General features: G+C 45.5%; 2 protein-coding genes across 4 annotated transcripts in view; both read left to right on the top strand.

Annotated features, from left to right (window-relative positions):
• The window catches only part of LOC137545765 (beta-1,4-galactosyltransferase 1-like), a 61,300-nt gene extending 7,537 nt beyond the window's left edge, over positions 1 to 53,763 (top strand). Inside the window, exons 4-7 of the mRNA XM_068267361.1 lie at positions 16,349 to 16,536; positions 34,880 to 35,002; positions 45,941 to 46,045; positions 53,607 to 53,763. Coding sequence (XP_068123462.1) covers positions 16,349 to 16,536; positions 34,880 to 35,002; positions 45,941 to 46,045; positions 53,607 to 53,751 — 561 coding nt within the window. The 3' untranslated portion in view covers positions 53,752 to 53,763. The remainder of the gene's footprint in view (positions 1 to 16,348; positions 16,537 to 34,879; positions 35,003 to 45,940; positions 46,046 to 53,606) is intronic.
• A 20,338-nt stretch (positions 53,764 to 74,101) lies between these two features.
• On the top strand, positions 74,102 to 110,564 carry LOC137545749 (beta-1,4-galactosyltransferase 1-like). 3 transcript variants are annotated; one of them, XM_068267351.1, is made up of 7 exons: positions 74,102 to 74,281; positions 76,751 to 76,825; positions 81,634 to 81,860; positions 86,186 to 86,373; positions 102,446 to 102,568; positions 105,873 to 105,977; positions 110,021 to 110,564. In XM_068267351.1, exons 1-7 carry the CDS (start codon positions 74,158 to 74,160, stop codon positions 110,148 to 110,150), a joined length of 972 nt encoding a protein of 323 aa, XP_068123452.1. In that variant the 5' UTR covers positions 74,102 to 74,157; the 3' UTR covers positions 110,151 to 110,564. The 3 variants fall into 3 exon arrangements, with proteins under 3 accessions (XP_068123452.1, XP_068123443.1, XP_068123434.1); XM_068267342.1 differs by lacking the exons at positions 105,873 to 105,977; positions 110,021 to 110,564 and adding an exon at positions 104,911 to 105,866 and having other exon boundaries at positions 76,754 to 76,825; XM_068267333.1 differs by lacking the exons at positions 105,873 to 105,977; positions 110,021 to 110,564 and adding an exon at positions 104,911 to 105,866.
• The last annotated feature ends 33,615 nt before the right edge of the window (positions 110,565 to 144,179 follow it).

Below are 144,179 nucleotides of genomic sequence, written 5' to 3'. Positions count from 1 at the left end.
GGCTGCCGTATATAGATGCAGAAGCAGCGTGGTAACATAGTTCTGAACCTGCGACCGGGATACAGCAAAAAGGTTGCTTATGTTGCGTTGCGCCGTAACGTCGCAGTATGAAAGTCTCCATAGACTTTTATTGCTGGTGGTGAGGTGCGGTAAAAATACCGCACCGCCCCAGTGTGAAAGGGCCTTCAGTGTGGTGAGAGCTCCAGTCATACTTAGTAAAGTATGAATGTAACAAGAGGATTTATACTTTCACTCACTCTCTATCCTCTCTTCTCCATAGAACAGTACAGGCGGTCAAGCATTTTGTTTGTGCGATCAAGAAAGATCTTTCAGGGTGACATTTATGAAAAAGTGCATATGTATCCTTTGGTTTACAAGACCAGCAAGACAAGACAACTGGCATTATTTAAAAGGTAATAAACATGGCAGCCTCCATAGCCCTCTCACTAGACAAGACAAATAACAATATTGAGCTTTTCTCCTGGTGGACTTAAAGTGCTTGAACTGCAGCCACTAGGGTGCGCTCGACAATAGCAATGTTAAGGGGTCTTGTCCAAGGTCTCCTTACTGAATAGGTGCTGGCTTACTGAACAGTAAGAGCACAGATTGGAACCCTGGTCCCCAGGTTACCATAAGGCACTGTAAGCACGTTCCTACAGGAGCCTGATGATGGAAAGGCGGCTCAATCTCCTCCCTTAGTGCCTCCCTACTTCCCTATGCAGAATCCTGAGCAGTGCATAAATGAAAGGTGACACACCCAGCTTTCCGCATTCCACTGATGAGATCTCTCTTCAGTCAGAGGCCCCAGTAGCCAGAGCAGGGACAAGGTCCTCCAGCACCCAAGGCTGAAACACCAAAGTGCGCCCCTCCATCCCTCTCACCCCAGCCGTCACACACTGATTGCTATTAGACTAAGAGGGCCACAGGGCCCACAACCTCCCCAACACCTTAATATCTAGTTATCTGGCTTGCAGTCACTGCTATATATCCCCTTTTCTTATTTCTTTCTGCTTCATACACAATTAGGAATGACAGCTGAATGAATTGTGCGCCCCCTCCTACACTGCACCCTGAGGCTGGAGCCTCTCCAGCCTATGCCTCGGCCCTGCCCTGCCAGTAGCTACTTAATACTGATGGTATCTCTGGCTGCCTAATGCTAAGGGATATTTGCAGACACCTGTCATAGGCAAGGGTAGTAAGGGAGAGGTGACAGCTGGGACAGGCAGCACACTTGTGGTGCGGATCAGTGGTAGAGATGGCTTGAATCTCCGATTTACATGGCGCGAACCTCCGCAAAAAGTTTGGCTCGCGCAAACTTTTTGAACCGCAATAGACTTCAATGGGGAGGCGAACTTTGAAAACTAGAAACATTTATGCTGCCCACAAAAGTGATGGAAAAGATGTTTCAAGGGGTCTAACATCTGAGTTTATGCATGGCGGAGTGGGATACACACCAAAAGTCCTGGGGAAAAATCCGGATTTGACACACAGCAGCGTTTTAAGGGCAGAAATCACATTGCATGCTAAATTAAAGGCCTAAAGTGCTTTAAAACATCTTGCATGTGTATACATCAATCAGGGAGTGCAATTAGTGTACTGGTTCACACTGACAGACCAAACTCAACGTGTAACGCACCACAAACAGCTGTTTGTGTAGTGACGGTGGTGCTGGACTGGTGTGCACCATGACGAGAGTGCAGGTGATGGCAGCTTTCCAGCCCAAATGGTCGCCGGGCTGAGGTAGCTTTTTTTGGTTTTTCTTTCTCCTAGAGAATGACAGCAGCCTTCTTTGTGCTACAGTTTAACTCTTTCCTGGCTTTTTTGCCAGCAAAGTACTGTGTTAACCATCAGTGAAAGCAGGATGTTTTGAAACAGAATAACAACTGTGTTACATTTATTTATATTTACAAAACAATCAATGCTTCTCCTATGTATATATATATATATATATATATATATATATATATATATATATATATATATATATAGCTGTGTGCCCTAACATCTTGTATACAGGAACAAAGTCTGAATACGGCTCATTAGCCAAAGGCTCACTGTTGTTCTTTTGGTTAGCCAATAAAAAGTGTTGTTCTGTTACAAAACTTCCTGCTGGCTGATTTTAAGATCTGTCTTAAGTGCTAAATTGTCACTGTGTAATGTACACCTGAGCTTATGCTAGGTAAACACAATGCCATTTTCTGACAGATTTACTGTCAGATAGACTATTTCCAACATGTCCGACCTGCTTTCCAATCAATTTTCTGAATGCTTTTTCATAGAAGTGAACAGCAAATTGATCGAAAAATTGATCGGAAATCAGATCAGACATGATGAAAATAATCGACCTGACAGTAAAGAAAATTGCATCATGTGTACCTAGCATTACACTGCATCTATGCCAGTGTGTGTAGTGATCCTTCTACTTACCTGTTCTCTGTTTTGGATGGACTTCTCTGCATTGTGCTGTTGTCACATGTTTGTGGCTCTGACTGCAACTAGTCGCACAGAGGTCAAAGAAGCAGCGCTGTCCACTGGGGCTCCTTGTAATTTCGCAATCCTGTACGGATGTGCACAGGAGCCGAGGGAGTGTTATGGGTATGTGTACTTGACAAGTGCTGCTCACATATGAGCGTCATTTCTGAAGTATGCAAGCCCAGAACACTATCAGATGCTGTGTATGCAGACAGGAGCGCAAAATGACATGGAGTGAACAGAGCATGCACTGCTTCTTTGTTGAACAGGGGGGAAAAACAGCAAAACAGAGGGGGGCCCATTCAAACTAGTCAGAGTTGGACAGAATTGGGGGGAGGGCGGTACGGTTGGTGAAAGCCAGCCTAGGGCGTTGGAAAGTACAAATCCGCCCCTGGAGATGCTGTGTGTGGGGACTGACTCTTTGGGCAGGCCTGACCGTGCTTTGCAGACCACGTGGTCAAATGGACCGTTGACCCAACGCTGTGTGCCAGAGATGACACCACTTGCCTTTCAACATCACGGTACAGTTTGGGTATCACCTTTTTTGAGAAATAATTGCGGCCTGGTATCTTTCACTTCCTCAGGTGGTCCTCCCATTGCAGTTTGTGCTTTGTCATCATGTGCCTCCGTAAGTAAGTTGTCCCTACGCGGGTCTTGATTTTTCAATTTTTGGTGGCAAAGAGTACAGAGGGCATTGCTCTCATCTTAGGCAGACACACACAAAAATTTCCACACCACTGAGCCCTGGGGTGATGGTGGTGGCGGCCGACTGAGTGTTAAGTGGGGTGCCAGAATCAGAGCAGGAGGAGGAAGATGCGGAAGCTGAGGTGTTCTATTTTAAATAGTCAACTACCTCCTGACAATCTGTGGGGTTGATGGCAGGCGCCTTCTGAACACTTTACTTTGGTTCAGGGCCGCACAAAATCACGACAGCATGACCTCGAACAGACCTGCCGGGTGGCCTGCATCTGCCTCTGCCTGTTTTGCCCATATTGGGGGGGGATGAAGTGAAAGGTATGCACTGACTTGACTAATATAATTTGCAGTCACACAGGTGCAGTGAACAGGTATGCAGTGACTGGTATCAATACAATGTGCAGCTGTCACACACACAGCTGGTATATAATATAACACTGCTTGCGGTCACGTAGGTAGGTGCAGTGATTAGTATTACAAATGTGCAGCTGTCACACACACAGGTACCGTGAACAGGTGCAGTGGCTGACTGGTATATAACACTGTGTGCGCTAACGTAGATAGGTAGGTGCACTGAACAGGTGGGTATGCAGTGATTGGTATTACAAATGTGCAGCTGTCACACACACACACAGGTACCATGAACAGGTGCAGTGACTGGTGGTATATAACACTGCGTGCGCTCACATAGGTAGGTAGGTGCACCGAACAGGTGGGTATGCAGTGATTGGTATTACAAATGTGCAGCTGTCACACACACAGGTACCATGAACAGGTGCAGTGGCTGGCTGGTATATAACACTGCGTGCGCTCACGTAGGTAGGTGCACTGAATAGGTGGGTATGCAGTGATTGGTATTATAAATGTGCAGCTGTCACACACACAGGTAGTCACTGAATGTGCTGGGCCTGGCAGTGGCACAGTAGGAATTACCAAGGGGCCAAGGTCCAGCAGCTGCGACTGACTGAGAGGGCTGTATATGCAACACAAGTGTCTGTGGGACACACACACACACACACACACACACACACAAAAATTGATCACAAGAACAACTAACAAGAATTAGCTCTCAAAAAAACTGTTGAGGATGAGGAGTGTTTTTTTAGCAATAAGTATCAGCAAGAAGTAGCAACCTAACAAGCCTAACACAAGCCTAACTAAGCTTTCCCTATGTCAGCAGGTTCTCTCCCTTCTCTAATTACTGCAGCCACATGAGTAAGTGAAAAGGCTGACACTGCCTGCGTTTTATAGGGGGGGGGGGGGGGGGGGGTTCGGGAGGGAGTGTAGCCTGATTGAATACCCTGTGTCTGCTGACTGTGATGTAGAGGGTCAAAGTTGTCCCTAATGATGTAGTATAGGGGGGCGGGTCGAACTCCCATATAGTTCAAGGTTCACCGCAAACGCGAACCACCGAAGTTCGCGCGAATAAGTTTGCGGTCGAACCGTTCGGGCCATCTCTAATCAGTGGCGGTTTGTAGGTTCATGGAGGGGGAAGTCTAGGGTGCCAGGACATCTGTGCCTATAGGCTGCTGTGATGTAAATCCAGACCTGCTGGTCGCCTGTGTCAGAGGCAGACCCGTACACTATCCAGCCAGGCAGCCCCTACTATCTGCAAATTATACCACTACTAGGTTTATGAGGGCCAGTATGTTCTGTTCCCTGAAATCTGTTTATTTATGTTAAACACAGCAGCGCCAACGATAAATACGCAAAATAATGATAAACACAAAGGAGCAAACAAATATTAAGATGCACTAAAACAAATTAAAAGGGATGTAGTGATGGACTTACTTCCAGGTAGTTCAGACACAATAATGGGTCTAGTTTCAGGTACTGAACTGAAAAGGTACTGAAAGGTAACTTATAACGTAAACATAGCTGAAATTAAAATAGGTCGGTCAAATTGTACAATGGGAACTATCTTGTTTTCGTTAGTTTATTATACAGTGAGGAGAAATGAGATGATCCACAAACATCCGAGAGGCATAAAATCCGATACTTTATTGTAGATGGTCAGGCACAAAGAACAAAACAATCATCCACACGGTTCACACCAGAGCCGGATCTTCAACCAGGCAACCTAATCAATTGCTTATGGTCCCCCAGGAGGTCAAAAGGACCCCATAAAGATTTATTGCCTCTGTCCTTTAGTAACTCTTTCAGTCTTTAAAAACAAGATCTCTGCAGCAATTCTCTACTTCAGAGATAAGAGGTCATACAAACAGGCACACACAGAGTCACCCCCCCCCCTCCCCAGCTCAGAGCTGTCAGACATGGGCTGGGTGCTGGAATGTGATCTCTTCATACAGCAGCCACTTGCTAGTTTAGCTAGAGAAATTTAATGTGGCAAAAACATCTGTAGTTAACCTATTTTGGTTCCTGGACGTAGTTTCTACGTCCAGGAACCATGCGCGCTACCGCACGCTCCCGCGGCCGATCGCACGCGTGCACGCGCACTCCCGGCCACGGATTCGGTAGCCACGGAATCAATGTATCGGGCTATGGTGCCCGATCATTGATTCCTCTCCCCCGCTGAAAAAGCGACAGCTTCTCTCGGAAGCTGCGCCTTTTCTGGCAATTCACTCTCCGATGAGTCACTCTAAGCGTGTGTTACGCTTAGAGTGACATCATGTAAACAAACTCATGGCCGCCATCTTGTGGCCAAAAAGTAATACTACACCTGTAAAAAAAAAAAAAAAAATTAACACACATTTACAATATAAATCTATTGTTTACCTCCCACCCTCCCAAAACTACCCAAATAAAATGTTTACTATAAAAAAAACAAACCATTACAATAAAAAAAAACATGTAAATATTTACCTAAGGGTCTAAACTTTTTAAATATCAATGTAAAGACGAAATATTTCTATATTTTTTTTTATTTTAAACTTGTAAATAGTGATAGATGCAAAATGGAAAAAATGCACCTTTATTTCCAAATAAAATATTGTCGCCATACATTGTGATAGGGACATAATTTTAACGGTGTAATAACCGGGACATATGGGCAAAAACTATACGTGAGTTTTAATTATGAAGGCATGTATTATTTTAAAACTATAATGGCTAAAAACTGAGAAATAATGAATTTTTCCATTTTTTTCTTATTCTTCCTGTTAAAATGCATTTACAGTAAAGTGGCTCTTAGCAAAATGTACCCCCCAAAGAAACAAGATATAGATCAGTGCATTGTGATAAGTAGTGATGAAGTTATAGGCTAATGAATGGGAGGTGAACATTTCTCACGTGAAAACGACGGAACCTGAATGGGTTAAACTTTGTTTCATAGTAGCATCATCATTTTCTCAAAAGCCTATGACTTCTGTTTGTAACGTTTACATTTAGTTCCGGTCTTTGCTGAACTTTTAGCCTTTATTTTATATCCCACATAAGAGGCACAGAAAGATTTATTGTCTGTCTCTGCAGTGGCGTACCTAGGGCATTTGACACCCGGTGCTGGGTATTAAAAGACACCCCCCCCCCCCCCCGCCATAAAAAAGCAACTGTGGCACGCTAGGCGTTGGCACCCACCCCCCCCCCCCACCCCCCAAAGTTGGCCTCAGTATAGGTAGCTAATAAAAAATGGGTGCGGCCATGAACGGATGAGGGCGGAGCTAACTGTAATTTAAAGTGAACCCAGGATGAGAGTGCTATGGAGGCTGCCATATTTATTTCCTTTTAAACAATAGGCAGCCCTGCTGATCTATTTGGCTGCAGTAGTGAACTGAATTACACCAGAAACAAGCATGCAGCTAATCTTGTCAGTTCTGATAATATTGTCAGAAACCCCCGACCTGCTGCATGCTTGTTCAGGGTCTATGGTTGAAAGAATTAGAGGCAGAGGACCAACACGGCAGCCAGGAAACTGGTATTGCTTAAAAGGAGATAAATATGGCAGCCTCAATATTATTCTCACTTCGGGTTCCCTTTAAAAGTGCAACGCAAAAGACAGTGGGCCCAAGTTTTGGTGAGCCTTTCCCCAGAAAATTCACATAATTGTGCAGGTTTTCTCAAGAAAATACACGGAATGTGAGCAGATTTGCCTAGAAATTACGTTCAATGATGTCGTCAGATTTGCCCAGAAAATACATGCAATAATGTCGTCAGATTTGCCCAGAAAAATACATGCAATCATGTCGGCAGATTTGCCCATAAAATACATGGAATCATGTCGGCAGATTTGCCCAGAAAATACATGCAATCATGTCGGCAGATTTGCCCAGAAAATAAATGCAATCATGTGGAAGATTTGACCAGAAAATACATGCAATCATGTGGCAGACCTGGCCAGAAAACACTTCAATCATGTCAGCAGACTTGCCCAGAAAATACATGCAATCATGTCGGCAGATTTGCCCAGAAAACAAATGCAATCATGTCGGCAGATTTGACCAGAAAATACATGCAATCATGTGGAAGATTTTACCAGAAAATATATGCAATCATGTTGGCAGATTTGCCCAGAAAATACATGCAATCATGTCGGCAGATTTGCCCAGAAAATACATGCAATCATGTCGGCAGATTTGCCCAGAAAATACATGCAATCATGTCGGCAGATTTGACCAGAAAATACATGCAATCATGTGGAAGATTTGACCAGAAAATACATGCAATCATGTCGGCAGATTTGATCAGAAAATACATGCAATCATGTGGCAGGCTTGGCCAGAAAACACTTCAATCATGTAGCAGACCTGGCCAGAACAGTCGATACACCTGTTAATAGAAATACGAAAAAACATTTACTCACCTGAAGCAGCAGCAGACCTCCTGTCCCGGGCTCCGTCCGGCATGCAGCTCCCACAATCCTCTGCAGCCAGCCAGCAACTGATACTCCCACGCTGAGAGCAGGGCTGCGGGAAAATGGCGCCCGAAGCCCTGCACTGCAGACTCAAAGTCTCCAGAGCAGTGCTTCAGACGCCATTTTACTGTAGCCCTGCTCTGCTGCTGTCGGAACTGCGTGCTGCTGCTGTCAGTGAACTGACATGGCGTCTATTAGACGCCGAAAGTCAGTTCACGCTGCGGGGTGCTTGGACAATTTTAGGGGGTGCTTCAGCACCTAAAGCACCCCCCTGGCGCCGCCACTGCCCCAGTATAGCTAGTATAGTTGCCCCCAATATAGCTACTATAGTTGCCCTCAGTGTAGGTAATATAGTTTCCCCCGTGTAGCTAGTATAATTGCCCCCAGTGTAGCTAGTATAGTTGCCCCCAGTGTAGCTAGTATAGTTGCCCCAGTGTAGCTAGTATAGTTGCCCCAGTATAGTTGCCCCCAGTATAGCTAGTATAGTTGCCCCCAGTATAGCTAGTAGAGTTGCCCCAATATAGCTAGTAGAATTGCCCCCAGTATAGCTAGTAGAGTTGCCCCCAGTATAGCTAGTAGAGTTGCCCCCAGTATAGCTAGTAGAGTTGCCCCCAGTATAGCTAGTATAGTTGCCCCCAGTACAGCTAGTATAGTTGCCCCCAATATAGCTAGTATAGTTGTCCCCAGTATAGCTAGTATAGTTGTCCCCAGTATAGCTAGTATAGTTGCCCCAGTATAGCTAGTATAGTTGCCCCCAATATAGCTAGTATAGTTGCCCCAGTATAGCTAGTATAATTGCCCCAGTATAGCTAGTTTAGTTGCCCCCAGTATAGCTAGTATAGTGCCCCAGTATAGCTAGTATAGTTGCCCCCAATATAGCTAGTATAGTTGCCCCCAGTATAGCTAGTATAGTGCCCCAGTATAGGGAGTATAGTTGTCCCCAGTGTAGCTAGTATAGTTGTCCCCAGTGTAGCTAGTATAGTTGTCCCCAGGATAGCTAGTTTAGTTGCCCCCAGTATAGCTAGTATAGTTGTCCCCAGTGTAGCTAGTATAGTTTTCCCCAGTATAGCTAGTATAGTTGCCCCCAGTGTAGCTAGTATAGTTGCCCCCAGTGTAGCTAGTATAGTTGCCCCCAGTGTAGCTAGTATAGTTGCCCCAGTATAGCTAGTATAGTTGCCCCAGTATAGGTAATATAGTTGCCCCCAGAATAGGTAATATAGTTGCCCCCAGAATAGGTAATATAGTTGCCCCCAGAATAGGTAATATAGTTGCCCCCAGAATAGGTAATATAGTTGCCCCCAGAATAGGTAATATAGTTGCCCCCAGAATAGGTAATATAGTTGCCCCAGTGAAGCTAGTATAGTTCCCCCAGTGTAGACAATATAGTTGCCCCCAGTATAGTTGCCCCACCGCCTCTGCCGCGCACGTTACTTCCGCTCCGGCAGCCCTCCCAGCATGCAACAAGGGACTGGAAGCAGCCGGAATTTAAACGGAAGTCCCGCCGTCACATGACGTGCAGAGGCGAGGGCGTGTCTCTGTCCGAGACGAGTTAGGCAGCGCAGATGCAGCAAGCCTATTGCAGGAGGGAGGAGGTGTGCCTAGACGGAAAGAGGCTGCAATTGAGCGCGGACCTCTGTCCGTGCATGATAATAGACGGCAGGGTCGGACTGGGACCCTTGGGGCCCACCAGAGAAATTTCAGTCTAGGGCCTACCCAGCCCATGACTCGGAGGTGGAGCACACATACCCAACCTTAAGCATCAGAACACTGTAAAATGCTACATAAGCTGCCAGAGCTATAGAAATACATAAAAGGGTGGGACATTAGACTGCGCCTATTGTAGGGATTGGATTGTGAGGACAGTCAGTGACATGACTATGTACTCTGTAATGTGCTGCAGAAGATGTCAGTGCTATATAAATACATAATAATATGGTAGGACATTGGACTATGACTATGGTAGGATTAGACTGTATGCTCCCCTGAGTACAGTCAGTGACATGACTATGCACTCTATACAGTGCTGCAGAAGATGTCAGTGCTACATGAGTACATAATTAATACATTCAGAGAGAGAAGTTTGGCACAAGATAAGTGCTGGTGGACATAAATATATATTTATTTTATTGTATTTATAAAGCGCCAACATATTATGCAGCGCTGAGCGTATAGAGTGAGAGAAAGAGAAATGGTGAGCAAAAAGTCCAAGAGTAGATAGAACGTTTTAGAGGGTGGACACAGGGAGCTAGAGGAAGAGGTTGCGAATAGCAAGAAAGGAGGACAGCAGGAGTTGGGTCGGGTCCCCGGGTCTAATCTCAGCTAAGGCACTATCTGCATGGAGTTTGTATGTTCTACCCGTGTCTGCATGGGTTTTCTTACAGGCACTCTGGTTTCCTCCCATATCCCAAAAACATACGGATGAGTTAATTAGATTCCCCCCTGAAAAAAAAGGGCCCTAGGCTACGATACATACACTACATGATACATACATAGACATTAGATTGTGAGCACCTCTGAGGGACAGGTAAGTAGCAAAACAATATACGCTGTACAGCATTGCAGAAGATGTTGGCGCTACATAAATACTAAATAATAATAAGAGAAGGTTAGAGAGGGACAAAATGTGGAGGGAACACGAGTGTGAAAAGAGAGCAAGAGGTAAAGTGGAAAAAGACGGAGAGTGGACTGAGAGCAAAGAAGGCTAGAGAGTGTTATGCTTTTATATACTGCAGGGCTAATACAATACTATACCAGGCACAATGCTGCAGAGTATATAGTATATGACAAGCCTGCCAGTGCTTCCCCCCCAAATCAACTCTCTGTGCCAATACTCTATGGAAGAGCACTCTGCTGGGAAGCCTGTCATAGACATCACTGTGCAAATTCCACACATTCCATCAGAGCAGACGCTGTAATAAAACAATTAAGAGCATACCTAACGCTTATTTACCTAACTTGGCAACCAAGTCTGCAAGTATGCTCGCACTGTCCCTGTCTGTCACATAACGGGCTGCCTGTCACAGCACGCTGCCTTCTTCCTCCAGTGACTGCTTCTCACCCCACGCAGCACAGAGGTCTGCTCCACAGTATGAACACTGGGCAGCATGTGCAGTCAGTGATGAGCAGGCACAGAAATCATTACGGGCACACAGAGGATCAGCAGCAGGCATAGCTGGCCACACTGTTCTACACACTTCTCTCCAACGCAGAGTGTTGCTCCTCCCTCCAGTGTGATAGGCTGGAAACAGCAGCACAGCATTGGCTAGAGGGAAGCAAGTGCTGTTTCTATTGGCTAAATTCTCCTGCTCTTTGTCTAGGGCAGGACAATCAGTTCCCGGGGAACAGGCTGACGTTTTTTGACACCCCCCTCAGCTGATGTCACCCGGTGCGGTACGCCCCCCTGCGCCCTATTAAAGGGACGCCACTGTGTCTCTGTTCTGTTTATTGTCTCTGTTCAACTCTTTCAGTCTTTAGATCTCTGCAGCAATGCTCTACTAATGCTGGGAATACACAGTTCGTTTTGAACGGTGTAATCGAGCGCAGATGGCAGCGCTGATAATTTCCGACCTGTCCGATACCCGCACGGATTGATTCCCCACTCGATACCACGGGCAAGACCATGGTCAGAAACGAAGAGAAGATAAAGAACTGCCCGCGGGGACGAGCGGTAATCGATCCGGCCGCGCGCGGCGCGAGCGGGGACTTGCCGCAATCTATTGTGCGGCTCAATACACGGTTCAAAACGAATCGTGTATCCCCAGCATCAGAGTTCTGCTTATGATGTTCACAGTTGGTTCCTATGATTGCTGAACTTGACCTTCATTTTATCACCCTAGTTGGCCAAAAAAATATCTAAAGCTGGCTATGCACACATTGATTTTGAACACTGATTGAATCTTCCAGTAATCTATTGCTCATACATATCCAATCGATTAGCTTTTAAGCGATATTGTGCTGTTTATCAATCTCTGTGGTATGGGGCAGGACAGGAGTGGTGGGGGATCGATGGTCCATAACTTTGCTCTGCATTGAGCAGTACAGCACTTGCAGTTTGATTGAATATTGATACAGTTCTGCTGAAGCCTATCAGAATTAAACTTGCTGTGATAGAGGTTGATCACTAAACAATTGAATGGACTAATGATCGATTGGCTAGACATATTGAGGCATTATTGACCTGTGTATGACTAGTGAGAATGAGGGAGCAAAACTGACTAATTTGGTCTTGCAGTGAATAAACACCAATATTGCTTTACGAGATCCTCACAACCCAAATGCCTGGTACACACCATGCAATTTCCTGTCAGATAGATAGGTCAAATGGATTATTTTTGACAGATCTGATCGTGATTCGATTCTGATTTCCGATCATTTTTCTGATCAATTTTGTATAGAAGTGTTTGGAAAATGATAAGAAAAATGTTTGGGAATCCATTCTGACTTTTCAGAAATAATTGATTCAAGTTCAACTCATCTATCTAATGGAAATTGCATGGTGTGTACAAGACACTACAGTCACCTTTGCCACCTGGCAGGCTTAGGCAACAATAAAGAAGTACAAGGGGCCATCACATTTTCGGTGTATACAATCATGAAGTTGATCTTAAATCTGCCTTGCTGTACACACTTTTGTTGCCAGTGGTTTAGACATTAAAGGACAACTGTAGTGAGAGGGATATGGGGGCTGCCATATTTATTTCCTTTTAAACAATACCAGTCGCCTTGCAGCCCTGCTGATCTATTTGGTTGCAGTAGAGTTTGAATCGCACCAGAAACAAGCATGCAGCTAATGTCAGGTGGAGGGGGGGGGGGTAATTTTATTGCTCTGCTTGGGGCCCTGCATGGTCTTAATCCGGCTCTGGTTCACTCAGATCCATTCCACCCAGGGAGGTGAGTGAGAGCAGGGGCTGCCTGCTGCAGAGACTCTGGCAGCACGATTTTATCCTGGTTTTAGGGACGTTTTAAAAAGACCCTAAAATCCGGTAAAGTAAGCTTAACGCCAGGGAGATTAAAGGGAACCTGAAGTGAGTAGCTTATGGAGGCAATGGAGGCTGCCATATTTATTTCCTTTTAAACAATATTAGTTGTCTTCCAGTCCTGCAGGTCTTTTTGGCTGCAGTAGTATCTGAACTGCACACCTTCAACTAGCATGCAGCTAATCTTGTCAGACTCCAGTTAGAAACATCTCATCTGCACGCTTGTTCAGGGTCTATGGCTAAAAGCATAGCCAGTACTGCAGCTACATCGCCTCCATGCTCAGTGTGCAATTAATAGGCAGTAAAACGGGCCAATGGTAATGGTAAAATTTGCCAATAAAGATTGGATGTGTGTATGTACCTTTAAGGTAGTCATACATCTAGTGTTGATGGGTAGATTTGACTAAGAGACAGATCTCTCTCCGATTCTGATCAGAGAGAGATCTGTCAGCTGCCCAAACACCACAGGCCGATTCCCGATCGATCTCAGCATGAAATGTTGCAGGAAACGGGCTGGTGTCACCACTCTGTTGCCTCCCCGTCCCTGGAGCTGTCCCCTCATGTGTAAAATGTGCCCTCCATCCCCCAAAGCCTGTGCTTGAATCAGTGGTGGGCCGAAATTTCGCACGTGCGAAATTTCGCATCAAAATTTGCAATTACGCATCGTAATCGTTATGTGAAATTTCAGAGAAAATTGTAATTCATTTCATATGTAAAAGTAGTATTTAAAAATTTCACGTAATTTTTCGCATAATTTTCACGAAACTTCGCATAATTTCATACCAAATTTAGAGGTTAATAGCAAAGACCCCATACATGCTATTGCTACCAAAATTGCTACATATGTTAAGCAGAGTAGTGGGTACAAGTCACAAAAATAATTTTTTTAAAAAAGACCTCGTAGTTTGTGAGAAACTCGATTTTAAAAATGCAAAAACAAAATGGTTTTTAAACTGTCATTTTTCTGAGTTTAAAAACCATTTTTTACTTGCATTTTTAAAATCTAGTTTCTCAAAAACTACAAGGTCCTTTTGCAAAATTCTTTTTTTAACTTGTACCCACAATTCTACTTAACATATGTAGCAATTTTGGTGTCCGTAGCATGTATGGGGACATTGCTATTCACGGCTAAATTCGGCAAGAAATTACGCAAAATTTAGCGAAATTTTATGCGAAATTAAAGATGACTACACGAAATCAATTGAATTTGCAAATCCTAATTATGTATTAGCGTAATTGCAAAAATTTACACTAAATTTTGCGAAATCGTAATTTGTTGATTACATCTAGCGTGAACACTTTACCTGTCAGTGTCTCCATCTCCGCAGTCTTACATACATGCGCCTCACGTGGTTGCTGGCTTAACCTGGGTGCGTTTGTTGCTAGTCCTGGTACTGTGCGCCATTTCTGCCACGCACCTGATTGAGAGTGTCTGCCCGACATTTTGCAGCATGTCTGATCGATACATGCGACCAATTTCAGCCCGAAATTGGTCACATCATTGATCTGGCATACTCTTTGCGGCACCAATTTTAATCCAATTCGATTATAATCGGATGGCCGATGGGGCGCCATGTCGCTAGATATATGGCCATCTTTAGTCTGTTTAAGGAGATTTTACAATTTCTTTTTGTTTTTTACTTCTTTTTTTCTGATAGGTGGAGCTCTGGTGAGTTTTCATGCTGAAGTACATGTAAATAAATTCTATAATGGAAAAGCTGACATATTGGTATTTCCTAAGTAATGTGTAGTCAGGTTTATGAGTTTATAGCCATACACTTAGCTAATTACAGGCGCTTATCAAAAAAAAAAAAAAAAAAGAACAAGAATTGTGGACCAAAGTACACTCATTTTGCTATACATTCTGTTTATGAAAGGTGCTTAAAGGAACAGTAATAGCATGGAACTAGATGCAATCTAGCATCTACTGTAAACAAAAACAAAAAATAAATAAATAAAAAAAATTAGTGTGTACCTTGCTTTAGCACTGCGGAATAAATGCCAGCACTATATGCAAATGCAAAAAAAACCACCAAAAAAACAACAAAAAAGTATTATTTTGATTAGATTTGACTTGCCCAATTCCACAGCTCCCAATTGTCCCTTTTTGGGGGGAAACTAATGCCTTTGTTTTTATTTCTTTGCCCCATTTTCAGGTCTGACATATAAACATATGTATTTTTATACTTTGAATATATGTTTAATTGACTCCAAATTGTATTTTATCATTTGAGGGCTGGTTCACACGGACGTCTGCGCGGCGTCACGTTTGATGACGTGCGGCGGCTGCGCGGTCAGGTTTTCAGCAGCCTTCGCGTCGCGTTCGGATGCGGTCGCGTTCTTTCTTCCCCTAGGGGGACATTACCCGTCGCGATTGGCCGCCCCTGGAAGCTACATGTAGCTTCCAGGGGCACCTCGAACGCAAGCGAAAATCGGGACCCGAATGCCACATTTGTGTAAACACGTGCAAAAGCTCGGTGCTAACGCTCCCATTCACTTGAATGGGAGCGTTTAACGCGACGTTCCGAATGCTTGGGGTAAACTCTTCGCAAGCATCCGTCTGAACCAGCTCCAAAGAACACCTGAACATTAGCACACATGAATCTTTGCACACCTGAACATTTAAAGCAAAACAGAACTGGGCAAAGCAGATGAATTCTACTTACCTGGGGCAACTACCAGCCTTGGAGTTTTTTGAGGCCCCTCAATGTCCTCTGGGTCTCCTCCGTTGTGCCACTGTCACCCCTAATTAAGCATGTGCTGTCTCAGCTGCGTGCCTCCTCGATTTCACTCCAATAGTCAGGGGCAGTCTGACTATAAGAACTTGTAACAGCGCATGCGCAGAACACTCCCGGCTACAGGAGAGCAATCGAGGAAGGCACACAGCATGCATCGTAGCCCACAACCCAACTTGGTTGGAGACTTAAATTAGGACTTGCAGTGGCACAACACAGGGAACCTGAAGGACACTGAGAGGCCTCAACAACTACAGGGGGCTGGAAGAAGCCACAGGTAAGTAAATCAACTTTTTTCTCTGGTTCAAGTGTGCTTTAAATTAATATATTTCTGATTTCCAAATGTTAATATGAAGAAAAACTAATGATGATAGAAAGTACCGGTGTGTTTTGAACTATAAAACAATGTCTTCTGCTTATGAATTCTCTGTGGTATGCGTGAGTAGGGGATGTGGTGGTGGTGTGATTAGAGGTGTGGCAGGGGCGTGTCTTAATCTTAAAAAGTTGTGTAGGAAGCAATTCCAACCAATGTACAATTTGCATTAAATCTGCAAGCGAGCTGGAATTATTAGGATGTCATTTTATGTACCAGAACATATGAAATGCCTTAATATTTACTATTGTAATTTTAGCTAATTATTGTTTTTAATTGCTGCTTACAGAATGGAGACGCAAAATTCAACAGAGCCAAACTGATGAACGTGGGGTTTGCAGAGGCAATAAAAGATTATGACTACAACTGCTTCATTTTCACTGATGTTGATATCATTCCGATGGATCAGAGGAATCTCTATAGGTGCTTCAAAAACCCAAGACATATGGCCAACTCTCTGGACAAGTTCAATTTCAAGTAATAATTCTCATGACACTTGTTGTGCTACTGCAGCCCTGTACATCAAGCCATGCTTTGCTATGTATATCCACACACAGACCAGCTGGAACAGCAATTAACAGGGCAGGATTTACCATAAGGCACTGTAGGCATCTGCCTACAGGCGCCTTGATGATGGAAAGGTGGCTTACTCCCCTCCCCAAGTGCTTCCTTCCCACCTTGACCATGCAGAGTCCCGAGATGAGTGTAAATGAGAGGTTACTCACATTTCACTCGGCATTCCACTAACCAGATATCCCTTCAGTCAGGGGCACCTCTAGCTACCTAATACTTGGGGGCACCTATAGCTAATTAATACTCAGGATAGCTCTGGCAACTTAATACTAAGGGGCACCTGTAGCTACCTATGACAGGCAAGGGAACTAAGGGTGAAGTGTTTGAAGGTTTATGAAAGGCAAAGTCTAGGGTGCCAGGACATCTGTGCCTATAGGCTCCTTTGATGTAAATCTGGGCCTGGGAATCAACAAGTCTTCTGAACAGCATAGCTTGATCCCATGCAATCATGCAGTATCACAGTAGTATCACAGTGCCATCTACAGGCCAGAGGCAAGAACACCACATTACTATATTAAAGTAAAGTAAATTAAAGTACTTGAATTAAAAAGGGCACCTGAACTGACACGTGACATGATGTGATGAACATGTGTATGTACAGTGTCAACAATACAGAGGCTTGATGATGAACAATACAGAGACAATACAGAGGCTTAATTTTACTGATCCTAATGCCAGGGTAGCATCTTCCGGTACTTTATTAGTGCCACGTGTGGGTTACCATGATAACATGCACATTGCTATGAAAACGCATGGCATACGCATTATGCCGTGCGTTACCATAGCAATGTGCAGGAGAGGAGCAGAGTATGAAGATGGGACCCAGACAATATTAAGACAACAATAGAAAGGACAACATGAAAAAAATGGCTATTCAGTGCACATTAATGGACAATTACGTTCAAAGATGGTCCGTGTTATAAAACAAATCAATTTTATAATTCACATTTTTAAAAAAGCCTTAACTTGGCTACAATACACTAGAAAAAGCTATGAAAAAGCATTGTGCCTAATCGCAGAAAGTCCCAGGGGCGTCCGCCTGTCTATACTAATTACAACCCAGGATCTGGCAATTTACGTATGGTGCCTTAATTAAATTACCAGATCCTGGGTATCATACAGTATACCAAACACGAAATGATTGCTCACTCCCAGACAGTACTCTGCCACTTATATAGTCTGCAGACTGCCAGCCAGCCAATAAGAAGTGCAAATACATTACACCTAGTCTGCAGTATTAAAGGGGCACTATGGCGAAAAATAGTAACATTTAAAATGTGTGCAAATAGACAAATAAAAAGGTGTGCGTTTTTTTTTTAAATAAGCCATAAATTACTTTTCTTCTATGTTGCTGTCACTACAGTAGGTAGTAGAAATCTGACAGAAGCGTCAGGTTTTGGACTAGTCCACCTCATCATAGGGGATTCTCAGCAAGGCTTTTATTCTTTATAAAGATATTCCCTACAAAGGTTTTAAACAATGATGCTGGCCAGCTTCCCTGACTGCTACACAGTTTTTTTGGCAGTTGGACAGAGCAACTGCCATTCACTAAGTGCTTTTGAAAATAAATAAATCCCAGAGAATTCCCTGTGAAGAAGAGTTGGACTAGTCCAAAACCTGTCACTTCTGTCAGATTTCTACTACCTGCTATAAGTGAAAGCAACATGGGAGAAAAGTAATTTATGGCTCATTTTACTCTGGAAAAAACATACTTCTTATTTGTTTATGTTTGCACATATTTTACTTTTTATAATTTTTCGATGTAGTGCCCCTTTAATTGAGCAGAGACTGAGCAATTCAGCCAATCATTGGAGAGGGTTCAGTCGCATATAGACAAGGGCTATATGACCAGCAGGGGGCACCAGTGTGCAGGAAACTCCCTCTCATCTGCCCCCCTCCTAACTAAACTGCTTAAGGAGCTGCAATTGAAGTTAAAACACTAGTGCACATGACAGGCGGGGGCCCGAGCACTGCCACTGCTCAGGACCACCAAACCAGCATGTAACACTATAGGGGAGTGCAGGAACTCACCCCTACCACTCCTTCAATTTACCAAACACAAAAGGAATGCTCACTCCCAGACAGCACTCTGCCACTCCCAGACAGCCAATAAGAAGTGCAAATACATTACACCTAGTCTGCAGTACTTATTGGCTGACTGGCAGTCTGTAGACTATATATAAGTAAGTGGCAGAGTGCTGTCTAGGAGAGAGCATTCCTTTTGTGTTTGGTAAATTGAAGGAGTGGTGGGGATGAGTTCCTGGTGATGTCATCTCTGGGGATAGAGTGACCAGACGTCCTGGATTGCCCGGGACGCGTCCCGGATTCGGGGTCCGCTGTCCCAGGCAGCATGAGGTCCCGGGAAACGTCCCGCTTTCAGCAGCAGGACGTCCCAGGCCTCGGGACTCTGGCAACTCTATCCTCTTCTCTCTGTGTGCTGACACCGATCGTTACAGAATGGCAGACCTGAAAAACAAAATGGACGCACTCAACAGCCATCTTGATGCACTCACCACCTCGGTGGAGAATTTCATCAAGGTGCTGGACGGTCATCGGACCCAGATCACTGCTTTGTCTGGGTCCATACAGGTCCTTCAGACGACTGTGAATGCAGTGCGATCTCCTCCAGTTACAGACTTGCGTATGCCTGTACCTGAAAGGTTTCTGGTCATAGATCTGACTTTCAGAATTTTAAAAATTGAGTAATGTCGTATTTTGAGTTAAGACCCAATTTATCAGGAACTGAGGCACAGAGAATTACATTTATTAAGACCCTTTTGTCAGGGGATTCTCAAACATGGGCATATAGCCTTCAGGTAGGGCATGAGGCTTTGACGTCAGTTGAGGAATTTTTTAAGGCCATGGCCATAATTTATGATGATCCGGACATTGCCTCCACTGCTAAGCGGAAGCTTAAGACTTTGCGTCAAGGCAAGGATCCGGTAGAAGTCTACGCAGCTGAGTTCAGGAAGTAGTCTGTGTCAGCTAGGTGGGGGACAGTTGCATTGTTACACTGTTTTTTATCAGGGTTGTCAGACGCAGTCTCTGATTTGATGTTGGGACACCCTGAACCAAAATCTATTGATGAGGCAATCGCTTTAGCAGTACGGGTTGATCGCCGTTTACGCTATCAGAAACAAACCCGGGGTAAGAACACTGTAAGATATGTCTCCTACGCCTCTCCTCCACCCGTCTCACCTCCGCCAGAGCCAATGCAAATTGGACAGTTAAAATTGACACGGGTGGAAAAGAATCGCAGGAAAACAGAACAGCTCTGTTTATACTGTGCAGAGGAGGGTCATAAGGTGCAGAATTGTCCCAAAAAGTGTAGTCAGAGGTAATACCCTAGGCGCGCAGTCATTACCTCTAAACAATAATCGTCTGCTCCTTCCCTGTTCTGTCACATGGGAGGGCCAGACTGTTACCACTGAAGCTTTCATAGACTCTGGTTCAGCGGCTAAAAATTTTGGGGTTCCATTACTTCCATTAGACCAACAGATTTTGGTCACTGCAGTAGATGACTCTCCTCTGCAAATTAGACATCCCCTGTCTTGGACCCCGAAGTTGAGGTTCAGTGTTGGGGTGCTACATAAAGAGAGTCTACAGTTTCTTGTCCTGCGTATGGCAACCTCCACCGTTATTCTTGGCATGCCATGGTTACAACTTCACTCCCCTCAGATAGATTGGGTTTCAGGTCAGCTAACGAGCTGGTCTACCCATTGTCATCATCACTGTTTAGCGAAAGTAACCGTGGGTAACACCAAGATTCAGGTTAAAGGTGTGCCAACCCAATACGCAGAATTTGCTGACGTATTCTGTCCCAAATCAGCAGATAAACTTCCCTCCCACCGTACCTTCGACAGTCCCATCGACTTAAGATCTGGTTGTATGCCTCCTAGGGGCGACCTCTATAATCTATCTGGGCCTGAGAAACTGGCAATGCAGGAATACATCAAAGAAAATTTGGCTAAGGGTTTCATCCGTACCTCTCGTTCACCAGCAGGGGCAGGTTCTTTTTTGTAAAAAAAAAAGAATGGAGGCCTTCGTCCCTGCATTGATTATCGAGGCTTAAACAAGATTACTGTAACGATCGGTGTCAGCACACAGAGAGTATCTGATTATTGGTGATCAGCAGTATCACCGACAATACAGATATATACCTGATTATTAGTGATCTGCAGAATCACCAACAATACAAGTATGGCTAACCTCTGGTTAAGGCTGAACTATAGCCCAGCAGAGTTGCTAAACCAGCGGAGCTGGTGCAGTAAAACACCTCACCAGTGGTGAGGGCCCACTGGCGAGCAGAATGGTCAGGCAGGCAAGGGTCAGCAACAGAGAGGTACGTATCGGCACAAAATCGTGAGACAAGAGAGTAAACGGTAATCAGGCAAAGGTTCAGCAACAGGAAGATACGTATCGGTACAGAATCGTGAGACAAGAGAGTAAACGGTAATCAGGCAGAGGTTCAGCAACAGGTAGACAGATAGACGAAAGTACAGGATCAGAGTGCAGGATCAGAGTCAGAGGAAATAGCTAAGAGTCATACACAGGAGATCAATACAGTAATAATATCCTAGTCTGGGTGTGAAATCCGTGGCATCAACACCCGGGAACTAGTCTATAATTAACAATAGCAATACAGCAATATCCTAGACTAGGTGTGAAATCCTTAGTATCAACACCAGGGAACTAGCCTAAGGTCTGCGCGCTAACATGCAAGTATTCACGACAACAGACAATCCTACAATGAAGCCCGGAGGCTTATGAAGCAGAGGAGACCCTACTGGCACGCCCCCTTGAATCAGCCAATCCCGGGCGCCGTGGGACTCCTCTGACGTCAGCCGACCGACAGGTCAGCTGACGGGCTTCCTCCTCGCATAAAGGTCCCGTGTGTGCGCGCGCGCGCGCGCTACGGCAACCCCCTGCCCGAACAAATGTTCCGCTCTCAGCGTCCTGGACGCCGAGGGTACGTATGGCCGCATGGAGGCAGCTGAGGCGGCGGTGCTGTTCGCCCGCAGCTGCCTCATTTCTCACAATTACAGTGAAAAATGGTTATCCTTTACCCTTGATTGACGATTTGTCCACTCAGGTTACCAACGCCAAGATTTTCTCGAAACTAGATTTGAGAGGCACATACAACCTAGTTCGAATTAGGGATGGTGACGAATGGAAGACGGCCTTTAACACACCCGACGGGCACTACGAGTACCTAGTGATGCCCTTCGGGTTGTGTAACGCCCCGGCCGTCTTCCAGGAGTTGATTAATGAGGTATTCAGGGAGGTGTTGGGGAAGTTCGTCGTAGTATATCTGGACGATATACTGATCTTCTCGTCCAATCTCTCGGAACATCGAAAGAATGTTAAGTTTGTCCTAGGGAAGTTAAGACAGAATCTGCTTTACGCTAAACTAGAGAAATGTCTTTTCGAAGTAACCTCTGTTGCCTTCTTGGGGTACATTATCTCTACGTCTGGCCTCTCTATGGATCCTGGAAAGGTTTCTGCTGTCTTGGAGTGGCCTGAGCCTGTGGGACTGAAGGCGCTCCAAAGATTTTTGGGCTTTGCCAACTACTACAGGAGGTTTATAAAGGGGTACTCTACAGTGGTCTCGCCCCTCACCAGTCTTGCCAAGAAGGGGGCTGATACTTACCACTGGTCAGCAGAGGCACATTCTGCCTTTTCTATACTGAAAAAACTGTTCAGTTCTGCACCCATATTAAGACATGTGGATGTCACCTTCCCCTTTATCGTGGAGGTTGATGCCTCAAAGGTGGGGGTGGGGGCTGTATTGTCTCAGCGATCGGGTTTGCAGGGCAAACTCCACCCATGCGCCTACTTCTCTCGTAGGTTTTCACCAGCAGAGAAAAACTACGATACAGGCAACCGGGAGCTTTTAGCCATCAAGTTAGCTTTTGAGGAATGGCGACATTGGCTAGAATGTGCAGAACATACTATCACAGTTTATACAGATCATAAAAATCTGGAGTACATAGAGAGCGCCAAGAGACTTAGCCCCTGTCAGGCCCGGTGGTCTTTGTTCTTTTCAAGATTCAGATTTGTAATTACGTATACCCCTGGGAGTAAAAACATCAAGGCCGACGCCTTGTCCAGGTGTTTCGAGCCCGAGACAGTACAGCCCTCAGCCCCTGAGACCATTCTACCTCAGAAGGTAGTTTTGGCAGCCACTGAGACCTGGAAGGATTGGACAGTCACTCTGAGTCCTTACCAACAGGATGTTCCAGAGGGGAAGCCTGATGGGGTTATGTTTGTGCCACTACCTTTCCATCTACAACTCTTACAGCTGTTTCATTCCCACAAGAATGCTGGTCATCCCGGGTCTACCAGAACCCAGGATTAACTGGCCAGATGTGCTTGGTGGCCTACGTTGGCAACAGATTGTAAGGAGTTTGTAAGAGAGTGTGCAGTGTGTACTAGGAGTAAACCTTCTCGTCAGGCTCCTGTTGGTACTTTACAACCCTTACCAGTCCCAAGTGAACCATGGACCCATTTGTCCATGGATTTTGTGGGAGAACTCCCCAGGTCTGAGGGCAAGACGGTCATTTGGGTGGTAGTAGACAGATTCAGTAGGATGGCTCATTTTGTTCCATTGAAAGGACTCCCCTCGGCCCAGGAATTGGCTGATCTCTTCATCCAGCACATTTTCCGGCTGCATGGCATTCCGGAAAATGTAGTGTCAGATCGGGGAGTCCAATTTGTATCTAAGTTTTGGAAAGCCTTTTGCCATCAGTTGGATATGTACCTTGCATTCTCATCAGGCTACCACCCACAGACCAATGGCCAGACCAAGAGAGTTAACCAGTCCCTAGAACAATTTCTCAGATGTTATGTTGCAGATGCGCAGTCAGATTGGGTAAAATTTTTGCCATTTACAGAATTTGCGCACAACAACCTGAAAAGTTCCTCTTCAGGATTTTCCCCATTCCAGGTAGTGTCGGGAAGATCACCCAAGTTTTCCCCATTGCCGGTGGTGTCTACACCATTCCCGGCCCTGGAGGATTGGCAGAGGGCTTTGAAGGAGATTTGGGGAATGGTTAAGAGGAACTTGGGGAAAGCTTTCCAGACCCAGAAAAAAACAGGCAGATAAAAGGCGGTTTGTAGAGTGGAAGTTCTCTCCGGGGGACTTGGTGTGGGTGTCCACTCGGCATTTGGCCCTGAAGCAACTGTCACCCAAACTGGGTCCTAGATTCATAGGACCATTCCCAGTGACCAGAAAAATTAATAATGTCACTTATGCAATTGATGAGCCAGCATGCGAGGTGTGAGATCATTCCATGTGTCTCTGTTGAAGCCGGCAGTGCACGTGGATTCCTCTCCCCCGTGATGGTTGATGATCAACCTGAATATGAGATTGAAAAGATTCTGGACTCTCGGTTAGTGCAGAATTCCGTGCAGTATCTGGTCCACTGGAAAGGATATGGTGTGGAGGAAAAAACTTGGGTGCCAGATTGTCGCATGCATACGGAAGAATTAAAGAAAGAATTTCATGACTCACATCCGGAGAAGCCTGGTGGGAAGTGTCCGAACATGGCCGCGATGTTCGGGTGTTCGCGCCGAACTCCGAACATAATGGAAGTCAATGGGGACCCGAACTTTCGTGCTTTGTAAAGCTTCCTTACATGCTACATACCCCAAATTTGCAGGGTATGTGCACCTTGGGAGTGGGTACAAGAGGAAAAAAAAATATTTGAAAAAGAGCTTATAGTTTTTGAGAAAATTGATTGTACAGTGGTGGGTGAGCGGTGTACTACTATTCCCAGCAGCGACACAGAGCACAATGCTATACAGTGGTCGGTGAGCGGTGTACTACTGTTCCCAGCAGCGACACAGAGCACAATGCTATACAGTGGTGGGTGAGCGGTGTACTACTGTTCCCAGCAGCGACACAGAGCACAATGCTATACAGTGGTGGGTGAGCGGTGTACTACTATTCCCAGCAGCGACACAGAGCACAATGCTATACAGTGGCGGGTGAGCGGTGTACTACTGTTCCCAGCAGAGACACAATAACTGGGGGGACCCTGGCTAGCCTGGCTGGAGAGAGAACTACCCTGCCTGCCTACCCAAAGCTACACCCACAGACAAATGGCGGAGAAATGACGTGGATCGGGTATTTATTTACCCGAACCACGTGACCCGTTCGGCCAATCAGAGCGCGTTCGGGTCCGAACCACGTGACCCGTTCGGCCAATCACAGCGCTAGCCGAACGTTCGGCCATGCGCTCTTAGTTCGGCCATATGGCCGAACGGTTTGGCCGAACACCATCAGGTGTTCGGTCGAACTCGAACATCACCCGAACAGGGTGATGTTCTGCAGAACCCGAACAGTGGCGAACACTGTTCGCCCAACACTAGCTGTCACTCACCCCTTGAGTGCTCAGTATATCTGTACTAGCAGTGACACAATTCCACCAAGTGTCAGTTGTAACTAGGACTCCTGCTCCTCAGAGAGCCCGGCCTGTTAGCAGCTAGTGGCCTCTTCCCCTGGAGTCCCCTGGCTGCAGTACAGTCTATTATCTGAGCTCCAGATCCCTGGTTGCCAGGTTCTCACTATTCCCTCTCTCAAGGAGATAGTCCCTGCACTTCCCAGGGCCACCTGCCCCTCAGGTGGTTCTTGGCCGAGCTGCCTGTATCTTCCACCTCACGGGAGATAGCCTACAGTTACACCAAACACTTACACTTTATTAGGTGTCCAGAGGTTAGTCATACTTATATTATTGGTGATTCTGCAGATCATCCATAATCAGGTATACATCTGCATTGTTGATGATTCTGCAGATCATCAATAATCAGATTCTCTCTGTGTGCTGACACCGATCGTTACAATATATCTCCAAAACCGTACAGATTATGTTAAATCTAATAAAAATTTTAAGTCGGTCAGAATTTACAGAGAACAATATCAAACTTGAGGGGTCAGACCCCTGGGGTATTAAAGGGTTACTTTAAATCTGTCTTACTCCAGTTCTGGGAGTCCGATTGGTCAGGAAACCTCTCAGAACCAGCGCCATGCGGAATCCCACAACCTGTGCAGATTTTATGGGCATAGAGACTTGCTTTGCCATGAATTATGAAGAAAATGTGAAGAAAATATGAATATAGGGAATTTCTGGGTCACAGTAGGTAAGCTGCTTCCAGAGAGACTTGATCAGATCTGTGCCTTTTGCTGCTCTGGACAAAGGTGTGAAAGCTGGAGCCCGCTTGTCTCTCTAAAGGTGACCACACACGATACAATAAAATGATCCGATTTTACGGTAATTCGGTAAAAACGATCGTATCTCCCGAAAAAATCAAAAGCATTTGTTTTTATTCGACTGAAAAATCCGATCGGATTTCCCATTTTCTTCGATTTTTATCGATCCGGAATGCCAGATATTTTTTTTCAATCTTTCTAAATATTGTATGGTGTGTGTTAGATTGCCAAGTTATTAATATACCGTACACACCCTAGCAATTTTGTTAGAGTATCCAATCATTTTTAGCATAATTAGGGAAAAAATTGAATATACGTGTGTGGTATATTGATCATATTTTTGAAATGTTACAATCAGTCACAAAAATGTATTGCAATTCTCAAATTGAACAGATATTTAAGAAATTGTATGGTGTGCGGCCACCTTTAGACTCAGTTTTATTACATTTTGTCAAGCAGAAACTAGATTGATGGCATCGTCACCCAGCAGGGGTGATGGGGGACTCCTTTGAACTTCTGCTAAAGAATTTCTAATTACCTTTGCAGGAAGAGGTTCCTTAATGACACCATTTGAAGGAGAAAAAAAAAAAGTTGATTTAAAAAAATGATATTTACCTTGGAATTTGCGTTTGTGCCTTAAATGGCGCATACACGGTTTTCTTGGGAACCGCATGGGCGTCACACAGACTTGTACATAAGACCTCACAGAGGGCAGCCCAAGGAAGAATAACCAACTGGGAAATATGGTTCAAAATTCAGAACTGAAACAAAGCTACAGCTGGGACCTATAGGCTGATGGATTCCTCTTTACTGACACGCAATATTGCATCAGTTTTTATTACTTTTCTGGTTATAGTATTACTGCCTTGCCTATTTTTTTTTTGTACTGCAATGAGTAATTTAGTACTATAATGAGTAACTACTAGCTCACTGTATAGAGGCTGCTGGCAATCTATGTAGAGGTGAATTGGAAGAGATAACGGCCCATATGCAATTCACTTTTTCACCTGAGTTTTCTCCTAGGTGATATTTTAAAACTTGTCAATAAAATCCGTTTTAAACCACCAGCAAGCAAGAAAATACTCAAAATAATTTTGCAAGTACCTTTTCATCTACTTTTTAGTACTTTTTAATTTGTAAAATGCTGAAAAGTTATTTTAAAAAGAAGTTGAAATATTATCTCCTAGGAGAAAACTCAGGTGAAAAAGTGAATTGCATATGGCCCAACATATCCATCCATTCTGCTCTTCCCTGATGAATAAACCTGTCAGTGTGTTCTATTTTATGATCACTGTGGGCCCTGTTCAGTTCATTTTTTTTGTTGGAATGTGTATTTAGCAACAACAGTCTATTATTAGCGCTGCGTAATATGTTGGCGCTTTATAAATACAATAAATAAATAAATAAATTATGTTTATATGCATTACTAGCTGTAACCACAGTGTGGCTGTGTGTTTTGTAACATAGGTCTTACATCCTGTGTCTGTAAAGGAAGCTGAGAATAAATATGTTTCTTCTTCTTGGTGTGTAACAGCCATGACAGCCATTAGCCCTGAGGTCTTCTGAATAATATCTGTTTCTCCCGCACTCTACATTGCTCAGAATAACTCAGAATAACTTTGACAGAATAACCTTTTTACCTACTTGTTGGTACTTTTTCAATTATGGAGTGCTTAAAGGCCATTTTAAACAGAGGATGAAAAATGTGCTCCTAGGAGAAAAATTTAGAGAAAAGGTGGTTTGAAAAGGGCCTATTGGCTTGATTCACTAAGTTGCACTCCTAAAGCAGTGCAGTTTAGTTTGAGCAGTGTGAATTAAAATCTTCAGCACACGCTACGAGCTGTGTAGTGTGCGCCTCTAACTTTTGTGCACTCCATTATATATAGTGGCCGCTCCTTACTCCTGCTCTGAGCCCTATTGCATCCTGTAGCTGTTTAAGATGTGATCCCTGCACTTTGATTGGCCCAATACGCTGCCTGTCAAGTGACGGGGATCACGTCCTAAACAGCTACAGGATGTGATAGGGTTCAAGGTGAGAGTAAGGAGCAGCCACTATATACAAGGGAGTGCACATAAGATAGAAGCGCACGCTACACAGCCCGTGGCATGCGCTGAGGATTTTAACTCGCGCTGTTCAAACTAAACCGTGCTGCTTTAGCAGCGCAGCTTAGTGAATCAAGCCCAGTTTCTGAGAAACCATTACAGGGCTTTAAAAAACACATTTGCACAGGCAAGTCTTGAGAAAGCGCGGCGTGGTCCAGGCAAAACATGTAGGCGGAGCTTGTTGATGCTCTCCATGTGATTGGTTTTGGAGTGCTCCAACCATGGACTGTTTGACTCTACCTATAGCTCAGTTCCAAAATGCCGTTTTGCTGGGTGGCTCTCATCTGAGCATGTAGGGCCATGTGGGTACCTGAAGACCTCTGCTGGCCCCTGGATTAAAGATCCGTTTGTGTACTTATAAGGAGTGATGAGATCTCTCTGTGGCTCTTATAAATCTAATTGCCCTGGTATAGTTAAAGCAGGACGCGAGGCACTAATCCATTGCCAGATCTGGTGTCCATAGTGAGAGTGTGGCACTGCAGTGTAGTAGTGGGTGGGTAGGGCCAGTCCCGTTTTTCCTGGAGGGCGGCCTGCGATGGTTGGTGGGGTCTCCTGCCATTTGTTCATACAGTGGAGTTTTCTTTTAGTAGGGTGGGAAGCTCGGGTAGATTTAGGGGATGATTATCCTGATCTTTACATGCTTATGTGACCAATACATTTAGCCTTTTTTTAATATACACAGGTGAGGCCTACCTTTTAGTAAACACAGTTAAGTTTGCTCTAACCTTCTTAGCGGTAACCCGCCGCAGAGGATATCTCAGCCCCTGGTGCGGCGATTTGCCCCATTTAAAGTGCTGTACGCGCAGCTACAACTTTGCGTCGTCCACACGCAGCGGCAGAAGAGCCCCCCTCACTAGAGCCCTGTGCTGCCCAGACCAATGACTTCCGGGCAGCGCTAAGGGCTGGATCGGAGGCGTCTGACCGTCATTCCGATCGTCGCCATGGCGACAGGAAAAGCCAAACAGGGGAACGCGTTATATATGCTTTCCCCTGTTTGCTATTGATGCCGGCGACGATCGCACTAGAGGGACACATGCGCCCTCTAGTGTTGTTTCATGTAGCTCCCACTCTGGTAGCTTTACATGAAACAAAAAAAATAATAAAAAAAAATAAAAATTGGCAGAATTAATGAACCGCCAGGAAGGTTAAGCTTCATACATCAGTAGAAGGCATACCGCCCAGCAGGGGGATCAGGACTTGATCCCTCAAAAAACATTGCAGGGCTATGCAGAGGATGTACAGAGGCTAACAACAAATTAGGTTGCTATATACAGTAGGTGGAGGGGGGGGGCGGGGGAGGAAAGCCAATAGAGTGGCACACAAGGAGCATGCGTGAGGGGTGAGTGGGGGGAACAATACTCTCAGCCAGCAATCAGACAAGCGTCGGGGCATCAGGGCCACTGTACACATGCTAGATCTCTCAGCAGAGGCGGTCATCGTTGGCCATCTTGGTTTAGTTTAATCTAGTGTGTGTAGGCAGCTTTACTTTGTGTCTTTTGAACTCTGCATTCTGTAGCAGACACATGCTTGTATAATAGACAAGGGGACATGATCTGCATATGGAGGAAAACAGTTGTTTGCCATCAAATGGGTCCTTTACAGTAATAGTGGTTCAAATCTGGAATATCTTACCTCAGGAAATAGTTAACTTATAACAAATGCTATATCTGCATTTAAAGAGGGCTTGGATGCTTTCCTTGCATTGAAGGACATCTATGGCTATAATTACTAGATAATTCCGGGTAGAGTTGATCCAGGGATTTATCTGACTGCCATCTGGAGTTGGGAAGGAATGTTTCCCTTTTAAGGCTAAATGCCGCAGGCCTGTAAAGGTTTTTAGTGATCTCTGGATCAACTTAGATACGTTGACCATACGTCCCGCTTTACCCGGGACGTGTCCCGCCTTCGGGGGGCGCTGTCCCAGGCTGCATGAGGTCCCGGGAAATGTCCCGCTTTTACCAGCGGGACATCCCGGCCTCGGGACTCTGGCCACCGTACTGAATGAATGAGCCTCAGCATCTCATAGACGCTGCGCTAGTTTATTCCCCGCAGCCCCGCTCCAGCAGCCTGCATTGTCCTCCAGCAGGCACAGGCAGAGCAGGGCTACGGGAAGATGGCGGAGCCCTGTACTGGAGACTATTTGTATCTCCAGTACAGGGCTTCGGGCGCCATCTTCCCGTAGCCCTGCTCTGCCTGTCAGCGCGGGAGATTGGAGGAGGATCGTCCGGGGGAGCTGCACGCCAGAGGCCGGCCGGGAGCGAGAGGAGACTTCTGTCAGGTGAGTAAATGCTTTTTTTTCCAGGTGAGATGTGCCCACATTACGTTTATTTTGTGCTGAAATGTTGCCCGCAATGCGTTTATTTTGTGCTGACATGTTTCCCGCAATGCGTTTATTTTGTGCTGAAATGTTGCCCACAATGCGTTTATTTTGTGCTGACATGTTGCCCGCAATGCGTTTATTTTGTGCTGACATGTTGCCCCCATTGCATTTATTTTGTGCTGACATGTTTGCCCACAATGCATTTATTTTGTGCTGAAATGTTGCCCACAATCAGTGGCATAACAATAGGCCCTGCAGCCCCTGCGCCCGCTCGTGGCCATTTTGTGGGGGTTGGAGGGGTGGCAGCATGAGGGGAAAGCCTTGCCCACAGTCGGCGGGGAGAGGGGAAGTCCCCCCCCCCCTCCCTCACCTCGGGGCTCTCCCCTCTGCGCTCCCCTCCAGCTAGATACAATGTGGGCAGTGGGCAGCGGGCAGCGGCGGGCAGATACATACCTTCTTCCGTGCGCTCCATCGCAGACTTCTCGCTCAAGCGGCTGACATCACTTCCGGAAGTGACGTCACTTCCGGAAGTGACGTCAGCCGCTAGAGCGAGAAGTCTGCGATGGAACACACGGAAGAAGGTATGTATCTGCCCGCCGCTGCCCGCTGCCCACATTGTATCTAGCTGGAGGGGAGCGCAGAGGGGAGAACCCCGAGGTGAGGGAGAGGGGGGGAACTTCCCCTCTCCCGTCGACTGTGGGCAAGGCTTTCCCCTCATGCTGCCACCCCTCCAGCCCTACAAAACGGCCACGAGCGGGCCCCAGGGGAGGGGGGGGGGCGCTCTGAAATTCTGCAGGGGTCCCGGTGGGGCCTAGTTAAGCCCCTGCCCACAATGCGTTTATTTGTGCTGAAATGTTGCCCACATTGCGTTTATTTTGTGCTGACATGATGCCCACATTGCATTTATTTTGTACTGACATGTTGCCCACAATGCATTTATTTTGTACTGACATGTTGCCCACATTGCGTTTATTTTGTGCTGACATGTTGCCCACAATGCGTTTATTTTGTGCTGACATGTTGCCCACATTGCGTTTTTGTGCTGACATGTTGCCTATTGCGTTTAAGTTGCCCACGTTGCGTTTATTTTCTGGTGTCTGGTGTAACTGTTGCTGCATTTGATATTTAATGGTCATAGTTGGCTATGTTTGCTGCTTTGGGGTTACGGTATACTATTAAATAGCAGCACACAGTTTCTGCACACCCATGATGCGAATCCTCGTTTGACCACATCATGGCATAAACACTGCTTTCTTATGCCCCGCCGTTACATCATTATGTTAGCTCTGCCCATACAATGTCATGGCCATGCCCTCCCATTTTTAGCACCCCCCACCCCTCTTCTTGGCGCGCCGCCCTCCCCCCGCCGAACCCCCCCCCCCCCCCCGCCCCCCCGTCCCCTTCCCCGTCCCAGGTTGAACCGACAAAAATCTGGTCACTCTAACTTAGATATGTGCAGGTTTAGGACAGTGAATTTTTTCTTCTGGTTAAACTTGATGGACAGATGTTGTTTTGCAACCAAACTATGTATCTACAGGTATGTAACATACATTTGAACACATAGCTTATCAGTCTATCTGATACCTGGAACCTGTTTTATCACCATATCCATAAAACTTATCTCACCAATTATCTCTCCTTATCTCTGTCTTGCCTTATCTATGATATAATCATACCATATCTGGGCGTGTTTAAATCCAGACTGAAAACTCACCTGTTCAGTTTGGCATTTGCAGAAATATAACTTTTGTTGTGTTAATACTTCATCCTACTACCAACTACTGAATCTGAGAGAGCCTAAGCGCTTTGAGTCCTATGGGAGAAAAGCACTATAGAAATGTTACTGTATTGTACAGTATTGTATTGTATATCATTCAGCACTTTGAAAGCCAAAAGAAAGAAAGAACCTAGAATAAAGTTGGTTAAACTTGGCCGCTAGATAAAACTCTGCTGAGGCGGCTGAGAAAGACCAGCAGGCCTTTGGTTACTCCCGATGCCCGTGCAACCCTGAGCGCATTGTTCTCTTCACTAACTCTGCCCATGGAAAGACATGCACATCATCCTTCATCCCCCCCCCCCCCCCCCCCCCCATAGTACCAATCTGTACCAGAACTTGGCAAAGAGCTATTGCCTGAGGGATCCCAATCCCCGCCGGGGGACAGTGATTCATAGTGTACACATAGCTTTAGTTGTTCCTGATCAACTTACCTTTGATAATACTTTTCCTACCTTATTTTTAATACTTTTTTTTGCTTTTTTGTTTAAAAAACCTTAATACAGGTAGTCCCCAGTTAACGAATGAGATAGGGACTGTAGGTTCATTCTTAATATGAATCTGTTCTTAAGTCGGAACACTGTGCCATCTCTGTCCTCTGTGCCCCATGGACCTCCAGTGTCCCCCTCTGTGTCACCGCTGCCCTCTGTAACTGCTTGTACAAGTTAAAAAGCCATTTTTCTTTGAATTCTTAAAATCGATTTTCTCAAAAACTACAAGTCCAATTTGCAATAAAAATGTTTTTACTTGTTCCCATGGAAACACAGAATCTATGCATTCGTATCAGCGGGTCATTCATAAGTCGGGCGTTCGTCGGGGACTACCTGTATAGACAAAGTGAAAAACAGGTAAGGGGGCTGATTCACTAAACCCGATAAATTGTAATACTTATATACAGTGCTTGGCAATTTTACATGCATTTACATAAGTAGCGTAGCAACTCGCGTTATGGATACAACATGTGCATTACTATTACAAAGCAACAAGTACCTGGTATACATAATGCAAGTTGCGCTAATAGATCACAGGAAAAGGAAACGTAATAGAAAAGCATTTATAAAACAAAATGCATTAATGTTATATTGCAAAAATATTTTGTGTTGGGATTTAAAAAATGTAACTAGATTGGAGTGTAACTACATTGGGCTGGACCCCCCGCAGAGATCTATCAGCCGCCCAGGAGCTACGGTGGTGTGGAGAGTTATAGATTATCTGCTTCCGGTGGCGACACAGGTCCTTTTCACTACCTCACTAGTTTACAAGTGCCAATGAAGCCAGCCAATCATCATGCGGATTCCATCCCATGTCTTGTAACATGGGCGGAAGTTGCACTGCCGGCATGATGCAACCATTTTGACCCTCTCCAAAAAAGGGAAAGGGCAAAATACACCATGCTTTCTATCCCAGAAACCAAAGAATGTGGTCAGGCTAGTGTGTGGAAATGGCCGATGATCTCTAGAAGAGCCTAGTATGAAGGGCCCACATTGTCATCATGGGACATTTAGGCTAGGATTTAATACGATAGGGGAGTTTAATTTTGGAGAAAAGAACAGGACTACTGTGTCTTCTTGCAGAGCTGCATTGTGTCCTTTGTCATGCGATATCTCGGCTACACATGCTTGCAAGTAATCAGAAGGGCAGTACTTGATGAACTATCCCATTGTTAGCCCAGCTTGCCTGCAGAACACAGCATAGCTGGTGGACTATAGACTCGTGTCTCCCACAGTTCTCCACTCACGCTCATCAACTGACCAGATAACGTTTTATCTGTATTCTTTTTCAACCTGCACCTTCTTCCTATCAGGAAAAAACTAATCATTCACATGTCCTTCCCTTCTTCCACTCAGAAAGAACATTTCAAGGTACTGTAATGACAATCTTTGTAATCTGTTCTAGATAAACATTAACAAGATATCATCCTAAAGATTAATTCAAACGTTGAGGGCATAAATGTTTTTATGAATTTACACATCTTTCCTAAGAGCCGGCTCCCACCACTGGTATCATTTTTCAAAGCAAAATTGAACAAATGGATCCAGTACAGACCTATAGGTCTGCTTTCATTTTGAATTAAAAACGGATCTGTTTGCTGCGTTGAAGCAAATGTAATGCGAAGTCCAGACCTGCTGGTGGAAACGCATCCCACCCAAATGCGAACACAATGAGAAAGCATAGCAGAGTGGACACTGAACTGGTCTGCTCTGCTCACTCAGGGGCCGAACGGACCATTGCAAGTGGGTACCAGCCTTAACTTCTACATAATTTCTCCTAAACCAGAAATCTTGGACAAATATGATCCATTTAAGGTGATCAATTTGTAACCTATGATTGGCTGGTCTGTGTACTATTTCAGCCTATGGGCTAAAACAGGAAGCAGAGGGAATATGGTCATTTTATGACAACCAAATAGAAACATATAAATCGATAACATACTTCTTGGTTTATTGCTCTAATATGTTATTGCTTTTTTTGGTCTAGTAAATAGCTGCAGAGAATGTTGGAAGTTGATAATGCCCCTTCCTACCTCTCTCATTCCTGGCAACTGTGTTCCATATTTGCTTGGTGAAGTGGAGAACAAGGAGAACAAGTGCAAAATCTAGGAAATATGTGCTCAGTATTACCAAGATTTCCCATCCCTGACCATCAAATTTATGTCCTTATCTTAAAGCCACCAAACACCGTTTCCTCTCCTTGTCTTGATGAATCTCCAAGGGGACTTAGTAGTCCACACTTTATCCAGTACAAGAAAAAAAACTTTTGGGTGGAAATGGACCTTACCATATACATCCTATAATACTGATATTATTTATTTATTAACACTGTCTTTTTTTCCCCACAGATTACGTTATAAAACAGTTTTTGGAGGAGTTGTGGCCTTCAGTAAAGAGCAGTTCCAGAAAGTGAATGGTTTCTCCAATGTGTTCTGGGGTTGGGGAGGAGAAGATGATGAACTGTATCAAAGGTTTGCAAATGACCTTCATTATTTTTTATAAACTCAGGACAAACCGGACATGCCTAACCAATGATCATAAGCTTGACTGGAGCCTTCTTAAAGAGAAGCTAAAGTTATTTAAAAAAAAAAAAAAAAACAACAGATACTTATCTAAGGAAAAAGAAGGTTCTGGGTCTTAATGAGCCTTCCCGTTCCTCTCTTGGTCCCTGTGTTCCAGCGCAAGCTCCTCCGTTCCTGCCGTGGGAGGCTTTGGAAGTCTTTTGGAGTCTTCTCCCAAAGACAGCGGCTCTGCGGTGTGAATACGTGAGACAGCTTGCTTGCGCATTTACAGTATGAAGCGGCCCATCTTCGAGAGCACCAGGGGCGGATCTAGGGGGGGGCAGGCGGGTCTCTTGCCCCAGGCGCAGTTTGTTGAATTCTTAAAAAGGCGGCAACATTTGGATGGGGAATGGCAGTTTAGGCGCCAAAACCTGATCTTTAGGCGCCAAAACTGGATGGGGAATGGCAGTTTAGACGCCAAACAGGGCCGGCGCTACCATTAAGGCAAAGGAGGCAGCTGCCCCAGGGCCCCAGAGCTTGTAGGGGCCCCCAGTGGCTACAAGAGGAAAAAAAAAATTCAAATCGGCCTTATAGTTTTTGAGAAAATCGATTTTAAAGTTTCAAAGGAAAAAATAAATAAATACACATTTAAAAACCTGCCGATTTGAATGGTTATTAGCAAATCCACCTTAAATGCTAGAAACCCTAAATTTGCAGGATATGTTAAGGAGATCATTAGGAATAAGAGGAAAAAACAATTTTTCAAAAAGACCTTATAGTTTTTGAGAAAATCGATTTTAAAGTTGAAGGAAAAAAGTATACTTTTTAAATGCGGTAAATGTCACTTTTAGTAGCAAACCTAACGGTAGTGTAATTTTACATGCATCAAACAAAAGCGCAATAAATTTCCTGACGGGGTTTCCAGGGGGTCTATACGCAGCCGCATCGCTTTGGCCAGGGATCGCTATAGAGCCGCAATATGGCTGTATGAAGATCCCTGGCATTTTTTCCTATTTTCCCAATTTTTTTTTTTATGTTTAGAGTGTGGGAATTTAAAAAAAAAAAATTATGTGGGGTCCCCCCTCCTGAAACTTTTTAACCCCTTGTCCCCCATGCTGGCTGGGATAGCCAGAATGTGGAGCTCCGACCGATTGGGACTTCACACCCTGTTATACCAGCTGGAAAAAAAGGTCCCCTAATGCCGATTTTTGTTCCCGGGGTATATGTTGGGGGGGGCCCCCAGGTTTATTTTGCCCTTGGGCCCCATTGTTGCTTAAACCGGCCCTGCCAAAACCTGATCTTTAGGCGCCAAAACTGGATGGGGAATGGCAGTTTAGGCGCAAAACCTGACCTTTAGGCGCCAAAACCTGACCTTGCCCCAGGCGCAACTTGGTCTAGATTCGTCCCTGGAGAGCACTCAGGATTTCAAAGCCTTGCAAAGCCTCGGGCAGCAGCAGAGAGCAGTGTCCGACCCATCGGTTGGAGACTGCTAACGGGGAATCCAGCGCGGGGACTGTGAGAGAAACGGAAAGACTCATTAGGACCCAGAGCCTTCCCTTTCCTTCGGGAAGTACGGTATCTTTTTTTTTTAATTACTTCAGACTCTCTTTAAGATAAGTTACAGTTTGGAAAGGAAAAAAAAAGCCCAATTAGGGCCACCTCTCGAATTTTGGTCTAAAATATAAGCCAAATGCACTTAACTCAAACCACACATCCTAATGTACAGTAAATGCCTTTCCAATAACTAACCCTAACCTCATCCCCAGTATTATCAAATGCTGCCCAGGAGTCGGGACCCACCACAGTAACCGTACTGCACCTTTTCAACTGAGACACCTTGGCCAGTAATGCCAGATGTCAGCAATTAGGATTCTCAACAGGGTCAGTCATCACCTCAGGTTTCATTCATGAAGAACTGGGCCATCACTACTGAACTTTCACCTTCCTCTGTCCCCCACTCTCCTTCAATGCCTGCTTAGGTATAATAGATGATGCAAAGTACAACTGGTGGCGCCGTAGTATGGCAGCCACGGCTCTCCAGACATTGTCATCGCTACTTTCCAGAACCTGTATAAGCCAAAACCATAACCCCTCTTTGTACTTGGCGAAATAAATGATTCTGATTCTTCCTAATGCCTAGCCCAAACTTTCCCCAATATAAAATCTCTCCACATGCCTGACTCCAACCTCCCATCCTGATGAAAATGTCTTCCTAATAACTAATCTTACTGAATTTGGAAAATAAAAGTCTAAAATACCGAGTGCGATATTTGTCAACCTATTTTTTTTTTACCTTGTTCAGCAATACAACTAGTAAACACCAGCACCCATACAGTTTATGCGATATCAGACTTTTTAATATACATTATAGCAGATACTTGTCATTTTTCAAACAATGAGTCTATGGCTGCACCCAGCTGAGGCCCAATTCCCTTGCCAAAGGCCTTGCTCTGAAACATTTCAGATAAAAGAGAAAAAAAACTTTAATTGTTGCTACAGTTTTCTGTAGGCTTGGTAGGTTATCAAGATTCACAGGAGAAAATGAGCACAGAAAATTGATTTGTCAGATAATGATACTCAAAGGCAGGGGCGTAGCAATAGGGGTTGCAGAGGTAGCGACCGCATCGGGGCCCTTGGGCCAGAGGGGCCCCATGGGGCCCTTCCTCAACCAAAGCATTAGCGGTTTATTGGTCCTGTGGTGGTAATAATCACCTCTATAGATGCTTTGAATCGTAGTAATCATTAACAAACTGTTCCCCATCCGATTCTTGCACCTCTAATACTATGTATGACCAAGGCAGGTTTTGTTGCGGCGTATCAAGTGTTATATATAGAGTGCTGGGAGGGGCCCCATGTAAAACTCACACCGGGGCCCATAGCTCCAAAGCTACGCCACTGCTCAAAGGTCAAGCAAAATGAGGTACACTCATACAGCAATCTGCCAATTAAATTCCAAGATATAATAATAATGTAAATAAGAATAAGAAACTGGTTTGGAATAAATACTGTTCCATTAATCTGATTTGAGTTACCATCGTTTGGTCTTTTAAAATGGCCTTGATAAGGCCTGGGAATGTTAGTGTAAATTGTTACCCCTGTGGTAAGTGTTCATTCATTGTAAACAAAAAAAAAACTGTCACTTCCTGCTGGCTTAAAATGCTGTGATTCAGTGTTCTAAGCAGACAGGAGACTGTGTGGTGGGGACGTCTCGTGGGCAAAAAAGAATATAACATACAAAATAATAAAATAATGTAATTTGATCTCTTAGCTGTGTCTGCACAGAAATGCAGCAGTCTTGCTAGACATAGCTAATATGTAAACACAGGATGTTAACCATTTCTGTGCTTCCATGAAACCAGGAGGTAGACACACTGCAGATTTATTGCAGGAGTTATGCAAGCTGTAACAAACAAATGTTTTTCTGTAAAGGTTATTATGCTGTTGTCTATCTTTTAGAGCAGAGAGGATGTTCTCAATTCAGGTCCACTTTAAAGGACTATACATAAATTGTTACTATAGGGACATTGTAATAGGCACACAATTTAAATAACCCTTTAAATAACCAATTTAAATAATTTGTAATAACCGAGACAAATGGGCAAATAATATATGTGGGATTTATCTATAGTAACATGCTTTCTTTTAAAACTGTAGTGGCTGAAAACTAAGAAATAATAATTTTTTTTTCATTTTTTTTTTCACCTTATTCCCTTTAAAATGCATACAAAATAAAATAATTCTTAGCAAAGAGTAGTACCCTAAGAAAACCTAATTTGTGAGAATAAAATAAAAACGTATAGATCATTTAGAAGTGATAAGTGATAAAGAAATTGCCAAATAAATGAAAGCGCTGAAATGTGAAAATTGCTCTGGATTTTAATATTACAGAACCACAATAATTACAATATTACAATATTACAGAGCCACAATAATCCAACATGCATACAGACTGTTTTGGATTGGTTGATCCTCATCAGTGCATGGCATAGATTAATGTGGCTTTATGGAGTAGAGCTTGAAACACCCAGAGGTACAGAGCACCCAGCAAGCTCATGGTGAACCAGAACTCATTGGAATGTGGAAGGGACTACAATAGACCTAAAAGCCCCCCTACTAAAATGCATGGAAAACAAGTTTGCTTTCTTAAAACAGAGAACATTTGCGATAATTGAGGTTGGAGTGAGCTCCGAGATGCATATATTCAGCAGTGATGCCCTGGGAGACAGCTTGGAGCTCACTCCAACCTGAATTATTGCAAATGCTTTCTGTTTTAAGAAAGCAAACTTTTGTTTTCCATGCATTTTAGTAGGGGGGCTTACACACTCCTAGGAGGGCCAGTGGGTCGATAGTTGCCTTCAGTCTTTGGTCCAGAGACTCCCTGGTTATTTACGTGACACAACGCATCTGTTGAACAGCCTGGATCCTATACGATGGGAAAATCACTACTCATGGGTTACAATGGATGTGAATTCACTTTATTCATCTACTAGCTGATTGCCCGGCGTTGCCCGGGTATGTATTTGGCTGGTGTTAGCTCCGCCTACTTTTTCTAACCCTAACACACAATTACTCACTGACCAAGTTTGTGAGCTTTGCGGTCTTTGGTATCAATAATCTGCTTTGAAATGAAACAAATCTGATTGGCTGTGTGTGGCTCCACCCCCTTTTCTGAATTTGAACCCCAGTCACCCAATAACCAACTGTACCAGGTTTGAGGCCTGTGCCATTAACAGTTCAAGAATGGTAGCAATTAAATATTCCCCTTGAAAAGCAACAGGTGAAGTTTGATTCACTTTTGTAGGCTCCACCCACTTTTCTGAATATTAATCCCAGTCACCCAGTGACCAACTGTGCAAAGTTTAAAAACCCTGCTATTAACAGAATGGCTGCAGTATACATTTTCCCAGTGAAATTTGTATTTGTCTCCACCCACTGATGACCCGGCGTTGCCTGTGTATGTATTTGACTGGTGTTGGCTCCGCCCACTTTCTAACCCTAACACTCAAACACTCAATGACAAAGTTTGTGAGCTTTGGGGTCCTTGGCATCAATAATTTGTATATTTCCATAGAAATTAAACAAATCAGATAGGCTGTTTGTGGCTCCACCCCTCTCCAGCATTTGAACCCCAGTCACCCAATGACCAACTGTAGCAGGTTTGAGGCATCTACTATTAGCAGTGTGAAAATGGCAGCAATTTAAATATTCCACTTGAAAATCAACAGGTGAATTTTGATTGGCTATTATAGGCTCCACCCACTTCCCTGAATATTAATCTCAGTCACTCAGTGACCATCTGGGCAAAGATTAGGAACCCTGAAATAAACAGTGTAAGAAGGGCTGCAGTTTACACTTTCCCAGTGTAATTTGTTTTGGCTCCGCCCACTTTTTGTAACCTGGACACAAAGTCACTACTCAATGCCCAAGTTTGAGAGTTTTGGGGGTCCTTGGCATCAATAATTTGTATTTTCCCATGAAATGAAACAAATCTGATGCACTGTTTGTGGCTCTGTCCCCTTTTCTGAATTTGAACCTCAGTGACCCAATGACCAACTGTATCAGGTTTGAGGCTTGTGCCATTAACAGTGCAAGAATGGCAGCAATTTTTATATTCTCCTCGAAAAGTGACATGTGATTTTTGATTGGCATTTTTAGGCTCCACCCACTTTTATGAATATTAATCCCAGTCACCCAGTAACAATTAACTGTGAAGAAGGGCTGCAGTTTACAATTTACCAGAAAAATCTGTTTTTAACTCCACCCACTTTTTGTAACCTTGACACACAGTCACTACTCAATGACCAAGTTTGTGAGCTTTTGGGTTCCTGGCATCAAAATTGTGCTAATGGAAGCAGTTTATCCAGCAAAGAAATCTGGCTGTTTTTGGCTCCGCCCATTTACTAAATTTGAACCCCGAACACTTAACAACTGACTGTAGCAGGTTTGAGGCCTCTGCTATTAACAGTGTGAGAATGGCTGCAGTTTCAATATTCCCCTTGAAAATCAATAGGTGAATTTTGATTGGCTGTTGTAGGCTCCACCTACTTTTCCGAATATTAATCCTAGTCACCCAGTGACCAACTGTGTGAAGTTTGAGAACCCTGTCATTAACAGTGTAAGAAAAACTGCAGTTTACATTTCCCCATGTAAAAAGTTAGTTGTTTTTGGCTCCACCCACTATTTCTAATCTTGACATACAGTCACTTAATGACCAAGTTTATGATGTTAGGCCTCTGCCATTAAGAGAGCATGAATGGCAGCAATGTAAATATTCCCCTTGAAAATCAAAAGGTGAATTTTGATTGGCTGCTGTAGGCTCCACCCACTTTTCTGAATATTATATCCCAGTCACCCAGTGGCCAACTGGGTCACGTTTGAGAACCCTGCCAATAACAGAATGGCTGAAATCAATCTAACAAATCTGATTGGCTGTTTGTGGTTCCACCCCTTTAGTGAATTTGGACCCCAGTCATCCAATGACTGACTGTATCAGGTTTGAGGCCTCTGCCACTAACAGTGTAAGAATGGTAGCAATGTGAATATTCCCTTTGAAAATCAATAGGTACATTTTGATTGGCTGTTGTAGGCTCCACCCAGATTTCTGAATATCCATCCAAGTCACCCAGTGGCCAATTGTGTAAAGTTTGGGAACCCTGCAATGTAAAAAATGAAGTCGTTGGCACCGCCCACTTTTTTTCTAACCTTGACATACAGTCACTCAATTATCAAGTTTATCAGCTTTGGGGTCCTTGGTATCAATACTTTGTATATTCCCATTGAAAAATAAACAAATCTGTCTGTTTGTGGCTCCGCCCCCTTCCTGAATTTGGACCCTAGTAACCCAGTGACCAACTGTACCAGGTTTGAGGCATCTGCTTTTACCAGTATAAGAGAATGGTAGCAGATGAAATATTCCCTTTGAAAATCAAAAGGTGAATTTTTATTGGCTGTTGTAGGCTCCACCCACCTTCCAAATCCTTAATCTGTCAACCAATGACCAACTGTGCAAAGTTTGAGAACCCTGCCATTAACGGTTTAAAAATGGTTGCAGTTTATATTTTCCCAGTAAAAGTTCTTTTGGCTCCGCCCACTTTTTGAAACTTTGACACACAGTCACTCAATGACCAAGTTTGTGAGCTGTCAGGTTCCTGGCATCAAAAATGTGTGAATGGAAGCAGTTTATCCACCAAGGAAATCTGATTGGCTGTATGTGGCCCCGCCCCTTTAGTGAATTTGGACCCCAGTCACCCAATGACCGACTGTAGCAAATTTGAAGCCTCTGCCATTAACAGTGTAAGAATAGCAGCAGTTCAAATATTCCCCTTGAAAATCAATAGGTGAATTTTGATTGGCTGTTATAGGCTCCACCCATTTTCTTGAATATTAATCGCATTCACCCAGTGACCAAGTGTGGCAAGTTTGAGAACCCTGCGATTAACAGTCTAAGAATGGCTGCCGTTTACATTTACCCATTTAAAATGAACGGCTGAAATTTGATTGGCTGTTTTATGCTCCACCCCCTTTTCCTGGATTTGCAACCTCGGTCACCAAGTGACCAACTGTGCCAAGTGTGGGGACTCTGGCTTGATTACTGTGAGAATGGCAGTCTTTTACATTTTTTCCATTGACTTGAATGGGTGGAATCTGATTTGCTGTTTTTAGCTCCGCCCACGTGTGCAGGGGGGCCGCGAGACCCCCAGAACATATCATCCCAGGCAGTAAGGGATCTGTGTACCAAGTTTCGTTCAAATCGGTCAAGCCGTTTTCGCGTGATCGCGGCACATACACACACACACACACACATACACACACACACACACACACACATACATCCGATTTTATATATATAGATTCCCCTATGATAGGGCTCTCCAGGCTTTGGACTTCCACATCCGTAGATACAGCTCCTTTTCTGTGGATCTGGGGAGCTTCCTCATGTTGGCGGTAGATCATCTGTTGACCCACAATTATTTTATGTTTGATGAGGTTTTCTATCTCCAGAGATGCGGAGCTTCTATGGGAGCCAAGTTCTCCCCATCCCTAGCGAACTTGTATATGGGATGGTGGGAGGAGCTCTGCATCTTTGGAGCGGAGAACCCCTTTAGTGAGTTTATTTTTTGGTATAGTCGATATATAGAGGATCTGCTGCTGATATGGGGGGGGGGCTCCCGGATCTTGTCACACATTTTCTTACTTATTGTAATGATAATGACCTCAATTTGTCATTTACTATTTGTTGTGACCCCTCAGAGGTCAACTATTTGGATTTGACCCTGTGTGGCTCACTGACATCAAATAGAATAGTTACCAAAACTTATCGTAAGGCCTGTGCAGGAAATTCCTTACTCCTGGCAACCAGTTGCCATCCCAAACACACCTTGAGGGCGATCCCCTATGGTGAATTATTGAGAGCAGCCAGAAACTGCTCCAATTCTAGGGATGTGGAGAGTGAGCTGGCTTTGGTGGAGCGGCGACTTCAGGATAGGGGCTATGACCGCAGCTTAATCAAAAGAGCTAAAAAACAAGTGTACAACAAGAACCGCATGGAACTGCTGCACACAGGTTCTGATTGCAGACCGGGATGTAAAAAGAGGGGATTGACTCTTACAACCCCATATAGTTTAGAATACAACCAAATTGTTAATATAGTCAAGAAATACTTACCCATTCTGCACTCGGACCCAAAACTCCATGAAATTCTGGGACAAGGTTGCAGTTTTTCTGCGTGTCGGGCCCCTACCCTGGGGTCCCAGCTCTCCCCAAGCCTTTTCTCCAGTTTAGAGAAAAGGGTCCCCACGTGGTTAACCTACACAGGCTCTTTCAAATGTGGGTACAATACCTGCAGGTACTGTACCGTGCATGGTGCAACCCGAGAGATAGTCTCCACCTCTAATGGGATGAAATTTCGGATGAAGCAATATATAAATTGCAACACAAATTATGTGGTCTATCTTGTCGGTTGCACCATTTGCAAGTTACAGTATGTAGGTTGTACCACACGACCTCTACGTCAACGCATCTCCGAACATTACAACTGAGCCTCCAGATGCCTCAGGAACAGGTCTTACATCTCTCAGGTTTCTAGTGTGTCCAAGCATTTTCTGAATGCACATCAGGGAGATATGAGGGGTTTTGTTTTCCAAACCAGGGGTGGAGAGGGTCATGCGTTCTGCTAGAGGGGGAGATTTGTACAGGGTTTTACGAAAGAGAGAGGCTTTTTGGATTTGGAAATTGGGGACACGGATTCCTCAGGGGTTAAATTCCAGAATGGACGTTATTTTAACATATGACTTTAGTCTATAATGTTATAATAATTCTGGATTTTTGCCAGCATTTGGGCTTGAACTCTGCTGTTACTATTTTTGCCATGTTTGTTTTTTTAGTGTATCTGGATAATTTGACATAGTATTGTTATGCTTGTTACTGTGTATGTAACATTTTATGCCATTTCATATTTTGGCTTCTGCCTTTTTAATGTGGAGTTATATATATGTGTGTTACTTTAAGGCCTTCGGCCACACCTCCCTCCCTCTTTGGGGTGGGACGGCACTGGACTATTTAAACTGGAGCATTGTAACAATGTGTAAGCTATGATTAAGGGGCCATGAGCTCCGATACGCGTGAGCTTTTTTAACTTTTTGTACCCACTGATGCAACAATAAACGGAGAACTTCTTTCACCCAGCCATTGGTGCAGCGGAATTTTCTTTTCTACTGGTTGCTGAGCTTACAAGTTCCTGCCTCCCTTTGGCTTATCTGTGTGTGGATGTTGCGGGTCCTCTCCTGTTGTGCTTCCTAGGAGTTCTGGTTCACCATGAGCTTGCTGGGTACTCTGTACCTGATGGAATCTTCAGACTGTTTCCAACAAATGAAAAAAAATCATACACCTTTCCTGTTTTATGAAATGTATTTATTTGTACAGACTTCACTTGCATAATGTAAAATTGACAAATGTAAAGTCATGCATTTTGGGCGTACCAATGGTCTAGCACCATACAAAATAAATGGGATACAGTTGGGAACATCAAACTTGGAGAAGGACTTAGGAGTACTCATCGACAACAAGTTAAATAATCGTACTCAATGCCAAGCCGCTGCAGCTAAAGCGAACAAAATTTTGGGATGCATTAAAAGGGAAATAAAAACTCGAGATGCTAGCATAATATTGCCCCTGTTTAACTCTCTAGTAAGGCCACATCTGGAATATGGAATTCAGTGCTGGGCACCACATTACAAAAAAGATATTGCAGTTTTAGAGCAGGTGCAGAGACGAGCTACAAAATTGATACGTGGGATGGAAGGTCTCGCTTACCAAGAAAGGTTAGATAAACTGGGTTTATTTAGTCTAGAGAAAAGACGCCTTAGAGGAGATCTAATTAACATGTATAAATACATTAGAGGGCAATATAATAGCTTGGCGGATGAGCTTTTTGTCCCTAGGCCTTCTCAAAGGACTAGAGGACATGAGCTGCGCATGGAGGAAAAACGTTTTAGCCATTTATTTAGGAAAGGGTTCTTTACAGTAAGAGTGGTTAAGATGTGGAATGCATTGCCACAGGAAGTCGTTATGGCAAACTCTATACCTGCATTTAAAGGGGGCTTAGATGCTTTCCTTGCGTTGAAAGACATCCATGGCTACAATTACTAGGTTATGCCTAATGATGTTGATCCAGGGATTTTATCTGATTGCCATCTGGAGTCAGGAAGGAATTTTTCCCATTTGGGGCTAATTGGACCATGCCTGGTGGGGTTTTTTTCGCCTTCCTCTGGATCAACAGGGGTATGTGGGGGACGGGCTGGAGTTGTACTTTGTACTGGTTGAACTCGATGGACGTATGTCTTTTTTCAGCCAAAATAACTATGTAACTATATAATAAATTACTGATATTTTGCATTATTCTTGCTATAGGGTCATTGCTATGGGAATGAGTATAGAACGGCCTACTCAAGAGATTGCAAAAGCAAAAGCATTTGTTCACGGAAGAGATACAGGAAATGAGCGCAACGTAAAAACGTACGTAAAATGATGCAAGGTTTAAAAGTTCCACATTCAAAGCTTGTTCTGCTTATACATGAAATCTAGTAGTAAACCGAGAGCCAGATACACCTCTTTAACACACTAAACAGTAATATTAATGTATGGTATTTTATTTGTTAAAGTGTACCCAAGCAGAAGCTCAGGTACAATTCACATACTTACCTAAGAAGATGGAAGCCACTTGATCCAAATGAGGCTTCCCGTGGCATCCTCCAGTCCACCGTTGCTGCTCACGGACCCACCAACATTACCAGCAGGGGTTTGTCTCTTGTCTGTAATGTGATCAGGGCTGCACTTCTCTTCAAGCACAAGCATGGCCGTACTGCACCTGTGCCAGAAGAGCAGCATGGCCCTGGTCAACTGGGGGATTCCAGGCAGAGGCGGAGGACCAGAGTACAGTGTGGGAAGCTTCTGGAGGATCTCACTGCTTAGGCAAGTATTTAACTTTGACCCCGAAGTTCACCTTGGGTTCTCTTTAATGTTTACTGCTAATGTAACTATGTGATGGTAACAATCCCATGCATTGTAGTCCAAAAGTTACATACTTTTTCTGTATTAGCCCAGCCTATGTCATACTGCTGTTATAGAACAAGGTACAATCACGAGAGTGTCATTAGTAACAGAAACCTCCCTGGTAGACTCTCAGGGACTTGAGGATTCCCTTCAAGTTCCAGAAGTGAAAACGGCTAAACCAAAAAAAGGAAGTAAGAGAGTTCCTACTTAAAACGTAAAAAATATAGATATATTTCAGGCTTGCCAGGCTTCAGTAATACATGACATTTTTACTGATCCGGGAGTCCAGATCAAACTCAAGCCTTACTAAGTCCCGGAAACAAGGATACAAGCTGTGACAGATGAGGTTAAAAAAAATGCATGAACTAGGGGGTAATTAAGAAATCCAAAAGTAACTGGTCCAGTCCCATCATGTTAGTCCCCCACAAAATGTACCGTAGGGTTAGAGAAAGCCATATATCAGGAGTACACTATTAATCGGTGGGTTAGAGAAAGCCATATATCAGGAGTACACTATTAATCGTGGGGTAATAAAGCCTCAGTTAGTTAAAACAGAAGCCTTTTAAGAATTGCCATGGCCTACAAACATAAAACAGGTCAGAGCTTTTCTTTACAGGTTATTATAGGTAGTGATGTGCACTGTAGCTACAAGTATGGAGCTACTTGTAATCAAAATTTAAATTAGACAACGCTGCCCGCAGCAGAGGAAGGGTTAACTTATCCATGCCTCCACCTTAGCCGATGTGCTCCACTGGCTTTCCACATCGCATTCCACATTCGCATTTCATGTCTCCAGAGGCAGAAAAATGTTGGGTGCCAGGACATCTGTGCCTATAGGCTCCTATGATGTAAATCCGGGCCTGATAGAGAGGATTGTATTTGTATGTACTATATAGGGAGTGCCAAAGCTCAGCCAGGGGCTTTGCTAGCCCCAAAGATCAGTGGCACGTGCCCCGGATCTATTCTGGGCTGCCCCGGATGTCCCCCATGCAGAGTCAGCTGTGGTGCCTCAATGGCGGGCATGCTGGGAACTGTGGTGCATCAATCAGGGGTATGCTGGGTGCTGTGGTGCCTCTATGTGGGCATACTGGGTGCTGTGGTGCCATGCTGGGTACTGTGATGCCTTTATGGGGGCATGCAACCAGCTTTGGATCTTCTATGGGGCATGCTGGGAGTTGTGGTGCCTCAATTGGAGGCCCATGGGAGCATGGGAGGGGGTCCACTAGAAGGTCAGGGAATGCTATGGGGAAGCTGCCAGACAACCTGGCGGCAGGCCGGCCCGCCCAGCAGAAAGCCAGACCAGCCAGCACAGAAGCCAAGTAACTCTGCCTAGTTATGTTTAAGTGGCACTGCCAACTTTTGTGATACACTCCATTTTTTTTTAATTAACCACCTGAGTGGTATGGACAAGCTGATCTCGTCCATACCGCCGCAGGGGATCGCATGGCCCCGGGTGGGGGTTTTTTGTAACAAAAATTGCTTTATATCATGTAGCTAGCACTTGGCTAGCTATATGTGTCCCCCGATCGCAGCCGGGACCCTCTGATCCCCATGATCGTCGCCCTTATACATACCTCCCCCCGGAACCCGCGATGGCGCAGCCTCTCCAATAGCCTCCAGGCGTCGCTATGGGGAGGATCAGGACTGCGCATGACGTCAGACGTCATGTCCGATCGTTGCCATAGCGACGACAGAAGCTGTTCGGGGAAGTTGCGGTTCTCGCGGGATCACGGCTAGGTAAATATAGCCGGCAGCGATCGGGGGGATCAGAGCGGTGCCGGGGAACTAGGGGCACATGTGTAGCTAGCCTAGCGCTATCTACACTACAACTAATTTAAAGCAAATATTCCCCTCACGCGGACGCATGTCCGCATAAATTGAACGCCAGGGAGGTTAATGGAGAGGGGGCTTCATCCAACATTTTGCGGGGCTGGCCTACTAAGATCGATGTTAAGTTCATGTAAATATTGCTCCCCCCATGACCACACCCACATTCTGGTGCATGGTCACACCTATTTTCCGGCTGGAGTTACCAAAAGTGCCCCAGATCTCTTAGGATCCTAGCAACGCCCCTGAACACATTGTTACACATGGTATTGTTTTGTTTCTTCTTTATTGCACCTGTTTATAGTTGTAAATAGCACCAATAAATGCACCACTGCTTGAGAGATAACAACTGTTTTCAATATGTATTACAGTCAAAATAGTGTTAGTTGTGTTGGGAATTGACATAGGCAAAACTGTTCAGCACCCAGCCCAAAATTCAAAACCTCAAAGTTGTTGAAGTCAATGGTGGGAGTGAAAACCCCAAAAGAGTATCAAATAAAGTTTTGTGTCCTTCATTACTGCTATAGCTTCTTCTTAGCCAATCAACACTTTTGTTGTCATAAGGCTGCCCAAACAGAGGTTTATTTGCAATACTGACCCATTCCTGTGACTTAAAGAGGAACTCCAGTGAAAATAATGTAATAAAAAAGTGCTTCATTTTTACAATACCTATGTATAAATGTTTTAGTCAGTGTTTGCCCATTGTAAAATCTTTTTAATCCCTGATTTACATTCTACAATCAATTAACCCTTCGCACTCTCACATGCAAATGTTCAAACAAATGCATTCACAGATTTACTCATCCAGGCACAACTGTTATCCCTACAGCTAAATTAAAAGCCAGGGTTTTAGTTCACAGAAGAATGCATTTTTATGCTTAGTCACCTATACTGCGTAGAAGTACCCAGGTAAACATAGGTGTCCTAACTCTGGCCCTGTAACATGCATAGTGCAGACATGCAAACACATTCATTGCATCAAACCTATCAATGGATTAGGAGCACACATCCTAATTTCCTCTCCTGGGAAAGACAGTGCATCTTACCAATCGCACAAGGGAGCTAACGTTATGTGTCCATGTGCACCATGCACATACACCAGCATAAGCTGTGTGCATGCTGACAAACATACAGGGGAAGGAGGGAGTGCACCGAATTGGACCCTAGCCACAGGGGTCAATGATAAGAATAAACATACATATATCCAGGCACATCGCCTCTAGTTAGGACATTAAATAATTATTAGGGAAAGGGAGGTGCTGAAGGGGGTGTGGCTAGAAACAGCAAAAATCAATTAACCCTTCGCACTCTCACATGCAAATGTTCAAACAAATGCATTCACAGATTTACTCATCCAGGCACAACTGTTATTCCTACAGCTAAATTAAAAGCCAGGGTTTTAGTTCACAGAAGAATGCATTCTTATGCTTAGTCACCTATACTGCGTAGAAGTACCCAGGTAAACATGTGTTTGCATGTCTGCACTATGCATGTTACAGGGCCAGAGTTAGGACACCTATGTTTACCTGGGTACTTCTACGCACGATGTGCCTGGATATATGTATGTTTATTCTTATCTTTGACCCCTGTGGCTAGGGTCCAATTCGGTGCACTCCCTCCTTCCCCTGTATGTTTGTCAGCATGCACACAGCTTATGCTGGTGTATGCGCATGGTGCACATGGACACATAACGTTAGCTCCCTTGTGCGATTGGTAAGATGCACTGTCTTTCCCAGGAGAGGAAGTTAGGATGTGTGCTCCTAATCCATTGATAGGTTTGATGCAATGAATGTGTTTGCATGTCTGCACTATGCATGTTACAGGGCCAGAGTTAGGACACCTATGTTTACCTGGGTACTTCTACGCACCCCCTTCAGCACCTCCCTTTCCCTAATAATTTATTTAATGTCCTAACTAGAGGCGATGTGCCTGGATATATGTATGTTTATTCTGATTTACATTCTGACATTTATAACATGGTGACATTTTTACTGTTGGCAGGTGGGTGTTGTAGCTGCTGCATGCTTTTTTGGCAGTTGGAAACAGCTGTAAACAGCTATTTCCCACAATACAGACAGGAAACTGCCAGGAGTACCACGGTCCTCAGAGTTTCTTGTGGGAGGAGTTTCACCACAATATCAGTCATACAGCGCCCCCTAATGGTCTGTTTGTGAAAAGGAATAGATTTCTCATGTAAAAGGGGATATCCGCTACTGATTGTGATGAAGTTCAATTCTTGGTCGGAGTTTCTCTTTAAGTATCTCCTTTAAAATAGCCTTGTATAATTTAGTCCTGGGCCATGCTTTAATTGATCAATTGCTCTCACCAGTCACCATTTTTTTAAATAAATATTTTTTTTTATTAAAATGGTATTAAATCACGTACAAGCACATATCACATTTATAGAAATTTACAGATATGCATGAAACAACCTACATCTGTCACAATGCTTAAAGAGACTCTGAAGCGAGAATAAATCTCGCTTCAGAGCTCATAGTTAGCAGGGGCATGTGTGCCCCTGCTAAACCGCCGCTATTGAGCCGCTAAACGGGGGTCCCTTCACCCCCAACTCATCCCCCGCAAGACTTGGTCGCAGATTTGGTCGTTCCAGGAGGCAGGGCTAACGGCTGCAGCCCTGCCTCCAGTCGCGTCTATCAGCGGCGCATCGCCGCCTCTCCCCCACCCCTCTCAGTGAAGGAAAACTGAGAGGGGCGGGGGAGAGGCAGAGATACGCGCTGACAGACACGCGTGGGGCAGGGCTGCGGCGGATAGCCCTGCCCCAACCAGGAAGCGCTCCCCCGCTGCACCGAGGGGATTTGGGGGTGAAGGGACCCCCGTTTAGCAGCGCGATAGCGGCGGTTTAGCAGGGGCACACATGCCCCTGCTAACTATGAGGTCTGAAGCGAGATTTATTCTCGCTTCAGACTCTCTTTAAAGGACCACTGTCATGAAAAATGGTAACATTTAAAATACATACAAACTTAAAGGATCAAAAATGTGTAAAATGTAAAATACATGTGAACACATACTTAAAAGAAGTAGCTTTCTCCCAGGGTAAAATACACTATAATAATCCTACTAATATTATAAATGAGAAAGTTCCGATGTTTGGAGGTTTGGATGTTTGTTACTCAATCACGCAAAAATGGCTGAACGGATTTGAATGAAATTTGTCACACACATAGTACATTATGTGGAATAACATACAGGGTACTTATTATCCCCATAATCAAAAAGTGGGCGGAGACAAATACAAATTTCACTGGGAAGATGTAAACTGCAGCCATTCTTACACTGTTAATGGTAGGGTTCTTAAACGTTGCACAGTTTGTCACTGGGTAACTGGGATTAATATTCAGAAAAGGGGTGGAGCCTACAAAAGCCAATCAAAATTCACCAAATGATTTCTAAGGGGAATATGTAATTGCTGCTATTCTTACACTGTTAATGGCACAAGCCTCAAACCTGGTACAGTTGGTCATTGGTTGACTGGGGTTCAAATTCAGAAAAGGGGGTGGAGCCACAAACAGCCAATCAGATTTTTTTAATTTCAATGAAAATTATTGATGCCAAAGGCCGCAAAGCTCTCAAACTTTGTCATTGAGTAATTGTGTGTTAGAGTTAGAAAAAGCGGCCACAGCAAACACCAGTCAAATACATACCCGGACAACACCGGGACATCAGTGGGTGGGGAAAAATACAAATGTCACTGGGAAAATGTAAACTGCAGCCATTCTTACACTGTTAATGGTAGGGTTCTCAAACTTTGCACAGTTGGTCACTGGGTGACTGGAATTAATATTCATAAAAGAGGGTGAAGCCTACAAAAAGTCAATCAAAATTACCCTATTGATTTTCAAGGGGAATATTTACATTGCTGCCATTCTTGCACTGTTAATGGCACAGGCCTCAAACCTGGTACAGTTGGTCATTGGGTGACTAATGTTCAAATTCAGAAAAGGGGGTGGAGCCACAAACAGCCAATCAGATTTGTTTAATTTCAAAGTAAATTATTGATTCCAAAGACCGCAAAGCTCACAAACTAGGTAATTGAGTAAATTGTGTGTTAGGGTTAGAAAAAGTGGGCGGAGCCAACACCAGCCAAATACATATCAACGCAACGCCGGGCCATCAGCTATGAAAATATAAAAATAAAAATTTCCCTTGTCAATGTCACAGTAGTTAGTAAAAATCTAACAGGTTTTATACTAGTCTTGCCACGGGGGATTCTTAGGCTTTTCTTTATTTTCCAAAACACTTACTGTATAGCAGTTGCTCAGTCTAACTGCCAGAAAAGTGTACAGTCAGTAGGGTGCCTGCAAAGCAAAGAAAAACCACACCGAGATTTTGGTGCAGCTGGCGCCATCATAGGCCGTTATAGAAATTATGGCTTAAGCGGTGCTCAGACGGTAATTTGGGCGCCGTCAAAAGACAAAGACCAAATTACTTTAATCACTTAAAGTGAACCTTAAGTCAACCCAAAAAAATGAGTTTTACTCACATGGGGCTTCCAATAGCCCCTGCAGCTGTCCGGTGCCCTCGCCGTGTCCCTCCGATCCTCCTGTCCCTGCCGGCAGCCACTTCGGGTTTCACTGTCAGGAGCCGACAGGCTGGGAACGCAAGTGATTCTTTGCGTTCCCTGCCACAATAGCTCCCTCTATGCTGCTATAGCTGCTATAATAGATTTCAGCTAGCATCATCCTTAACCAGTTAAAAATAGCATAATTTGGCCACCAGCAGTGGCATAATAAATAGATACAATAAAGAATTAAAATACAGGAAACACTAAGAATCTCCCATGAGGAGATTGGCTAGTCTAAAATGTGTCAGATCTGCCAGTAACATAGGAAAAAGTATTTTCTTTTAATTAAAATAGTGCATTTTTCTCTGGGAGAAAGTAACTTATAAGTATGCGTACACATGTATTTTATATTTTATAATTTTTTTCAATAGTAGTCCTTTAAAATATACCTTTATAGCTACACAATGTTTCAAGCATTATGCTCCATTAGAAAAATGCACATTTCCCTAATCTCTTTTGCTAATAGCATTTTATAAGGACAAGTAAGAAGAACTGCTAGTATGGTTAGGAAGGATTTAATTTTTATATAAATATTTTACAGCACTCTTCTGCTTATCGGTATATACTATATAGTTAAACAGATTTCCCTCTTTTTTCCTTTTTTTTTTTTACTAGTATACCTCTGATTAGAAAAGCAAAAGAACGCATGAAAAGAGATGGCCTAAATTCCCTGGATTACAAAGTTATCAGTATTACTAAACACAGACTTTATACTAAAATAACTGTGGACATTGGACTTCCCGAGGGACATCTCTTCTAGAAGGACATAGTTGTTGCCTTGAAGCCTCTTCCCGAGGGACATCTCTTCTAGAAGGACATAAATGTTGCCTTGAAGCCTGGGATAATATGGATGAGCTGTTCTGTTTATAAGACTGAGACTACATCAAGTCGAAAACTGAGACTTATTGAAAGTTTTAGGGTGGCTTTAAGCCCCATTCACACTAGAGCGTTTTGCCGCGATTTTGCAAAACGCTCAAACGCTGGCGCTTTTTAAAAGCGGTGGCGTAATGAAACCCTATGGGCCCGTGCTTACTTGGGCGATTTGCGCTAAAATCGCTGCAAATCGCCCCAAAACGGGCAAAAACGTGAAACGCAAACGCGTCGCCTGCCCCATTTTCAGGCGATTTCCCGGCGATCGCGTTTCAGTGCTATAGAAGCGCTAAACGCAATTGCGGCAAAATCGCCGCAGTGTTCAGTGATTTTTCCACGTGAAATCGAGGAAAAATCACTCCTGCAAAACGCCGGCAAAAATCGCCGGCGTTTTGTAAGTGTGAATGGGACCTTACACCTGGCCATAGCATTCGTGGTGCAATGCTCCGCCCCATCCATCACATCCCACTGCAATGCAAAAAACTTAATTCATATGACCATGTGGCAGATTACACCAACAGGGTGATATGCATAGCGCCGCCCCCGGCACGCCCCCACCACCCCTCACCGCCACTTGCTGCTTGATGTACTCCCTGCTGGACTAGAGGTACATCACTGGGATTGCTGGATTTTCCCATCGTATTCCATCGTTCCAGGTACCGTGCCATACCACCAAATGCCAGCATATGTAAAATTGTTGTTGCGTTAACGGTAATGCAATGCACACTTGCAAAACAAGTGTAAAAGGAGCCTTATGAAAATGTGAAAGCATTTTAGCTTTGGCCTCTGATCATTGTGTGTGAGCTGGAGACACTGAGTTTAGGATTGCTGTTGGACCGCTGCCATCCTGCCAGTTCCATAAAAATGCATAAAAAGTTGAAAACTTCAACACTAGAAAATAAAACAGCAGAGGTCACCTTTGTACAGGGAACACAAACATCAGCATGTACTGGTACTTTATAATGTTTAATGGATCGTAAACCTGGGCATCTATGCTCCAGTAAGCTATTATTTTAAATGGAGTGTAGAGTACTGTGGTCATTCCAACATTGAGATCCCTTGCAACTTTTATTTCTTAAATATATAAATTATATTTATTTTTTATACAGAATTGAGTTGTTTCTGTTTACAGATCTGTAGTTTCATAAGTTGTGAACATTGTTATAAATAGGATAAATTCATAAATGATTAACACAAACACATTTTTCACACATTCACAATTTTGAGATGCAACAGAAATCAGTTAGCAACAATAGAAGGACAATTCTGTATGTAGAGATTTTGGGGGGGTATTTGGGAAACTGGCCAAATTAAACAATTGTAAAAATTGTGCACAATGGCCCATACTCACGGGCTACAATTGTCACCCGTGAGTATGCGCCGTCGCACGGGCGCGCACCCCGAACTGTCGCCCGTCGCTGATGTCGCCAGGCGATTGGCGCGGTCAATCGCCTGGCGACAGTCGCCGCCGCAACTCCGCCACAACTGTCGCTAGCCCGCGTGAGTACGCGGACTAGCGACAGCAACCTCCATTGAGGTATACGGAGCTTCCGGCGTGGGGAGGAGGAACGTCGGCGACAGCTTCCGTCGCGCCGCTGGTCCCTCTTCCGCGTGTGTACGCGGAGGGACCTGGCGAGGAGCTGTCGCCGGCCTGTCGCCCACACGCTAACGTGTGCTGGCGACAGGCCCTAGAAGTTGCCCGTGAGTATGGGCCATAAGTTCTTACCTCTGGGTTTATAACTCATAGGTGGCTGCCAAGCTGGGGGTGGGCTGCGGTGGGAGCAGACACAAGACAAGATCCAAGTGCACCCCCCCATTCTTCCCATCCCAGCCGTCACACACTGATTGCTAGGTGCCTCAGTGCCCCCAACCCCCCTAACACCTTAACCACTTAACGACCAGCTAACGCCGACAGGCGGCGGCTGGTCGTTTGTGGTTTTACATGGAAATGGCCGCTTCCATGTCAGTTCACGGAGGGTGTCTCCGTAAATAGCCTCCAATTGCGGCTCGCAGGCTAATTGTAAACACGCGGGGAAGAAATCCCAGCTGTTTACATCAATATGGGGCTGCTGCGAAAGGATATTGGTGATACCCGGCCTCTGATTGGCCAGGGATCGCCGCCGTGTGATAGGCTGAAGCCTATCAGAGGCGGCGCAGGACGCATCGTCGTCCTGTGCCAGCCAGCAAAGGAGAGGTAGGGAGGGAAGGAGAGGGAGGGAGGAATCACGCTGCGGTGGGGGGCTTTGAGGAGCCTCCCCGCTCGCCCACACAGAGATCAGACCCCCCCAGCAGTTCATCCCCCTAGTGGGGAAAAAAGGGGGGAAGTCTGATCGCCCTGCTACAAACACGATCTGTGCTGCGGGCTGGAGAGCCCACGCAGCGCAGATCACTCACAACAGCCCTGGTCCTTAAAGTGAACCTTAAGTCTGAAAAAAAAAGTTTTACTCACCTGGGGCTTTCCTCTGCTTCCTGCAGCTGATTGGTGCCCTCGCCGTGTGTGTCCCTCTGATCTTCCTGTCCCCGCCGGCGGCCACTTCTGGTTTCGCTGTCACCGGCCGTCAGGCTGGGAACACGAGTGATTTTTCGCGTTCCCAGCCACAATATCTCCCCCTATGCTGCTATTGCAATAGCAGCGGCAAGGAAGGGCACTGATCAGCTGCAAGGGGCTGAGGAAAGCCCCAGGTGAGTAGAACTCTTTTTTTTTCAGAGTTAAGGTTCACTTTAAAGAGAACCCGAGGTGGGAATTACTAATACTATTGGGGCACAGAGGCTGGTTGTGCACACTAAGACCAGCCTCTGTTGCCCCATCGTGTGCCTCCATGTCCCCCCTGCTCGCCGCTATAGACCCCGCAGTGCTGGCGACACGCAGTGTGTCGCCAGCACAATGTTTACCTTAGCGCTGTCTGTCAGCACCGCTCCCCCGCATCGGCGCACCCACCCGTGTCCCTTCCCTCCCGCTGATAGGAGAGAAGTGACGCGGGCGGGTAGCGGCGATGCGGAGGAGGCGGGGGAGCGGCGCTGACTGACAGCGCTAAGGTAAACATTGTGCTGGCGACACGCTGCGTGTCGCCAGCACTGCGGGGTCTATAGCGGCGAGCAGGGGGGACATGGAGGCACACGATGGGGCAACAGAGGCTGGTCTTAGTGTGCACAACCAGCCTCTGTGCCCCAATAGTAGTAGTAATTCCCACCTCGGGTTCTCTTTAAGTAGGGTTGCCAGGTCGGCTGATGGAGAAAACCGGACAGGGGGTGGAGTTAGGGGCGGAGTCAGAAGCGCACTTTTATGTAGGGGCTAAGCAATGGGCTTTTTAAAAAATGTTTTTTACAGTATTTATATCGCACTGACATCTTCTGCAGCACATTACAGAGTACATAGCCATGTCACTAACTGTCCTCACCAGTACATGCACATAAGAGACCACTTTTCACCAGTAAATGCACATAATAAGAGACCGCTTTTCACCAGTAAATGCACATAATAAGAGACAGAGCAGAAAACTATTACAAAACTGGAAAACTATGCAAATAATGCAATAGTTGCCCCCAGCATAGGTTAGATAGGTAGGTGCCCCCAGTATAGGTCATTTAGGTAGGTGTCTCCAATATAGGTAGCCAGTATAGTTGTCACCTGTATTATAGGCTAGCTAGGTAGGTAGGTGCCCCCAATACAGGTTAGATAAGTGCCCCCAGTATAGGTTAGATAAATAGATGCCCCCCCCCAGTATAGGTTAGATAGGTAGCTGCACCCCAGTATAGGTTAGATAGGTAGGTGCCCCTCAGTATACGTTAGATAGGTAGGTGCCCCCCAGTATAGGTTAGATTAGGTAGCTGCCCCCCCTTCCAGTATAGGCTAGATTAGACAGGTGCCCCCCAGTATAGGTTAGATAGGTAGCTGCCCCCCCGCATAGGTTAGATTAGGTAGGTGCCCCCCAGTATAGGTTAGATAGGTAGCTGCCCCCAAGTGTAAGTTAGATAGGTAGCTGCCCCCCAGTGTAGGTTAGATTAGGTAGGTGCCCCCCAGCGTAGGTTAGATTAGGTAGATGCCCCCCAGGATAGGTTAGATAGGTAGCTGCCCCCCAGCGTAGGTTAGATTAGGTAGGTGCCCCCCAGGATAGGTTAGATAGGTAGCTGCCCCCCAGCGTAGGTTAGATTAGGTAGGTGCCCCCCAGGATAGGTTAGATAGGTAGCTGCCCCCCAGCGTAGGTTAGATTAGGTAGGTGCCCCCCAGGATAGGTTAGATAGGTAGCTGTCCCCCATAATGGAGGGGGGAGCCGGAGCCGCGGGGAGGGCAACCCGACCTCTCCCTCCCTCTCCCGGGCCGCCCTCCGTGCTCCCCCCTCAGATGTATAGTGAGCAGCAGCAGTCAGGGAGGGAGCGCTGTATACAACATACCTCCCTGGCTCCAAGCGCTGCTCTCTCGTCGCCGGTCTTCTCCCATCTGCCTACACGCGTATACATATGCTGCTTCCGGCTAAACAGGAAGCAGCGTGTGTATAAGCGTGTATGCAGAGAGGAGAAGACCGGCGGCGAGAGAGCAGCGCTTGGAGCCAGGGAGGTATGTTGTATACAGCGCTCCCTCCCTGGCTGCTGGGGCTAGAAACGGGCATGGGCAAAAGGCATAAAACCGGACATCTTAATTGTCCGGTTTAACATGCCTTTTTGGACAGGACACAGCGGCCAAAAACCGGACTGTCCGGTCTAAAACCGGACACCTGGCAACCCTATCTTTAAGGGGTAGAAAGACTGTGGTCCCCAAGTGGTTAAAGGTGTGGCAGAAGGGTGATTAGGGGTGTGTCGAGGGTGTGATTAAAGGTGCGGCAGGGGGATGGCTTAAGTGTCCTTCTTTCTTACCTCAAAAAGTTGGGAGGTATGCATATATCAAGACCATCCCTTCAGTTACAGCTTCTATTTAGCAGGAGAACACTGCTGCCATTGCTGTCAGTGTAGTTATAGCCCAGAAGAAATACACTAGAGCACTATTGCCAGTTTCTTGAAAACACAGCTTATTTTAACATAGTGCAGGGCTGTTCAACTCTAATCCTCTCGGGGCCGAGATCCTCACACATTTTAATTCATTGTTGGAAGAGAATCTGGAAAAGTGTGGGTCATCAAGTAGAACTTATTCCATCCTAAACACTGGCATGGATATGGCCATAAAGGACTGGAGTTGGACAGCCCTGACCTAGTGAATGAACCTTAAAGTAGTGTAAAAAGTCTGAATGCCAGAAAATGTACATTATCCAGTGTGAATAGGGTGACCTCTAGTGATCTCTAAATAGATTACAGACTTAGATTTTTTTTTTTCATTCAGTAGTTTTTCTACAATGCGCACAGTACAGTATATAACAATAAGGTCAGAACTTTATGATTTTCCCAGAACGGACATATTTCCACAAACCCTAAGTATTTTCTCTCTTTTTATTTCATACTGGCTATTAATGTTTCAATAATTGTTGATTTTAATGATTGTCTGTATATATTAATTATATATATATTGCCTTAATAAACGACGTTCAAACGTCCTTTGTTTATTCAGCTACCCTGCTATTCAGCCACACAAACTGAATCCAGACTTCTGAAGAGACGCTACTTTTGTTGTTAGCTAGACAGAATAGAGTGTTTAACCGTTTTAATTTCAGGTCTAGAAATAGCTAGTCAGTGGGTGCTTCTGGCCCAGGAAAGAAGAAGTGGTGGCAGTTATACCCTGAAATAGTGTGTAAGTTGTAATTACCGTAACCCACAGGCTCCCTTCTAGTCGGGCTGCTGCCCAAATTCCGTCGGTTTCTGCCCACTGATCACGACCACAGCTTGCATGATTGGTGTGCTGAAACCGATTGGAAGGCAAGTTGCGTTCCGACCACTAGGGCCTCTGTGACAGTGGTGGCAGCGGTGGGATCTGTGTTGGGCTGAAAGTATCTAAGATAGCGCTAGCGCTATCAAGAAACGTACTAATTCGTTGGTGTAGCTGGAATGCAATATATTTTTATATATATAGAGAGACTGTGTAGCCAGTACCTCTCCCCAAAAATTTTATTTTATTTGGCATGGAAATGTCCGGGAACAACAAGAACATGTGCCTGGCGGACCTGCAAAATCTTTGCCAAGCGAGAGGCATTGAAGTCAGCCGCAAGAAACAGGACCTGGTAACGGACTTGTTTCACTGGGATATCTAGCAACTGCGGGAGCCGGGTGTGTCCGCTGAAGTGGATACCGGCCCATCTGACTCAAGTCGAAGGGAACCAGAGACTGAAGATCCTGAGCATACAGAGGTTGAGCATCCTGCGGGCAATGCGGCAACAGTTACGCAGAAGACTGTCAGTGTGGTCCCCAATCTCAGAGTTCCTGAAAGTACTTGCCCGGAGCCGGCCAGTACTGGAATGTCCATTTGTGCTGACCCGATAATGCATCTGGCATTACGAAAGCTGATGGACACTGACCTGGACAAGTACCTGCAGTACATGGCGGAGCAAAAGCAAAAAGAGACCCAGGCTGCAGAAGCACGAGAGGAACGGGAGCTCCAATCTGCAGAACGCAAGGCTGCTGCCGTGGCTGCCGCGGCGTGGGAGGAACGGGAGCTCCAACGACAGCATGAGCTAAACATGGCAAAATTTCAACAGGCCAGCCGGAGTTCCCCGCCCAGCCTCCCTGCTGAAGGAGCATCACCCGTAAGTGCAAAATTTAAATGTGCTAATATTGAAAAAGACACCGACATTGACTTGTTTTTGCGTTCTTTTGAAGAAGCATGCCGTCAGTATCGTCTGTCCCAAGACCAGTGGGCCAGACATCTGACACCTTTGCTGTGCTACAAAGCGCTTGATGCTTTTGCAGAGTTACCTGCGGAAAAAGATAATGATTATGCTGCTATAAAAGACGCTATCATTACCAAATACCAGCTGACGCCAGAAGCCTATTGCAAAAAGTTCAGGTCCTGGCAGAAAAAGTCTTCTGATTCTTACCGAGATGTAGTCAGCAGCTTGCTCACCACACTCTGCCAGTGGACTCTAGGCCTCACCAAAGGTCTTATGATGTCCTGGAGGACTTGATAGTCCTAGAACAATTTCTGAACATTTGCCCTGCTGATGTACGACAGTTTGTGCTGGAGCGCGAGCCTGCGTCAGCAACTGTCGCTGCAGACCTTGCTGAAACGTTTGCGACTACCAGGGTGCCTGACACACGCAGAACTGCACCATCCAGCTGGAGGGGAGGTCAGCCCAATACTCTGGCAGACTCTCCTGCCCCTGTGAGCCGTCAGCCACAGAGGCCACCCAGCGCAGCTGCTGCACCCAGGCCTGCAGCACCTGAGGGGGTCACTACTGCCGCCAGCCCGGACACATGAAATTCGACTGTCCGGAGTGGAGGCAGACACCACTAGCACCTGGATCATCTGTATCACCTGTACCTCACCCACAGCAGAGGCAACCAGCCAGCGAACCACAGCCTGGATCATCAGATTTTGTTCTGTTTGCCCGCGGAAAGGAAATCCGCGACCGAACCGACCAGCAGCAGCCTGTTAGAGTGAACGACAAGATTGTCACCGGATTTCGAGACACCGGAGCTGACATCACGTTAGTTCACTCACACCTTGTGCCAGAGGAGAGCATCAGCTCCAGCCGATCCCTTGCCCTTACTGGAGTAGAGGGCACCCTTTTACACATAGCCTAGGCGAGAGTGAAGCTCGACTGGGGGGTAGGGGTCCAAGAAAGGGTTGTTGGGGTTGTGAAGGATCTCCCAGTCCCTGTGTTTCTGGGGACTGATTTGGGCAAGCTTGTGTCCTATTACGAACCTGCCACAACCGCCTTGTCACTCACGGAAGGAGACGGACTCTCCGCCCACCAACAGGTACTTTATACACTTGGGGGGGGGCACCAGGGGGAGGTGGGTTGAATGTGCCCAGATCAAGGGTACCAGGTTCAATAGTGCCTGCTTCAAAGGTACCTGAGTTTGATGCACGAACTGTCTGTCGTGATGATGTAACTGTACCTGAGTTTAATGTACAACCTGTCTGTAATGAAAATGTGTCTATACCTGTCAATGTCATTAATGCATGTGTCAATGATGTGAAGAATGTTGATTATTGTAATGACAATGATGTGCCTGTACTAGCAGTCACCCAGGGTGCTGCCAGAATTGTGGGCTCAGCAATGAACTCCTCGTTCAGTACTGACACCAGCGAAGAGACCTTTCAGCCGCTGACTTCATGTGTCATGGGCCAGCTGGTTGAAACTGACAGTGCTGTACTCACAGCCGCACTACAAAGTGACCCAAGCCGTGAGGCACTCAGGCAGCAAGCCTCTGAGTCCTTCGCAGATGAGGCCACTTTCAAGGTGTACTGGGAAGGTGTGAAACTGTACAGTGAGTCTGTACAGCCCCCTACAGGTAGATCACATGCGAATACCAAATGGCGTGTGGTCCCGAGTGCGTTCAGGGGACATGTGCTGGAATCTGCACATGCTAATCCTCTGACAGGGCACTCAGGTGTCACTTGCCTGTATTTGGAAACAGTTTTATTGGCCCAGGATGAACAGAGATGTAGCCAAATACTGCAAAGCATGTGCCGTCTGTCAGGAGCTGGGAAGGTCCAGGGATTCCCGCGGGGTACCCTTAGGTCCACAGCCACTTAGTAGGGAAACCCTGCGGGGGCTGGCTGTTGACCTACCCAACCTACTGCCCGTTGTCAGCAGTCTTGGCAGACACCACAGCCAAATGCAGTGGCGCAAACGCCCTGTCCCGAACGGTCCATGTCAGGTCAAACCTGAGGGTAGCGGACAGCGACCTGTCCAGGTAAACCGAGCCACAGGCTCCAATGGGTTTTCCAGCCATACCAGCAGCTCGAGACCCGCCAGCCAGGCAGCCAACACCAAACGCCGATGGGCTGTCCCGGTGTCAGGGGGAACTAGACCCAACAGCGCCAATGGCTGCTACGGAGGATGTCTTGGTGACACCCCCCTACACAGCATCCGGAGGGGGGGGGGTGTCAAGGAACAGCCGTGAGAAACGAGCAAGAACGCAATCGCAATCGGTTTATTGCACCGATTGCCATTGACGTGCTAGAATCTGGATTGGTTGTGTAGTCGTGCAAGCGATCAGAAAATGACATTTTTATATTCTTTTTAAAACCAGAGATCTGTCCCCCTCTGAGTAAAGCATCCCCTCCACCCTCAGGAATGTTGCACGTAGCCTGATTCCATGCAGGGACCAGCTCATTCCCCCCACAACCAAATGGCTCCATGAAAAGAGCCAGGAAGCTGGCTCCCCAGGGGGGCCATGAGAAGTCAGCCAGGGAGGCACTGATAAGGACAGATATGAATGCATGTGATGTATGGTTTCTTACCTAATATATGGAGACCGTACATCGCACAGCTATAAAATTCATATCGTCTGATTCGTTAAAGTCTGCCCAACGTGCGGATATAAAATTCATGGCCATATCTCGTCCAGTTATTGCGTTATGAATCTTCTTAAGAACCTGAGAAGCTACCCCAGTCACGTCTGATGTCATATTAATCTGTATTTTCCGACAAGTATGAATCTGTTAGCCACCTAAATATGACATGTATCGTTCATGAGTTACGGCATTTTATAAGTTTAAACCTAAAATCTCTCAGAGGGAATGAACTGTCATTGGTGGGTAATTCAGAGGGGGCGGGCATTGCTACACCCCCGAACCAGGTTCATCAAAAGCACATGGCCGGCAGGCGGACCTCATTCCTCCATCTTCCACCTTCATGAGAGCTGCTGCCACTTTGAATAACAAGTGGTAGCCATCTTGTTTGGACTTGCTTTGGAACAAAAGAACTTTGTTACTAACTGAACTGAACCAAGAACTTTATGATTTTCCCAGAACGGACATATTTCCACAAACCCTAAGTATTTTCTCCCTTTTTTATTTCATACTAGCTATTGATGTTTCAATAATTGTTGATTTTAATGATTGTCTGTATATATTAATTATTTATATTGCCTTAATAAATGATGTTCAAACGTCCTTTGCTTATTCAGCTACCCTGCTATTCAGCCACACAAACTGAATCCAGACTTCTGAAGAGACGCTACTTTTGGCCCAGGAAAGCAGAAGTGGTGGCAGTTATACCCTGAAATAGTGTGTAAGTTGTAATTACCGTAACCCACAGGCTCCCTTCTAGTCGGTCTGCTGCCCAAATTCTGTCGGTTTCTGCCCACTGATCGCAACCACAGCTTGCATGATTGGTGTGCTGAAACCGATTGGAAGGCAAGTTGTGTTCCGACCACTAGGGGCTCTGTGACAGGTCTGGCCAGGGCAGGTCAGGGCAAAGCAAAGTAAGGACCGGTTCAGATGGACGACTGATGATGTTTATCAGACATATAAACGGAGAAAAGAAGAGGACCAAGAACAAAGCCCTGAGGTAGCCTCACAGACAGGATGTGGAGATTATAAATGGTTTGAATAATAGACAGTAAAAGACCATACATGGATGGAAAGAATAAGGACAAGAAAGAATAATACAAGAAAGAATAAGGACCTTTATAGCTGAAGAGGGCTAAGTTTGGAGGAGAAGAGTGTGGTCAAGCGCAGAGGACAGATCAAGAAGGATGACTATGGAGTAATAGCCTTTGGATTTAGCTGCTAAGAGTCATTGGTTACTTTGGTAAGGGCAATTTCTGTAGAGTGATGACGATAGAAGCCAGATTGGATTTGACAAAATAAGCGTCCTCCTGAGTACATCCCTCGTTGCCATCCTCCCGAGTGCCTCTCTTCTCCTAGTATCGGTCCCCATAGTCTGGCTCAGTCACGCCAGTCAGCTCTTCTGCGCATGCGAGGCACCTTTGCACATGCGCAGAAGAGGCCGACTGGCATGACTGAGCCAAATACCAGGACCAATACCAGGCAAACTGACCCACCCGGGGAGGACGGCAAGGGCTGCATCAGTGCTCATGGGGCTGGAGGAAGCCCTGGGTAAGTATAAAATCCTTTTGTATGCCCATCTCAGGTTTACTTTAATTCCAAAAAGGACATAATACTGATCTCAATTTAAAGTTATTCCTATAATAAGAGTTGCCTTCATATAATTTTGGTCATATACTGTATATTCTGCTGGTCTAACTATCCCCTTTTTAAGGTTTTATTGCCTGTATAATTAAGAATAATTGATTTGTGAAGTATTGCTGTTCACAGGGTATCTCTGTCCGAGACAGAAAAAAGTGTGCAGGAGCCCTTGCAAAAAAAAGGGCGCCACCATAGGCTTTCATTATAAAAACCGATATACCAATATAATTTTATCAAGATTCTACTAGCGGCAATTCCCTTTTTTCCAGGTGCCTTTTTTATTTTACCTTTTTATTAAAAATTTTATTAAGAGAGTCAATTTACAGCCAATTCATAGAAAAGTGCATACATGCATAACAATGCACTAACAATGCCACAAGAACAGACCACGTAAAGTGGCCAAAAATACTTATTCCAAATGCAATTATAAGGTTTTTTTCTCTTCAGTGTCACTTTAATATACAGACTGAAGTTTAGCAGCATTTTGCCGGATTTTGGACCAGGATTCCGGAGAGGTTGAAGTTTGAAAGGCCTGGTCCTAGTAAAGCATGTATTTATGCTGAAAGGTGGGATGGAACCGAACTTGATCGTTTAACCAAGAATACACCATGGCAATGAAACCTTTCAGAGTAGGGCCTCCATCCTAAATAGCCTCTAATTCTGTTTTTCGAGAGAACTCCAGAGTCACTGATATCGAGCTGACAAAATAATGGATCCAGGTGCCTTTTTTATTTGCCCAGTACATTTGGCACCTTTATGAGTAGAGATGGCTCGAACCTCTGATTTTCGGTCGCGAACCTCGAACTCGAACTTCCGAAAAAGTTTGCGAACCTGTGAACTTTTCGAACCGCAATAGACTTCAATGGGCAGGCGAACTTGAAAAACTATAAACACTGTTTTTGGCCACAAAAGTGATGGAAAAGATGTTTCGAGGGGTCTAACACCTGGAGGGGGGCATGGCGGAGTGGGATACATGCCAAAAGTCCCGGGGAAAATTATGGATTTCACCCACAGCAGGGTTATAATCCCTAAAAGGCAGAAATCACATTGTATTGCTAAATTGTAGGTCTAAAGAGCTTGAAAACATCTTGCGTGTGTATACATGGATCAGCAGTTAGTGTACTGCTTCACACTGACAGACCAAACTCACTGTGTAACACACCGCAACAGCTGTTTATGTAGTGGTGGGCGTGCTGGACTACTGCGCACGATGGCAAGAGTGCAGGCGATGGCGGTTTTCAAGCCCATATGGTCGGGCTAAGGTAGCTCAATGAGTGACAGAACAACTGTCCACAATGAAGCAACGACCTTATTATCTTGGGTCAGGTGTGCCCCCCAACACACTCATATAGCCGGTCATTGCTTCAATGTGACACGCAAGCCCCTTCACCGCGGCAAGGTAACGATCACGAAGGGGAATTGGCACATGTACATGCCTTTTGTTTTGTTGTTGCAGTTGCAGTGCAGCCAGAAAAAATTAGGCAGGCATGTACACGCACCAGAAAAATTATTATTATGTTTGGTAGCAGCCGCTGCTAGCAGCAGCAGTCATAACAATTCGGGAATCCACCTGGAGTCCTGGATCCTGTTGGTGGTGGCGGAGAAAGCAGTCTAGTGGCCTGCAGGCAGAGATGCTGTGTGGGGACTGACTTAGTCTTGGGGCAGGCAGCCAGCCACACGGCGTGCAGGCAGAGATGCTGTGTGTGAGGACTGACTTAGTCTCTTCGGGCGGGCAGTAGCCCTCCGAGATCCATGCCTCATTCATTTTGATAAAGGTGAGGTACTGAACACTTTTTTGATCTGACTGCTGGTGGTATAATACAAAGTGCAGTCACACAGAGGAAGTGAAACGTATGCAGTGAATGTGCTGGACTTGGCACAGGACAGCAATTAGCAAGGGCCAGGTGCGACAGGCAGGGCTGTATATGCAATGTCAGTGGCACACTCACAAAAAAAAAACACATCAGAAGAACATTAGCTCTCAAAAGAGCAGTTTTGGGGTGCTTCTCATCATCAAATATCAGCAAGGAGCAAGCTAACAGACCTCCTAACTATCGCTTTTTTTTTTTTTATTTCTGTGCATTGGATGTTTTTGTTAAGCGCTTTTCTAAGCGCTTTTGCAGCTTTTGCAGAGCGATTATTTTTTTTCCCTTCCTGACGTCAGTCAGAAAGTGAACTCTTTGATCCGGCATAAAAAATGCTGCACAAAGCGATTTTGTGAGCGTTTTGCGTTTTCCTATACCTTCCATGGAGGCGGAATCTCCTCAAAAATGGCCCATGCAGCGCTTCTCTGAGCGGATCGGAAACAAACCACTCAGATGTGAACTTTCTCATAGAGAATCATTGCACAAGCGCTTTCAGGGCTATTTTGAAAATCGCCAGCGCTTAAAAAATGTCAAAAACAACCCTAGTGTAAACAAACCCTTAGTGTTTCTAAACAATCTATTTAATTGCCACAGCGTAGAAGAACTTCAAGAAACGTTACGCATGCCAGGTTTTGTGATGTCCACCTCCAGCAAATACACATCTGAAAAACAGGTACCCAAGAGGTTAAATACACAGCCAGGGGAATAATTAACCACTTCCGGATTCCGGGTGGTTTGGCTGATCTGTGCTGCGGGGGCTCTTCAGCCCGCAGCACAGATCAGAAATCAGGCAGGGCGATCAGACCTCCCCCCTTTTTTCCCCACTAGGGGGATGTCCTGCTGGGGGGGTCTGATCGCCGCCGCGCTGCTGTGCCTAGCGGGGGGGGGGGCTCCTCAAAGCCCCCCTCCACAGCACTAGTCCTCCCTCTGCCTCCTTCCCTCCCTCTCCCGTCCCCTGTGTGCGGCGCAGGACGGAAAGCCGTCCTGCGCCTGATAGGATAGGCTTTAGCCTATCAGATGCCGGCGATCCCCGGCCAATCAGAGGCCGGGGATCGCCGATCTCCTCTACAGCGCTGCTGCTGCGCAGCGCCGTATATATGTAAACACCGGGGAAGATCTTCCCCGCGTGTTTACATTTACCCTGCGAGCCGCGATCGGAGGCTCGCAGGGTGTTCACGGAGACACCCTTCGTGTACTGACATGGAACGGCCGCTCATACGAGCGGCCGTTTCCATGGAAACCACTTCAGGATTCAGGGGCGTAGTTAAGCGTACGCAGAATCCTGAAGTGGTTAATAATAATAATTAATAATAATAATAATTCAGGGGAAGCCTTGTTTGTTCCGATCGCTCTGCTGCTGGCTTGGGGGAGATCTCACTGCTTCTGCTGAGCCTCCATTAATATCACACCATCCCTGTCTCTTATTGCTCGCTTATCACCTCTTCAAAGGCGGCATGTTCCATGCCATTACTGCCTGTTCTAGTCTTTATGAATTGACTTTTACTGATGTGTGCTGAGGTAATTACCGCACAAGTTGGTAATTTATCTCACTGCTCGGAAATTTCAGCTTTTCATGCGGTAACAGCTTTTATGAATTGACACTTTCCTAAGTGCTCGGTAAAGTCAGCTGTTTTAAGCATTACCGCATGCGGTAATGCTTTATGAATCGAGGCTGATGACACTAGCCTCTGAACATTGATGTCAATGATGAAAGCATGAAGCAAATTAAAGTGGACCCAAATTAAAAATACTAGATTTCAGAAATAAAATCTATTTTCTAAATTATAATAATATATAGCAGCCTTTTTTCATCTGCATGATGACAAATATAAAATATTTTACATTTATTGGAGGAACCACTTCCTTCCTTTCAAATTTTTCCGGCAAACTGGTGGAGTAGATGGTGTCCAGCAATGGAGGAATTGCTAATGGTTGCCCCCAGTATAACCCTAGCTATGAAAAGAGAAGGGTGAAAAGCATGCACTGAAATGATCAGAATCAGAATCAATTTTATTTCGCCAAGCATGACTGGGTCAAGCCCGGAATTGGGTTTGGCACAATGGAGCAGTACATAGAAAGAAAGGCAGGAAAAGGGTTAGAATGACACAATCATACTCAAATATAAGCATACACGAATATACAATCAACAATTAGATATACACAGCTGAAGTCTGCCGCTCCTATGCGGGTGGTAGGGCGCTGATAGGGGATGGTAGCATGTTAAGGGAGTTCAGGAGGCTAACAGCCATCGGGAAGAAAGAGTTATTGTGTCTGGTGGTCTTGGTGGGGATGGCCCGAAGTCTCCGACCCAGTGGAAGTGGGGTGAAAAAATGGTGGCCTGGGTGAGAGAGGTCACTTGCAATCCTCAGTGCCCTGGCTCGCAGTCTAGTGTTATACAGGTGGTCAAGTGGGGGCAGAGGTCTCCCAATGATCCTCTCCGCCGACCTAATGATCCTCTGTAATTTGTGCCTGTCACTGGCGGTGGCTCCCACATACCAGACCAAGATGGCAGAGCAGAGGATCGATTCAATGGTTGCAGTGTAAAAGCATGTTAGAATCTCCTGAGCCATGCCGAACTTTCGCAATTGGCGGAGGAAGAAGAGTCGCTGCTGGGCTTTCCGTTGGGTTGACGTGATATTGACTCTCCAACTGAGATCGCTGGAGATGGTGGTGCCCAGCAGGCGAGCGCAGGGCACTCTGGACACCTCGGTGCCATCGATGTAGATGGGAGGTGGGGTAGGTGCCGACTTCCTAAAGTCAATTATAAGTTTGACGGTTTTGGCCGTGTTGAGCACCAGGCTGTTCTCTTTATACCAGTGGCATAGTCTTTCCACCTGCTGCTGGTACTCCCGGATGTTGTCCTTGGTGACGAGGCCAACAATGGTGGTGTCATCCGCAAATTTAATTACTTTGACGGAGTCTTCCGTGGATCTGCACTCATTTGTGTAAAGGGAGAAGAGCAGCGGGGACAGGACGCAGCCCTGGGGTGCCCCTGTGTTTGTTAACGCTTTTCGTGAGTAGATGTCCCCCAGCCTGACAACTTGGGATCTGTTAGAGAGAAAGTCAGTGATCCATAGCCGTAGGGTGGAGTGTGGTCAGGACATTCTGGAGGGTGCGTGGGCATATAGTGTTAAATGCAGAGCTGAAGTCTAGTAGCAGTACTCTGGCATATGCATCGTTCCTGTCTAAATGGTTGTAGATGTATTCCAAACAGATGTTTAGAGCATCGTCAGTGGACCTATTTGCCCTATAGGCGAACTGGAGTGGGTCTAGTAGGGGCAAGGTGGATAGCTTGAGCGTGGATAAGACCACTTTCTCTAGGGACTTCATGATGACGGACGTCAGGGCTACAGGCCTGTAGTTGTTGAGGTCGGAGATGCCTTGTTTCTTAGGAACAGGAATGATGGTGGACCTCTTGAAGCACGCAGGGACTCTGCCCTCTGTCAGTGACCTACTGAAGATGGCAGAGAGGATGGGGGCAAGTTGCTCCGAACAGGTTTTGAGGCAGGCTGGGGACACGCCGTCAGGTCCCGAGGCTTTCCTGGCATTTAGCATGGACAGGAGGTGCCGAACGTCTGCCTCCCTCACTTCCAGAGAGCGTGAGTCCTCACTTGGGTCGCTGTGCGTGGGGGCTGGGAGGGGAGGAGGTGGTGGGTGCCCCCCAGACTCGGTCTGCCTTTCAAACCTGCAGTAGAATTTGCTTAGTTCTTCAGCTAATAGGTTTGAAGGAGTGTTTATTTATCTTTGTATGTGTCAGAGTGGTGCAACTACCGGTAAATATTTTTAATTAAAAAAATGTTTGGTTTGGGTCCGCTTTAAAGTGGATCCGAGGTGAACTTTTACTCATTGCATAATTGTGTTCCTTTCCTATTGTTTATAGGGCATTCCTCATGCCAAATACTTTTTTTGTTTTTGTTTTAATACTCTAATTCCCTAAAAACTAAATAAACCACGCCCACAGGTTTTCAGAGAGCCTTGGCAGTAGCAAGGGCTCATGGGAGCTCAGTCTGGGCAGGGGGAGGAGGAGGTGTTACTAGCCATTGATTTCAGAGGCAGAGGGGAGGAGGGAGGAGGGGGGATTAGGTTTTTTTTCCCAGTGAGTGCTAATGGTGCAGATAAGCCTGCCTCTGTGTAATGTTTACAAACAACATGGCTGCTGTCATTGTATCACAGGAAGAAATGATCATTTTCTATTAAATCTGTTTGCAGCTAGATTTGCTGTGTAAACTATCTAAACTTTAGTTAAGATATATAGACAAGTTACTTGTTATAGTTTGTTTTTAATCTCGGATCCGCTTTAAATGCAAGCAGATCAAAGAACTCAGCACATAAACCAAATAAATGGCCACTAGATGGCACAAGCCTCTGAACATTGATCCTGATGCCGTAAATGCCAATGATGAAAGCATGAAGCAAATAAACTGCAAGGAGATTATGCAAATAACCCAGAACGTAAACCAAATAAAAAGGGCAGGAGAAGGCTCTACACTCTGAATTTCGATCCTGATGAATCTCAGATAACAGGTGAAATGCATCAATCGCTTATGGTCCACAGGTTTAGCCATCCACATATGAGGGGCATTGGCGTTCCAGAAGGTAGAAACAGGAGACCTCCCCTTCAGACACAGTGTTGTGGAGAGAGTGAGAGTCACTCATATGCGCAGCCGCATACAGTGGACCAGTCACCGCGAGGGGAGCCACTGGAGCATTGGCAGCGGGGTTCGTGATGGAGCAAAACCCTAGAGATGCGAAGTTCGGATCTTTTCAATGATTCGGATGATTCGAATCGGATCATTGAAAAGATCCGGATCTTTGATCCGAATCTCGGATCATTTTACAAGGGAAGCATTCGGGGGTGAAATGACTAGCAGGACAGGAGAAGGGGAGGGGGTGGACACACAGAGAAGGGGAGAAGATGGACAGAGGGCAGGGAGTGGACAGAGAAGGGAGGAGGGATGAGCAGAGAGCAGAAATGTTTGTTTGCACACAATGCCCACATGCTGCAATCATATGCTTTACATATATTTCACCCATATGTTCATCTGTATACTTTGCAAAAGTCGCACAGTGAAAGAAAGCATTCCCCAAAGCATTCCCAGAAGTGGAGTGTAGCTGTTTAGAGCAGTGCAGGAGGATCATATTGTGTACAAAAGTTACTGAGCTGTGCCAAAACTTTCCAATTTGTTCAATGTACACAACTACGGAACAGACAGCCTATAATGAGCAGCACATTATAGCCAGTATGTGTGCTCTACACATATCTGGCAGTGGCACCGATGTCCCCTATCTCTCATCTACCTGTCCCTGCAAGGCTGGCTCCCCTCCAACAGAGCGATCCATCTCTGCTCTGCTTCCAGGACCCCGCTGCCCGCTGAGAGGGGGGCGGGCCGCTTCTGGCCCCACCCCCCTTGCGATCCGAATCACTCATTTTGATGATTCGGATGATTCGACTCACAAAAGATGAGAAGATGATGATGAAGATGTTCATGATCCGGACAACACTACAACACCCTGTTTTCACTTGCATAAATCCAATGGATGCATGAGTTGCAAGACTTTGTTTTAAGAAAGGCATACATGCTTATTACATCTATATAACAAAAGCCAGTGGAATCTGCAAAAGAGCTGCATTGCATTGCCTTTTGCCCCATAAAATTAAACCACTTGGATAAACAGGTCTGTCTGTGGATACAAAAGCATACATGGCATGCAGTTTTGGACTGCCACATATGAAATCTATATCAATGTAGATGGCCACTGGCCAATATCAGATGATCACACATATTGTCAATCCACTGCATGGACACTTTGCATCTGGTTTCAACGCAACACATGCTGAGGCAAACACAGGATTTCCAAGGGGGGATTCCTGAATGGTCTCCCTCAGCCACGCACAATACAATATAATAATATGGAAGAACATCATGCTGGGTGCACAGAGTGCAATTTCCCATACAATTGAAAGGATCAGATTTCTGATGTCTAAACTAGTGCCTGTCCCCAGACACTGCACCAGTCCCGTTCTGAGGGGGGATTCTGGGCATCTGCAATCCCCCCTTAAAGGACATCTGAGGTGAAAAGTAATCTGATGAGAAAAACAATTGTATCTATCCTCCTTCTCCTAAAAATAACCTTTTTTAGATATTCCACAGTTTTATTTTATATTTAAATGAAGTTTTTAAGTTTTTACTGTTTCATTGTGTCTGCTCAGTGACAAATTCATTGAAGTATGCCAGAGCTCAAATCTATGAAATGTTCTCAGCAGCCATTTACTGACAGAAAAGTATTTTATGGCTGTAATTACTAATCAGTGAGAGTTATGCTATAGTCTGACCCAGTCCGACCCAGTCCCAACCCGGATAGAAACTGTCACTTGCATACCTGATTTTTAACTCTTTCAGGCAGAGTTAATTACCTGATCATACCTGATTTTTAACTCTTTCAGGCAGAGTTAATTACCCGATCATACCTGATTTTTAACTCTTTCATGCAAAAGTTAATTGTCTTCTTCTTAAAATTGGCCCTAGACTACAATGAGCATATGGATAGGGATTCGATTCTGAGCTCCTCTGAGGGAAAGTTAGTGACAAGACTATATATGTATATTCAGTAAAGTGCTACGGAAGACGTCGGCAGTGTATAAATAAAAAAATAATAATGAATAATATAAGAATGCTTTCAAAGCTTTATAATTGGCTGTTTAAATCATATTAATTGTATTCTGGATACGCCTCTGCAATTGTTCTTATTTAGCATTTATAGAAACAGTGCTTTTCTTGCACTGCAAATCCTAGGGTTATTAGTGCACTGTTTTATGAAGAAAGCACTATAAAATTTTGTATGGAGACATTTTAGTAAAAAATTGTATTTTTGACTAAAATGAGTAAAAGTTCTTTATTCCTTAATCTGCTTAGATCTACGCCAGTGTTTCTCAACATTTTATTGGTATGTACCCCTTATAAAACCCTGAACTCACCAAGTACCCCCTGGCATAGTAAATATTATCACAAGTACCCCTTAACAAATACATATTTAATCGTCGTACATGATAATTGGTTCTAAACAATTTCCAAGCATTTACTGTTGCTTTTAATTAGAAAAAAATACTAATTTGGTGTTTATATAGGATTTATATTTTTCTAAAACTCTAAATTTGTTACTCTTGGAACCATCAGAAGTACCCCCTGGGGTACGTGTACCGCATGTTGAGAAACTAGGATCTACGCTAAGCACAGAAAAGGGTAGCTTGCCTCATTTGGATGTTTTCTTTGTGTCAGTGAAAACAGGGCGTGTTTATTGCTTGTGTTATAAATGTAAGGGTGTCATCCACTGAAATACACTGTGTGACACAGATTTTCATTTCCCCGATGCAAGATAAACGCTAAGTGGTCTAGCAAGGCATCCCAGCATGCATTATTTCAAGTCTTTAATGTTACTTTTTAGTGCTGTTATTGTTGTATTTCTGCTCACCATGAAAACTCACTACTTGGACAGATACCTGGAAAGGAAATTTGTTAACGACTCCCTACGAAGTAAGTTAACTAGAATTTCCAAACTTATTTTAATTAAAAAAAAAAATACTTAAATTGTTTTTTTCCTGTCAGGTAGATCTATTTTAAGGGAATTTTTCTAGAAAAAAAATGCACAATATTTAAATACTAAATCAGGACAGAATTCTAAAGGTGGCAACACATTCTAATTTTTAACATTTTATTTCCCAACCAATCTGGCCTAATGTTTTTGTTGATCTTCAGTTTTCAATAATTTGAGGTCACGTAAAAATCATAAAATAATTTGGTTGGATTAAATATACTTCAGTTAATAATCTACTTTTGATCATTTTGTTTTTTAATCCGACTAACTTTTTCTACTATGACATTTTTACCATTTTACATCTCTGCACATCTATCAATATCTTATGCCATCATCATCATTCTTTGTTTAGCATTACATTTACCACTGAACATCACATTGCGAATTAAAACTTCTTTTAATATACTTTTTTTTTTTTTTACTGCAAACACTCATTTATTTCTGTTTATTAATTAAGTAAAGGAACTAAGTACAATCCTGTCAGTTTATTATAATTCTACCAAAGCAATTTTTTATACACCGGTATATTATTTTAGGCTCTGCCTTTGACATGGAAGACCAGGGTTCAAATCCTGGCTAGGGTCAGTACCTATTCAGTAAGGAGTTCAAGGCAAGACTCCCTAACACTGCAGGGTGGCCTCTTGAGCACGTCCCAGTGGCTGCAGCTCTTTACCGCTTTGAGTCTGACAGGAGAAAAGCTCCATACAAATGTTCAAATTATTATTATTATTTCACATTACATACCATACTATGTTTCGAATCAGAAAATAAAAGCTTTTTATTTTCTTGTACAACCAATCATTTTCTGAAAAAATTGTAATGTATGTGTTTGTGCATGTGTGAGTTTGTGTGTGTGTGGGTTTGTGCGTGTGTGTGGTTTGTGCGTGTGTGTGTTTTGTGCGTGTGTGTGTTTTGTGCGTGTGTTTTGTGCGTGTGTATGTGCATATGTGTGTTTGTGCGTGTGTGTGTGTTTTGTGCGTGTGTATGTGCATGTGTGTGTTGGTGCGTGTGTGTGTTGGTGCGTGTGTGTTGGTGCGTGTGTGTGTTGGTGCGTGTGTGTGTTTGTGCATGTGTGTGTGTTTGTACGTATGTGTGTTTGTGTGTGTGTTTGTAGGTATGTGTGTTTGTGCGTGTGTATGTGCATGTGTGTGTTGGTGCGTGTGTGTGTTGGTGCGTGTGTGTGTTGGTGCGTGCGTGTTTGTGCATATGCGTGTGTGTGTTTGTGCATGTGTGTGTGTTTGTACGTATGTGTGTTTGTGCGTGTGTGTGTTTGTGCATGTGTGTGTGTTTGTAGGTATGTGTGTTTGTGCGTGTGGCCTCCTGAGGCCAGTTCCATACTGCCAACCTGTGGTTGTAATGCCCAAAAACCTTATGGGGATTACTATGCCAGTGCGCAGAAATCCACATTCTGGCTGCAAGTCTTGCAGGAATTGAAGCTCTCTAGCGCTCATTTTCCGTGGCCGACGTTAGAATTGCCCCAAATTGTTTTGTCAAAATATTCTTCCGCACATGCACGACACAAATAAATGCGGCGAACAGTTTAAAATATGTGCGTCGCCATAGACTTCTGGTCGCCGCACATCACTGCACATGTTGTACACTAAAGCGCGGATGCTCCAGCGTGGAACGAGCTGCAGATTGAGGACTTCGGGTGTATCGCACCATGTAAGTATGAAATGGCCCATAGACTTCCATTGGTGTAGGGCTACCTTACGGTAAAACAGGGTAATGCAACACACCAGTGTGAAAAGGGCCTTTTTAAAGGACACCCGAGGTGACATGTGACATGATGAGATAGACATGTGTATGTACAGTGCCTAGAAGCATACAAATAACTATGCTGTGTTCGTTTTTTTTCTTTTGCTGCCTGAAATAATAAAAAATCAGGTATGCAAGTGACAGTTTCTGTCCGGGTCGGGACCGGGTCGGACTATAGCGTAACACTCACTGATAAGGAATTACAGCCATAAAACACTTTCCTGGCAGAAAATGGCTTCTAAGAGCAGAAAAGAGATAAACAAGTGCAATAGTTCATAGATTGTTTAGCTCTGGCATACGTCAATAAATTTGTCATTGAGAAGAGGCCACGGAACAGTAAAAACTTTATAATTAGACTTAAATAAGAAATACAAATGTGGGATAACTAAAAAAGTCTTTTTTTTTAGGAGAAGGAGGATAGATACATTTGTTTATCTCATCATTTTTTGTTTTTCACCTCGGCTGTCCTTTCAGACTTAGAACTATCAATTTCAAACCATTTCTATGCGGCTGATAATTTTCTGGATTATTTTGTGGAGTAAACATAAACTGTACAGATTTAGTTAAATACAATCATGTTTGGCCACCTTTGGCTTGTATAGAGCTCACTACACTTGTAGCTTACTATAGTTTTGTATTTTCGTTTGAAGCAGACTTCTGGTTAAAACTACTGAAAATGAAACAAGAGCCAGAGAAACCATGTCCGATACTCCCTCCTGACTTAGGTATGTGTAAATATTCACAAGGCTGAAATACTTGACATATTGTCCAACTGAAATGATCAGTTATTAAATTAAACTTTAAGTGAAAACAAACAAAAAAATTGGCCAATTGGCGAAGACTTTCTGGTCCTTCGCTGTCATCCCGCGCTGCTTGGTTCCCCCGATGTCCCCCTCCAAACCCTGGATGCACCTGCTGCGCACCTCTTCCACTGTACTCCCTTGGCTGGGAGTGCTTTGCTACTACAACAATTGCTATTACGCATGGGCAGAATGCTCCCGGCCGTGGGAGCAGGATAGAGGATGCGCACAGCCAGTATCATCCATACATAATGGCCAGCGTCTCACCAAGTCACTCAGCTTATGGAAGGGAACAGCAGAGGAACGGCAGAGCGCAGAAACACAGCGGTGTAGCAGAAGGACTTTCGAAAGTAGCAGGCAAGTAACCGGGTATTTTATTTTTTAATCAGGCGGTACTTCAAAGGATACAAGAGGCGAACAAAGTAGGAAAAACAGGGGAGGGAAGGCATGTACTGGCAGCTGTCCTGATGCCCACCGCTCCCCCCCTTTCTCCCCTCTGCCCCTCCAATCCTACCTAAATCCCTCCCAGCAGCTTCATCCAGGTCAGTGGAGTCAGGCATTATTGTGCAGGTGCTGCCGCAGCTGCGCGCGCTCTACAGGGCGGCTGTGGCCGAGAGCGCACTGCACTTGCGCACGTGCACTTGCTTACTATGTCATGTGCAGAGCGCTCATGGTCACAGGTGCAAGCTGTAGGATGCGCAAAGCCAGCCCAGTGCCTGCGCACTAATATCCGACTCAGAAGAGGCTGCCAGAGGGCATTTTCGTAGGATCGGTGGGGCAGAGAGGAGGGACTGTCCCCCATTTTTACTGCTTCGTTTGCCTCTGGTAATTTTTTTAGCCATAGACCCAGAACAAGCATGCAGCAGGTCAGGTGTTTCTGACTAGCCTCAAGCCACTTGCTTGTTTCAGTTGTGTGATTCAGGCGCTACTGCAGCCAAAGAGATCAGCAGGACACCAGGCAACTGGTATTGTTTAGGGCAGAGCGCTTTTCGATACATTTTTGTTTTTAGAAACGTTACCATTGACTTGCATTTAAATCGCAGAATTTCTTTTTAAAAAATTGTGATCGCTGCAATGTTGCAGCAATTTTACCGTGAATTTAACGCAAGTCAATGGCAATGTTTTGAAAAGCAGAAACCGATAGAAAAGCACTCTGCAGTGTGTCTATGCCTTAAACGGAAATAAATATGGCAGCCTCCATATGCCTCACTTCAGGTTTCCTTTAAAGAGACTCTGAAGTCTCCAAAATATGAGGTTTTTACTTTAAAAACCTCTTTAACATAATTGCCCCTCCTAAAACGCCGCATTCCGCGGCTGAAAACTCCATAAATCACCCCAAACTCCCTGGGGCACATCACGGGGCTCCTTCCACATAGAGGCAGAGCTTTTGGCTGCAGCTCTGCCTCTACACGCTTCCATCAGCACGGATCTCCGCCTCTCCCCACCTCTCTAAGTCTTCCTTCACTGAGAGGGGCGGGGGAGAGGCGGCGATCAGTGCTGATAGACGCGCATGGAGGCAAAGCTACAGCCCAAAGCTCTGCCTCCCCCGGGCAGCAGAGACCACGACCAAGAAAGTTGTGCATTTTGCCCGGGGAGTTAAGGGTGATTTATGAAGTTATCGGCCGCAGGGATGCAGCGTTTTAGGAGGGGCAATTATGTTAAAGAACCTCATTTTTTGGAGACTTCAGAGTCTCTTTAAAGGATACCACAGCTCACAGGCTGCGGAAATGCTGCAATGTGTAGGGGAAAAAAAAGACATGCTCACCACTTCCCTTTGTGCGTTGGACATTTTTGTTAAGTGCTTTTCTAAGCATGTTTGCAAAGCGATTGCGTTTTTTTCTGACGTCAGGAAGTGAACTCTTTGATCCGGAAAACAATAAATACAATGTATTTATTCTTAAAAACGCTCACGCAATCTCTGCACAAAGCGATTTTGTGAGCGTTTTGCGTTTTCCTATACCTTCCATTGAGGCGGAATCACCTCAAAAATGGTCCAGGCAACGCTTGTCTAAGCGGATCGGAAACAAACTGCTCAGAAGTGAACTCTCTCATAGAGAATCATTGCACATGCGCTTTCAGGGCTATTTTGAAAATCGCCAGCGCTTAAAAAGTGTCAAAAACGCCCCTAGTGTGAATGAGCCCTCAGTGCTTTTGCCCATCACAGTATATCCCACCACATAAGTGGTTACAGTAATATGGGCTTTCTGTTAGAATATCACTGCAATTTCCTGGTTACGTGTATTCTGAAACGCAGGGGCGTAGCAATAGGGGGTGCAGCGGTAGCGACCGCATCAGGGCCCTTGGGCCAGAGGGGCCCCGAAGGGCCCTTCCTCAACTACAGTATTAGCTCTCTATTGGTCCTGTGCTCATAATAATCACTTCTATATATACATTGAGTAGTGGTAAACATTAACAAGCACTTCCCCATCCCCTTCTTGCACCTCTGACACTGTAGTTGCCATTGTCAGGTTTTGGTGCGCCGTATCAATTGTTATGTATAGAGTGCCTGGGGGGCCCCATTGTAAAACTTGCATCGGGGCCCACAGCTCCTTAGCTACGCCACTGCTGAAACGTACGGGTGCAGTGCAAATGGGACATTGCTTGTAAAGAGGGTTTATTCACAAAGCATGTTTACAATGCTGTTTTACAAGTACATGTCAATGCTAAACTACGTCAGCATTCAAGTCTGCTCCAACAGTTTACTATGCCTGCAAGTGATTTTTAATGCCATATTCTGTACACTCCCAAACACACAAATAGAGTTGGGCAAAAAAAAAATAATTCTAACATACAGATTCCACTGACTCAAGAATTGAACAAAATTGAGCCAATCGCTAGGGCCGGGTCAAGCTACGAAGGGGCTCTGAAGCAAAAGGGCCCTGGGGTAGACGCTAGAGGGCCCTGGAGTAGATGCCCAGGTTACCCTTAGGTTAGCTCCAGTCCTGCCTATTATGGTCAACAGCTGTTCTAATTAATTAATTATTTGAATGGCAAACTCAGCCCTGACCTGGTTCTCTTCATAACCCTTTGATTGCACCTTCCAGACCTTCCAGATCTCCTTCAAAGAGGAACTCCAGTGAAAATAATGTAATGAAAAAGTGCTTCATTTTTACAATAATTATGTATAAATGATTTAGTTAGTGTTTTCCCATTGTAAGAGCTTTCCACTACCTGATTTACATTCTGACATTTATCACATGGTGACATGTTTACTGCTGGCAGGTGATGTCAGTGGAAGCAGAGGCTGCTTGATTTTTTGGCAGCTGTAGCTGTAAACAGCTATTTTTCCCACAATGCAACAAGGCTCCCACTGTGTGATGTCAAAACCTTGGTCCTGACATCACACTGTGGGAGGGGTATCACCACAAAATCAGCCATACAGAGCCCCCTGGTGATCCGTTTGTGAAAAGGAAAAGATTTCTCATGGGAAAGGGGGTATCCGCTACTGATTGGGATGAAGTTCAATTCTTGGTTACGGTTTCTCTTTAAGGGATCGGCCTCCCTCTCCCAACTGCCCCCTCCCACTGGTTGCACAGACTATTGGGTTTTGGGATAGTACAAAAGTAAGGAAGCTTCAGATTTCTCCAGAGTGATATATAGGGGGGAGAGAATGTAGTCCTTGCAAAATTGTCTCTGTGCAAACTTCCAGGCCCTTAATGAGGTCTTTATAGCCAGTGTAATGCTGGGGCTAGATTTGGGACCCCTAAAAGACAGATTGGTGAGCCTCCGTATTTACTGCAGTGTTCTGTGATCTTTGGGAGAACCACCACCTGACTGAGACCAATAGGGCAGACCAAAAGTATTTCTGAAAGTTGAGCATCCCCAGTCCACCCCTTTCCTTAGTGAGCTGCAAGGATTTGAGTGCTATTCAGGGCTGTTTAATTGCCCATAGTCACACCACTTTCGCAAAAACTGTAAAATCTAAAATACGTGCGTACATGTACAAATAAGAAGTACATTTCTTCCAGAGTAAAATAAGCCATAAATTACTTTTCTCCTATGTTGATGTCGCTTACAGCAGGTAGTAGACATCTGATATTACCGACAGGTTTTGGAATAGTCCATCTCTCCATCTCTGAGGATTCAATCTCAGCATGACATTTATTCTTTACTAGCTGGTGGCCCGGCCCAAACTCAAACTGACACAGAAGCTTCCACTGAAAAGGCCATTCAACTGAATTGAATGCCTTTTCGGCTTCGAGTGAGGCCACAACCCTCTGACCCGAGTTGGAGTGGTCAGACGTAATATTAGAAAAACAAAGTCTATGTGTGTATGCACCTGTACAGGGGCGTAGCAATAGGGGGTGCAGAGGTAGCGACCGCATCGGGGCCTGTGGGCCAGAGGGGCCCCGAAGGGCCCTCCCTTAACTACAGAATTAGCTCTCTATTGGTCCTATGCTCATAATAATGACTTCTGTAGATACTTTGAATAGTGGTAATCATTAACAAACTGTTCCCCATGCCCTTCTTGCACCTCTGACACTGTAGTTGCCATTGGCAGATTTTGGTGCGCCGTATAAATTGTTATGTATAGAGTGCTTGGGGGGCCCCATTGTAAAACTTGCATCGGGGCCCACAGCTCCTTAGCTACGCCACTGCACCTGTAGTTAGTGCGTGTGGCATGGTGATAAATGAGTACATGCTCTTGGCAAACATGCCCCTCTTTCCTTAAAAAAAATGCAGCTGTGAAATGCAAGTTTTAAAGATGTGACACTTTTTTTCCCCCCTATTAGGCCCTTATGAAGTTAAAGTAAATGTGTCTTTTGAAAATGCGATCAATGAAAATGCAAAATTGCAGCTTGGTGGTCACAGCAAGCCTGATAATTGTACATCGATACAGAAAATTGCTGTAATAATTCCTTATCGAAACAGAGAAGAACATCTAAAGATCTGGCTTTACAACATGCACCCATTTCTACGAAAGCAACAGGCAGACTATGGCATTTACGTGGTAGAACAGGTAAACTCAACTCAATGTCTGTTTTCATGGTTTAGCCAATACAGCACAACTGGTTTTGGAATTCATGAATAACCAATCTAGCAGATGCATGCAGAGTAGAGTGACAGTGAGTCTATGAAGAAGCTGGTGCATGCACAGTAGAGTGACAGTGAGTCTATGAACAAGCTGGTGCATGCACAGTAGAGTGACAGTGAGTCTATGAACAAGCTGGTGCATGCACAGTAGAGTGACAGTGAGTCTATGAACAAGCTGGAGCATGCACAGTAGAGTGTCAGTGGGTCTATGAACAAGCTGATGCATGCACAGTAGAGTGGCAGTGGGTGTAAGAACAAACTGGTGCATGCACAGTAGATAGACAGTGAGCCTATGAACAAGCTAGTGCATGCACAGTAGAGTGACAGTGAGCCTATGAACAAGCTGGTGCATGCACAGTAGAGTGGCAGTGAGTCTATGAACAAGCTGGTGCATGCACAGTAGAATGGCAGTGAGTCTATGAACAAGCTGGTGCATGCACAGTAGAGTGGTAGTGAGTCAATGAACAAGATGGTGCATGCACAGTAGAGTGACAGTGAGTCTATGAACAAGCTGGTGCATGCACAGTAGAGTGGCAGTGAGTCTATGAACAAGCTGGTGCATGCACAGTAGAGTGACAGTGAGTCTATGAACAAGCTGGTGCATGCACAGTAGAGTGGCAGTGAGTCTGTGAACAAGCTGGTGCATGCACAGTAGAGTGACAGTGAGTCTATGAACAAGCTGGTGCATGCACAGTAGAGTGGCAGTGAGTCTGTGAACAAGCTGGTGCATGCACAGTAGAGTGGCAGTGAGTCTGTGAACAAGCTGGTACATGCACAGTAGAGTGGTAGTGAGTCTATGAACAAAGATCTGGCTTTACAACATGCACCCATTTCTACAAAAGCAACAGGCAGACTATGGCATTTACGTGGTAGAACAGGTAAACTCAACTCAATGTCTGTTTTCATGGTTTAGCCAATACAGCACAACTGGTTTTGGAATTCATGAATAACCAATCTAGCAGATGCATGCAGAGTAGAGTGGCAGTGAGTCTATGAACAAGCTGGTGCATGCACAACAAAGTGGTAGTGAGTCTATGGACAAGCTGGCACATGCACAGTAGAGTGGTAGTGTGTCTAAGAACAAACTGGTGCATGCACAGTAGAGTGGCGGTGATTCTATGAACAAGCTGGCACATGCACAGTAGAGTGGCAGTGGGTCTAAGAACAAACTGGTGCATGCACAGTAGAGTGGCAGAGGGTTTATGAGCAAGCTGGTACATGCACAGTAGAGTGTCAGTGGGTCTATGAACAAGCAGGTGCATGCACAGTAGAGTGGGAGTAAGCCTATGAACAAGTTGGCACATGAACAGTAGAGTGGCAGTGGGTGTAAGAACAAACTGGTACATGCACAATAGAGTGGCAGTGAGTCTATGAGCAAGCTGGTGCATGCACAGTAGAGTGTCAGTGGGTCTAAGAACAAACTGATGCATGCTGTAACGATTGCGGAATTATTTCCGTGGTCAGCGCACAAGATGTGCGCTGACACTACGGAAATCCTCCACAAGCGTGTAATATAACAGAACCCAGCTATGGTGCTATGCACCTGTAGAGGGAAATTCCCACCGGCAGATGGAGCTGTGGAGTGCAGAGGAACACAGCCTCTGCCCTGCCACAGATGCCAGATGGGAATTGCACGAGTCGAAGCAATGCAGGGCAAGATAGCCTTTAAAGAGAGAGAGAGCACAGAAACAGAATGTATGTGTGTCCACCAATCTAGTCGCCACCCAGCGACGGTGAACACACAACAGCAGAAACGAACTGGGAACGCAATCGTAAGAGTGGCGATTGCCAATAGTGACACAAGACCGAATCAGACAGAGCACAAGTGTAGCAAGAAAGACATAGCAAATAACAATGATCAGAACATCAAAGAAAATAACAAAGCTAGCTAAACGCAAACTCCGCACTCATTCGCAAAAGCGAACGCGTTAAAGACACGATCACCGCGCGTTAGGCGCCCAGTGATAACCCTAACTAACCAATGTAACACAAACACGAAAATAGAGAACGCGAACGCTTGCTAAACGGTTACAACACTGAGCCTACAGCAAGCGTTCGTACCAGACAAGACAGAGAGAAGGAGTAGCCAGCAGCAACCGCAGCTCTTGCCTACATTTCCAGACAGAGTACAGAAGGAACCACCGCCACTACCGCTAGGGCGAATGCGATCCAGACAGACAGACAGATGGGGCTACCAGTAGCAACCGCTGCTCTGGTTAGCACCCCTAAGGCAGAATACAGAAGGAACCACCGCCACTACAGCTAGGGCGAATGCGATCCCAACAGACAGAACGATTTCCTGTCGACCGCCGCTGGTGACAAGACAATCGCAACAGATAGACAGTAGAAGGCAAACAGATAATACAACCTGACTACGCTAGAAGGAATGCCTAGTGCACTCCCAAAGAATTACTCTAAGATAATCTTAACAAACGATTAGCAAAGGCTGAGACTCCAGGTAAGTCAGCAGGAACAAACCATCATGACCAGCAAGGAATTCTGGGAAGAAATGGTTTTTATACTGCAAGCCATCAGAGGAAGCAGCTAAGCAATTTGCATGACAAGTGAATGCAAATTCCTCCCCAGAACAGCAACTCTGCAGCTTGCAGAGTGGAGACAGGTCTCTTTTCCAGGGACCTGCCGCACTCAGATTTACAAAATGGTCAAACAGCTGTCTGCCTGTGCAGACAGCAGAGCCGATCATTACACATGCACAGTAGAGTGACAGTGACTCTATGAACAAGCTGGTGCATGCACAGTAGAGTGTCAGTGGGTCTAAGAACAAACTGGTGCATGCAGAGTAGAGTGGCAGTGAGTCTATGAACAAGCTGGTGCATGCACAGTAGAGTGGCAGTGGGTCTATGAGCAAGCTGGTGCATGCACAGTAGAGTGACAGTGAGTCTATGAACAAGCTGGTGCATGCACAGTAGAGTGACAGTGAGCCTATGAACAAGCTGGTGCATGCACAGTAGAGTGGCAGTGAGTCTATGAGCAAGCTGGTGCATGCACAGTAGAGTGACAGTGAGTCTATGAGCAAACTGGTGCATGCACAGTAGAGTGACAGTGAGTCTATGAACAAGCTGGTGCATGCACAGTAGAGTGACAGTGAGCCTATGAATAAGCTGGTGCATGCACAGTAGAGTGGCAGTGAGTCTATGAACAAGCTGGTGCATGCACAGTAGAGTGGCAGTGAGTCTGTGAGCAAGCTGGTGCATGCACAGTAGAGTGACAGTGAGTCTATGAACAAGCTGGTGCATGCACAGTAGAGTGGCAGTGAGTCTGTGAACAAGCTGGTGCATGCACAGTAGAGTGGCAGTGGGTCTATTAACAAACTGGTGTATGCACAGTAGAGTGTCAGTGAGTCTATGAACAAGCTGGTGCATGCACAGTAGAGTGGCACTGGCAGTGGGTCTAAGAACAAACAGGTGGATGCATATTAGAGTAGCAGTAGGGCATATGAATTTTGCCTGTCCAGAGCTAAAGAAGACCACACCATCAACTAGGCCACAGCAGGCTAGAAAATCTTCAATGTCTGTATCATTGTATGTGGCTGTGCTACTGGACCCCACCATCCTCTGCTTCTGAGATACAGGAGCAGACATCACCTTGGTTCGTTCTAACCTTGTTGAATGAACCTCATAAGTACCTGATAATCACCCAAGCCCATAATTTTACCCCCACAGATAAAAGTACTTTTTTAGTTTATTCACTTTTAGATCTCGTTCTTTTTTTATTATTATTTTTGACATTTTTCTTTAAGATTTTTCTTCTGGTGGGCACTTTCTGGCAACCTATACTGAGGGTCACATCTGGCTACCTATCTGGGAGAGGGGACTACTTCTGGCTACCTATACTTTCATGCCTCACTGACTACTTTTTCGAAAGTGGCTATGTATACTAGAGGACTACTTCTCACTACCTAAACTGAGGGTACTCTCTGAGCTACCTACTAGGGGCCACATCTCACTACTTACACTAGGAGAGGGGACTGCTTCTGGCTACCTATACTACTGTGTCCCTCTGTTTACTTATCCTGAAGGAGCTACCTATACCAGGGTCCACTTCTAGCTACCTATACTGGGGGATGCTAACTAATACTGGGGTACTTGGTAAACAATATCTTTTGTAGAAGTACTGAGAAACATTCTAAGAAAAAACACCTAAATGATTGACTTTCTGGAGTGGGTGGGCAGGTTTCTACCATTGCCATTTTTAATTACATTATTTTATTAATATTTGTCTGTATCGCAGTATGGAGAAACAAAATTCAACAAAGCCAGACTGTTTAATACCGGCTTTTCAGAGGCAATAAAGGAGTATGAATACAAATGTTTCTTTTTCAACGACGTGGATGTTATTCCAATGGACCAGAGGAACCTCTACAGGTGTTCACAGAACCCCAGGCATTTGGCCAACGCTTTGGACAGGCATAATTTCAGGTAATAACTTTCAGACCACCTTCAAAAGAAACCTAAAGTGAAATAAAGTTGTCCAGTTTAACTTACCTGGGGCTTCTTCCAGTCCTTTAGGTCCCTCGTAGACAATCCGTGCCAATCCATTCGGCAGCTGTGCCCCTCCAAAAGCTGCATGCACAGCGCGGGCCATGCATTTCCTCGATCGCCTGCACTTGCACAGTTCATAAAAAGTTGCATCTGTGCATGCACTGAATGCTGCAGGAGAGTGATAGTGCAGGGGCCGCACATGAGCAGAAGTCCTCCATAAAATCTGACACTTACCTGGGGCTTCTATCAGCCTCCTGTAGCGGTAATGTCCTTTGCCGTCCTCCTCTGATCCGCCGTTCCCTGCCGCCGACCCTGGTCTAGCGCGGCATCCCATTCAACTGCGGCTGTACCGCTGTGGACGCGCGTGCAGGGCTGCTCATCTGGATTCCGGATATCCGGGTAACCCGGATAGCCAAACTTTTTTCAGCTATCCGACCGGATTCGGATTCTGAGGCCCAAATCCGGATAGCTATCTGCGGATATTTGGGCACATACCGCGGATATTTGCGGATTTTGTGGGTATCCGGATCCGAAATACTGTAACTAAGGAGATGACGTCCTGGAGCCAATCAGAGGGCTCCCAGCAGAAGCCCTAGCAACCAACCACAGAGGGGAACCTTGGCCCGCCCTACCTGACCTCATTGAGCCAATCAGAGGCCTCCCAGCCTAAGCCCTAGCACCCAATCACAGAAAGGAACACTGGCCAGCCCCCCTGTATAATGAGGGCTGCCATGATGAGACAGATCGTCCTAGCTTGCTGAATGCTCACTGAGAGACATGCTCCAGTGCTGCTGGCCTACAAAGGGCTGTACACAGTGATAAACCTAAGCTGTTCAGTGATTAACCCCTTCACTACTATCACTACAGTATTGGTAAATCGTTAATTAGCTTGATTGATGTCATAGACTAGTGTGACAGTTAGAGTGTGTACTCCAGTGCTGCTAGCCTAGGGCTGTACACAGTGACAAGCTGTTCAGTGATTAACCCCTTCACTATCATTACACTATTGTTAAAATGTTAATTAGCTTGATTGATGTCATAGTGTGACAGTTAGAGTGTGTGGTCCAGTGAAGCTAGTCTAGGAAGGGCTGTACACAGTGATAAACTGAAAGCTATTCAGTGATTAACCCCTTCACTATCACTACACTATTGTTCAATCATTCATTAGCTTGATGTCATTTTTGTGACAGTCAGTGTGTGCTGCATGCAGCTGCTATGTGTCTGTGTGTGTGTGCTGTGCACAGACCAGGCCAGCTGCTGCCTGCTGGGCAGCTATTAGCCTTAGGTATAGGTTAGTTTAGGGAATAGGATTACTGTGTTATTGTGTAATTAGTACTGTAGTACAGCAGTCAGTGCTAGTAGTTGTTAGAGTAGTAGTACCAACACCAGCCAAATACACAAAAGGGCAACGGCGGGTCATCAGTGGGCGGAGACAAATACAAATTTTACTGGGAAAATGTAAGCTGCTGCCATTCTTACACTGTTAATGGCAGGGTTCTCAAACTTTGTACGTTTGGTCACTGGGTGACTGAGAATAATATTCAGAAAAGTGGGTGGAGCCTACAAAAATCAATCAAAATTCACCTATTGATTTTCAAGGGGAATTTTTCATTGCTGCCATTCCTGCACTGTTAATAGCACAAGCCTCAAACCTGATGCAGTTGGTCATTCGGTGACTGGAGTTCAAATTCAGAAAAATTCTGATTTGTTTCATTTCAGTGCAAATTATTGATGCCAAAGACCGCAAAGCTCACAAACTAGGTCATTGAGTAATTAATTGTGTGTTAGGTTCAGATTAGAAAAAGTGGACAGAGCCAACACTAGCCAAATACATACCCGTGCAACGACGGGTCATCAGCTATACATATATATACATATATATATATACATATATATATATATATATATATATATATATATATATACATAAAAATAAATATATACATACATATATATATATATATATATATATACATACATATATATATATACATACATATATATATACATACATATATACACATACATATATATATATGCACAGTGGTGTGAAAAACTATTTGCCCCCTTCCTGATTTCTTATTCTTTTGCATGTTTGTCACACTTAAATGTTTCTGCTCATCAAAAACCGTTAACTATTAGTCAAAGATAACATAATTGAACACAAAATGCAGTTTTAAATGATGGTTTTTATTATTTAGTGAGAGAAAAAAACTCCAAATCTACATGGCCCTGTGTGAAAAAGTGATTGCCCCCTTGTTAAAAAAATAACTTAACTGTGGTTTATCACACCTGAGTTCAATTTCTGTAGTCACCCCCAGGCCTGATTACTGCCACACCTGTTTCAATCAAGAAATCACTTAAATAGGAGCTATCTGACACAGAGAAGTAGACCAAAAGCACCTCAAAAGCTAGACATCATGCCAAGATCCAAAGAAATTCAGGAACAAATGAGAACAAAGTACTGTAATTGAGATCTATCAGTCTGGTAAAGGTTATAAATCCATTTCTAAAGCTTTGGGACTCCAGCGAACCACAGTGAGAGCCATTATCCACAAATGGCAAAAACATGGAACAGTGATGAACCTTACCAGGAGTGGCTGGCCGACCAAAATTTCCCCAAGAGCGCAGAGAAAACTCATCCGAGAGGCCACAAAAGACACCAGGACAACATCTAAAGAACTGCAGGCCTCACTTGCCTCAATTAAGGTCATTGTTCATGACTCCACCATAAGAAAGAGACTGGGCAAAAACGGTCTGCATGGCAGATATCCAAGGCGCAAACCACTTTTAAGCAAAAAGAACATTAAAGCTCGTCTCAATTTTGCTAAAAAAACATCTCAATGATTGGCAAGACTTTTGGGAAAATACCTTGTGAACCGACGAGACAAAAGTTGAACTTTCTGGAAGGTGCGTGGGACGTTACATCTGGCGTAGAAGTAACACAGCATTTCAGCAAAAGAACATCATACCAACAGTAAAATATGGTGGTGGTAGTGTGATGGTCTGGGGTTGTTTTGCTGCTTCAGGACCTGGAAGGCTTGCTGTGATAGATGGAACCATGAATTCTACTGTCTACCAAAAAATCCTGAAGGAGAATATCCGGCCATCTGTTTGTCAGCTCAAGCTGAAGCAATCTTGGGTGCTGCAGCAGGACAATGACCCAAAACACACCAGCAAATCCACCTCTGAATGGCTGAAGAAAAACAAAATGAAGACTTTGGAGTGGCCTAGTCAAAGTCCTGACCTGAATCATATTGAGATGTTGTGGTATGACCTTAAAAAGGCGGTTCATGCTAGAAAACCCTCAAATAAAGCTGAATTACAACAATTCTGCAAAGATGAGTGGGCCAAAATTCCTCCAGAGCGCTGTAAAAGACTCGTTGCAAGTTATCGCAAAAGCTTGATTGCAGTTATTGCTGCTAAGGGTGGCCCAACCAGTTATTAGGTTCAGGGGGCAATTTCTTTTTCACACAGGGCCATGTAGGTTTTGAGTTATTTTTCTCACTAAATAATAAAAACCATCATTTACAACTGCGTTTTGTGTTCAATTATGTTATCTTTGACTAATAGTTAATGGTTTTTGATGAGCAGAAACATTTAAGTGTGACAAACATGTAAAAGAATAAGAAATCAGGAAGGGGGCAAATAGTTTTTCACACCACTGTATATATAGATCATCCCCTACTCCTCCAGTCCCTCCAGTCCATGGGCATTCACGATCTTGCCCTGTCCTGGCTTTCATCCTACCTCTCCAACCGCTCCTTCACGACTGCCTTCAATGAGTCCTCATCCACCCCCAACCACCTCTCGGTGGGAGTCCCCCAAGGTTCGGTCCTTGGCCCCCTACTGTTCACCCTATACACATCCTCCATTGGCAAGGTTATCTCCTCCATGGGTTTTAACTATAATCTGTATGCAGATGACACCCAGATCTACCTCCACACCCCTGACATATCCACCACTACCATGGACAAGGTCTCCTCCTGTCTATCAGCCATCTCCTCCTGGATGTCCGCTAGGTTCCTGAAACTAAACCTAAACAAAACGGAATTTATTATCTTCCCACCCCGGACATCCATAAACCTCCCAGATGTGCATGTCACTGTTAACCACACTACCATTCACCCTACCTCTCAAGGCGGCTGTCTGGGTGTCACCCTGGACTCCGCACTCTCCTTCACTCCCCACATCCAAAACCTCACAAAGTCCTGCAACTTCCACCTTCGTAACATCTGTAAGATTCGCCCTTTCCTTAGCTCTGCCACCACCAAACTCCTCATCCATGCCCTCATAATTTCCCGCCTTGACTACTGCAATGCCCTGCTGTCTGGTCTCCCTATGACCCGAACAGCCCCACTGCAGTCCATCATGAATGCAGCAGCCAGAATTATCCACTGCTCCCATCGCTCCACCATGGCGGATCCCCTCCTTGAATCCCTCCACTGGCTTCCTATCCAGTCCAGAATCAGATTCAAGATACTGTGTCTGACCTACAAATCTGTCCACAAAACCTGTCCAACCTACATTTCCGATCTTACTCAGAGGTACACACCTAGCCGCTCACTCCGCTCTTCCAATGAACTTCGCCTAACCGCCCCCCGCATCACCCAGCCCCATGCACGCCTCCAGGACTTCTCAAGAGCTGCTCCAACACTATGGAACTCCCTACCTCCACCCATTAGGGCAGCCCCCTCCTTCAACATCTTCAAGAAAGCCCTCAAAACTCACCTTTTCACTCTGGCTTACTACCCCTCACAAGTGCTCTAAACCCACAGCTGAACTCTGGTCTCCTACCTCTCGTGTCCCTACCTCTCCCTTTAGATTGTAAGCCTTTGGGCAGGGTCCTCCAACCTGATCATGCACCTCCATTACTGTGAACCTATGCTATGCATCTGAGTGAACCTAACTTGCCTAATCTCCATGCTCCATCCAGTGACTGACTAAGCATTACCTTGTACTCATACTGTGCTGCATGATCTGATCTTTCTTGTATTCCTGTATTGTCATTTTGCTGTATGTCACCCCTAAGTATTGTATGTATCCCTATTTATTGTCCAGCGCTGCGTAATGTGTTGCCGCTTTATAAATACAACAAATAAATAAATAAATACATATATATATATATATATATATATATATATATATACATATTCATATATATATATATATATATATATATATATATATATATATATATATATATAATAGAGTAAGTGCCTCAACCTTCAAGCAAGAAGAAGAAGTAGCGCCCTGCCCCCAGAGCCGGTCCAAGCAAGAAGAATGGGCTGGTCCAAGCAAGAAGAAGTAGTGTCATATCAAACCAAGGGCAAAGAGGGATAATGTGCATATTCAGTAGCAGTGCATTGTGGGTAACCACAAATGTTCACTTATAGCTGAATTATTGCAGATTTGCTTCTGTTTTAAGAAGGCAAATTACACCAAGCTTTGATTTTTTTAGTAGAAGGTCTTTTTGGTCCCTTTTATCCACCTATACATTCCGAGTGGTTTGGGTCACCCTGAGCTGCTTGGTTACTCTGTTGTACTGGTCCAAGCCCTATCTCATACAGCTGTATCAATCCCTGCTATGTACAGATGAGGACCAAAAGTCTGAAACAGGCTGTCTACATGTGGGTTTGATATGACTGTGTAAAACTTGAAGCTATAGGCTTGCTTGACTTACCAAGGGTGAAAAGGAATAACTTGCATATTTAGTAGCAACGCATTGTGGGTAATCACAAATGTTCACTTATAGCTGAATTATTGTAGATTTTCTTCTGTTTTAAGAAGGCTAATTACACCAAGCTTTGATTTTTTTAGTAGAAGGTCTTTTTGGTCCCTTTTATCCACCTATACATTCCGAGTGATTTGGGTCACCCTGAGCTGCTTGGTTATTCTGTTGTACTGGTCCAAGCCCTATCTCATACAGCTATATCAATCATTGCCATGTACAGATGAGGACCAAAAGTCTGAAACAGGCTGTCATATGTGGGTGTGATATGGCTGTGTAAAATTTAAAGCTATAGGCTTGCTATACACCAGTGGTTCTGGATGCTTGCTTGGCTTACTAAGGGTGAAAATGAATTATTTGCATATTTAGTAGCAGTGCATTGTGGGTAGCCACAAATGTTCACTTACAGCTGAATTATTGCATATTTCCTTCTGTTTTATGAAGGCAAATTATACCAAGCTTTGCTTTTTTTTAGTAGGAGGTCTTTTTGGTCCCTTTTAGGTCCCTATACATTCCGAGTGGTTTGGATCACCCTGAGCTGCTTGGTTACTCTGTTGTACTGGTCCAAGCCCTATCTCATACAGCCGTATCAATCCCTGCCATGTACTGATGAGGAACAAAAGTCTGAAACAGGCTGTCTACATGTGGGATTAATATGACTGTGTAAAATTTAAAGCTGTATGCTTGCTATACACCAGCAGCTCTGGATGCTTGCTTGGCTTACCAAGGGGCAAAAGGGGTATTTTGCATATTTAGTAGCAGTGCATTGTGGGTAACCACAAATGTTCACTTATAGCTGAATTATTGCAGATTTCCTTCTGTTTAAAAAAGGCAAATTACACCAATACAGTGTGCGGCATTGCAGGAAGTGATGACAGTGGAGCGCACGATACAACACGGAAGAGGTGAGTCATCCCCGCCCGCTGCCTCTTACTAATAGTGGCGGCTGCTACTGTACTTAAGCAGGAGGGGAGCGCACATGGGGGACCCAGGTGAGGGGGGTTCCTGCTGAGCTTAAGATGAAGGTAGAGCACACATGGGGGACCCAGTTGAGGGGGGGTCCAACCCCCCTCCCCGCCGCTGTGCCCAATACCCCCTTCCTGCCCTCTACCCTCTTATGTGGTGTATGCTACGCCGCGGGTCGGCTAGTATATATATATAGTCCGAGGGGAGTCAGCAGCTCACACAGGTTTCAGGGAGTGTATGCCCGCAACTAGGGGAGCCCAATCCCCCACAAGTATCCAAAGAAAAACGAGGAGTTGCAGCACACAGCTCTTTTATTGAGCAATCAAAGGTAATACAGGCAGACGTTTCGGTTGTGTCCAACCTTCCTCAATGCCAAACAAATGTGAGTAACATCATCAAATATATACCCGCCCACACAGGATGATGTGACATGCAAGGTATACACCCATCAAGCTGACAGCAAAACATTAGATTCTAAATAGCAGATAGTGTTTAATTCACACTTATCTGTTCCAAAGGTAGTCCATATATCAAATTCCTGTGTCTTTATCCAGTCCATGTCATTCGATTCAAATAGTTCATGCAGATATACAATCTGTAATACCATAAAAAGCATATCATAAATATACAGTGGGTTTGAAAAGTATTCGGCCTCCTTGAAGTTTTTTCCACATTTTGTCACATTACTGCCACAAACATGCATCAATTTTATTGGAATTCCGTGTGAAAGACCAATCCAAAGTGGTGTACATGTGAGAAGTGGATCGGAAATCATACATCATTCCAAACATTTTTTACAAATCAATAACTGCAAAGTGAGGTGTGCGTAATTATTCAGTCCCCCGAGTCAATACTTTGTAGAACCACCTGTTGCTGCAACTACAGCTGCCAGTCTTTTAGGGTATGTCTCTACCAGCTTTGCACATCTAGAGACTGAAATCCTTGCCCATTCTTCTTTGCAAAACAGCTCCAGCTCAGTCAGATTAGATGGACAGCGTTTGTGAACAGAAGTTTTCAGATCTTGCCACAGATTCTTGATTGGATTTAGATCTGGACTTTGACTGGGCCATTCTAACACATAGATATGTTTTGTTTTAAACCATTCCATTGTTGCCCTGGCTTTATGTTTAGGGTCGTTGTCCTGCTGGAAGGTGAACCTCCGCCCCAGTCTAAAGTCTTTTGCAGTCTCCAAGAGGTTTTCTTCCAAGTTTGCCCTGTATTTGGCTCCATTCATCTTCCCATCAACTCTGACCAGCTTCCCTGTCCCTGCTGAAGAGTTGCACCCCCCGAGCATGATGCTGCCGCCACCATATTTGACAGTGGGGATGGTGTGTTCAGAGTGATGTGCAGTGTTAGTTTTCAGCCACACATAGCGTTTTGCATTTTAGCCAAAAAAAGTTCCATTTTGGTCTCATCTGACCATAGCACCTCCTTCCACATGGTTGCTGTGTCGCCCCCATGGCTTGTGGCAAACTGCAAGTGGGACTTCTTATGCTTTCTGTTAACAATGCCTTTCTTCTTGCCACTCTTCCATAAATGCCAACTTTGTACAGTGCATGACTAATAGTTGTCCTACGGACAGAGTCTCCCACCTGAGCTGTAGATCTCTGCAGCTCATCCAGAGTCACCATGGGCCTCTTGATTGCATTTCTGATCAGCGCTCTCCTTGTTTGGCCTGTGAGTTTAGGTGGATGGCCTTGTCTTGGTAGGTTTACAGTTGTGTCATACTCCTTCCATTTCTGAATGATCACTTGAACAGTGCTCCGTGGGATGTTCAAGGCTTTGGAAATCTTTTTGTAGCCTACGCCTGCTTTAAATTTCTCAATAACTTGATCCCTGACCTGTCTGGTGTGTTCTTTGGACTTCACGGTGTTGTTGCTCCCAAGATTCTCTTAGACAACCTCTGAGGCCGTCACAGAGCAGCTGTATTTGTACTGACATTAGATTACACACAGGTGTACTCTATTTAGTCATTAGCACTCATCAGGCAATGTCTATGGGCAATTGACTGCACTCAGATCAAAGGGGGCCGAATAATTATGCACACACCACTTTGCAGTTATTTATTTGTAAAAAATGTTTGGAATCATGAATGATTTTCGTTCCACTTCTCACATGTACACCACTTTGTGTTGGTCTTTCACGTGGAATTCCAATAACATTGATTCATGTTTGTAGCAGTAATGTGACAAAATGTGGAAAACTTCAAGGGGACTGAATACTTTTGCAACCCACTGTAAATGTAGGTCAAAGTCCCTATTCAAACCATGTGGGTGTAGGGAACCCAATTTATGGATCCACATAACTTCTCGCTTTTTGAGGAGCAAAACTCGGTCCCCCCTCTTCTGGGTTTTGGTATATGATCTATAACCATAAATTTAAGATCTGTATCCCTGTGGCCCACGGATCTTCAATGTCTAGCGACTGGGAGATCAGAGGTTCCCCCCCTGACAGAGCTCCTGTGTTGGCAAATGCGATCCCGCACTTTTTGTGTAGTTTCCCTTATATATCGAAAGCCACAAGGGCATGTTAACATGTACACCACAAAGGAGCTCTGGAGGGTGAGGAAGTGTCTGATCTGGAAATTGTCCCCAAATGTAGACCCCTTAATCATATGCCTGCACTCAGTGCATGAGAGGCATGGAAATGACCCCTTTCGTCTAGGGCCCAAAAAGCTAGTGGTCTCACTAGCAGTAGGTAAAATATCAGCTCTGACCAACCTGCTGCCTATGGTCTTGTTGCGCCTATAGGCTGGTATAGGAGGGGTACTGCCCAAAATGTGCCAGTGTCGTCTAACACATGCCATAACTCTATTAGATAAACTGTGAAACTGACACATGAAGGGCAGTCGCACACTCTGATCCCCTCCAGTCGTCCCAACTTGATCACCATCAGACTTGATCCTATCTAATTCTTCCTGAATTAGATCAATAGGGTACCCACGCTGAGAGAGCTTATCAGCCATCTGCTGTCTCCTGTTATCAAGGACTTGGCGATCAGTCACTATTCTCTCAACACGGAGCAACTGGCTCCTTGCTACCGACTTGAAGACAGCAGGTGGATGAAAGCTCTCGTAGCGCAATAATTGGTTACGGTCAGTGGGTTTTTGGTAAAAATCTGATACCAAGATGTCCCCACAGTGCCTGATCGTGGTATCTAAAAAATGTAATTCCATGCGATCATACGTAATCTCAAATTTGATATTGGCATGAAACCGGTTGAGGTCATCGTGAAAGGACAGCAGGGATCCAATGTGGCCCCGCCACACCGCTAAAATGTCGTCAATGAAGCGCCACCAGATGCCACAGTGTCTGGCGTACACTCCATTGTTATAGACATACGTATTTTCAAAGCGGTGCATAAAGGCCCCTGCAAAGGACGAGGCCACATTGAACCCCATCGCCGTCCCCCGCAATTGTAGGTAAAAATTATCCTTGAAAAGAAAGTAACTGTTCTCCAGTTCAAAATGTAATAAAGTATCAAAGAAAGACAATTGCGGATGTGAGTATATCCCACATGATTCAATCAACTCTAGACATGCCAATATACTCTCAGACTGTGATTTAGACGTATAAAGGGACGAGACGTCCCAACTGACCAACCAAATTTCATCTATTGGATCAAACTTCAAAGATGATACTTTAGTAAGAAAATCAGAGGTGTCACGAATATAGGACGGTATATATATATATAAATATATAAATATATATATATATATATATATATATATATATATATATAGTATATATATATATATATATATATATATATATATATATATATATATAGTCCAGAGGGATCAGCAGCTATCACGATCCGATCGTCTGTGTGTGCACGCAACTGGGGTGGCCCAATTCCCACAAGAGCATACGAAAAAAGCAAAGAGTTGCAGCACACTTGCTCTATTTATTGAGCTTCACAAGTGATATACAGGCAAACAGTTTCGGCTGTCCCCAGCCTTCATCAATGCCAAAAGACAAATGCATCACAATCCATTTATATACCCGCCCATACAGGTTAATTAGGAGTAACATCACAAAGTGGACCACCCATTATGGGGATTAACCCTCACAGTCCAAACAGTGTTATAATCACACTTATCTGGTGCTAATAGTCCATAGGTCCACATGTACAATCTGTAATTCCAATCTTCATCCGGTCATGGTGTATACCAAGTAATATCAACATCAACATATAGTATACCTAAAGAGGGAGAGGTTACAAAAATAAATGTAGATCAAAATCTTTGTTGAGACCATTAGGGAACAAAGTTCCCAATCTATCTATCCACATAACTTCACGTTTCTTTAAAAGGAGAATACGATCTCCCCCACGCCTTTGCTTGGGTATATGGTCTATGACCATGAACTTAAGGTCACTATCCCTATGTCCCATTTGTCTCCAATGTTTAGAGACTGGCAATTCAGATGTCACAGACCTGACAGAGCTCCTATGCTGTGCAATACGATCCCTGACTTTTTGTGTGGTCTCCCCCACATAGTGGAGACCGCATGGGCAAGTTAAGAGGTACACAACATAGGAGCTCTGGCAGGTCAATTACTCCGTTTTGGGAGCTTCCACCCACCTGCTGTCTTCCGCTCGGTTGCCAGGAGCCAATTACTCCGGGTCGATAGGATCGTTTCCGATCAATCTAAGATAGCAGATAGGAGACAACAGATGGTTGATAGGCTCTCAACACGTGGGTATCCCCAAGAATTGTTACAAGAGGAGTTGGAGAAAATTGTCTCCCCTGATCAAACACTGGATTCGGGCATAGGCAAAACCAAGGGATCACGCCTACCCTTTGTGTGCCAGTACCATGGCCTTTCCAATAAAGTGCTGGCATGCATCAAAAGGCATTGGCACATCTTGGGTAGTGCGTACCCTGAGATACAGGAATTTCATTTGCCTCCCATTCCGGCCTACAGACGTAATGAAACAATAGGGAACAAGGTCGTGAGGGCCGATTGCCCACTTATAGTGAAACAATGTGAAACTTTCTTGGGACCAAAGCGCTTGGGGTCTTTCCCCTGCCTGACCTGCAGTGAATGTACCAACATGATTAAGGGTTCCACATTTTGTGGAGATTACAATATTCGACACTTTTTGACCTGCCAGAGCTCCTATGTTGTGTACCTCTTAACTTGCCCATGCGGTCTCCACTATGTGGGGGAGACCACACAAAAAGTCAGGGATCGTATTGCACAGCATAGGAGCTCTGTCAGGTCTGTGACATCTGAATTGCCAGTCTCTAAACATTGGAGACAAATGGGACATAGGGATAGTGACCTTAAGTTCATGGTCATAGACCATATACCCAAGCAAAGGCGTGGGGGAGATCGTATTCTCCTTTTAAAGAAACGTGAAGTTATGTGGATAGATAGATTGGGAACTTTGTTCCCTAATGGTCTCAACAAAGATTTTGATCTACATTTATTTTTGTAACCTCTCCCTCTTTAGGTATACTATATGTTGATGTTGATATTACTTGGTATACACCATGACCGGATGAAGATTGGAATTACAGATTGTACATGTGGACCTATGGACTATTAGCACCAGATAAGTGTGATTATAACACTGTTTGGACTGTGAGGGTTAATCCCCATAATGGGTGGTCCACTTTGTGATGTTACTCCTAATTAACCTGTATGGGCGGGTATATAAATGGATTGTGATGCATTTGTCTTTTGGCATTGATGAAGGCTGGGGACAGCCGAAACTGTTTGCCTGTATATCACTTGTGAAGCTCAATAAATAGAGCAAGTGTGCTGCAACTCTTTGCTTTTTTTTTTTTTTTTTTTATATATATATATATATATAGTATATACCAGTGGTCCCCAACCTTTTCCGGCCCGGGGACCACTTTCTGACCAATTTTTTTCTCTGGGGAACGGCGGGGGGGGGCTAGGGATCGCGGGTGTTTGCGCGACCTAGTGGACAGTGTTGTGCGCAGCGGGTTATGGGGGGGAGGGGGGCTGGGGTAGCTAGCATAGTTGCCCCAGTATGGCTAGTATGGTTACCCCAGTATAGCTAGTATAGTGCCCCAGTATAGCTAGTATAATGACCAGTATAGCTAGTATAGTCCCAGTATGGATAGATAGTGCCCCAGTATAGTGCCCAGTATGGGGGAGCTGGGAAAAAAGGGCGCATGCCGCTAGTGGACAAAAAGGGCGCCGCCATTCACTCCCATAATAAATAGCGTTTAATGGGCGCCGGGTAGGAAAAAAGGGCGCCGGAGCTAAATAAAGTTTATAAACGGCGCCAGGAGCTAAATAAAGTTTACAAACGGCGCCCGGAGCTGTTTAATGATTTATAACTGAACTTGTGGTGATTTACGTTTATAAAATGCACCCGTGCCGAATAACGTTTATGAAAATACTAAACATATTTATCTTATTTAAATAATTAAAACATTATTTAAAGTTTTATCCCTTACTGTTTGTAAAACATTATTATTCACAAAATAAAGCGATCAGTACGTAACGTAAATTGCAAAATATTTTTTTAATCCACAATTAGTAAAACATAATTATCCACATAATAAAGGGGGGTCTTAGGTTTAGGCACCAACAGGGGGGTCTTAGGTTTAGGCACCAACAGGGGGTCTTAGGTTTAGGCATTAACAGGGGGGTCTTAGGTTTAGGCACCAACAGGGGGGTCTTAGGTTTAGGCATTAACAGGGGGGTCTTAGGTTTAGGCATTAACAGGGGGGTCTTAGGTTTAGGCACCAACAGGGGGGTCTTAGGTTTAGGCACCAACAGGGGGGTCTTAGGTTTAGGCACCAAGACAGGGGTCTAGGGGTTAGGGGTAGGTACAGGGAGGGTTACTTAGGCACCAACAGGGGGGTCTTAGGTTTAGGCACCAACAGGGGGGTCTTAGGTTTAGGCACCAACAGGGGGGTCTTAGGTTTAGGCACCAACAGGGGGGTCTTAGGTTTAGGCACCAACAGGGGGGTCTTAGGTTTAGGCACCAACAGGGGGGTCTTAGGTTTAGGCACCAACAGGGGGGTCTTAGGTTTAGGCACCAACAGGGGGGTCTTAGGTTTAGGCACCAACAGGGGGGTCTTAGGTTTAGGCACCAACAGGGGGGTCTTAGGTTTAGGCACCAACAGGGGGGTCTTAGGTTTAGGCACCAACAGGGGGGTCTTAGGTTTAGGCACCAACAGGGGGGTCTTAGGTTTAGGCACCAACAGGGGGGTCTAGGGGTTAGGGGTAGGTACAGGGAGGGTTACTTAGGCACCAACAGGGGGGGTCTTAGGTTTAGGCACCAACAGGGGGGTCTTAGGTTTAGGCACCAACAGGGGAGTCTAGGGGTTAGGGATAGGTACAGGTAGGGTTCTGTGTAAGAGTAGGCTTAGGTATAGTTTTAGTAAAATTTTAGTAATAATTACTAATGTATTACAACACTTATTACGAACGTAGTTATATTTATATCATCTTTATAAACAATATTTTCAGATTTTATAATAAGAACAAACCATAAATGACGGTTATTCACAATAATATACAATTATAACAATTAAACATATATTATTGGTTTTTTTATAAACGTAATTATAAGTTTAACTTTTGAAACAGGGAAGATTAACGTTTTCACAATTTCCGATTTCATAAACATTATTTAATGATTTATAATTTTGTTAAACATTATTTGTAAACGAAATATAGCACACTATATTTATAAACCCTATTAATGATTAATTATTATTTAGAGTTTACACCCCGCGCCCTTTTTGTCCAGGCGCCCTTTTTGTACGTACGCAGTATGGGTAGGTAGTGCCCCAGTATAGCCAGTAAAGTGCCCAGTATAGCTAGTATAGTGCCCAGTATAGGTAGGTAGTGCCCAGCATAGCTAGTATAGTGCCCAGATAGCTAGTATAGTGCCCAGTATAGTGCCCAGTATAGCTAGCATAGTGCCCAGTATGGTGCCCAGTATAGCTAGTATAGTGCCCAGTATAGCTAGCATAGTGCCCAGTATAGGTAGGTAGTGCCCAGTATAGCTAGTATAGTGCCCAGATAGCTAGTATAGTGCCCAGTATAGCTAGCATAGTGCCCAGTATGGTGCCCAGTATAGCTAGTATAGTGCCCAGTATAGCTAGCATAGTGCCCAGTATAGGTAGGTAGTGCCCAGTATAGGTAGGTAGTGCCCAGTATAGCTAGTATAGTGCCCAGTATAGGTAGGTAGTGCCCCAGTATAGTGCCCAGTACAGGTAGGTAGTGCCCCAGTCTACTGCCCAGTATAGCTAGTATAGTGCCCAGTATAGCTTCCTAGTATGGGTAGGTAGTGCCCCTCCCCCCTCCGCGGCCACCGCTCCTGTTACCTTATCATCCCCCGTAGCCGCTCTCCTCAGTGGCATCTCCTATTACAGCAGCGCGCTCGGCGGCTGCTGTGATGAGCAGGAAGCGGTACAGCGGCTTCCTGTCGCGGCGATATGCATCGTTGTTACCATGGGAACCGCTGTACCGCTTCCTGCTCATCACAGCAACCGCCGAGCGCGCTGCTGTAATAGGAGATGCCACTGAGGAGAGCGGCTACAGGGGAATCTAATCGGACAAGCGGCCGCCTGCTCATGATAAGGTAACAGGAGCGGCGGCCGTGGGGAGGGGAGGAGCGAGAGGCTAGACCTGCCGCGGCCCGGTGGTTGGGGACCCCTGCCGTACGGCACACCAGGCAACATCTCGCGGCACACTAGTGTGCCGCGGAACAGCGGTTGAAAAACACTGGTATATACTATTGTATTCAGCAACGTCTCATACAGCTTTGCAATGAAATGTGAAAATGTTTACTGTATGGGTAATTAAATGTGAATATTGCACATTTAAGATCAGGGCCAGGCTGAAGCTGAGGCTGGAGAGGCGCCAGCCTCTGGGCGCAGCGTCGTGAGAGGGCAATCCTCTGCACCTCTATGTGCTCGGCTGCCGCCTGCTCTCCGCTTTCCCCACCTGTCCAATGTCGATTAGCATTTACTAATTTTGTTCATGAAGAGAGGCTCCCACATGGCAGTGCAGTATGCAGCGTGCGATTTTGAGTGGGTACATGCCTAAAAAGTGCAAGAGGGAGAGACATGGCTGTAAATAAAGTAATGCTAAGAGACAAGAAGCAGAATGCTATCTTTCAGTCTTGGCTATTTCCAGAGGAGCATGAGTGGAAAGCAGCTAGTGCATCTGCGCAAGGCTCCCAACAAGCAAATCTTCAGGTGTTCCAGCACTGGATCTAGTCACCTTTGGAATCTTTGCCTCTGTTGATGGACAACCTTGTCCTAGCACTGCTTAAAATTATGTTATCTAAAATGTTTTACATTGTTTACAGATTATATTACCCAACGGCCTTTGGAGGAATTGTGGCATTTACAAAGGATCAGTTTCTGAAAATAAATGGTTTCTCCAACAAGTTTTGGGGATGGGGAAAAGAGGATGATGAACTCTACCAAAGGTTTGTAGTTTAACATCCCTGTATGTTGCGATATGCATATGCTGTGACATCCTAATATATATATATACACAGTATATTCCTGAGATGTGTTAAAAAGGAATTGTAACCAAGAATTGAACTTCATCCCATTCAGTAGCTGACATCCCCTTTCCCACGAGACATCTTTTCCTTTTCATGAATAGAACAGCAGGGGGGGTCTGTATGGCTGAATTTTGGAACTAATAATGTTTAATAAAGCTTTTTGTATTTTTATAAATCAGACATTTTTTTTCTTTTTGATAATTCCCTGCATATGCCTCCCAACCCCCCAATTCCCTTGAATTTACGTCACAATTATGATGTCCCCCTGTACCTCATGTCCCCGTAGTACCTCTTGTGTCCTCCTCTGTCCTCCTCCTGTGTCGTCTTCTGTCCCCTTGTTCTTCTTTGTTCCCCTCTGTACCTATGTGTGGGCAGCACGGTGGTGTAGTGCTTAGTACTCTCGCCTTGCAGCACTGGGTCCCTGGTTCAAATGCCAGCCAGGGTACTATCTGCACAGAGTTTGTATGTTCTCCCCGTGTCTGTTTGGGATAACTCCGGTTTCCTCACATATCCCAAAAACACCTAAATTGGCTCAAGACTACAATATACGGTATACACTACAGATACATATGACTATGACATATGACTGAGGTGGGCAGCATAGTGCCCCCCCCCCCCCCATGGGCAGAAATAGTAATACACTGTAATACAATTGTATAGCGGCCCGATTGGTATGCAATTTTCCTGCTCTTGAAAGAAAGGTATTGGAGTGCAAATGCACCAAAAAAAAAAAGAAACAGCAGGCTGGCAATTGCAATTGGGGAAAATCAGATTGCACTAGTGGAAAAACACCACAGTGATTTACATGTTAATTGTGATACTGTAGCGATCGCCAAATCGCAAACCGTAAGTCTTCATTAAAGACAAACTCCCATGACCATTTGCACCACCGCACTTTGCCTTTACACTGTACTGAACGGGAACCCCTGCAAAAGCATCTTTAAAGCAAACCTGTGACAAAAAACAAAAAAGTTAAACATTTAGCTACCTACTAATCTCAAAATCTGATATTCTTTTAGGTAATATCTAGTAATTTGTAATTGTTAAATGTTAAGGGTTTAGTAAGTGTTAAAGCAATTGTTTAAGTGCTTAAAGAGAACCTGTACTGAGTAAAAATATTGAAAATAAACACATGAGGTAACTTCAAATGAACATTGCATAGTTACCTTGCCATCAGTTCCTCTCAGAAGCTCACCATTTTCTTCTGACAATAATCCCTTCTAGTTCTGACAATATTTTGTCAGATCTGAAATATATCAGTTGCTGTCAGTAAAATATCAGTTGCTGTCAGTTATAGCTGAGAGGAAAACTTATGTACCAGGTAATGTCCATGTTTCCCTATGGCTTAAGTGGGCGATGTTACAGTTTAACTGTGTGCTGATCAGAAAGCTGTTATGGGTAATGGCCATTTTCAAAATGGAGGACGGAAAATTCCCTTGATCACAGTGAACAAACAGGACGCGGGACAGGAGAAAGACACTGAGGAGTAGACTACATGGAAGGTAAGTATGACTTGTGTATGCTTATTTTGACTTTTAATTTTCAGTTCAGGTTTTCTTTAAAGAAAACCTGAACTGACAATTAAAAGTCAAAATAAACATACACAAGTCATACTTACCTCCTGTGTAGTCTACTCCTCAATCTCTTTTTTCTCTCCTGCGTCCTGTTTGTCCACTGTATCAATAGAATTCTTCGTCCTCCATTTTGAAAATAGCCATTACACCATAACAGCTTTTTGGTCAGCACACAGTTAAACTGTAACATCTCCCACTTGAGCCATAGGGAAGCATGGACACATCAGTTCTCCTCTCAGCTATAACTGACAGCAACTGATATATAACTGACAGCAACTGATATATTTTAGTTCTGACAAAATATTGTCAGAACTGGAAGGGATTATTGTCAGAAGAAAATGGTGAGCTTCTGAGAGGAACTGATGGCAAGGTAACTATGTAATGTTCATTTGAAGTTACCTCATGTGTTTATTTTTAATAATCTTACTCAGTACAGGTTCTCTTTAAGTAATAAGGCACAAATACTGCCTAATAAACAAGATCTAAATGTTATAACTTCCTATAATGTAAAAATCAGTATATGTACAAACTGTATGAACCACATTATGGATGTATCCTCCGTTTCATCACTTGTACTTGTTAAAAATAAAAATTTAAAGTAAAAAAAATTTAGATCCTTCAGTAGAGAGAAGCCTCGACCGATCCTCCTCTACCTGCTGCTTACTGGGGCCATTTTCTTCTTTCCAGCCGCTTCCATGTAGGTATGAGTGCAGCCGCACTGCACACACAAGTAAAGCACAAAGTCGCTCATGCATGGAGGAAAAAGCCATGCTACTCCACAGGCATGAGCCTGTCAAATATGTTTAGAGCGGCAAGGTCAAGGAGGATCGGGGACTACCCAGAGGTTTCCCAATACTCTGATAAGTATTTCATTTCATTTCTTTTTTCCCTTCAGTTGCCCTTCAACTTTGCTGCCGTGGTTCTCCACTGGTCCATTGACCTGGACCAATGAGAATCCTACCTGGCAAGGATTCTCAGTAGTCAGATCAGTAAATTAAGGTTTTGAAGTTTGTATAACCAAAACTGTGGAATTGTAATTTATTGTAAATATATTTTCATGCTATTCGTAAGTTATGGTTAGCACAAATTTGCAAAAATAAGTTCACAATACGATATATTTTTGTTTAGTATTTTTGCAGAGCATTTTGTCATCCATGTCCCTTAGGCCTCGTCCACACTCATTTGTATTCACGTATGTCATGCAGAATTGTGATGTCACATTCATCACACATATAATATATTTGCATATTTCAACAGCGTCACATTTGAACTTTTTCAGGGCCGGTTCTAACTACAGTGGGGCCCTGGGGCAAAAGTAACTTAAGGTGCCCCCCTGACAACCACCCTTGCATCCAAATCCCAGCCAGGGCCCCTGTGCCGTCTGCCAGGCTCGATCCAATGCCCCCCTCCCCATTACACACTATCATTAGGTGTCTATCATATATGTTCCGTAAAAACATTTTTGGGGTTTCCATTTTTCACCTCTTCCTTCTCCTATTTGGAGTGTACATACAGCATCCCCACTCTCTTGGGGGGCCCCATAGGCTCTAGGGCCCTGGGGCAATTGCCCCCTTTGCCTCTATGGAAGCGCCGGCCCTGCCTTTTTTCCATGCGTTTTGCAATTTATGTTTTTTCATGTTTCCCCTTAGGGTTATTGCGGCTGGAATGAAAGTAGAACGTCCTGATCCAAGTATTTCAAAATCAAAAAATCTTCTTCACGAGAGAGATGTGGGCAATGAAGTCAACCCAAAAAGGTATTTGGGAATGCAATAAGAATCTCCACTAAGGACTTGTTTTGTCCACACAGCAAAATCAATCACAGTAATATTGGAATGCACCTGAAAATTCAATCCATAGCAAACCTACAGTATTAATTATTTCATATGTGCTAGAAGATTTCTATCACTGAGCATTAGGGATGAGATTAAATGCCTTGACGGTTTTCATGGAAAAATGTATCACATTTCCAATCTTTCCACAAATTTTCACAGAAATCATTTTGCAAATTACAGTGCAGTGTGGGTTGCGGGGGGGGGATGGAGAGGTCAGTGTGGATTGCAGGGGGGGATGGGGAGGTCAGTGTGGGTTGCAGGGGGGATGGGGAGGTCAGTGTGGGTTGCAGCGGGGGATGGAGAGGTCAGTGTGGGTTGCAGGGGGGGGGGGTGGAGAGGTCAGTGTGGGTTGCAGGGGGGATGGAGAGATCAGTGTGGGTTGCAGGGGGGATGGAGAGGTCAGTGTGGGTGCTGGTGGAAGGAGCTTCCTCTCCACTGCAAAGTGTCCAGAGTGCACTGGGAGGCGGAGCTTACTGTGGTGGTGGGCGTGACATACTGCATATGTGGGCGTGGCTTATTTTCCCTGATGCCTCCTTGGGAGCTGTGAGATTAGCAGCGGACTCCCTCCACCACCACCAGGAGCCGGAAGTCTGAGCAGCAGCTTTCCCCTCTTCTCTCATGCAGAGCAGTGGAGTTTCTCACGTTACGTGAGATTCTGATACTCCCTGCTCAGCAGTGCCACCTGGAGCTCTTCCTCCCTGGCCAGAACTAAAGATTAATTGTCGGGCTGGCCAGAGAGTGTTCATGCGCCAGCAGCAAACAGGCTGAGAAAATAGGCCCCTCTCGCCTGCCTGCTGCTGCATCTGCAAACTTGCAATAAAGGACTGTGTGAGTGTGTGTGTGTGTTTGGGGGGGGGGGGGAGGGGGGGGCACAGCGAGTATTCTGTTTTAAAGTTTCTGTATATATAACTTTCTGTAATATAAAGAAGTTGCCTGCTGCCAGGGTGGGGCCCCCTAGTGGCTTGGGCACCATAGCCGTTGCTATGAATGCTATAGCTATCCCTACACCACTGCAATCTATGCTTTATTTGGGTAATATTGTTATCCCAAAACTATTCTTTTTTTTATAGTCATGTTATGGGGGAAAATTAGGTATAAATGCAGAAAAAAAAACATCTTTTAATTTGTCACCCTACCTAATTTACACATGACACGTCCCCTAATTATAAAATACATAAAAATGAATTGTTTGGCCCTTCCCGTTAAAACGATACCCGATATGCCATATTTTATTTCTAGTTGAGCATGTGGTGGACTGTTATCCCCAGGCTGCGCGTTTGTGGCGATGGGACGCATTCGCTAGGGCGATAGTTCGGGGGCCATAGTGCTGTACAGATGCAACACTAGGCAATGGCAAAGCGATTCATCTGTTGAGCATTGGGGGGCCCCAAACTTTTGCCCTAGCGATCGCATTCGATTGCTACAGGCGGCAGTGGTTAATAGTTTATAAATAGGTAAAGGTATTGTAGGGAATAGTAATGGGTTAGTAGGCTAGGCTGGGGTTAAAAATTAACTAGGGATTTAAAAAAAAAACTATTTTTATTTTACTGAGACTATGTCACTCTAAAACATTTTTTTTTAAAACTTTTCAAACTTCAAACTTTTTTTTTCTAACTTTATTGAATGATATGGTGGAAAATAGGTGTACTGCTTAAAGTTTACCCAAGGTGACATGTGACATGATGAGATAGACATGGGTATGTACAGTGCCTAGCACACAAATAACTATGCTGTGTTCCTTTTTTTCTTTCTCTGCCTGAAAGAGTTAAATATCAGGCATGTAAGTGGCTGACTCAGTCTTGACTCAGACAGGAAGTGACTACAGTGTGAACGTCACTGATAAGAAATTACAACTATAAAACACTTTCCTAGCAGAAATTGGCTTCCCAGAGCAGGAAAGAGATAAAAAGGGTCAATAGTTCATAGATTTTAGTTCTAGCATACATCAATGAATGTGTCATTGAGCAAAAACAATAAAACAGTTAAAACTTAAAAAGTAGATTTAGGCTGCTTTCACAGTGGGACGTTACAGGCGCACGTTAGAGCAGCCTGTAACGCAGCCCACAGCACAGTAATGAAAAATCAATGGGGCTGTTCACAGTGCCCACGTTGCATTACATTGTAACGCTGCGTCACAAGACAACGTACTGCATGCAGTACTTTAGCCGCGTTAGACTGCTTGCAAATGCTCAGTAATGTTGTGGAGGAGCGAGAGCGGCCAGGCACATGGTTAATTAATATGCACTGCACGTTGTGACGTGCAGTGTTTACTTCCTGGAGCGGCCACTCTGTGCGGCGATTGGCCGGCGGGACCACGTGATGCCGCATGCGCACAAGAGTACGCATCACGGACGCCAGAGTGAGCTGCACAACGCGGCTCACTCTGACGTCCAGATCCAGCACCACCAGGCGTTGCGTTAGGGGGACGTTATGCGACCTTAACGCCCCCTCTAACGCAACGTCCTGGTGTGAAATTAGTCTTAAACATAAAACTGTGGAATATCTTAAAAAGTAATTTTTAGGAGAAGGAAGATAGATACAATTGTTTATTTCATTAGTTTATTTTCACCTCGGGTGTCCTTTAAGGGCTCTGCCTCTGACACAGGAAACCAGGGTTCAAATCTTGGCTTTTCCTTTTCAGTAAGCCAGCAACTATTCAAGGAGGAGACCTTGGGCAAGACTCCCTTACACTGCTACGGCCTGTAGAGCACACCCTAGCGGCTGGAGCTCTAGTGCTTTGAGTCCGCCAGGAAAAAAGTGCAATATAAATGTTCTGTTTCTTTTTTTTTCTTATCTTGTCTTTTCACATCTTATCAAAAATACCTTTAAAGCCACCAACAAGCAAGAAAATCCTCAGACTAATTCTGACAGTACTTTTTCACTTACGCTTTGGTACTTTTTCAATTGCAGAGTGCTGAAAAGTAATTTCAAAAAGAGAAAAATTAGGAGAAAAAGTGAATAGGATCGGGCCCATTATGGTAAAAGTTGTTGCTACTTGACTGGCACCTGGTCATCTCTTTGCCCCAACTCTTTTGCAGAAAGTGTGATACTTTCAAGAGGAAGTGGTGCAGCAAAATGTGCTGATTATTAGGCTGCTTTTACACTCGGTGAGGTGCAGTGAGATTGCTCCACAGCCAAAAAGTCACACTCTCTGTTACAGCTACGGTGCAACCAAATAAAAAAATATCAGTGAGGCATTTTGTTCATTGAAAGCATTCCTCACTTCTGTAATATACACGCAAGTTGCACAATAACACACTGTATGCCCCGCCACACCATAATAGGCCTATAGGGCTATCACTGCTCCCGAGAATCGATGCAGCGTTTTCAGTAAGCAGCAAGGCAGTAAGTACAAGGCTCCCTGCACACTGGAAATCTGATTAGCGATTCCGATTTGCGATTCTGATTTACGATTCAGATTTTCCCTGGATGCTATCAAAACGACGAAAAATCTGAATCGCAGATTAAAAATCACAAAATTGTGTCCAAATCGGAATCGCATGTAGTGTGCAAGAGGCCTAAAAGGAGCCTAAATGACCCTTATTATAATGGTATCTGCATTTAGCCAATTTCTCACCACTAAAGATGTTGCAATAATCTGGAGAAATGGGAAAATAAAATGTGTGGGTTTGTCTACCATAGCACATTTTGTTTTGGAACTAGAATGGCTGAAGACTGAAAAATAATGATTTGTTCATGTTTTTCCTTTCTATTACCTTTAAAACACATATAAAATGAAATAATTTTTAGCAAAAAGTACCACCCAAAGAAAGCCTAATTTGTGTCAAAAAACCCAATGTATAGATCATTTTGGTGTGATAAGTAGCGATAAAGTTATTGACAAATGAATGGAAGGAACATGATGTGTGAAAACTGCTATGGTTTCTAAGGGAAATAACCTGTGGTGGGTAAATAGTTAATAAATGTTCTTTTTTTCTCTCTCTACTTTTCTTTATTTCAACCAGTTCTTCTCTGGTAGGTAAAGCTGGAGAGCAAATGAAGAGAGATGGGCTGAATTCACTGAACTACACAATCATCAGCATTATGAAACACAGGCTTTATACCAAAATAACAGTTGATATTGGGCTGCCATAGGAGATTGTTCACTGAAAGGAAGTGGCTTGCTATTGCTAACATTGGATATACGTGGTCTTGTTGTTCCTGCACTTTGTAAAAGAGAATATCAGAGGATTGTCTTTTTTTAGACATAGCGTCTAGCAACTCTGCATAGCTGCCAGAGCGACTTGGAACATTCATGCTACAAGTTTCCCTCCACGCTCCAGGTACCTGCTAGAAGGTCAAGTAAGACGGAGTGTGGAGGTAACAGATTACGAGCCTGTAAGTTTGGATGAAGACTTGTGAGTGCTGCTTTACAGCGTAATACTACAACACAGACGGTGTCCAGTCTGACACATAAAGGCTAGCGCAGCTGCCAGCAGGCATGGTGGCATAAGACACACTTTTATTCAATGTATAAAATAATTTAAAATAAATAAATAAATAAACCAAGTACAGTACAGTGATATTTTATTATAATTCTACCATCAATCACTTTTCCATTGATGTTATTTATTGCATGACATACCATACTATTTCCATTTTGTTTTATATTCATAATTACATCCTTTTGTGGTTTATACACAACACATAAATAAAGTTTGGTATGTACGGATAAGTTACATACAGTTTATTCAGGTTATATATATTGTGACAAACTATCACACACTATACAACGCTAGGTAAAGCAACCTCAACCTTTTCTTTTTTTAGCTGTTTTTTTATACAGTTTTATTAGTTTGGGCACCTCTTTCCCTCTTGTGTTACCCACCCTCCTTTGGGAGGGGTGTTCTATTTTGGTTAGGTGTTCTCCCACCCTACAACCTACCTTCCTAAAGGTGCCCATACACTCGTCAGATTGGCAGCAGATAGATAAGAAATGCATCTGATGCGTTTTTAGAGCATTTTTTACCAGGATAGAATTCCAATAGATTTCAGTTTGAAATCTATTGAAATTCGATCTGATGGCATTTTTTTGCCATCAGATTTCCATTAAGGCCAATGCAAACTGATAAGCAATCTCATCAGATCGACCTAAATTTTTCACCCTGCCAGTTCGATAGAAATCCATCTAAATCGGCCATCGATCGGTCGATTGGCCAACCGATTTGCGATCGATCGATCGGGATCGATCGGTCCGCCAGAAAATCGGCTGAGTGTATGGGCCCCTTAAGAGTGTCGACCACGTCCAGTGCCCCTGGACACCCGAGTGGAGTCGGGCTTGTTGATCTCCACCTGCCTTTAGTGGTTGGTTGCCCACCTGCAATCCTCCATTTGTGAATACCACTATGTACCTAAAACATCCGACTATATCTATTGACCTGTCCCCAGATGTGCATGCTCTAACAATATGCCAATCAGATGTAAATGGACTCTTTAAAAAACAAAACACCAGGAAAGCAATGGGACCAGACGCTGTGTCTGCGAAATGCTTAAATCTCTGTGCCGACCAATTAGCGCCTGTATTTACAGACATATTCAAAGCATCTCTAGAACTCTCAATTGTTCCTGCCTGTTTTAAATGCGCAACTATTGTACCAATTCAAAAAAAAACAAAACCTACATGTTTAAATGATTACAGGCCGGTTGCCCTGACATCACTGGTCATGAAAGCATTTGAAAAACTGATAATGACTTATCTGAAATCCATCACAGATCCCCTGCTGGACTCTTTGCAATTTGCCTACAGACCTAACAGATCCACAGACGATGCCGTGAACATGTGTATGCATTATGTACTACAGCATTTAGATAACCCAGGAACCTACACCAGGATTTTATTTATAGATTTCATTTATAGATTTATAGATTTCAGCTCTGCATTTAATACCATAATTCCATCACTGCTGCACAGCAAGCTCTCCCAGCTACACATACCTGAATCCCTCTGCAAATGGATAACCGACTTCTTAACCGACAGAAGACAGCGTGTTAGACTTGGTAAACTCACATCAAGCTCTCTGACAGTCAGTACTGGTGCACCCCAGGGCTGTGTGCTTTCCCCACTGCTGTACTCACTTTACACCAATGACTGCATCTCCACAGATCCATCTGGTAAGGTTCTGAAGTTTGTAGACGACACAACAGTTGTTGGTCTCATTCAAAACGGGGATGAGTCTGCATACAGGCATGTGGTGGGACAGCTTTCCTCCTGGTGCAGCAGCAACAACTTAGAACTAAATGCTCTCAAAACCATGGAGATGATAATAGACTTTAGGAGATCTCCCCCCCAGCACCTCCCCTTAACCATAAATGGATCCACAATAACCCAAGTAGAGTCATTCAAGTTTCTTGGGTCCACGATCTCAAACGACTTAAAATGGGACAACAACACCGCCACTGTTGTCAAGAAAGCACAACAGAGAATGTACCATCTGCGGCAGCTGAAAAAGTTTGGCCTACCTCAAAAGCTAATGGTGCAGTTCTACACTGCAATCATCGAATCCACCATAACATCATCCATGACTGTATGGTTCGGCTCCTGCTCAGCATTAGTGTTGGGCGAACATCTAGATGTTCGGGTTCGGGCCGAACAGGCCGAACATGGCCGCGATGTTCGGGTGTTCGACCCGAACTCCGAACATAATGGAAGTCAATGGGGACCCGAACTTTTGTGCTTTGTAAAGCCTCCTTACATGCTACATACCCCAAATTTACAGGGTATGTGCACCTTGGGAGTGGGTACAAGAGGAAAAAAAAATTAGCAAAAAGAGCTTATAGTTTTTGAGAAAATCGATTTTAAAGTTTCAAAGGGAAAACTGTCTTTTAAATGCGGGAAATGTCTGTTTTCTTTGCACAGGTAACATGCTTTTTGTCGGCATGCAGTCATAAATGTAATACATATAAGAGGTTCCAGGAAAAAGGACCGGTAACGCTAACCCAGCAGCAGCACACGTGATGGAACAGGAGGAGGGTGGCGCAGGAGGAGAAGGCCACGCTTTGTGAGACACAACAACCCAGGCCTTGCATGAGGACAAGAAGCGTGCGGATAGCATGCTTTGTACCGCCATGCAGTCATAAATTTAATAAAGATAAGTGGTTCAATAAACAGGGACCACGCGGCAACGCTAACCCAGCAGCAGCAGACGTGATGGAACAGGAGGAGGCGCAGGAGGAGAAGGCCACGCTTTGTGAGACACAACAACCCAGGCCTTGCATGAGGACAAGAAGCGTGCGGATAGCATGCTTTGTACCGCCATGCAGTCATAAATTTAATAAAGATAAGTGGTTCAATAAACAGGGACCACGCGGCAACGCTAACCCAGCAGCAGCAGACGTGATGGAACAGGAGGAGGCGCAGGAGGAGAAGGCCACGCTTTGTGAGACACAACAACCCAGGCCTTGCATGAGGACAAGAAGGGTGCAGATAGCATGCTTTGTACCGCCATGCAGTCATAAATGTAATAAAGATAAGTGGTTCAATAAACAGGGACCACGCGGCAACGCTAACCCAGCAGCAGCAGACGTGATGGAACAGGAGGAGGCGCAGGAGGAGAAGGCCACGCTTTGTGAGACACAACAACCCAGGCCTTGCATGAGGTACCGCCATGCAGTCATAAATGTAATAAAGATAAGTGGTTCAATAAACAGGGACCACGCGGCAACGCTAACCCAGCAGCAGCAGACGTGATGGAACAGGAGGAGGCGCAGGAGGAGAAGGCCACGCTTTGTGAGACACAACAACCCAGGCCTTGCATGAGGGCAAGAAGCGTGCGGATAGCATGCTTTGTACCGCCATGCAGTCATAAATGTAATAAAGATAAGTGGTTCAATAAACAGGGACCACGCGGCAACGCTAACCCAGCAGCAGCAGACGTGATGGAACAGGAGGAGGCGCAGGAGGAGAAGGCCACGCTTTGTGAGACACAACAACCCAGGCCTTGCATGAGGTACCGCCATGCAGTCATAAATGTAATAAAGATAAGTGGTTCAATAAACAGGGACCGGCAACGCTAACCCAGCAGCAGCAGCAGCACACGTGATGGAACAGGAGCAGGCGCAGGAGGAGAAGGCCACGCTTTGTGAGACACAACAACCCAGGCCTTGCATGAGGACAAAAAGCGTGCGGATATAGCAGCAATGCTTTTTGCCGCCATGCAGTCATAAATGTAATACAGATGAGAGGTTCAATAAACAGGGACCGGTAACGCTACACCATCCCAGATGTTCATTGGTCATGTTACTTGGTTGGGGTCCTGGAGTGTTGCGTAGTCGTTTCCAATCCAGGATTGATTCATTTTAATTTGAGTCAAACGGTCTGCATTTTCTGTGGAGAGGCGGATACGCCGATCTGTGACGATGCCTCCGGCAGCACTGAAACAGCGTTCCGACATAACGCTGGCTGCCGGGCAAGCCAGCACCTCTATTGCGTACATTGCCAGTTCGTGCCAGGTGTCTAGCTTCGATACCCAATAGTTGAAGGGTGCAGATGGATTGTTCGACACAGCTACGTCATCTGACATGTAGTCCTTGACCATCCTCTCCAGGCGATCGGTGTTGGAGGTGGATCTGCACGCTTCCTGTTCAGTGGGCTGCTGCTGCATGGGTGTCAGAAAATTTTCCCACTCCAAGGACACTGCCGATACCGTTCCCTTTTGGGCACTAGCTGCGGCTTGCGTTGTTTGCTGCCCTCCTGGTCGTCCTGGGTTTGCGGAAGTCAGTCTGTCGGCGTACAACTGGCTAGAGGAGGGGGAGGATGTCAATCTCCTCTCTAAAGTCTCCACAAGGGCCTGCTGGTATTCTTCCATTTTGACCTGTCTGACTCTTTCTTCAAGCAGTTTTGGAACATTGTGTTTGTACCGTGGATCCAGAAGGGTATAAACCCAGTAATTGGTGTTGTCCAGAATGCGCACAATGCGTGGGTCGCGTTCAATGCAGTCTAGCATGAATTGAGCCATGTGTGCAAGAGTCCTACCAGAATCCTCATCATCCTCTTGTGAGCGTTGTGATAGTTGTTGTGATGCATCATAGTCGTCACCTTCCTCCTGGTCTGCTTCTGCTGACCATTCGCGCTGAATTGTGGAAGTCCAACGTGCACCGCTCTGGCCCTCGTCAGTGGTGGCATGAAATTCCTGCTCCAACTCCAGCTGTTCCTCCTCCTCTTCTTCGTCATAGCTGCTGGGGCCAGCGTTCCCTGAGGCGGATGGCCTAATGTTGGTACCATCACGCTGATCGTTTTCTCCTTCAGATTCCCCCAGTTGCATCATGACAGCTGTTTCCTTGATTTTCAACATTGACCTCTTCAGTAAACACAGCAGTGGTATGGTAATGCTGACTGAAGAGTTGTCACTGCTCACAAGCAACGTGGATTGCTCAAAATTTTGGAGGACTTGGCAGAGGTCCAACATGTTGGCCCAATCGGATCCACAGAAGCTTGGCAGCTGGCCGGATGCGCCTCGGTACTGCGCCGTCATGTACTGGACCACTGCACTCTTCTGCTCACAAAAGCGTGCTAGCATGTGCAGCGTAGAATTCCAGCGCGTAGGGACATCACACAGCAAGCGATGGTGGGGGAGATTGAAGCACTCCTGCATCTTGGCGAGTGCCCCCGAAGCAGTACTGGAATTTCTACAATGTTTGGCCACTCGACGCACCTTCAACAGTAGATCGGCCACGCCTGGGTATGTCCTCAGGAACCGCTGAACTACTAGGTTCATCACGTGCGCCAGGCAAGGGATGTGTGTCAGCTTAGCCAACCTTAAAGCGCGAATGAGATTACTCCCATTATCACACACAACCATGCCCGGTTTCAAGTCCAGCGGTGCCAGCCACAAATCCGTCTGTTCCTTTATTCCCTTCCAAATTTCCTCCCCTGTGTGCTGCTTATCCCCACGGCAGATCAGCTTCAGCAACGCTTGCTGACGCATGCCAACAGCTGTGCTGCACTGCTTCCACGATCCTACTGCTGCTGGGTTAGCGTTTCCGGATGAGGTACAGCTTTGAGATGCGTTGGAGGAGAAGGAGTCAGAGAGGTAGGTGCTGCTGTTGTTATCCAGTGGGAGGGACGGCGGTGCAGCTGTTTGCGGCGTGGGCAACACCCGCGCCGTAGCAGGTGAGGAATCGCTGCCAGGCTCCACAACGTTCACCCAGTGCGCGGTAAGGGAGATGTATCGACCCTGGCCGAACGCACTCGTCCAAGTGTCAGTGGTGAGGTGAACCTTGCAGGCAACGGCATTCTTCAAGCTTCGGGTTATTTTGCTGACCACGTGCTCATGCAACTCAGGCACTGCAGAGCGCGCAAAGTGGTAGCGGCTGGGAACCACGTAACGTGGGATGGCCACTGACATCATGCCCTTGAAGCTGTTTGTCTCCACCACTCGATATGGCAGCATTTCGCAGGCCAGAAGCTTGGCTATGCTGGCTGTTACTGCCACGGCCCGGGGGTCATTTGCTGGCAATTTCCTCTTGCGCTCAAACATCTCCGACACAGACAACTGAACCGTAGCGCTGCACACGGAAGGGCTGTTGGTTGTTGTGTTTGATGAACACTGGGAGACCTCAAGAGCACTACTCCGGAAAGTGACAGTGTCAGCGTCGTCTGATGTTTGTGAATGTTGTGAACCACGCAATGGCTGGGATACTGCTGCTGCTGAGGCGGGTCTGGTGGTGAGTCTGGTGAACCCAAGGGAGGCAGTGTTGCTGGTACCCTGTCCTGCCGCGTTTGCCCACAGAGTGGGATGTTTGGATAGCATGTGGCGGCTCATGCTGGTGGTGGAGAGGTTGTTAATACTTTTCCCCCTGCTCAGGCGAGTCTTGCACACCTTGCAAATCGCCATGGTAACATCCTCAGTGCAGTCTTCAAAGAAAGCCCAGACTTTGGAGCACCTGCCTCCTTGCTGGCGATTTCTGTTTCCTCCTCTTTTGCCTCTCACTCTAACTTCCACGCTTGTGGTGCCTGAAATTGCGCGCCGCCTACCTTGTGGCACAAGGCGAACTCGTGCAGCAGTGGGTTCTTCAACAGACTCATCTGTGCTGCTGCTACGACGGCGATGTTCTCGTTCACAAATAAAATCTGGGTCTCTGTCCACATTGTCCATACCCTCCTCTTCCATCTCCTCAAACTCGTCATATGTCATTGTGGGGGGCCGCCGCCGTGGAGTAGAGCTCCCCAGAACAACCTCTGCGCAGCTCACTCCAACGTCGTCTTCCAGATCTTGTCGGCCGACCTCCTGCAATTGCAACCCCTCCTGCCCAACTTGCTCTGGGATTTGGGTTTCCGAGTCCTCCTCGGACTCGCCTTGTATTTCAGTGCGCGGTGCATTTCCCACAGTTAATGGTTGTGAATCCGGGCACAACATTTCTGGCTGTTCCTCCATTGACCTTTGAAAGGTGGAAGTTTGTTGGGCTGGGAATAGCTCCTGCGAATACCCCATTGTGTCCTGAGGTAATTCATAGGACTGGTTATCTGGCAGTTGTGTGCGTGGTGTCGCTGCCGGTTGTGTCAGCTTTGTGCCCACTGGCTCCTTGTAACTGGCTGAGGACTCGGACCTCGTGCGTGATGTGCTGGTGCTGCTTAACCCACTGCTGGACGCTTGAGAGGTCATCCAAGTAATTATCTGGTCCTGTTCTTTTGGATTTGTGAGGGTTGTTGTCCTGGACAACATGGGCAGTATTGAGTGGGTTTTCTTGGGTGCTCCCCTGTGGCCTGTACGTGAACCGTCAGGGGAAACACCTCTTCCCTTGCCCCTTCCTCTTTCACCGGATTTCTTCCTCATTTCACTTATCCTTACAGTACACGCTGACTGGCAGCAGTACAGTGGCAGTACAGAAATGCTATACAGTACCACTATTCCCAGCAGCGACACAGAGCACAATGCTATACAGTGGCGGGTGAGCGGTGTACTACTGTTCCCAGGCCCAGCAGACACAGAGTGGAAGTAAACACAATGCTATATAGTCTGGCTGAGCGGTGTACACAGAGTGGCAGTACACACAATGCTATATAGTCTGGCTAAGCCGTGTACACAGAGTGTTATTAAACACAATGCTATATATAGCGTGGCTGAGCGAGGTGCACAGTGGCAGTACACACAATGCTTTATAGTCAGGCTGAGCCGTGTACACAGAGTGTCAGTAAACAATGGTATATAGTCTGGCTGAGCGGTGTACACAGAGTGTCAGTAAACAACGGTATATAGTCTGGCTGAGCGGTGTACACAGAGTGTCAGTAAACAACGGTATATAGTCTGGCTGAGCGGTGTACACAGAGTGTCAGTAAACAACGGTATATAGTCTGGCTGAGCGGTGTACACAGAGTGGCAGTAAACACAATGCTATATATAGCGTGGCTGAGCGAGGTGCACAGTGGCAGTACACACAATGCTATATATAGCGTGGCTGAGCGAGGTGCACAGTGGCAGTACACACAATGCTATATATAGCGTGGCTAAGCGAGGTGCACAGTGGCAGTGCACACAATGCTATATTAGTCAGGCTAAGCCGTGTACACAGAGTGTCAGAAAACACAATGCTATATATAGCGTGGCTGAGCGAGGTGCACAGTGGCAGTACACACAATGCTATATTAGTCAGGCTAAGCCGTGTACACAGAGTGTCAGAAAACACAATGCTATATATAGCGTGGCTGAGCGAGGTGCACAGTGGCAGTACACACAATGCTATATTAGTCAGGCTAAGCCGTGTACACAGAGTGTCAGAAAACACAATGCTATATATATAGCGTGGCTGAGCGAGGTGCACAGTGGCAGTACACACAATGCTTTATAGTCAGGCTGAGCCGTGTACACAGAGTGTCAGTAAACAATGGTATATAGTCTGGCTGAGCGGTGTACACAGAGTGTCAGTAAACAACGGTATATAGTCTGGCTGAGCGGTGTACACAGAGTGGCAGTAAACACAATGCTATATATAGCGTGGCTGAGCGAGGTGCACAGTGGCAGTACACACAATGCTATAGAGCCAGGCTAAGCCGTGTACACAGAGTGTCAGAAAACACAATGCTATATATAGCGTGGCTGAGCGAGGTGCACAGTGGCAGTACACACAATGCTATATTAGTCAGGCTAAGCCGTGTACACAGAGTGTCAGAAAACACAATGCTATATATAGCGTGGCTGAGCGAGGTGCACAGTGGCAGTACACACAATGCTATATTAGTCAGGCTAAGCCGTGTACACAGAGTGTCAGAAAACACAATGCTATATATATAGCGTGGCTGAGCGAGGTGCACAGTGGCAGTACACACAATGCTATATATAGCGTGGCTGAGCGAGGTGCACAGTGGCAGTACACACAATGCTATATATAGCGTGGCTGAGCGAGGTGCACAGTGGCAGTACACACAATGCTATATTAGTCAGGCTAAGCCGTGTACACAGAGTGTCAGAAAACACAATGCTATATATAGCGTGGCTGAGCGAGGTGCACAGTGGCAGTACACACAATGCTATATATAGCGTGGCTGAGCGAGGTGCACAGTGGCAGTACACACAATGCTATATATAGCGTGGCTGAGCGAGGTGCACAGTGGCAGTACACACAATGCTATATATAGCGTGGCTGAGCGAGGTGCACAGTGGCAGTACACACAATGCTATATTAGTCAGGCTAAGCCGTGTACACAGAGTGTCAGAAAACACAATGCTATATATATAGCGTGGCTGAGCGAGGTGCACAGTGGCAGTACACACAATGCTATATATAGCGTGGTTGAGCGAGGTGCACAGTGGCAGTACACACAATGCTATATATAGCGTGGCTGAGCGAGGTGCACAGTGGCAGTACACACAATGCTATATATAGCGTGGCTGAGCGAGGTGCACAGTGGCAGTACACACAATGCTATATATAGCGTGGCTGAGCGAGGTGCACAGTGGCAGTACACACAATGCTATATATAGCGTGGCTGAGCGAGGTGCACAGTGGCAGTACACACAATGCTATATATAGCGTGGCTGAGCGAGGTGCACAGTGGCAGTACACACAATGCTATATATAGCGTGGCTGAGCGAGGTGCACAGTGGCAGTACACACAATGCTATATATAGCGTGGCTGAGCGAGGTGCACAGTGGCAGTACACACAATGCTATATTAGTCAGGCTAGCCTAAGCCGTGTACACAGAGTGTCAGAAAACACAATGCTATATATATAGCGTGGCTGAGCGAGGTACACAGTGGCAGTAAACAATGCTATATATAGTGTGGCTGAGCGAGCGGTGTACTACTGTTCCCAGCAGCGACACACAATGACTGGGGGGGACCCTGGCTAGCGTGGCTGGAGAGCGATCTACCCTGCCTGCCTACCCAAAGCTAAACCCACAGACAAATGGCGGAGATATGACGTGGTTCGGGTATTTATTTACCCGAACCACGTGACCGTTCGGCCAATCAGAGCGCGTTCGGGCCCGAACCACGTGACCCGTTCGGCCAATCACAGCGCTAGCCGAACGTTCGGGGAACGTTCGGCCATGCGCTCTTAGTTCGGCCATGTGGCCGAACGGTTTGGCCGAGCACCGTCAGGTGTTCGGCCGAACTCGAACATCACCCGAACAGGGTGATGTTCTGCAGAACCCGAACAGTGGCGAACACTGTTCGCCCAACACTACTCAGCATTAGAAAAGGGGAGGCTGCAGCGCATCATCCGATCAGCAGAAAGGATAATTGGCTGTAGCTTACCTTCCCTGCAGGATCTTTACACTAGCAGGTGCAGAAAGAGAGCAACCAAAATTGCCTCTGACCCCTCTCACCCAGCTCACTCCATCTTCCAGCGCATGCCTTCAGGAGTAAGATTCCGGTCAATCGCTACCAAAACCTCCAGACACAGGAACAGTTTTTTTCCTCAAGCGGTAGCCATACTTAATGCTGAACCACGTTAGAGCTGCTAGGACTGAAAGTAATCAGCACAGAACTAAACATGAACAATTCTCACATTGCTTACTGCCACTATACTTATAATGTCCTTAACTTGTAATATTCACACTGTCTGTCCTTGTATTGTTTTTGTTTGTGTTTGTTAAGCAACTGCCAAGACAAATTCCTTGTAGGTGCAAACTTACTTGGCGAAAATAAATTGATTCTGATTCTGATTCTATTTGTTGTGATTAATACACCATTGGGGCTCCCGTGTTTTCTGTGTTTTTTTCCCCCAGGGTATCTCTCTCTAATTACCCTACACAGCTGCGCTTACTCGGTTCAGGTTCACTTTAAGAGAGATATGGTGGCTGACCTATTTATTTCCAAACAAAGTAAACCTGTAGGGATTTTTTTTTTTATAAAAAGGCAGATACTTACCTAAGTAGTTGAAGACTCTGGATACTCCAATGGCTTCCCTTAAGCCCTCCGCTGCGGACTGGAACCCTCTTCACCTCTGTGGCTGCGCTGTGTTCTGAGTACGAGCACTGCCGTACTGTGCAGGCACCAGTAGGGGTCAAAAGTGTGGCCATGAGCCAACACTGCGACAAAGGGGTGTAGGTGTTGGAAGATCAGGGAAGCCGCTGGAGTATGAAATATATTTTGTTTTACTTCAGGTATACTTTAAACAATCCAAATTGTCTGGATGTCCTGCTGATCCTTTACCACTAATAAACCTGTGACACACATCCAATTTTAATTGACCAATGATTGAATGATTGGCCAATTTTACCACTTCCATGTAGTATGAGATGATGATGATGTTATCCATTCAGTAGTATCCGACTTTTGGCGATTCTATGGGTTAGCTCTCTTGAACCATTTCTGCCAGTTGCCTTAAGCTCAATCCTGTGTCAGCTTTGATGGTGTCAAGCCAACGCGTTCTCTTGCAGCCTTGTCACCTTTTGCCACTGATCAGTCCTAGCATTAGGTCTTTCTCTAAGGAATTTGATCGCATCACGTGGCCAAAATATGTGAGTCTGAGTCTGGTGATCTTGCCTTCCAGTGATATGTCTGGTCTTATACATTCCAATACTTCTTTGTTCATCATCCTTGCTGTCCATGGAATGCGAAGCAACCGTCGCCAGCACCACAACTCGAACAAGTCAATTTTTCTTCTATCTGCTTTTCTTAGGGTCCAACTTTCGCAGCCACACATGGTTATGGTGAAAACAATGGCAAGAACCAGTCTACATTTAGTCGTAATGCTAAGGTCTTTGCTTTTCCATTCTTGGTTCATGCTTACCATTGCATTTCTGCCGAGGGCTATCCAACGTTTAATTTCATGACTACAATCACCATTTTGATCGATCTGAGAGCAGAGGAAGGTGAATTTCTGCACACACTCAATCTTTTCCTTGTCAACTGCTTACTTAGCACTTTCCTCTTTGATTCGATTAATCAGATGCTGCAGGCCATCCGCCGTTTCTGAGAGAAGAGTTGTGTCATCAGCATACCGAAGGTTATTGATATTCCGTCCACCAATTTTCATGCCAATTTCTGTTTCCTCAAGATCCAATTTTCTCATGATCACTTTGGCGTAAAGATTTAACAGGAAGGGGGATAGGATACAACCTTGATGTAGTATGAGAGCTTACCTACAAAATGTGTTTATAGTATTCAAAATCTGTTTGGCCCTCATACTTTATGAAGGTGGTAAAACTGGTCAATCAGAATTGGATGTGTTTTTGCAACTATACTTTTAGCCATAGATCCTAATCAAGCATGCAGATCAGACTAGATTAGGTGAACACTTGTTTCAGGTGTGTGACTCAGACACTGCTGATGTCAGAAAGATCAGCAGGACAGTCGGGCAACTGGTATTGCTTAAAAGAAAATAAATATGTCAGCCTCCTTATCTCTCTCATTTCAGGATTCTTTTAAAGGTCCCCACTGTGAAATTTGCAGTTTGATTGCTCATTCCTTTTCAATTCTACCGAAAGGGACAGAAATGAAGTCACAAAAATGCAACATTCAGTGCTTTTGCCGAATTCAGGACATCACTTCAATTAGTGGGTACATCCTTCCTCCTTCTAAGCCTGGAAGAAGTATCAGAGAGCTGGAACGCGATGTGGAGTGCAGTGGCCAGAGACAAGCAGTGGCGTACCTAGGGCATTTGGCACCCGGTGCTGGGTATTAAAAGACACCCCCCCCCTAAAAAAATGGGCGTGGCCACAACCTGTGGCGTGCTTTGCGGCAAAAATGGGCATGGCCATGACCGGATAAGGGCGGAGCTAACTGTAATTTAAAGTATTAGCTAGTATAGTTGCCCCAGTATAGCTAGTAGTTTCCCCCAGTATAGCTGCCCCCAGTGAAGCTAGTTGCCCCCAATGAAGTTAGTATAGTTGCCCCCAGTATAGTTGCCCCCAGTACAGTTGCCCCCAGTATAGCTAGTATAGTTGCCCCCAGTATAGCTGCCCCCCAGTATAGCTAGTTTAGTTGCCCCAGTATAACTAGTTTAGTTGCCCCCAGTATAGCTAGTATAGCTGCCCCCAGTATAGCTAGTTTAGTTGCCCCCAGCGTAGGTAGTTTAGTTGCCCCCAGCGTAGATAGTTTAGTTGCCCCCAGCGTAGATAGTTTAGTTGCCCCCAGTGTAGTTTAGTTGCCCCCAGTATAGCTAGTATAGTTGCCCCCAGTATAGTTTCCCCAGTATAGCTAGTTTAGTTTCCCCCAGTATAGCTAGTTTAGTTGCCCCCAGTATAGCTAGTACAGTTGCCCCCAGCATAGATGTCCCAGGAGGGGGGAAGCAGCGCTAGAAGGAGGGGCAATGGGGGCAACGGTGGGGAGGGGGGAAATATCCCCCCCCCCTCCCTCACCTGGGACCCCTCCATTTAGCGGTGGCAAGTGCGGGCTCGGCGGCGGGGAGACATGCGCAGAATTACTCACCACTTCCACGTTCCAAGCGCTGGCAGCGTCATGTCGTAAGATCTCCGCCTTCAATGCCGCCCACTGTGCTTCCGCTTATCAGGAAGCACAGTGGGTGGCTCTGAAGGCTGAGATCTGTGACGACATGACGCTGCCAGCACTTGGAACGTGGAAGTGGTGAGTAATTCTCCGCTTGTCTCCCCGCCGCCGAGCCCGCACTTGCCACTGCTAAATGGAGGAGGAGAGAGGCAGAAGGAGGGGTCCCAGGTGAGGGAGGGGGGGGATATTTCCCCCCTCCCCACCGCTGCCCCCACTGCTCCTCCTTCTAGCGCTGCTTCCCCCTCCTGCTCTGCTGCCGTGGGGGGTCGTGCCGACACCCCCCTGGCTGTCTGTCACCCGGTGCGCCACGCCCCCCTGCGCACTACAGTAGGAACGCCACTGGAGATAAGTTAAAGAGGAACTTTCACGAAAAGGGGGAAAAATAAATCAATACATTGCAAAGTGAGAAGTTAAGAGAAGCGACATCAAGAAATTATCGATATTTGCCATGTAATTCCGATCACATGCATTATGAAAAGCAGAATAAGTGCAGTGTAAATGGTGCATTGTTTAGCTTATAAAGAGATCGTATTTGCCAAGAACTTTTACAATGCTGTTTTATATGTCTATGTCAGTGCTAAAGTATGTGAGCATTAATGTTTGCTATGACAACACTTTATCACTATGCATACAAAGTGTTTTTACCAGTGCTGCTCATCAGGATTCCGGATATCCGGGTAACCTGGATATCCGAACTTTTTTCAGCTATCCGACCAGATTCGGATTCCGGATACCTGGGACAAAATCCGGATAGCAACCCGCGGATATTTGGTCGCATACCCGGATATCCGCGGATATCAGATATCCGTCAGATATCCGAATCCGGGTACTATTACCATGGAGATGACATCCATGACGTCATTGAGCCAATCAGAGGGCTCCCAGCCTAAGCCCAAGCAACCAATCACAGAGGGGAACCTTGGCCAGTCCCTCCTGTATATAAGGAGGGGGTCCATGATGAGAATCTCGTCCTTGCTTTGTGACTGCCACTGAGAGACAACTCCATTGTGTTTGGCTAAGCAAGTGCATTATCAGACTGTTAAACCCAGCGTTTTTACACATAAACACCTTCACTACACTACTGTAATATTGTGTTTTAGTTAGCTAGTCTGTGTAATTTGTTAGTGTCAGTCAGTCATACTTTGAGCTGCAGCAGCTGCCTGCTAGTTAGGTCCTGTGTCTGTGTGTGCTGTACACAGTCCAGGCCTCCTGCTGCTGGCTGGCCTGCTTTTAGCCTTAGCTAGCTAGTAGTTACAGTATAGGTAGGTAGGATTACTGTGTTATTGTGTACTTACTGGCTGCAGTGCTATAGTTGTTAGAGAGTCAGTAGTACTGTGTTAGCTACAGATTATTGCAGTGTAGCTGTGCTGCTGACTGAGCAGTGTCAGCGTGTCTTGTTCTACTCTGCTGTCTGTCACTCCGTGCTGATTCACAGTCCAAGCCCACTTTTAATAAAAGACAAGTACCCCACATCATCTGTGACTCACATCACATTATCTTGTACTATGTCTTTAACTGGCCCAGTGTAATGTTTGCAATTGATTTGGGGGGCTCGTGGTGTAGAATCGGGGGGGGGGGGGGGGGGGGGGGGGTTGTGGGGTTGTATCTGTGTGCTCCATGTCCAGCAATGACCACAGTGCCTTTACAGACCTTTCAGAGCAACACAATGTATATAGTTTATCTTTTGGGCTATTTTTAGTACTGTCTCTTTAAAACGGAACTGATGCACACCTGATACTTAACATGATACTTTTTTGACCGCAAACGGAACTGATCCTGAAGGGACCCGGACCTCCCGGGTCCGTGTACAACTGACAGTTTTGGCTGCAAACGCAAGTGTGAACCAGGCCTTATGCTGGATGTGGACTGCATCCTCCGTTCCCCTACCCACGGCTCCATTCAGCGACAGTTTGGACGGAAGTAGGCCCTGATCCAAGAAAGAAGTCTTTGCCCTACATGCACAGTTCAGTTCTCATGTACTGCTGGCAGCTGCTATGAGTGCAGCACACCGCTCAAGAAGCCACCGGGAGCGCAGACACATCATTCTGAATAAATTGCTCATATGCTTTATGCAAACGGCCTGAACTGCGCATGCGGCAGACTTTTACCAGTTCAAACACCCCGACCCCCTAGTCTGGACCAAGTTGCAGCTGAACGGATTTGTGAGGGGCAGAGAATGGAGGACACAGTCTGTGTCCATAGATTGCATTTTGGACAATATGGACACTGCTTCATTAGAAATTACCCAGGATTTCATTAAACTGCTTTTTTTTTTTTTTTTTTTACTTTAGACTTCCTTTTAACTTACCTGGGGCTTCTTGCAGCCCCCTGCAGTCACCCTGTGCCCGCACTGTCCTTTCGGGGCGACCCAATCAAAGCTTCCAGCCAGGCACCTCATCGCATCCCCATTCACAGCAGCATTCTGTGCATGCACAATATGGGAAAATCGTTTCTGCTCATAAGTAGTATGTTCCTGTGATGACCAGCCAGCTTTGAGGGGGTTACCACTGCTGACTGGAGGGTTCCGGAGTGACGGGGCGTGCACAGGATGACTATAGGGAGCTGCAAGAAGCCCCAGATCAATTAAACTGCATTTCTTTACTTTAATAACCCTTGAAAGAATACCAGAGCCAAAAGGAATTGGAAAAACGGGGAGCAGGCATGTATTGTTCTCATGTCCGTTCTATTCCAGCCCCTTCCTCTGTGTTACCTAATTGCCCCCTTGCACCTCCTTCCAGGTAGGCAAGTTGCACATGTGCGTGTCAAGGGTACGTTGTGCATTGCTCTTGGCCGTGGTTATAGGACTTGAGCAGCCGGGCCAGCACTACTGCAACTTACTCACTGACCCAGTTGCACAGAAGAGGCTGCAGGGGTGCATATAGGTGACAAAGGAGGGAGACGCTTACGGCTCTGGTATCTTTTAAAGTGTACCTGAGATGGTACACTGGGCCTCATTTATACTGACCTGGGGATTCCTCCAGCCCCATGAGGAATGTGTCCTCCCTTACCATCCTCTTCACCCCCTTTGTTCTGATGCTTTGACTCCTGGTAATCTATTCAGTCGCCGCGCTAGTCGTAGGCTTCTGCGCATGCTTGTGGTACTACTGCGCACACACAGAATGCTCCAGTCTTTGGGAGCGCAGCAAGGGGTGCACGCGCGGTCAACTCGCGTATGTGCAGAGGAGTGCGGCTGGACGGATTACTGGGATGCATAGTGCAAGAAGGACAAGGAGTGAGGCCACAGTGCTCATGGGGATGGAGGAAGATCCAGGTAACTGTAAATAAACATAATCTAAGATTCACTTTAAAATAAGCCCCGTTAAGATGTATCTTAAACAAAATAATAAACCTTCAAAATAAATCTCACCCACCCATGAATACATACTTTTTCAAGAGCCTGGCTGTGCAGTGCTCTGTGCTGTCTGGGTGCTGCTGTCTATAAGAGCCTGGCTGTGCAGTGCTCTGCTCTGTGCTGTCTGTGTTGAGACCTGAGAGTCAGTCATAGTCACTAGAGATGTTGCGAACTGTTCGCTCGGCGAACATCTCTGGGACCTTTACTACTTCCGGGTCACTCTGACCCAGAGTAGTACGCCTGCGCTGCCTGGCGAAGCGCGTCCTAGATCGCTCTCCTGTTGCCGGGCACTCTCTGCGCATGAACGTGACGTCGTTCATGACGTCACGCACATGCGCAGAGAGTGCCCGGCGACAGGAGCGCGATCGAGGACACGCTCTGCCGGGCAGCGCAGGCGTACTACTCTGGGTCAGAGTGACCCGGAAGTAGTAAAGGCCCCATGTATTCAGAGATGTTCGCCAGCAAACGGTTCGGAAACCGTTCGCTACATCTCTAATAGTCACACATACTTCTCCTGGCTGTTAGCTGATCTCTCTCCATTTCTCCACCTCCCATCAGCCCCTGCGCAGTGTAAGGAAGTGAGGAGGAGACATGGGGGGGTGGAGCTGAGCTGGTGGTGGACAGCAAGGAAACAGGAACTAGAAACCACCAGCTCAGGGAGGCGGGACAAGGAGGAGAGAGTCTGGAGAGAGCAGTGTGATGTAGAGATGGGAAGTTCGGATCTTTTCAATGATTCGGATGATTCGAATCGGATCATTGAAAAGATCCGGATCTTTGATCCGAATCTCGGATCATTTTACTCGGGAAGCATTCAGGGGTGAAATGACTAGCAGGACAGGACTTTCCCTGCGGTGGACAGAGAAGGGGAGGGGGGGTGGACACACAGAGAAGGGGAGATGGTGGACAGAGACGGGTAGGGAGTGGGCAGAGAAGGGAGGAGGGACGAGCAGAGAGCAGAAATGTTTGTTTGCACACAATACCCACATGCTGCAATCATATGCTTTACATATATTTCACCTATATGTTCATCTGTATACTTTGAATGCAAATGTCGCACAGTGAAAGAAAGCATTCCCCAAAGCAATCCTAGAAGTGAAGTGCAGCTGTTTAGAGCAGTGCAGGAGGATCATATTGCCCTGCAATCACAGTGCCTGCCCTTCTAGCCCAGCACGCTGCCTACAAAGTTACTGAGCTGTGCTTCTGAGCCAAAAGTTTCCAATTTGTTAACTGTGCACAACTACGGAACAGAACAGACAGCCTGTAATGAGCAGCACATTGTAGCCAGTATGTGTGCTCTACACATATCTGGCAGTGGCACCGATGTCCCTGCAAGGCTGGCTCCCCTCCAACAGAGCGATCCATCTCTGCTCTGCTACCAGGACCCCGCTGCCCGCTGAGAGAGGGGCATGCCTTTCCTGGCCCCACCCCCTTTGCGATCCGAATCACTCATTTTGATGATTCGGATGATTCGACTCACAAAAGAGATTCGGATCAAAGATCAGAATTGTTCATGATCCAGACAACACTAGTGTGATGAGACCAGCCACACAGTCACAGCATCCTATCCCCCTCCCCCCCCCCCCCCCCCCCAGCAAACAGTGTGAGTAGGGAGAGATTAAAAGCAATGCAGCAGCAGCAGGGATGGATGAGGGAAACGTACAGGACATTACTGCAGCAGCTGGGGCCCAGTTTGTGTGATTCTGTGTCCACAGGGCCCTAGAATTAACAAGGCCCCTCCCTGCTCTCATGTCAATCATGTGCTGTAGGCGGCCCTGCTCCACACCCCTGACATATCCACCACTACCATGGACAAGGTCTCCTCCTGCCTATCTGCCATCTCCTCCTGGATGTCCGCTAGGTTCCTGAAACTAAATCTAGACAAAACGGAATTCATGATCTTCCCACCTCCCAGATGTGCAGGTCACTGTTAACCACACTACCATTCGCCCTACCTCTCAAGCCCGCTGTCTGGGTGTTACCCTGGACTCCGCACTCTCCTTCATCCCCACATCCAAAACCTCACAAAGTCCTGCAACTTCCACCTTCGTAACATCTGTAAGATTCGCCCTTTCCTGACCTCTGCCACCACCAAACTCCTCATCCATGCCCTCATAATTTCCAGCCTCGGCTACTGCAATGCCCTTCTGTCTGGTCTCCCTATGACCCAAATAGCCCCACTGCAGTCCATCATGAATGCGGCAGCCAGAATTATCCACTCCTCCCATCGCTTCACCAGGGCAGCTCCCCTCCGTGAATCCCTCCACTGGCTTCCTATCCAGTCCACAATCAGATTCAAGATATTGTGTCTGACCTACAAATCCGTCCACAAAACCTGTCCAACCTACATTTCTGATCTTACTCAGAGATACACACCAAGCTGCTCACTCCGCTCCTCCATTGAACTTCGCCTGACCGTCCTCCGCATGACGCAGTCCCATGCACGCCTCCAAGACTTCTCAAGAGCTGCTCCAAGACTATGGAACTCCCTACCTCCACCCATTAGGACAGCCCCCTCCTTCAATACCTTCAAGAAGGCCCTCAAAACTCACCTTTTCACTCTGGCCTACCACCCCTCACAATTGCTCTAAACCCACAGCTGAACTCTGGTCCCCTACCTCTCGTGTCCCTACCTCTCCCTCTAGATTGTAAGCCTTTGGACAGGGTCCTCCTCCTTTTGTGTCCTACCTGATCATGCACCTCCATTACTGTGCACCTATGCTATGCACATAAGTGTCCGCAGAAAATTTTCCAGGGGGGGGGCAAAAAGGGTGGAGGAATAAGCGGGGCGGCGTGCACAGCGCGCCGCGGCGATCATGTGGGGTGGCGTTAAATGGGGTACGGTCGCGCGCCGCACCGAAGAATGGGTGTGGTCATGAACCAGAATGTGGGTGTGGTCGTGGGTGGAGACAAGTTTACATGAACTTAGCAATGGTGGGACATTAGATTAGGACAGTGGTGGCGAACCTTTTGGAGGTCGAGTGCCCAAACTGCAAAGTCACTTTACTATCACAAAGTGCCAACAGCAATTTAAACTAAATACAAACGTTTTAACTCATACATGAACATTATGGAAAATTCAAGTTGAAAATAAACTGTGAAGATAAACAATTTCATCCATCCGACTCCTGAAAAATGTATTCATTTTTTTTAGAACCTCCCAGTTTCATTTTCTGTTTTAAAAAGCTGAAAAAGTAGGCTTAATGCTATTGTCTCATATGATCATGATTCATCTTTTTCCATAGTCTCGCAGTTACCAATCATGTGACCCCCAACAAGACAAATTCAGCAATCATTAGGCCCCCAACAAGACAAATTCAGCAATCATGAGGCCCCAAACAAGACAAATTCAGTGATCTTGAGGCCCCCAACAAATCATGAGGCCCCCAACAAGACAAATTCAGTAACCATGAGGCCCCCAACAAGACAAATTCAGCAGTCATGAGGCACATAAATAGACAGCATTTCACATAAATAGGCAGAATGCCCCCTTAATATGGTAGACACCTCTCACCTGGCAGCAGTTCCCCTAAATACACTCAATCTGACAGCAGTGGTTCCCCAAAAATAGGTAGCCCCAGGTCTATAGGTGTCCCCAGAATAGGTGGCCAGTGGTATAGATGTCCCCAGAACAGGTAGCCAGGGGTATATGTGCCCAGTATATGTAGGCAGGGGTATATGTGCCCAGTATATGTAGGCATGGGTATATGTGCCCAGTATATGTAGCCAGGGGTATATGTCCCCAGTATATGTAGCCAGGGGGTATATGTTCCCAGTATATGTCCCCAGTATATGTAGCCAGGGGGTATATGTCCCCAGTATATGTAGCCAGCGGGTATATGTCCCCAGTATATGTAGCCAGGGGGTATATGTCCCCAGTATATGTAGCCAGGGGGTATATGTCCCCAGTATATGTAGCCAGGGTGTATATGTCCCCAGTATATGTAGCCAGGGGGTATATGTCCAAAGTATATGTAGGCAGGGGTATATGTCCCAGTATATGTGAGCAGGGGTATATGTCCCAGTATATGTAGGCAGGGGTATATGTCCCAGTATATGTAGGCAGGTGTATATGTCCCCAGTATATGTAGGCAGGTGTATATGTCCCCAGTATATGTAGGCAGGTGTATATGTCCCAGTATATGTAGGCAGGGGTATATGTCCCAGTATATGTAGGCAGGGGTATATGTCCCAGTATATGTAGGCAGGGGTATATGTCGCGGTATATGTAGGCAGGGGTATATGTCCCAGTATATGTAGGCAGGTGTATATGTCCCCAGTATATGTAGGCAGGTGTATATGTCCCCAGTATATGTAGGCAGGTGTATATGTCCCAGTATATGTAGGCAGGTGTATATATTCCCAGAATAGGTAGCCAGGTGTATATGTCCCCAGTATATGTAGCCAGGGGTATATGTCCCCAGTATATGTAGCCAGGGGTATATGTCCCCAGTATATGTAGGCAGGGGTATATGTCCCAGTATATGTAGGCAGGTGTATATGTCCCCAGTATATGTAGGCAGGTGTATATGTCCCCAGTATTTGTAGGCAGGTGTATATGTCCCAGTATATGTAGGCAGGTGTATATATCCCCAGAATAGGTAGCCAGGTGTATATGTCCCCAGTATATGTAGCCAGGGGTATATGTCCCCAGTATATGTAGCCAGGGGTATATGTCCCCAGTATATGTAGGCAGGGGTATATGTCCCAGTATATGTAGGCAGGGGTATATGTCCCAGTATATGTAGGCAGGGGTATATGTCCCAGTATATGTAGGCAGGGGTATATGTCCCAGTATATGTAGGCAGGGGTATATGTCCCAGTATATGTAGGCAGGTGTATATGTCCCCAGTATATGTAGGCAGGTGTATATGTCCCCAGTATATGTAGGCAGGTGTATATGTCCCCAGTATATGTAGGCAGGTGTATATGTCCCCAGTATATGTAGGCAGGTGTATATGTCCCCAGTATATGTAGGCAGGTGTATATGTCCCAGTATATATAGGCAGGTGTATATGTCCCAGTATATGTAGGCAGGTGTATATGTCCCAGTATATGTAGGCAGGTGTATATGTCCCCAGAATAGGTAGCCAGGTGTGCCCCAGCAGGAGGGGAGCAGCGCAGAGAAGAGGTAGAGCTATGGGCATGGTGGGGAAGGGCGGACGTCTCCCCCCCCTCCCTCACCTTAGGGAGCTCTACCTCCCTCGCTCGCTCTCCCCTCCGGAGTCCGGAACGAAGTGTGCAGCGGCTGGGCAGCGGGCGGAACTTACCTCGTCTTGTCGCACGCGCCGGATGGATTAGCCGCTACTCTGGTCTGATCTAGACCAGAGTGCGGCACCAGAACTTCCGGCGCAGGAGCGAGACGAGGTAAGTTCCGCCCGCTGCCCAGCCGCTGCACACTTCGTTCCGGACTCCGGAGGGGAGAGCGAGCGAGGGAGGTAGAGCCCCCTACGGTGAGGGAAGGAGGGGGAGACGTCCGCCCTTCCCCACCATGCCCATAGCTCTACCTCTTCTCTGCGCTGCTCCCCTCCTGCTGGCCGCATGGGCACGCGGCCAGGGGGGGGGGCAGCGGGCGGCCAGGGTCGGGCAGATGCCCCAATTTGCCCTACGTAGGGACGCCCATGGCTATGCATTTGAGTGAACCTAACTTGCCTAATCTCCATACTCCCCTCCAGTGACTGACTAAGCATTACCTTGTACTCATACTGTGCTGTGTGATCTGGGTTGCATGTATTCCTGTATTGTCATATTGCTGCTTGTCACCCCTAAATATTGTCTGTAACCTAAACTAATGTCCAGCGCTGCGTAATATGTTGACGCTTTATAAATACAATAAATAATAATAATTATAAAAGGGAAAGAGGAGAGGGAGCAACATTGCGGCCTTCGTCAGCAGTTCTGCCGCATCAGTCTCCATTCCGCCGCTACCCACTGGCCGTCCAGCTGTTAGGGAGAGTCACGCTGCAGAGACACAGCAGCGTGTAGCGGCCATTTTGAAGCCGGGTCAGCGGTGCAAATTGGAGGAGAAAGATGCCGCACCTGTGATGCAGCTGATGGTGGATAACGAGCAGACCACCTACAAAACACATTCTGGATGCAATGGGCTTTTTGGAAGAGTCTAAGATGGTGACAGTAATTGTTGGGGGGGAGTCCATCATCCATGATGTGTCAGCAGAAGAGGAGTTTGGGGCGTGCTCATCATCCCAGCAGTTGTTCGAGGAGGGGGAGTTTGATGTTGATGATGAGGTGAAGGTTTTTTGGTTTGGATCGCAAAATTTTGAAATCGGATATCCAACCCGGATCGGATATCTAGGTATCCGAGCAGCACTGGTTTTTACTGCCATACAACTGTTACCTGTAGTCCTCTGCACATTCCAAAACACTCACATCCTCATAAACCAATAGTGATGAGCAAAAAAATGATTCAAGCATACAGATTAGCTCCAGGGGTGTAAATATATGTACCTTGCCGTGATCGCCCGCTGCACACTTGTGCGCACACTTGTTCTGGTTGCCACCCATTAGTACATTGATCAGTGAATAGGAACACATGTTCCCATTCACAGATCAAAATGCTAGTAATCAATGATCACTGGCATCAGTGAGATGCTGGAGGCCATTGATAAAGTGAAAGTAAAAACATACACACAGCCCTTTCTATGTACATACATTAAATTAAATAAAAATAAATAAATCCCCCATTAATTAACCCCTCATCCGTCCCCCTTCCTAGTTACCAAAACAAAGGACATTTACAAAGCAAATACTAAATAGTTACCCTAGGGACCCAACTTTTTCTTAAATATGTATGCCATGAGGGTATATTACTGTTATTTTTGCAAATAAGGGCTTGTAATTAGTGATAAAGTGTAAACGAACAACACTGAAAAAAATACACCTTTAATTCCAGATAAACTATTGTTGCCCTACATTGTACTAGGGACATAATTTAAACATTATTATAGCCAGGACAAATGGGAACATAAAATGTGTCGGTTTTATCCACAGTAGCACATTTTATTTTAAAACTATAATGGCTAAAAGCTATAGAAATATTTTTTTCATAATTTTTTTGTTATTATTCCATTTAAAATTCATATAGAATAAAATAATTCTTAGCAAATGTACTACCCAAAGAAAGCCTAATTGGTGGTGAACAAAACAAGATATAGATCATTTCAGTGTGGTAAGCAGTGATACAGTTATTGGTGAATGAATGGGACGAGCACTGAAATGTGAAAATTGCTCTGGTCCATAAGGGGAACACCACCTGAAGTGGTCAAGTTTTTAAGCCTATCACAGTCAATAGCTGCTGAACAAACACAAACAAATGGCAGATTAATTTCCCAGTAGATTTGGGGAATTATTGACCTGTAAGCTTAAAATCAGTTGTGCACAAAATATTTGGAGGTTTCCTAAGGGATTCATAGCAGAGAATAATCCTACTAATATAATAAATGGGAAAGTTCGGATGTTTGGATATTTGGATGTTTGTTACTCGATCACGCAAAAACGGCTGAACGGATTTGAATGAAATTTGGCACACACATAGTACATTACCTGGAATAAAGTATAGGATACTTTTTATTCTCATAACCAAAAAGAGACAAATACAAATTTTGCTGGAAAATGTAAACTGCAGCCACTCTTACACTGTTACACTGGAGGTGTGTCTGTACCTCTCGGTGTTACAAGCCCTACTGCATAGAGCCAAATTAATCCATGCTATGCACTGATGAGGATCAAACAATCCAAAACAGTCTGTATGCATTTTGGATTATTATGGCTCTGTACAAATGAACAAGCTGACACATCATTGCGTTCCAGCAGTTCTGGAGGTGTGTTTAGCTTTTAAGGGTAGCAATGGTTAATTTGCGTATATTCAACAGTGATGCACTGGGAGACATTTTAAGCTCACTCCAACCTGAATTATCGCAAATTCTTTCTGTTTTAAGAAAACAAACTTTTATTTTTCTTACACTGTTAATGGTAGGGTTCTCAAACTTTGCACAGTTGGTTGATTTTCAAGGGGAATATTTCTGCCATTCTTGCACTGTTAATGGCACAAGCCTCAAACCTGGTATAGTTGATCATTGGGCGACTGGGGTTCAATTTCAGAAAGGGGGTGGAGCCACAAATAGCCAATCAGATTTGTTTCATTCCAATGCAAATTATTGTTGCCAAACAACGCAAAGCTCACAAACTTGGTAATTGATTAATTGTGTGTTAGGGTTAGGAAAGTGGGCACAGCCAACACCAGCCAAATACATAAGCGGGCAACGCAGGGTCATAAGTGGGCGGAGACAACTACACATTTTACTGGGAAAATGTAAACAGCAGCCATTCTTACACTGTTAATGGTAGGGTTCTCAAACTTTGCACAGTTGGTTACTGGGTGACTGGGATTAATATTCAGAAAAGTGGGTGGAGCCTACGAAGAACAATCAAAAAGACCACAAATCTCACAAACTTGGTCATTGACTATTGACAATTGTGTGTTAGGGTTAGAAAAAGTGGCCACAGCCAACAGCAGCCAAATACATACCCAGAAAACATTAGGACATCAGTGGGTGGAGAAAAATACAAATTTCACTGCTAGAATGTAAACTGAAATTTGGCACACACATAGTACATTACCTGGAATAAAGTATGGGATACTTTTTATCCCCATAACCAAAAAGGGGGTGAAGACAAATACAAATTTCACTGGAAAATGTAAACTGCAGCCATTCTTACACTGTTACACTGGAGGTGTGTTTAGCTTCTAAGTGCACAATGGTTAATTTGCATATATTCAGCAGTGATGCACTGGGAGACATCTCAAGCTCATTCCAACCTGAATTATTGCAAATTCTTTCTGTTTTAAGAAAGCAAACTTTTGTTTTTCTTAACATCTTAGTAAGGGGGCTTTTAGGACCATTGTAGTCCCTTACATACTCCAATGAGTTCTGGGTCACCATGAGCTGGCTGCTTAGTCTGTACCTCTCGGTGTTACAAGCCCTACTGCATAGAGCCAAATTAATCCATGCAATGCACTGATGAGGATCAAACAATCCAAAACAGTCTGTATGCATGTTGGATTATTATGGCTCTGTACAAATGAACAAACTGACGCATCATTTCATTCTGCAGTTCTGGAGGTGTGTTTAGCTTTTAAGGATAACAGTGATGCACTGGGAGACATTCTAAGCTCACTCCAACCTGAATTATCGTAAATTCTTTATGTTTTAAGAAAGGAAACTTTTGTTTTTCTTACTCTGTCAATGGCAGGTTTCTTAAATGTTGCACAGTTGGTCACTGGGTGACTGGGATTAATATTCAGAAAAGTGGGTGGAGCCTACAAAAGCTAATCAAAATTCACCTATTGATTTTCAAAGGAGTGGAGCCACAGCCAATTAGATTTATTTCATTTCAATGCCAAAGACCGCAAAGCTCACAAACTAGGTCATCCTTGAGTAATTGTGTGTTAGGATTAGAAAAAGTGGGCAGAGGTAACACTAGCCAATTACATACCCGGGCAACGCCGGGCGACCAGCTAGTCTAATATATCTGCATAGGATGGCTATATGAGCAAGTAAAAGGCAGATGAAATTCAATGCTGAGAAATGTAAAGTTAAGTTATGCATGGTCTAAGCTGTGGTCTCACCTCTCCGCTGGAGTCCAGTGCTGTGTGTTGGAATTTAAGTATGCTATGCTTGAATTCGGAGGCCTCATTTACTTTAGATAACTGGTTTTAGGAAAAATACTTGCTCTGCGGAGTGTCTCTTTAAATGACATAAAGACGTTTGGAGGAATTACAATTCTGAAGTTTAGTAGAAACGTTCTATGGGTCGTCTACAACTACAAGGCCGTAGAAGAGATATCCAGTGCATAGGCCAGACAAGCTGGCGGTAAACAACAGAAAACATGAGCAGAAAACAGAGGATGGTCACACAGGCACAGCACTTGACTCCAGAGGGGAGGTTAGAGCACAGCTTCTGCTTCGTTATATTATGCCTTTATGCACTGAACTGGGGGAGCATAGGTGGGGGACGGGAACAGATAGTGGGACAAGGGGACAGAGGGAGGCACAAAGGGGGACAGAAGCAGGCACAGTGGGACAGAGGGAGGCACAGAGGGATGTACACAGAGACAGATCATCCATGTGGCAACTTAGGCAGGTGCTTTGGGCCTAGAGAGAGAGTCTAGGGGCTTGGTTTATGCCAAATCCCAACAAATCTTTTCAAAAAACCTAGATGGCCATCAAGGATGGGCCCAAAGTCATCGCTTGCCTAGAGCACCTTTTCACTTTAATCCATCTCTGGATGCACAGGAGAGCAGAGGTGGTACAGCGGAACAGAAGGTGGCACAAGGAGACAGGAGGAGGCAAAAAGGGAGACAGAAGGAGGCACAGGGGGAAACACAAGGGAACTGAAGATGGCACAAGCAGACAGAAGGAGGCACAAGGGGACAGAAGGAGGTACAAACACTTGTGGGGGCGTGGCTTAGTTCAGGGGGCATGGATTAGTTCAGGGCGGGGCTTAATCAGGGGCATGGCGCCCCCCAGGACCGATGGCACTACAGGCAGTGGCCTGTAATGCCTATGCCTAAAAACGCCCCAAATCACACCTCCCACAATCTTAGATCAAAAAGATCTAATAACTTCACACAATCTCTCCCTACCCCCCCCCCCCCCCCCCCCCACCCCAAACGCACAGAATGTTAGCTGAAAGGGATCTAACTTGGTCACCGTGATAGTCTACCTCAAAACCTTTGAAGACAGAGCCTTCTGCCATGCTGCCACTATGCTTTGGAATTCCCGGCCGGCCACACCCAATCAGGACATTTCCATTTCTGGAAGCATTTACGCCAAAACTGAAAAGCCACCTGACTTTTTCTACTGCAACACAGTCCAGCCAGCAGTCATGTATTAATCTGAGACATATCTATGCGCTTTCAGTCCTATGGTAGAAAAGCACTTTACAAATGTTATTGTATTGTATTATAGTTATTTTACGTGTTGAGAGGGTATGGTTTTGTTAGCGAGGTATGTGTGGGTCCCAATCTCCTAGTTCTTATTGTTTATCCAAAATAATTTGTATGTTTTTTGCATCTACAATCAAGTAGCACCCATTTCACCTTTTTTTTTGTGGGGGGGGGGGGATATTAGGAACAAAGTCTTTAAACTAGTGACAAAGACTTTAAAGGCTGTGGCTGTATGCTGGTGATGGGTGAGCGCCACATGGCGCTGTGCCTTGCAAGAGCAGTCCACATCACCTGCTAGCAATCCTTTGCAACTGCAGCTCTTACTTTCAGGAAGTGTCCTGTGCAATGGTTACAGAAGAAAACTTGTAATAATTCAGCTATAAGTTACCTAACAATGCACCACTACTGAATATGCAAATTATCTCTTTTTGCCCCTGTAAGCCAGGCAAGCATCCAGAACTGCTGGTATATAGCAAGCCTATAGCTCTAAATATTACACAGCCACATCAACCGTACATGTAGACAGCCTGTTTCGGACTTTTGGTCCTCATCAGTACATGGCAGGGATTGATATGACTGTATGGGATAGGGCTTGGACCAGTACAACAGAGTAACCAAGGAGCTTGGGGTGAAAGCCCTCCTATTAATAAGCAATGCTTGGTGAAATTTGCTTATTAATAGGAGGGCTTTTCAGTCTCTTTTATCCCCCTATACATTCCTATATTCCTAGTAGTATTGGGTCACCCCGAGCTGCTTGGTTACTCTGTTGTACTGGTCCAAGCCCTATCCCATAGAGTCATATCAATACCTGCCATGTACTGATGAGGACCAAAAGCCCGAAACAGGCTGTCTACATGTGCAGTTGATGTGACTGTGTAATATTTAAAGCTATAGGTTTGCTATACACCAGCAGTTCTGGATGCTTGCCTCGCTTACAGGGGCAAAAAGAGATGATTTGCATATTCAGTAGTGGTGCATTATGGGTAACCTCAAATGTTCACTTATAGCTGAATTATTACAAATTTCCTTCTGTTTTAAGAAGGCAAATTTCACCAAGCATTGCTTATTAGTAGAAGGGCTTTTCTGTCTCTTTTATCCCCCTAAACATTCCTAGTGGTTTGGGTCACCCCGAGCTGCTTGGTTACTCTGTGCAATGGTTACATGACACACCACCTGTCAGCATCCATACCCCACGTTAGTCATTGATTAACTGTGTTTCTTTGTTTCCATTATAACTGTGTACTTTGTGTTGTAAGAATACCTGATTACGTACCAAGGGTTGCTTTATTATCACGTATTTCTTTTCAACTCACCTTTATTAAACAAGTTTCTAAAAACAATAAACATTGTCTTCTGCCTGGAATTTCCAGTTGTTTAAAATGCAAAGTCTTGCTTGCCAATCCAGAGTCATGTGACTACCTCCTTTGCTTCAGTGCAAAAAAAAGGTTTAACTCTTTCCAATCTATTCTCGGACAGTGTCAGTTTCACCTGATATGGATCCTACCACAGTACAGTCCGTGTGTGTGTGTACTATGTGTACAGTGTGTGTGTGTGTGTGCATGCGTGCGTGCGTGCGCACTGCTAACTGCCGGTTTCAGCCCGTAGTTGAGGATGTGGGCATATATGCATGATGCGCCAATTAGACATTGCATGGGCATGCGTGAAGTCTGGCATGGGCATATAAGTTACGCACCAAAACTGCCTTTGCTGCTTGACTATAAAAGGCAGCCTCCCCTCACTCCAGTGCTGACAGCTCTGGACCACTGCCCTGGTCAGGTAATGGTTGTGCTAGACCCTTGTGTGGTTCATTTTACTAGCCTGATCCTGATCCTTCCTTTTCCTGACCTGGCTAGTCTGACTATTCTTGATCTGATCCTCTGATTGGAGCTTGGCTTGTTACCTGGATAACCTGTTTACCGCCTGGCCTGTTCTTCATCTATGATTAAACTCTGCCTGCCTTGACCTTAGCCTGCACCTTCGCTCTTTGACAGAGGGTTGAAGGAAGTGTAGCTGCAACCCCCCCTCCCCGTACTGAAGAGACAACTTGGCACCTGGATGTGATGAGGGGCGGGGCGGGTTGTTGGAAGTGACCCAAGCACCAAAAATAATTTTTCTTTATAAACGATATCCAAGCTAGGGAGGAAAGATTAGATTTCCAGTACTTACTTACCTGGGGCTTCTTCCAGCCTTTAGCAGTCTATCAGGTATTCTACTGCCCTCCAGGGTACCACTGTCCCCTCCAAAAGATCTCCGACCACAGCTGTGGTTGAGCATCTGTTGAAGGGGAAAGTGGCACCCTGGAGGGCAACGGAACTACAGCAAGGGATCTGCTAGAGGCTGGAAGGAGCCCCAGGTAAGTAAATCTAATCCCCACCCCCAGTTTAGATATCATTTATTCAGGCATTACTTACTTACGTAGCTAGTAGGGCTGCTTGCAAGTTGTGGCCTCATTTTCCTGGCGTTGGTGGGCTCATGCTGGAAAATGTAGTTTGTGGATGTGAGTACATCTCTCTTGTATCCACAAACTACATCTCCCAGCATGCGTTGTGGTGGGCGCATGCTCTCGCCAATGTCAAGAAAATGAAAATGAAGCACTGTGCTGAGGAGATGGCGACCACCGTATAGACAAGATGCCACAGGAGGAGCCCCCCTGTAGGTGAGTAATGCCTCTCATCCAAGCCCCCACTCCCCAACAGCACAATATTATGAACCTCAATTATGGGGAGGTTTATTATAAAAGAAAAATTATTTTTGGTGCTCAGGTCGCTTGAAGAGTGGACAGTGGCTCACTGAGCTGGGCTTGTTTACTTTAACAAGGGTGGAAAGATGGGGAGCACACTTTGGAACCTTTGCCTCTGTTGTTGGTGAACCTTGTCTTGCCACTGTTGAAGTGGTTCTATGAGCAAACTGGTGCATGCACAGTAGAGTAGCAGTGGGTCAACTAGCTGTTGCATGCACAGCAGACTGGCAGTGAGTCTGTGAGCAAGCTGGTGCATGCACAGCAGAGTGACATTGGGTCTATGAGCAGGCTGGTGCATGCACAGCAGAGTGACAGTGGGTCTATGAGCAGGCTGGTGCATGCACAGCAGAGTGACAGTGGGTCTATGAGCAGGCTGGTGCATGCACAGTAGAGTGACAGTGGGTCTATGAGCAGGCTGGTGCATGCACAGCAGAGTGACAGTGGGTCTATGAGCAAGCTAGTGCATGCACAGCAGAGTGACAGTGGGTCTATGAGCAGGCTGGTGCATGCACAGCAGAGTGACAGTGGGTCTATGAGCAGGCTGGTGCATACACAGCAGAGTGACAGTGGGTCTATGAGCAGGCTGGTGCATGCACAGTAGAGTGACAGTGGGTCTATGAGCAAGCTGGTGCATGCACAGCAGAGTGACAGTGGGTCTATGAGCAAGCTGGTGCATGCACAGCAGAGTGACAGTGGGTCTATGAGCAGGCTGGTGCATGCACAGTAGAGTGACAGTGGGTCTATGAGCAAGCTGGTGCATGCACAGCAGAGTGACAGTGAGTCTATGAACAAGCTGGTGCATGCACAGCAGAGTGACAGTGGGTCTATGAGCAGGCTGGTGCATGCACAGTAGAGTGACAGTGGGTCTATGAGCAAGCTGGTGCATGCACAGCAGAGTGACAGTGGGTCTATGAGCAGGCTGGTGCATGCACAGCAGAGTGACAGTGGGTCTATGAGCAGGCTGGTGCATGCACAGCAGAGTGACAGTGGGTCTATGAGCAGGCTGGTGCATACACAGCAGAGTGACAGTGGGTCTATGAGCAGGCTGGTGCATGCACAGTAGAGTGACAGTGGGTCTATGAGCAAGCTGGTGCATGCACAGCAGAGTGACAGTGGGTCTATGAGCAAGCTGGTGCATGCACAGCAGAGTGACAGTGGGTCTATGAGCAGGCTGGTGCATGCACAGTAGAGTGACAGTGGGTCTATGAGCAAGCTGGTGCATGCACAGCAGAGTGACAGTGAGTCTATGAACAAGCTGGTGCATGCACAGCAGAGTGACAGTGGGTCTATGAGCAGGCTGGTGCATGCACAGTAGAGTGACAGTGGGTCTATGAGCAAGCTGGTGCATGCACAGCAGAGTGACAGTGGGTCTATGAGCAGGCTGGTGCATGCACAGCAGAGTGACATTGGGTCTATGTGACAGTGGGTCTATAAGCAAGCTGGTGCATGCACAGCAGAGTGACAGTGGGTCTATGATCAGGCTGGTGCATGCACAGTAGAGTGACAGTGGGTCTATGAGCAGGCTGGTGCATGCACAGCAGAGTGACAGTGGGTCTATGAGCAGGCTGGTGCATGCACAGTAGAGTGACAGTGGGTCTATGAGCAGGCTGGTGCATGCACAGCAGAGTGACAGTGGGTCTATGAGCAAGCTAGTGCATGCACAGCAGAGTGACAGTGGGTCTATGAGCAGGCTGGTGCATGCACAGCAGAGTGACAGTGGGTCTATGAGCAGGCTGGTGCATACACAGCAGAGTGATAGTGGGTCTATGAGCAGGCTGGTGCATGCACAGTAGAGTGACAGTGGGTCTATGAGCAAGCTGGTGCATGCACAGCAGAGTGACAGTGGGTCTATGAGCAAGCTGGTGCATGCACAGCAGAGTGACAGTGGGTCTATGAGCAGGCTGGTGCATGCACAATAGAGTGACAGTGGGTCTATGAGCAAGCTGGTGCATGCACAGCAGAGTGACAGTGAGTATATGAACAAGCTGGTGCATGCACAGCAGAGTGACAGTGGGTCTATGATCAGGCTGGTGTATGCACAGTAGAGTTACAGAGGGTCTATGAGCAGGCTGGTGCATGCACAGCAGAGTGACAGTGGGTCTATGTGACAGTGGGTCTATAAGCAAGCTGGTGCATGCACAGCAGAGTGACAGTGGGTCTATGATCAGGCTGGTGCATGCACAGTAGAGTGACAGTGGGTCTATGAGCAGACTGGTGCATGCACAGCAGAGTGACAGTGGGTCTATGAGCAGGCTGGTGCATTCACAGTAGAGTGACAGTGGGTCTATGAGCAGGCTGGTGCATGCACAGCAGAGTGACAGTGGGTCTATGAGCAAGCTAGTGCATGCACAGCAGAGTGACAGTGGGTCTATGAGCAGGCTGGTGCATGCACAGCAGAGTGACAGTGGGTCTATGAGCAGGCTGGTGCATACACAGCAGAGTGACAGTGGGTCTATGAGCAGGCTGGTGCATGCACAGTAGAGTGACAGTGGGTCTATGAGCAAGCTGGTGCATGCACAGCAGAGTGACAGTGAGTCTATGAACAAGCTGGTGCATGCACAGCAGAGTGACAGTGGGTCTATGAGCAGGCTGGTGCATGTACAGTAGAGTTACAGTGGGTCTATGAGCAAGCTGGTGCATGCACAGCAGAGTGACAGTGGGTCTATGAGCAGGCTGGTGCATGCACAGCAGAGTGACAGTGGGTCTATGTGACAGTGGGTCTATAAGCAAGCTGGTGCATGCACAGCAGAGTGACAGTGGGTCTATGAGCAGGCTGGTGCATGCAGAGTAGAGTGGCTGATCCTGTGCAGGACTTTCCCCACTTTACCCCCAGTGGTGCGGACATCTCCGTCCCTTTTTCCACCCTGTCAACACCAGGGACGGAGATATCCGCACCTCCCGCCGCTGTCCGTGCTCCTGCTCGCTCGTCTGCGCGCCCCCATACTCGTGCACGCTGCCGCCCGCTCGCCCAGAGATCAATGAACAGGAAAAAAACTTTCCCGTTCGTTGATCTAAGCCCCCGCAATGATCGGCTGCTTCTAAGAGAAGAAGCGCGATCATTGTGAAAAAAAAAAAAAGTTGCCCAGCCTCATAACACTTCCTTCAAGCGTCCTTCTGACGCTTGCAGGTCACATAAACAAAAAGTTACTGTGGCCATCTTGTGGCCAAATAGTAAAACTA

Source organism: Hyperolius riggenbachi, chromosome 1 (assembly GCF_040937935.1).
Source record: "Hyperolius riggenbachi isolate aHypRig1 chromosome 1, aHypRig1.pri, whole genome shotgun sequence".
NCBI lineage: Eukaryota > Metazoa > Chordata > Amphibia > Anura > Hyperoliidae > Hyperolius > Hyperolius riggenbachi.
Note: the sequence above shows the minus strand (reverse complement) of the source record. Positions and strands in the feature narration are given on the sequence as shown.

What these genes read in the sequence shown, in the direction of transcription:
- LOC137545749 (XM_068267333.1), top strand. Translation starts at nt 74,158, where the DNA reads ATGCATTATTTCAAGTCTTTAATGTTACTTTTTAGTGCTGTTATTGTT. An exon ending in GCATTTACGTGGTAGAACAG is followed by an intron (nt 81,861 to 86,185) that starts GTAAACTCAACT and finishes TCTGTATCGCAG; the next exon opens with TATGGAGAAACAAAATTCAA. An exon ending in TTGGACAGGCATAATTTCAG is followed by an intron (nt 86,374 to 102,445) that starts GTAATAACTTTC and finishes CATTGTTTACAG; the next exon opens with ATTATATTACCCAACGGCCT.